Source organism: Sciurus carolinensis, chromosome 5 (genome assembly GCF_902686445.1).
Source record: "Sciurus carolinensis chromosome 5, mSciCar1.2, whole genome shotgun sequence".
Classification (NCBI taxonomy): Eukaryota; Metazoa; Chordata; class Mammalia; order Rodentia; family Sciuridae; genus Sciurus; species Sciurus carolinensis.
The window spans coordinates 100,439,561-100,583,739 of NC_062217.1; the positions used below are offsets into that span (position 1 = coordinate 100,439,561).

Sequence of the window (144,179 nt, forward strand, 5' to 3'; positions counted from 1 at the left end):
CATGCAGAATGAACAAATCTGACTTTGTATTTAATGAAGTTACAGGTTTGCCAAATACAAAACTTCTCAGTTTTAGATGCCAGGGAGCTTTTAGTAAAGACAAGACTCTCTGGGTAGCAAAAGGGAATTTAAAGTTCTATTATTATTATTTTGGTAACTTACTTACACTTTTTCTCTGACTCAAGGGATTAGTGGTTTTGAAAATTACAAATATAGTCTGAGAGAGATACTTTCAGGAGTCTGTGAGGTCTCCAGCATCCTACAAGACCATGACCTATTTCAGGCTTATGCAGTCATCCCAAACCTCCAATTAAGGTGACTTGCTCTGCAAAACTAATATGTCCCATCTGCTCCTTCTCTTTGGTAACCCCAGGGATATAAGCTGAGCCAGCCCTTCTCCCTCCCCCTGGTTCTAGCCAGCTGCTAATCAACTGTGGTTTCCTGAGTGTACCAAGTTTTTTCTCACTCCTAAACATTTCTCACCTGCTGACTGCTCTCTCTCATATAAATATCACCTAACATATCACATAATATTTCAAATAATATATATGTGCATATATATGAAGTTTGAAATTTTCATTGTATTCCATATTATAAGTCATCTAGAGATGACTTCAAGCCCTTCCAAGAAAGGGCTTCTATAAAGGGTCAGAAGGAGATTCTACCCAAGCCTAGGTTTGAAGTAGTTAGCAACGTTTCTGCCAGGAGGAATGCACTGCATTTCACACAGTGTGCCCCAGCAAAATGTATATTTATCCAAGTTTGTCCTCTTGGACCTACAGCTGCCAGAATAAAAGATGGCTTCTCTAGAATTAGATGGGCAAAGGAATATGTGGAAGTAAGGAAGGGAACACTGGTTCAATTGCTATTATGTGCCTAGTTCTAGGCTGAGTCTTTTATCCATGTGGGTGCATCCACTCTTGATAAGTTACCTGTTTCACATCTGGATGACCATCCAAGTGGCCTCTCTCTCTTTCTCTCTCTTTTATGTGGCCTCTCGGCATGAATTTTTGTAGTAGAAACTTTAGAACATGGCAATGGTTTCCAGAAATCAGAAGTTTCCAGTCTTCCTGAGCACTGGGCCTAGCACTGGCTTAGAATCATCACTTTGGCCACAGTTTATTGATCGGGGAACATCAAGGATCTGGCACTTATTCAAGGGGCAGGAGAAACTCCACCTCTCAAAAGCAAGCAGTGTTCATGCATCAGGAAGGACGGAATTAATGATGGCCATCTCAAGAGACCATCTTCTGGTGATTTTGCATTGGGAAATGGTCTCCTAGGAGATGTTTTGCTCACTGTGAGACTGTGAAGCAGGTATTAAGACACCTGTGGGTCATATAGGAAGCATATTACACATACCTGAGCCAGGTACAGGTGCTGACAGACTCATAAAAGAACAAGAGGATTCAGCACTGAATTCCAGACAAACTTGTACTTGCTTACAATAAACCCAAAGGTCCCAATTCTAGGGTGGCCAAAGAGAAAGAACCAAGCCCTTTTTGTGGGATAGGTTTTGAATAGTACTGGGTTAGAGCAGCCAGCCAGCTAGTTTAGGAGTCTGGGGACACGTGGCTATAGCTGTGTCTGACATTTGCTGGTAAGGTTGACTAGGGTGTGTGGCTGTAGCACTCCAAACTTCACCTTCCAAGCTTTCCCAAACAGAGCTCTACAGGGGAAAACACCTCCTGGTTGTTCTCATTCCCCAAATGGCTATGTTTTATGATGTGTTAAGTTTGGGGGGAAAAAAAGAAATTCCTCCAGCTGTGGAATTCTCCCAGCTGAAGGCATTCCAGGTTTGGTGATTTATGACCTGCTGAGTGCCAGCAGTGGCTCGGTTCCACCAGAGGGCCTGTGAGGGGCCTGCCAGGGCACTCCCACCTGGTGCTGTGGAGGCCACAGCCATGGAGGCCTTCCAGCTTGAGGTGTCCCCTTTGTGGGCTCCAGGCTATCAGTCACACCCTTTGAGTTGGTGGCCTGCTGTGTTCAGTCACCATGAGAGAAGTGATCCACTGGGAGGTTTCAGAGAAAGTCCTAGGTCCCTGGAGTTTCTGGGCAATAACTTTTTAAGTAGGAGGACCCCCAGTCTTGCCCTTCTCAGCACCAGGGCCAGTTTGAGCAGGGCCTGTGTGTCTTGTCGACTCACTCACTCCCAGACCCACATGTGAGGAGGCTTCCCCAGCTTCCTTCAACAAGAGGCACATGGCTTCAACTTTCTGGTTCTATGGTGGAGACCCATGCCAGGCTGTTGAGCAGAATCACTTTAGGAAGAAAGGCCTGCTCCATGAGTAAGCAATGCAGGGGGGAATAAACAAGGGAGGACAGGGCTATGGCAGGAAGGCCCTTTAGAGGTGATTAGAATGACCCAGCTGAGGCCTGATCAGAGGACCTCCTCCTTCCTTCTTCGTTAGTGAATATTCCACCCTCTGAAAGCTTATCTGCAGACTCCTCTCATCTTGGTGGATGCCCATAACTGGTCCCCATAACTGATGTCCATAACTGATTGGGGAGGGTAAGAACAAGGAGGACTCTGAGGCAGTCTGAAACTTACAGTCCCATTATCTGTGTCACAGTCTAGAAGCCACGGGGCAGAAAGTGCTGCTGGCAGATAAACAACAGGTATACATGGGTCAGGTATCCATGTTCCTGCCAGTGAGAACCAGTTCCTGTCACTTTTAGCTCCAACTCCAGGTAAAAAAATGACCCCATCAAGAACACTTTGATTCCCACACACACACCACACACCCACAGCTTTCCCCTCACTCACCCATTCTCAGGGGCAACATAAAAGCCCTGAAGGGACAGCCTAGGCTATGAGCATCATGAAGAAAAAAATGAAGAATGCCAATCCCCCTGGTTTTGGTTGGCCAGAGAGAAGAGCCTTCTAGGCTGTATTATATAGGCCCTGAGCTCCATCTCTAAACAAAAACCAACAAGCCTCCTTTGGGAGTTCCTGGGAGCTTTCAAAGAGATGCTGGTTAGGAAAGGTTAGGAGCTGGGATACGATCCTGGAATCCCTTCCCTTCTTTTACAGGAAGCACGAAACTTCATACCTCATGTGGCTGGTGCTCCCTGACAGGTCATGCAAGGAACAGTGTGCCACTAAGAGTTATGATAAGCTCACTTCACTACCCATTCTCATAACATTTATTTTTTATTTTCTGGTTTTTGATATTGGGTAATTGAACCCAGTGGCACTTTATTACTGAGTTACATCCTAAATCCTTTCTTATCTTTTTATTTTGAGACAGAGTCTTAAGTTGATGAGGATGGCCTCTAATTTGCAATCTTCCTGCCTCAAACTCCCTAGTTGCTGAGATTATAGGCATGTGTCACCATGCTCAGCTTCATAATATTTATTCATTCACTTATAGCAAACATTTATTGGGGCTAGAAAATTCACTGGGCACTGACCAATACAAAATGAATATGGCAAAGTTTGAAATACATTTGATCCAAGGTCAATATCAGAAGTAAACTTTAAAATTACCAACCCAACAGTAAAATCACAATTTTACTCCTCACACGAGGGGTTGGATTTTTTTGTAAGATAAAATTCTACATGGATAATTAATAATTAGAAAAGCACCTGTTCTGTGCCTAGTCCCTTGCTGGTCTCCCCTTGTCTGAAGAGACTATGGGTTGGAAAGAAACTAATACAGGTGATGCTTATGATGGTGTCACATCTCAATAAACCCAACATAAGTTGAAAATGTCCCTAGTTACAAATGCATTTAATACAGCTGACCTACCAAATATCTAGCTCAGTGTAGCTCACCTAAACATGTTCATAACACTTGTATTAGCCTATAATTGTACAAAATCATCTAACACAAGTCTACTACATAATAAAGTGTTGAATATCTCAGGTAATTTATTGAGTGTTGCACTGAGGGTGAAAAAATTATCAGTACTTTCCCACAATTGTAAAGTCAAAAAATTTTAAGTCCAACCATGTAAGTCAGGAACTGTGTGTACATAACTAAGAAAAAAGCAAATGACAGTGTATCTTAGCAATGGGTCTCCACTGCCACCCCAGTATCTGTGCCCTTCCTTCCAATAGCTCACAGAGTTAAGACTTTCTCTTGACAAGAATGCTTTCTAAATGAGTCACCTCTGATTCTTATTAATGTCTATGAAAGGATGAAGAGTCTCTTGTATTTCAGGAGATGTCCCTGATCCTACTTCTGTTATGAGAGGAGCTCACTTACAAATCACACCCACTAAAGAGGACCCTGCTTCAGTGAAGAGACAAGGTCACAGTGAAAGTAAGCCAGGCCAAATACCAATTTCTTAGTCCTTACAGCAGTATGAGGGAAGAGTAGATAACGTTTTCATCAACAATGAACTACACATGGGGGGATGGTCCCATAAGATTATAATGGATCAACCATAAAAAAGAATGAAATTATGACATTTGCCAGTAAATGGATGGAACTGGAGGTTATCATGCTAAGTGAAATAAGCCAAAACCCAAAAACCAAAGGTCAAATATTCTCTCTGATATATGGATGCTGACACACAATAAAGGTGGGTGGGGGAAGAGGGAAGAATAGAAGTTCATTGGAGTAGACAAAGGGGAAGTAAGGGAAGGGAGAGGAGATGGAGGATGGGGAATACAAAAGACAGTAGAGTGAATCAGAAATAACTTTCCTTTGTGCATATATGAATACACAACTAGTGAAATTCCTCATGTGCAACCACAAAAATAGGATCCTAATTAGAGTAAGTTATGCACCAGGTATATATGTCAAAATACACTCTACTGTCCTGTATATCTAAAAAGAGCAAATTTTAAAGATTATAATGAAGCTGAAAAATCCCTATGTCTAGTATTTTTACTGTACATTTTCTATGTTTAGATGCACAAATACTTACATTGATAATACAATTGCTCACAGTCTGCAGTACAGTAACATGCTGTACAGGTTTGCAGCCTAGGAGCAATAGGCTGTACCATGTTGTCTATGCCATCTAGGTTTCCATGTAGATCTTTTATAAATTGGAGCATTGTTATGCCATATTCATATATATATACACAATTTGCTCACTCTTCCTCTAATACTTTCCCTCTCTTCCCTCCCCAATTCACTGACTCTTCTGTCCTATTATTTTAATTAGTGCACTATTATTAATATGTATATGAGTGGGATTAATTGTGGTATAAATGTACATGGACATCACATAATTTGGCAGATTTTGTTCCCAGATACTTCCCCATGATCTCCCCTCTTCCCTCCTTTTGAATCCCCTTTCCTCTACTCTATTGGTCTCCTTCTGTTTTCCTCAGATACCATCTTTGCTTTTATTCCTTGTTTTCAGTATACATAACTTCTGATGTTCTCATGATGATGAAATGTCCATAGTTGAGTAACACATGATTGTATGAAGGAAGCAACCTGTACTGCTGAGATACCATATTGATTCAATGACTATCACTTTCTCTCCTTATTGTTCCTTTGGTTTCTTGTATCAGGTTGTTCTCAGTGTATTGGGTTGTTCCCGAACAGGATTCAAGGTGAACATGGCTGAGTCTCTGCTCACCTTTTAACATTGTGGCACTTTCTCCAGCTTCTGAGATACAACAGAGAGCTTTAAAATACTTGAGTCATTATACATAGAGGACAGCATCCTGGAATTAATGCACACTGAATTATTTTTAACCAGTAAATTTTTTGCCTATCTATCAGAGAAGGGTTGAAAACAAGAATTCCAAAATTCAGAGTGATTAGCTTAATAGATTTCCCCAGTGCCTTGTTCAAACAGCAACATAAGTCAAAAAGTAACCCATTTCATTATGCATTCATTATGACTAACTTGCCTCTCTTTAAAAATGGCCTGGGAGAGAATGGGATCCAAGGTGCCATTCCATCTGTCAAATATTATCTATTTAACCATTCTGGTTGGCACTGCATAATGAAAATTCAAAATGTTCTCTGTTCATCACACAAAAAAGGAAAGCTCCTGGGGGTCCCTCTGTGACAATATTTACTTGATTTATTCTTGGCCCTGGGGGTGGCACTCAGTTTCACTAAAAGCAAAGTTGGATTTGTGGTAGACTGTAGAAAAATACATAGTGAAAATAAGCTATCTGCACTCATTCATTTAAAACTATGAACTACTTGAAACTGAGGAAGATAATAATGCTGAGGATGTGTTTAGAGACAATAGCAAAAGCCAAGTTGCCTTGGGTTAGCAGTGTGGCTTGGTGATAGAGTGCTTGCCTTGCATGCACTAGGCCCCGGGTTCCATTCCAGCACTAGAAAAAAAAATCAAAAATGCCTGCATCAGACTAGTCTTCTGCCCTAACTCAACACCACCTTTCAGCATTGGTTGGGAGAGAGAAAGGAACAAAGCTAGCAGAGGAAGCCAAAGATACTCAAAGAAACAGATTAAATATAGACAGCTGAAGAATACTTACTAGATAAATTATGGTTCCACAAAACAAGACCTAAAGAAGAGAGATTCCCTTAGCAAAGGATGACAGTATAGCAAAAGGTATTTAAAAGTGAGTTGAAACCCATAATAAAATATTAGAACATTGCATTCAAAAACACATCGAAAAAATAATACACCTTGATCAAGTGGGTTTCATACCAGGGATGCAATGTTGGTTCAACATATGCAAATCAATAAATGTAATTCATCACTTAAACAAAATTAAGAAAAAAAATCATACGATCATTTCAATAGATGTAGAAAAGGCCTTTGATATAATCCAACACACATTCATATTAAAAACACTGGAGTAGTGGAGAACAGAGGAACTTACCTCAACATTATAAAGGCCCTTTATGACAAACCCAAAGCCAACATCATACTAAATGGAGAAAAATTAAAAGCATTTCCTTTAAATTCAGGAACTAGACAAGGATGTCCATTCTCACCGCTCCTATTCAATACAGTACTAAAAACATCAGCCAGAGTCATCAGGCAAGAAAAAGAAATCAAAGGGATACAAATAATAGAATAAGAATAAGAAGAAATCGAACTATCTCTGTTTGTCAACTATGACCCTTTTTCTAGAAAATGCAAAATACTCCACCAGAACGTCTAGAGCTTATAAATTAATTTAGTGAAGTACCAGGATGTAAGTTCAACACCCATCAATCAATAGCTTTCCTATACTCCAACAGCAATTCAGTCAAAAAAGCAATCAGGGAAACCATCCCATTCACAATAACCTAAAAAAAATTAAATACTTGGGAATTAATTTAACTAAGGATGTGAAAGAGCTATACAATAAAAGTTATATAACACTAAAGAAAGAAATTGAAGGCAACCTTAGAAGATGGAAAAACACCCATGTTATTGGATAGGTAGAATTAATATTGTCAAAATAGCTATACTACCAAAAGCAATATACACATTCAATGCAATCCCCATCAAAATACCAATGATTCTGCACAGAATTAGAAAAAATAATTCTTAAATTCATTTAGAAGAATAAGAGACCCAGAATAGCCAAAGCAATCCTAAGCAAGGAAAGTAAAGCAGAAGGCATCACAATACCTGATCTGAAATTACACTACAGAACTAAAGAAACAAAAAAACAGTATGGTATTGGCATCAAAACAGACATGAAGACCAATGGAATAGAATAGAAGATACAGGGACAAATCCACATACCTATAGCCATATCTTATATTTGACAAAGTTACCAAAAATATATCTTGGAGAAAAGACAGTCTTTTAAACAAATGGTGCTGGGAAAACTTTTTATATGTATAAAAATGAAATTAGGCCCCTATGTCTCACCCTGCCCAGAATTCAAATTGAAATAGATCCAAGACTTAGGAATTGTACCAGAAACCTTGAACTGCTAGAAGAAAATATAGGATCAACACTCCATCACTGGCACGGACTTCCTTTACAAGACCCCCACACAAAGAACAAGAAATGAAAATGAGAATCAGTAAGTCAGATGCCATCAAATTGAAATGCTTCTGCACAGCCAAGAAACAATTAAGAACATGAAGAGAGTATCCACAGAATGGGAGGAAATCTTGACCAGCTACTCCTCCAATATGGGATTAATACCCAGAATATACAAAAAACACCAGAAAATAACCTAATCTGATCAATAAATGAGTAAAAGAACTAAACAAACTTCTCAGAAGAAACACAAATAGGCAACAAATATATGAAAAAAATGTTCAACATCTCTAGCAAACAGAAATGAAAATCAAAAGTACACTAAGATTTCATCTCACTCCATTCAGAATGGCAATGATCAAGAACATGAACAATAAATGCTGGCAAGGTTGTGGGAGAAAAGGAACACTTGTACATTGTTGGTGGGACTGCAGACTAACACAATCACTCTGGAAAGAAATATGGAGATTCCTCAGAAAACTAAGAATGGAACCACCATATGACCCATCTACCCCACTCCTTGTTATTTTCCCAAAAGATCTAAAACTGTTATACTATAGTGACATAGCCTCCTCAATGTTTAGAGTATCACAATTCACAATAGCTAAATTATGGAATCAACCCAGATGACTGGCAATAGATGAACGTATTAAGTAATTGTGATACCCATGCAAACGATGGAGTTCTGCTCAACCATAAAAATTAAGTATGGCATTTGCAAGTAAATGGTTGGAAATGGAGAATATCATGCTAAGTGAAATTAGCCCAACTCAGAAACTCAAAGGTTGAATGTTTTCTTTCACATGTTAAATCTAGAGTGAAATAAAGGAAAATGGGAGAGAAGGATAAAATAACATAAAAAGCCCATCAAATACAAAGTAACAGATGATCAAAAGGAAGTCTCATAGAGAAAGGAGAATGGGAGAGGGGATGGAGTGGGAAGAAAAAGGGGGAATCATGAATTTAAATCGATTTCCATGCATGTATAAATTTGTTGGGATGAACCCAACTACTATGTATAACTATAAAGCTCTAAATTTTTTTTAAAAGTGAGTTGACAGGGCTTGGGAGAGGGGGAGTTTTATTTTTTAATGCTGGTGAAAAAGCTCTTTTGTCTTCCAGCTGATTTAGTCATCAATGAGTCAAACTAGTCAATAAAATGTGCTCCCAGTTTGAGAATTGTTTCAACTAAAAACATTCCAAAAGAGCATTCAATTTTAAGAGAAAGTAAGTGAATCAATGCCTGTACAATCTTCCAAAGATTGACACCTGAATTTTATAGTCAAAACATGCATGTGTAATAATTTGAAAGCCCATCTTGGAAAAACTATTGAAGGATGAACTCTCATCAACCAAGATTTGTATAATACAATTTCTATTTAGCTGTTACTGAGACAAAATCAAGTGTGTCACTACACTGTGCTCGTCAGCTATTTAATCAACTCATTCTTATTTCTAAACTTATGATTTTTTATCAGTGGCCAAGAGTGATGGCACTTTTCTCTTTACAAGTTCTCCTCCAGGGTCCTCTGGCACTCTGAAACTGCAAGAAAACTACATGGAATGCAATATTTCTGAAATTCCTCTGGTCACAGAACACTTATTGACCGTCTCTTGGAACTGGGTCTGTAGAATGAGCCTTAGCATTAGCTGTTGAGTGTCATGTGCTCATGTCATAAACCACTATGCTAGGAATAAGATTCCATAAAAGTAACATTATAGGATGGGGAAGTAGCTATAATTTCTGTTCATTCATCCTCCATTCATCTAATATTTACAGAGGACCCCTATTTAGCCATCATGCTAGATAACAGTGAATCAAAGCAGAATAAAGTACAGGTTAGCTATTGAAGAGCTCATGAGAGAGTCACAAATCAATAATTATGCAATGCTACGTTTACTGTAGTAGGTATATAAATGAATCATTGTAAGTCTTTAGGGGCAAGTGAAAAAAATGAGTGATGCATCACATTTGCACATATTTCATAACTTTACTTACATATGATAGTAGAGGGTTTATGATTGGAATGTGGCATGTTACTGCCTGCCCTGCTTAGAAGACACATGTGTCATTGGGTAAGTAGAGCAGTGCCAGGAGATACGTACCTGCATGAATGCCTACAGAGCTAGGTGCAGTGGTGCACGCCTGTAATCCCAGCGACTCAGGAGGGTGAGACAGGAAGATTGAAAGTTCAAGGCCAGCCTCAGCAACTTGGGAAGACCCTCAGAAACTTAGTGAGAATTTGTCTCCAAATAATAAAAAGGACATAGCTCAGTGGTAAAGTGCCCCTGGGTTAAATCCCCAATACCAAACAAAAAAAAAAAAAAAAGAGAGAAAGAAAGAAATGACCATGGATGTGGGTGTAGACCACCAGAGCACACAGGAGAGTGAGAACACTATCCTTTGTGACTTTCCAAGTCCAGAAGTCACAGTATAAATGTTTACAATGGGGTTACAGCCTGATAAACCCAGTTGCAAATGCATTTTAATATACCTAATCTACTGAACATCCTAGTTTAGCAGCAGAGTACACTGTAGATGGCTGTTCACATCGTGATCATGGGGCTGACTAAGAATTGTGGCTTGATGCTGCTGCCAAGCATCTTAAGAGAGGATCATACAGCATTTTTCTTTTTATAGAAATGATCCAGATTCAAAATTCATGTTTTCTATTGAATGTGTATTGCTTTTATACCATCATGAAAAAAATCCCAAACTAAATCATCATAAATTGGAATCCATCTGTATAGCCAAATTAAGGCAAAACCAAACTTTCTCATTCAGGAGCTCCCCCAGCCTCCAGGATAGTTAGGATCTCCAAGTCCATGTCCCAGTGTTACCCAGCGATTCTGAAGTTCCCTCTTGCCTTCTCAAGGCAGCTGCTCTCTTGCCAGGTGACTCTCTGGAGTTTTCACTCTGGTTCCTAGATAGGACACCCCCTGGTTCCTAGCTGCAGGTGCAGCTACAGTCCTGGCCTCCAAACAACAAATTCCTGTGCTCTTCTTCATCACAGTGATGAGCAGAGGTTTCTTTTCTTCTCACTGAAAACTCTGAAGAAGGCTGAGGGTATAGTTCAGTGGTAGAGTACTCGCCTAGCATGTGCAAGGACTGGGTTCCATCCCCAGGACTTCCAAATCAAAAGAAAAAAACAAAGAACTCCAGCTGTCTCATATCCCCAGATTATCAGTTCTTGTTTTATTTTACTTGTTTTGCACCTTATTATCTAATCCACTCTTCCTCAACTTGACATACTTTTCCTGAAAGTCTACATCCAGAAAAAAATGTGAGCAACCCTGCTCAACACTGGGCCTGCCTTATAAGTCTTTATTCATGACCCTTAGCTCTGTCAGGAGCCTTGGCATTCTCTTTACCACTTAGACCAGTCTCCCCGACAGAACTTGATGTGAGATGTCACAGGGTGGCCACTGTGCTCAAATGTCATGGCAAGTGGGGGTGCTACTTGGTTTGGAAATGGCAGTCAGTGCCAGAAGGCTTAGGCATTGTCTTCCCAGAGAGATCACTGTCATCAAAATAAGCTGCTCCCACAAGTATGCACACTCCAACATCCTGGGCAGGTCCCAACATGGCCCAGTTCTCAGTGGCAGTTAGCTTGAACAGTCAATAAGGGAACCCACACCATTTTGCTTTGTAAGCCCAGCAGAGCTTTGGACTCTCAGAATGTCACGTCTCCTTGATGTGACCCTCTGTTGTCGAATGCTTTAATGTTTTGCTTCATATAGGCAGAATTCCTGGTAAATAAGTACTTTAACACCAGTACAGCATGTGCTCTACTGGAGTGGATGAGAATGAAATACTGCTGAGATAAGCCTCCGTGTTTTTCCTGTGAAGTGCCTCATACACATTCGATTTGCAAGCAGAATGGTTCAGATTGTCAACATCTCATTGGTAATCCTGAGCGGAAAGGATACTGGCAAAGAACGTTAAAGGTTGTCTATGGAGTATAATTAACTAATACCACTTCTTCCCTTGTCTAAAATATTTCAGCATCACCATCAGTGAGGAAGACATACTGTTTAGTGTAAAGGGACACTTAAGTTCTTTTCTTTGGATTATCATCTCCAAACTTGTAGTTTCCCCAGTTTCACTCCTGCCTATCCTTCAAAAGAAAAGTGCAAGACAGCTTAACTTGTAGGAAAGGAATAGTATTTTACCATTAAATGGAGGTCTGCTACAAGTTTGTTTTAGATAACCTCTAACAGATTAAGGTAATTCCCTTCTGTTTTAGTTTGCTAGACTTTCCTTTTGAAAAAATGTTTTTATTAGTGCATTATAGTTATATATAAAAGTAGGATTCATTTTGACAAGCTCAAACATGCAAGGAATATAATTTTATCCATTTCAATACCCAGTTCCTTTAAAAAAGTTAAGAATGGCTATCACATTTAATTAGAATTTTTTTCTGCATTGTTGAGTTTTCCAGAGGGAGCAGGTTTGGGAACAATATTCTCTGAGCACTTCAATTTGCATCCTTTGTACATCAAGATCAGTTTTGATAGATAAAAAAGTCTTGGCTCACAAAGTCTTTCTTTTTAAATCTATACATTATTCCATTTTCCATTTTCTTTTGTCATAAAATATTACCATCAAAAACTCTGGTAATAATCTATTTTTCTTATGTTCTTTTTGAATAGATGCCCAAAGAATTTTTTTCTGTTTCTTCAAACTTAAATAACTCTGGCCATGTTAATTTAATTCTTAGGAAGATACTATAATATTTCAATATGTAATTTTAAATTATTTCTTTAAATTATTAAAAATTATTCTAGAATCACTATTTGTTCTGAACACTTGCTTTGATTTTCTTTAAAATTTCTATTATATACTTTGCCTGATTTTGATGCTGATACCCTCAACTCCTATTTTCTATTGTTTTTAAAAAGTTTCTCCTCTTAAACTATTTCACCAGTTATTGAATTTGTTTTCCTCTATAGTTTTCATTTCTAAATTTTTTTGTTTCTAATTCTTTCTCATCATCCCATTTTGAATTTTTCTAATTTTTATTTGCTGTTCTTTTATGTCTTACAAGCGATTTTCCTACTGTCTTTAAGTTTATTCTGAATTAGTAGGTTGTAGTTTATTTTTTTGAGTATTATCTTTCTGATGTAACTTCAGTGTGCACATAGATGCTATAAAGTTCACTAAATTTTAATTTTTTCTTGCGGTAGCTTGTATAGGATTTGATTATGCTTTACTATTGTAAATTTTTGTGAATTTAGTTTTCCTGAACTTTGGGTGGCTTATTCAGGTAAGTTCAGTGAGCTTGCTTTCTGAGCTTTTCTGGCTTTGTTACCCTCACTTTTATACAGACCTGTTTCCTTCACTCCTATTCTTCCCCTCATTCTGCTCAATTTTGATTCTAAGTATCCTTTTAAATATGGGACTCCATTCTGGAAAGGAGTCTTAGTGGTCAACTTTTAGAGTAGATAAGAAATATGCTGTTCCAAACCTTTTAAGCCCTACAATGTGCTCCTTGTCCTTTTCTACCTTTGAAGTGGGCAATAATATACATTGTTTCCACTGCTGTCCTCAAAATGAACCCACCATACTTGCCAGTAAGTATCTTTTGGATGTTTGGGCTGTTTTCAGGTCCTGTAGATGGAACAGATTCTTTACCAGTTTGAGAATCACTGAGGGAAAGATAAAGGAAATGTCACTGAGGTTCAGCCATGAAGGGCAGTTAGAGTGGGAATGCTGAAGTTCCCTAGGGCACTTTCCTTGGTCTCCACCTGACTCTCTTTGGGGAGCTCATCCATTCATATGCCTTCAAGCATCACTTTCAAAGGTAAATGTTTCCTCAGATCTGAATTTTCAGCTCAAAAATCTTTTTTAACTTTAAACTTAGAGTAATTTGGAGGTTCCATTGGTCTGAAAAATATAGGCTAGTCCAACGCAAATGCACCACATTCCCCCCTGAACTTTGTCATTGTCTCAAAATTTTCATTTTAATCTGAAATATTAACTGTTCTTATGATTTTTTTCTTTAATCCCCTTATTTAGGAGTACACAGTTTAATTTCCAAGTATTTTGGAATTTTTGAAATATTTTGTCATTTATTTCTAGTTGATACCATAAACATCTTCATACAGTTCCATTCTTTTGAATTTTACTAAGATACAAAATATAGGCCTAGTGGACATGCCATGTGCAGTTGTGTATTCTGCTACAGTCAGTGACCTGTGTTCTATAAATATCAATTAGGTCAAGCTAATTGACAAGAGTGGTTCAAATCTTTTTATCTCTCCTGACTTTCTCTCTACTTGTTCTACCAAATACTGAGACAAATGTTGAAATCTCTAATTATAGATTTGTCTTTCCAGTTTATCATCTCTATCAGTTTTTCATCATGTATTTAGCACTCTAGTTTGAAAATGCCATCCCTAGCATATAAAACTTAAATACACACAAATCTATAATTCAAAACTCTAATATATTCCATTGTTCTGTTTATGTATGTCTGCACAAAATCAAATTGTTTGTATCACTGTGACTTCAGACAATACTCTATTGCTAAAGCAAACCATCTTCCTTTCCCTCAACTTCTTTTTCAAACATGTCTCCAGACATCGTGAAATAAACTGTAACTGCGGTGACTCAGAAGGCTGAGTCAGGAAAATTTCAAGTTTCAGGCCAGTCTCAGGAACTTAGTGAGGCCATAAGCAACTGAGAAAGACCCCACCTTAAAATAAAAAATAAAAAGAACTGGGGGTGTTGCTCCAAGTCAAGAATACCTGGATTCAATCCCTAACTACATATATATTTTGTTAACAGGATATATATATATATATATATATATATATATATATATATATACACACACACACACACATATATATACACACACACATACACATATATTATATTATAAATATATATATATATAATCTCCTAGATCTTTTAATGCATTTATTGTTCATGTAAAATATGAGCAACTGGTCAATTACTTCTTGTTATGTTTAATATTAAGTATTTTATTTATTTTGTACAATATATATATTTTATATACCCCTGTTGCTCAGAGATATTTTCTGATTGAAGATATAGCACAGGGGTTGGTAAACTTTCTCTTTAGTGAACTAGGTGGTTAAGCATTTTAGGTTTTCTGGGATATACTATCTCTGACATGATGAACTCAGCCACTGCTGTAACAGAACACAAAAACAGCCAAAAACAAATGTCAGTAAATGGGCATTAACTTTACCAAAAAAAAGGTGTTTTTCAAGATGGCAAAAGAGAGGTCATTTTCCTGGCTTCTCTGTGGCATGAAACCAAGAAAGCAGATAGGTAATTTCAGCAAGGTGGGCAAAAAAAAAAAAAAGGGGGTTGGGACTTTATTGGAAATTAATACTGGACATTCGAAGCAGATAGGGGACTCAGGAGATCGGATATAATAAGGAAGAAATTCTCAGTGCCACCACAGTGGCAGGTAGAGCAGTCACCTGTGAGCAAAGTGGAGGGATAAGGGAATTAAAGGGTCCCACTCACATTTTCAGGCAACCTGAGGTATGTCTGGGTACTGGGAAATCAAAGATCAAAGACGCTGCCCCACTATATTGAAAGGTGTGTGGCACAGTATCTTTGTGTAGCAAAGTGCATCCCTCCTGGCTTCCCTTGGAGTACAAAGGAAGAAATCATTTTGCGGCCTCAGCATGGGGTCCAGCAGCTGGGGGAGCTGATTCCTGACAAACCCAAGCATAGCCCATAATACAGTCCTGGCAAACCCACACCACAAAACATACAGTGTGCCTAAGTGACCAGGATAAAAATCAAACATGGAGAGGGGTTTACAAAGGAGAATACAGGTCATGGAAACCCACCTAGCTCTCCCCCTGCACCTCCAGTCCATTCACTTGAATGACCAGCTGGGAGAGATAACCATGCCAGGATTTGAAAGGGTGGGGACAGGAGTGACTGAGATAAAGAGACTGAAGCCCAGAGACCAGGAAACACAGGGTCTATGGTGACAGAGAGGACCAAGGATTGGCTCTTCTGCTGCACAAGTGGAACCAAGGGGATATATCCCTAGAGTGCAGTTTCCTAATGTGGACCAGCAACTGCTAAGGCCTGGAGTGCGCTGATTTAAATCTTCAGACTAATAGCCTTCAACAAAGAACCCAGAGTCTTCCTAAGCCTAAATCCTGCCTCCAGGAGCTCCACCCACAGAATTTTCTCTCACAGAACACTCCAGTGACCCCACCCTGAGGATGGAGCAGATCTCACACTCCAGTTCACCCCACCTAGCACAGCTAAGGAGAAAAGCTGTGAATATTTTGAATTTCAACAGAAACAATTCTTTAACTTTTCATTGAGCTCTTTTCCTTTCCTCTTAATTTTTATTTTTTTTCTCTTCTCTGCTTAACTGTAACTGAATGGTTTATTCACATACATACTCATATTTGTTTCTTTTATCTCATTTCTAGCATTTTTCATGATTCAGTATTTTAAGGTCTAGGATGTTTGATATCTTTCAGTATTGTTTTGTATTCTTTTTAAATGTTTATTAGATATATATTTTTTTCTCTCAACCGTTTCCCTTGATTCTCTCTTTTCTTCTGCTAAGAACCAATCTCTACTGTTCTTTCATTCTTCCTTTAATTTTTTACTTCTATTTTCTCTCCTCCTCCCTCATAATCATTACATCCTGCATCACTTCTGTACTCTCACTGTTCACTATTTGAAATTGTAAATCCTTTTGTAAACATACTGTTTTATGATGGGCAATGACTGATCTCATCATTTCTATTTATTGTGACAATTAACACTGTAGATGTTGAGTGCTCCAGGTCCTACTTAGCCACTACATTCACTGTCATCTCCATGTCTGCCACTGCCTCCACCATGCTCTCCATCTATGCCCCACTCAGCACCATTGCAGACTAGCAGTAGCTGCAGCTCTCATCATTAAAGGGGCTTAGCCTGGTAGACAAGGAGCATAGCCCTCAGCAGGACCTGCATCCTGGACAGCAAGACTTCAAAGAGGATCTTCCAGGAGCCCATGCAGCTGCAAACTAACATACCTGCCCCCAGCATGGGGGATGAACAGTGGTGACTAAGAAAGAAGCCCCACTGTTTTGTCATCTTTCCTATGGGATACCATGATATTTGGCAGATGTATAAGAAAATTGAGGCTTCCTTTCAGACAGCCAAGGAGGTGGATCTTTCCAAGGATATTCAGCACTAAGAAGCCCTGTTGACTGAGGAATAGTATTTTATATCACATGTTCTGGATTTCTTTGCAACAAGTGATGGCACAGTAAATGAAAATTTGGTCAAACGATCAAGCCAAGAAGTTCAAATTACAGAAGTCCACTGTTCCTATGACTTCCAAATTGCCATGGAAAACACACATTCTGAGATGTATGGTTTCCCTTATTGACACTTATATTAAAGATCCCAAAGAAAGGGAATTTCTCTTCAGTGCCACTGAAATGATGCCTTTCATGCATTTTGTGAAGAAGAAAACAGATTGGGCCTTGTATTGGATTGGATTGGTGAACAAAGAGGCTACCCATAGAGAACATGTTGTAGCCTTTGCCTCTGTCGAAGGAAACTTCTTTTATTATTCTTTTGTGTCAATATTCTGGTTCAAGAAAAGATGAATGATGTCTAGCCTCATAGTTTCCAATGAACTTATTAGCAGAGATGAGGGTTTACATTGTGACTTTGCCTGATGTTCAAACATCTGCTACACAAACCATTGGAGCGGAGAATAAAAGAAGTAATTATCAGTGCTGTCAGGCTAGGACAGGAGTTCCTCATGGAAGCCTTTCCTGTGAAGTTCATTGGGATGAACTGCAATTTGATGAAGCAATACATTGAATTTGTGGCAGACCGGCTTATGCTGGAGCTGGACTTTAGCAAGGTTTTCAGAGGAGAAAACACATTTGACTTTATAGAGAATATTTCACTGAAAGGGAAGAAAAACTTCTTTGAGAAAAAAGTATGTGAGTATCAGAGGAGGGGAGAGATATCAAATCCAACAAGGAACTCTTTTTACCTTGGATGCTGACTTCTAAATGAACAGAAAATGTGCTCTTATTTTGCTGAATTTTTTTCTCCCTTATCATCCCCCACCAAAAGAAATCATCTAAAATGAATCAACCAGCTAAACCATTGTTCATAACATTGATTAATTACATCTAAAAAACTGTGTAGCTTCACTGTTTTAGTCAGCTATTTTGCTGCTGTAACTAAATGATCTGACCGGAACAATTTTAAAGGAGGAGATCTTAGTCCACAGAAGGCAGACTCCATTCCATGGGGATCTAGGTGAGGCTGAACATCACGGCAGAAGAGTGTGTCAGAGGGAAGCAGAGAGATAGCAAGAGACTCCACTCTCCAGGTATAAAATATATACTCCAAAGTCACGCCCTGAATTCCTTACCTCCTCCAGCCACACCCTACCACTTCAGTTACCACTCAGTTAATCCCCTAGGGGATTAACTCACTGATGGGGTTAAGACTCTCACAACCCAATGTTTCTCCTTCAAATCTTCTTGCATTGTCTCACATGTGAGCTTCTGGGGGACACCACATCTAAATCATAACATTCACCATAGCACTACAGATGGCAATACTGGCTTCAAAGTGAGGGGACCCTCAAGCAAGCGTGACCCAATAGGATTAAACATCAGTTACAATCACAAGGCAGTTAAAAGATGTCAGTCTCACTGCTAGAAAGCAAAGTTTAATGTTTACTTAACTAGTTTGTAAATAAAACTGGCACTTTACACACAAATGAACATTGTACTGTCAAGGGAAAAGTCTGTTTTGTTTGGTTTCTACACCAAATACAAAGTGTTATATTTACCACTAATAGGAGCTAATTCAAAATTCACTAAGCAAACTAAGTTTAATTACATGTTGACTAAGCATGTAATTTCAGTTTTCTTTCCTTTAATGAATTGAAATACTATTTCAAGTGCATACCTAGACATTAATCTGCTGGTGCCAGTATAAAACAGTTTGTGTATTTTATTCTATACCCCAGGTAGGGTATCATGGCCTCTCCTCCTCAACTGAGGTATAGTATCTTTTAGGGCAAGGAGCTTTTAACTTAAGTCATTGGGAATTAAGGCATGATTTGGGTGACTGCAAGTGACCCTGTGACATGTGAGGAGCAGTATCATTGTTTCTCAAATTGTACTTTCCTCATTTTCTAGTTGGTTTGAAAAGACTTAAAAGGTCTTTGTAGGTGGGATTTAAGACAGTATTATAATTTCCAAATTGTCCTTGGACAAAATGACCTACCTTAGTTCACCTATTAAGTGATGAAACTATAAATTGGTTCTCCTATAAGTTGTGTTTATTCTAACTTTGAAAGTAGGTACAGTTGAGACTTGATCATTTTTAAACATCGCTTAAATTAGAAAATATTTTGTACTCTGATTAGCTTTTAACAATTTGTATTTTGGAGGAAAAAATCACTATTTAATATCTTAAAGTTAGACATTGCTCACTAATTCTAACATTTTCCGAAATATGACCATGACCTGGTGAATTCCTTAACCAGTAGAAAACTAGTGTTGGTTTGAGATATTAATAGATATTCCATTCAAATGCTTATTTCAGGTATAACTAATAATTAATTGAGCCAGTTTAGATCAATCAGACTTTGGGGGGGAAAAAAGTCAAGATGTTATACAGAAGATGGTGCAGGTGTTGATGCTTTGGCTCTGAATGTTAAGTGACTGCATTGTATATTGGCTGTTTCACCATTCATCAGTTTCCTTTATTGTATAGTCTTCTTTTTCAATTCCTATAATATGGGACTCTTATCTTTTAAATTATTGTTGCCTAAAGTTAATAAGTCCTTACAAAAAGATTGTAGATATAATAGCAAGAATTATTAGGTTCAATGCTTTATACTGTTTGCAATGGTTGTTGTTATTATCTGTCTCTCCATAAATGGTGGAGTACTGCAAATCTTCAGGGACAATGAAGTCCACAGGGTAGAAATTCTATTGACTGAAGATCCATAGTGTTAGATGGGTAGACACACAAACAACATGAAAAAGCAATGGAACAAACCGCATTCCAACACCAAAATACTTCAATAACAGAATTCATCAAACCACAGTGAAAGAATTGACAGAGAAGGAGTTTAGAATGTATGTAGTAAATCTGATCTCTGTGGTAAAGGACAATGAAAGGGGTGAAATCAGAGAGAAAATACAGAAAGTGAAACTTGACTTCAAGACAAACTTCTGTTTGAAATAAATCAGAAATTCTCAAACTAATCAATAAACCAAATTAAAAATTCATTGGAAATCATCACCAGCAGACTAGACCATCTGGAAGAATTTCACAAAAATATACAATCTTGAAAATGAAGTTGACTATAGAAAAAAGATGTTAAGAGATCATGAATAGAATATCCAAGAAATTTGGGATAACATGAAAATGTAAGATTTAGCAGGATGGATGAAGGCTCAGAGATACAAACCAAAGGAATTTACAATCTATTCAATGAATTGATACCAGAAAATTTCCCAAACTTTAAGAGTGAGGCTTATGGAACACCAAATATACAAAACCACAACAGATCCACACCAAGGCACATAATTATGAAAATGACTACCATACAGAATAAGGATATTAAAGACTGCCAGAGAAAAACAACAGGTTACATTTGGAGGGAAACAAATCTGGATCTCAGTTGATTTCTCAACCCAGACACTCCAAGTTAGGTCTTGAAATAGTGTATACCAAAATGTATGCCAGCCAAAATTACTATATTCAGCAAAATTAAGCTTCGGAATTGATGATAAACAGATCTTAAAAGAATTCACAAATAGAAAGCCTGCACTACGAACATCCTCAATAAAATATTTTATGAACAAGAGATGAAAAATAAAATAAGCAGAAAAAAGAGGAACTACACTAAAAGAATAGTCATTCAAAGGAGAAACTAAATTAAAAACCAGAAAAAATTCAAAATTACAGGGAATAAAAATCATTTCTCAGTAATAACATTGACTACAAATGGTCTAACTAAACTCATCAAACAAAAGACACGAACTAGCAGATTGGATTAAAAAACAAGAACCAACAATGTGCTGTCTCCAGGAGACTCACCTCATAGTCAAAAACATACAAAGACTGAGGGTAAATTAATGGGAAACCATATCATTCACATGAATCATGTAAACAGCAGGGGTTTCCATCCTCCTATCAGATAAAAGTGGACTTCAAGACAAAGTTAATCAGAAGGGACAAAGAAGGGCATTTCATACTGCTACAGGGAATTAAACATCAACAAGACATAACAATCATAAAATATTTATGCCCCAAACAATGGAACATCTATGTACATCAAACAAACCCTTTTAATTTCAAGAATCAAATAAACCACAACACAATAATACTGGGTGACTTTAATACACCTCTTTCATCACTGGATAGATTCTCCAAACAAAAACTAAATACAGAAGCTGCAGAACTAAAAATGCAATTAATAATTTATACTTAATAGATATATATAGAATACTTCATCCATCAATGACTGAATACACTTTCTTCTCAGCAGCATATGGATCCTTCTCTAAAACAGACTATATATTATGCCACAAAGCAAGTCTTAGCAAATACAGAAAAATAGAGATAATATCCCACATTCTACCTGATCATAATGAAATGAAATTAGAAATCAATGATAAAGTAAAAAATAGAAGTTACTCTAATACCCTGAGCTAAATAATATGCTATTGAATGACCAGTAGAGAGTTGAAGAAATCAGGGATAAAATTTTAAAAATACTTAGAAGTAAATGAGAAAGAGACACAACATATCAAAATCTCTGTGACACTGTGAAGGCAGTTCTAACAGGAAAGTTCATTGCACTGAGCTCATTCATTAAAAGAATAGAAAGTTACCAAATAAATAACATTACATCTCAAAGCCCTAGAAAAGGAAGAACAAAAAATACCAAAGCAGAAAACAGGAAATAATTAAAATCAGTGCTGAAATCAATGATATTGAGACCACAAACATTCAAAAAATCAAGGAAACTAAAAGTTGGTTCTTTGAAAAAAATTTGATAAATCCTTAGCTAAGCTAAACAAGAGAAAGAGGGAAAAAACTCAAATTATTAAAGTTCATGATGAAAAAGTAAACTATCACCACAGACACTACTGAAATAGACATTAATCAGAAACTATTTTGCAAATTTATACTCCAATAAAACAGAAAATCTTGAAGACATCAACAAATTTCTACAGACATATGACCTACCCATATTGAATCAGGAGGACACAGAAAATTTATCCAGATCAATTTCAAACAATGAAACTGAAGATGACAGTGAAAGCCCATCAAAAGAGAAAAGCCCAGGACCAGACAGATTCTCAGTCAAGTTCTACCAGATGTTCAAAGAATTAATACCAATCCTTCTCAAAGTATTCCACAAAATAGAAAAGGAGAAAACCCTTCCAAACTCATTCTATGAAGCTAGTATCACTCTAACACTAAAACCAAAAACACATCAAGAAAAGAAAACTTCAGACCAATATTCCTAATGAACATAGATACAAAAATTCTCAATAAAATTCTGGCAAATCACATACAAAAACATATTTAAAAGATAGTACATCATGATAAAGTGGGGCTCATTCCAGGGATGCAGGGTTAGTTCAACATACAGAAATCAATAATTGTAATTCATCACATTGATACACTTAAAAACAAGAATCACATGATTATCTCAATAGATGCAGAAAAAGCATTTGATGATACAGCATCCATTCATGATAAATTTATGATTACACAAATATTATGCCTTTACTCCATGTACAAACAGAGAAACAACATGTGTCCCATTTGTTTATAATAAAAAAAAAACACTAGAAAAAATAGGGATAAGAGGAACATAACTCAACATTATAAAAGCTATAATACACTAAACCCAAGGTCAACATCATTCTAAATGGAGAACAACTGAAAGCATTCCCTCTAAAAACTGCAGCAAGACAGAGATGACCTCTCTCCCCACTTCTATTCCTTCAAACCCTAGCCAGAGCAATCAGATTGATAAGAAAACTTAAAGGGAAACAAAATAAGAGCTCAAACTATCTCTATTTTCTGATGACATGATTCTACATTTAGAAAACCCAAAAAAACCTCACCAGAGAACTTCTAGAACCCATAAACAAATTCAGCAAAGTAGCAAGATATAAAATTAACATCCATAAATCAATTGCATTCCTATACACCAATGGTGAATGAGCTGAAAGAGAAATTAAGAAAATTATCCCATTCACAATAGCACCCCCCCCAAAAAAAAACTTGAGAATCAATCTAACAAAAGAGGGGGGAGACCTCTACATGGGAAACTCTGGAATACTAAAGAAAAAAATTGAAGAAGACCCTAGAAGATGGAAATATCTCCCATGTTCTTGGATAGCAGAATTAGTATTATCAAAGTGATCATACTACCAAAAGCACTATACAAATTTAATGCAATTGTTATTAAAATTCCAATGATATTCTTCACAGAAATATAAAAAGGGGTCATTAAATTCATTTGAAAAAGTAAGTGACCCAGAATAGCCAAAGCAATCCTTAGCAAGAAAAGTGAAGCAAGAGGCATCACAATACCACACCTTAAATTATACCACAGAGCTATAGTAACAAAAACACCTTAGTACTGGCACCAAAACAGACAAAATACCAATGGAACAGAAGACACAGAGACAAGCCCACATAAATACAGTTATCTAATACTAGACAAAGGCATCAGAAGCATACATTGGAGAAAAACAGCCTATTCAGCAGATGGTACTGGACTGGAAATCCTTATTAGAAGAATAAAATTTAACTCCTATCTCTCATCCTGCCCAAAACTCAACTTAAAGTGGATCAAGGGCCTAGGGCATTAGACCAGAAACCCTGAGCCTACTAGAAGAAAATTTAGGCCCAACTCTCCATCATGTTAGCTTAGGAACTGATACCCTCAACAAGATTCCTAAAGTGTAGGAAGTAAAATCAAGAACCAATAATGAGATAGTATCAAACTAAAAAGCATCTTCACAACAAAGGAGACAAGAGTGTGAAGAGAGAGCCTACAGAATGGGAGAAAATCTTTGCAACCTGTATCTCAGATAGAGAGCATTAATCTCCAGGATATACATAGAACTCAAAAAACACCAAAAAACAAAAAAAACCTAATCAATAAATGGGCTAAGGAACTGAACAGACAAACTCACAGAAGAAGAAATACATGAAAATACATGAAAAATATATGAAACAAATACATAAAAAAGGTCCACATCTCCAGAAATTAGAGAAATGCAAATCAAAACTACACTGGGATTCCATCTCACTCCAATCAGAATGGCAATTATCAAGAATGCAAGTAACAATAAATGTTGGTGCAGATGTAGGGGAAAAGGTACATTCATACATTGCTGGTGGAATTGCAAATTGGTGCAACCACTCTGGAAACCAGGATGGAGATTCCTCAGAAAACTTGGATTATAACCACTATTTAACCCAATTATCCCAGTCCTCATTATATACCCAAAGGATTGAAAATCAGTTTACTATACTAAACCAGTCACATCAATGTTTACAGTTTAATTCCCAATAGCTAACCTATGGAACCAAGCTAGGTGACCTCAGCAGATAAATGGACAAAGGAAATGTGGTACATATACACAATGGAATATTATTCGGTCATAATGAAGAATGAAATTATGAAATCATGGCATTTGCCAGTAAATGGATGAATCTGGATTCTATCATGCTAAGTGAAGTAAACCAATCCAGAAAAACAAAGGCCGATGTTCTCTCTGAAACACAGAGGCTAACATACAACAAAGTGGAGAGGGACAGAAATCAAGTGTGGATTAAACAAAGAGGAATGAAGGGTAGGGAGTGGGAATGGGAATAAGAAAGACAGTAGAATGATTTGGACATAACTTCCTATGTTCATGTATGAATACACCACCAGAGAAACTCTACATCATGTACCATCCCAAGAATGAAATCTGAATTAGAATAAGTTATACTCCATGTATGTATAACATGTCAAAATATACTCTACTGTCATATATATCTAAAAAGAATTTAAAAATAAAAAAAAACACTTTCCAAAAAAAGGCAACAGCTCTGATATGCCTGCAGGTCATAGAGTGCTGACTACACTTGGAGTGACATAGATGTACACCAAGATTAATTTTAAATAGTTATCATGTATCCTGACTTAATTTTCTAATTTTTTCAGAAGTCTATTATTATTATTATGGGGGCAAATAAGCAAAAGACCATTTGGGTCTATTTTTCAACATTTACCCCAATTATTCCTCTTTTGTAGCATTATTGCATTGGTGAAATAACTCTGGAGCAATCCTCACTGATAGTGCTAAAAGGAAGTATTGTTTTGTTAAATGAAAGGCTATATTTTTCTACCCTCAAATCTGATGTTGTTGGTTTCTAAAATATGTTCTTCATCACATTTAAGGTTCAGATATGATGGCTGTATGAGATATCATTTTTTTGCTTTTTTTTTTTTTTTTTGGTATAGGGGTATTGAGTCATATCAAATCTCCAGTTGTTTTTTCATGTTTTATCTTGAGATAGGGTCTTACTAAGTTGCTTAGGTCCCAGTTAAATTACTGAGGCTAGCCTCAAGTTTGCATTCCTCCTACCCCATCCTTCGGAGTTACTGGGATTACAGGCAGGCGCCACCGCACCTGACTTCTATTAGATATCTTTTAAGATAATTTCTACTTCAAACTGTTTCATGATGAGGTAATTACTACTAGCTTTTTAAATGCTTTTATTAGCCAATTATAGTTATATGATACATGTATTTCAGAGTTTATAGCAGCACCATTTACTAGTACTTTTGAATTACAGCTATAAACCAATGAGGGTTACATTAAGCAATCTATCACCTCCATTGAATTTCACTGACCTATTTTTTCTTAATGGATACTTTCCAAATCTGGTTCAATTACTCAAACCTTGAGACAACTTAAAATAAAATTAATTCTTATTAGGGATTAGAAAAAAATAAGTAAGAAATGAAACTTTTTGTTTCAGAGTTTTTCAAGGTGTTTTCCTTTGAGATTTTTCAATAAAAATAAATCACTGAAGTGACTTTTGAGTAATAAATGTAAACTTCACTGAAAATTCAATAATATTCTGGGAAGATCTGGAAGTGAAAGGTCCAAAGAAAATAAATGATTTAAACTAATATGAGAGTAAATTCTATAATGTTTATTTCTGAAAAGTTTTGACTGAACACCTAAGCATCATTAAAAATATGTATTTGAAGTTGAAAGTTAATAAATGTATAATATGCTTATACTTAAATATTTTAAAATCTCCTTTAAATTAGCTTTCATATACTCACAGAGGTGTCAATGAAACTTTCATATTCATCTAGGCAGAAAATGATTCATTATTAGCATAAAAGTTAGTATTTCAATTCATCAAAAGTTTTTAATTTGAAATTCACCTTCCAAGAAGGAAATGAAAACAAATGCAATTCAGTATTTCCATATTTAATTATTAAATTCCCCTAAAAATAGTACAGCTGTAAAAATATGAGGCACATATTAAAGAATTGACATGTTAAAAATCAAGACATGAGGATTTTTCATTACAAGAACATTTCAAGTCTAAGATAAATAAAATAAAAATACTTCAGGCAATATATAGTAAACATTTTCATTTAAGTAACAGCATAGGATCCTTCTCAGAAACACTGCTATACATTATATCTATTATTTTATAGTAACAATGAAAAAAATTATAGATACAAATATTACAGATTCAAATATTTTTAAAATGAAATTAATGATAGACATATAATATTATTTATATAAACAGTATAGATGGCTAGAATCATCTATTTAATATCAAATACATTTCTATATAATTATTTTTAAAATTAGAATTATAAATTTTAATTCAGTCCATTCAAGTATTCATTCAGCCAAAACAAGAAATCTCCTAGAAATTTAGGACTTAAAGATTAATATTAGAAATTTTCTCAATATAATAAATGGATTACTCTGATTTCAACTGAATTATACTGTACAAAGACAATTATCAGTTTTTCTGTGGTTTATAATGTGATCAACAAACTCCTTGACCAAAATATCACTATAATTGTATAAAGCAAAGTCCTATAATAAAAAGAATACAATAATGGCCAGAATCTTTTCAAAACCAGAGTGTGGACATTTTGTGTTCATTTTCACAGGTATAAATTTGGTTTTCCAAAATTAATCCCCAGATTCAACATCTAAATGTTTTAGCCAGAGGTAGGGCAATAATGGAAAGGAATGACTTAAGGAATAACTTTCCTTTGAGAGGGAAAAAAAAAAAAAACTATTGTAGATCTTAGTTTGAAAAACAGATATGATATAAAGGATATCATTAATAACTCAGGATTACATAATAATGCTTCTATGAAAGTTTGTTGGGCAGGTAAAGGGCGAGAATCATGTTAAATGTAATATTTGCTTTAACAAAGCAGCCTGAGTAATATGTTAAGTTTTAGGGTGGGATAGGAAAGAAATTGGGCTGGGCAAACATTTCCTCTTGGACTTTCTATATAAACATATATTTCAGTTTGGGACTCTTCATCAGGGTATCCATGTAATGGAGAGAAGGGACTCTGACCACCTAGAAAGCGCTTCCCAGAGCAACAAGGCCTTGTTTTGCTGCTCTAGGAAAATAGTGCCTTCTCAAAGTCTAGTGCCTGACAGAAGTATAGGAAATGGAAGTAATTTATGGCAAAAGTTAATCCATCCTCATTGGACTCCTTTTAAATTGAGTCATTCAAAGACCAACCAAAAGTACAGACTCTAGCTAAAGAACATATCTGTCTTGAAATTTGGGAGTGAAATTAATCAAATCATATGTTTACATATGTTTGAATAGTCTACAGTGAAACTCACCAATCCATAATTAATATGGGCTAATTGTCCTTGGGCCTTTTAATCCTTTCAACCAAATAGCCAAGCTACAGTTGTTTTATGTAACTTTGGTTTCACTGAAAAACATGGGAGAATGTCCTGATCACATCCAGTAAGGTCAAATAAGTAAACACTGTTCATCCCACACCAAATGATGCTGCTTTCAGGAAGATTTTGGAAATAAAAAAAAAAAAAATCAGCTGATACATTAAAAAGGCATATTGTATGCTTAATAAATCTCTTCACTGCAGCTGGAACTCCAAGCCACTTGGTAATTTCAAGTAAGAGGTTAACAGAAGTCTTTCTTAATTCAAACTCAGAAGTTTCTGAAGAACTTCAAGCACAATTACATGGCAAAATTGATACTGTTCCTATATATGTACATATATAAGAAAAACAATACAATGATAAGTAATTAATGCTGATCTCTACTTTTGGAGAACATGTTTTTGTAATTTTTTCAACCACGTAGGGTAATTCCCCAAAAAAGCAAACAGTTAACTATTAAATAAGTAACTTAAGAATGTCTTTATTCAAGTATATTTTAAACTATGAGGAAGATAGTTTTTCATAGTGGTAGTGTCATAACCAATGAGGTTGATCTGAGATGTAATTATTGCTAATTGAAAAAAGTTAATAAAATAAGAAAAAGATAGTTAAATGATCAAAATACAGTTCTCAAACTAGAACTAGTTTATTGAAGGCTTAACTAAACTGAGGGGAAACTGTCTATCTCAATTTCCTTATACCTTAAGTCCTTATAAACTGAACTCTGATGCCTAAAAACATACCTTTTCCATAATGCCATGCTGTTTACGTGACATATCTAAAGTTATTTGTTAATAAATTTATGGACAGCAATTTGAGATATCTATCAGCACCCACAGAAACTTTCTGCAAAGGGAGAGGTATCGGAAGAAGTATTGAAAAAAATTAAAGGTAGGTAATCTTTATTTTAAAATTTGTCATTTTGACAAATCTTTATAAGAAAAATTTTAATTTGTCTTTTTAAAAACTTTTATTTTATAACATGGGAAGTTGTACAGAAAGGTCCTTGAATATCCTTCTCCCAACTTCCCCCACTGATAACATTCTGCATAATTAGTGTAATATCAAAACAAGAAAATTGCTACTGGGATAATCCACAGAGCTAATCCTAAATAAAATTCCAAATAATCTCTTATATTAATCTTTATATACATAAAAATCTAAATTTTATAACTATTTTTATTTTAAAATACTCTCTTAATCTCCTCTCCTAGTGACTAATAACTAATCTATGACATAAAATTATCTTTATATGATAAGCCAACAACAATATTTTACTGCTAAATAGTTATCTTAAATTGCTATCCAGAAATTAACAAACAACTTTAAATATGTCACTTAAATAGCATGACATTATGGAAAAAGCATGTGTTTATGCATCACACTTTAGTTACAATGTTGGCAGTTCCTTCCCTTGCTATCTGAGTGGCCTAATGGGGAAGACTTCATTGCTGTGAACCTTAAGTTCTTCATCAGGAATATCATAGCAAAATAATATATACTAATGTCTACTTCAAACAGTAAAGATTCAGTGATACCAGGTAGGTAAAAGAGCTTTATAAATTTCAAAGTGCTATACAATGCTAAACTCTGTATTCATCACTATTCTTATTAGAATTTACATGGTGAAAAGCTTACCTTCGTTTGAATCATGCCATGACGTTGTTCTCTCATTTGGGTCACTATATTTTCAAAGCTGAACTGTAACAAGATGACAGTCATTTTGTATTATCCATGTAGGGGGAAAAGCATAAACCCATGGATTGTCAATTGAGTGTTCCATACCTCTTTTTAGAAAAAGAGATGTCAACATATAACCAGAAATGTCTCATTTCCAGTCACAAGAAAATGTGCCTTTTTAAATAAGACTTATTATAAGACTTATTATAATAGGTTTTTTGGAAAATGCAGGAAGCAATCATTTACAATAAAAAATGTTCTCCAATAAACAAACAAAAATGATCTTCAAAAGAAATAACAAATTTGCCCTTGCATATACCTTTATATTATCCAAAGGGAGAACTAAAAGCAGCAATGTAATTCTGGGAGATCAGAAGATTTTCTCTGGCTTCAACAGTAGCATAGCTGTTTCTCCTAAGGAGCCCTGTCAACTCAAATGGAGGCCCTGAACAAAAGTTGGTTCACCACCAGATTCTGTCGGGGTTTCGGCCGGACCCCTGGCCCTAGGTGTGGCAAGGCTAAGATGGCGCCTGGCAGGCTGCCAGTGCGGTTGGCTTTTGCATAAACAACTGACATTATTTTGAGGAAGTTCCAGGGATTGGCTGAGCTCCCTGATGGACAGTGCAGGTCCACTGTATGCCTGCCTTTGCTGCCTGTATCTGTGGATGCTCTCCCCTCGTGCTCGAGTTGCTGATTGGTTACAATAATGTATATATTGGAGTGTAAGTTCCTCAAAGAGGAGAACAAAGAAAGAACTATGAGGAAGTAAGCGCGCAAAATAAAGAGCTCAAAAGAACCAGGTTTGCGTCTCGTTTCTCTGCGGGCAGGGAGCGCGACAAGATTCTACACCTGTATGTGGAGACTGGCACAACTTGGGATGTTTGCTGAGTGGTTCAGGTTGCGAAGATCAGTTACTAGTCCACAGTAGAGCAGAAATGAAGATATTTAGAAACTTAACAGCAATCTGACACTGGAGCAGCATTAAGAGTGTGAGCAACTGAACAGAATACAGACCACCTTAGGAGTTACTGAACGTGCTTAAAGAGTCCTATGTGGTGCAAGCTCATGTCAACATGTGATATTTTAACCCAAAAGAATGTTTTTTTAGGCAGGGGATGTGGTTCAGTGGTAGAACAGAGGACCTGCCAAGCATGAACAAGGTTCAATCCCTAGTACTGAAAAAAAATATTAAAAGTAGGCATTCCTTTATATTTATAATGTCATTCTTATCATCTTCATAATAAAAATATTAAAATACTTGTTATTTTGTAACATAGGTAAACAGGAAGTTGTACATGAAGGTTCTTGTATATCCTTCTTCCAACTTCCCCCAATGATACGATCCTACATAATTACAGTGCAATATTAAACCAAGGAAGTTGTCACTAGGACAATTCACAGAGTTTATTCAGATTTCCCTAGTTTTATAGTCATCTGTATGTATATGTGTGGGTTTCTATGCAATCTTATTACACATGAAGATTCATGTAACTGCAATCACTGTCAAAATACAAAGCTGATTCTTTCTACCACAAGATTTCCCTGTGCTATCCCTTCACAGTCATCCATCTAATCCCAAACCCTTGACAACCAGTGATCTATTCTTCATCTCTATAGTAGTGTTATTTCAAGAAAGTTACTGAATTGAATGACAATATCTAACCTTTTGAGATTGATTTTTTTTTTCACTCAGGGTAACTGCCTTGAGATCATCCAAGTTATTCCGTTTATTAGTGGTCCCATTCCTTTTTTTTATTGCTAAACAGTAGCACACAGTATGGATGTGTACTGGTTTCCAGTTTGGAGTTATTATGAATGAATGTTCTAGAAACATCTTTGTACAGATTCTTGTATGAACATGAATTTTCATTTCTGGGATAAATGCCTAAGAAAAGAGTTATGTGGTAAGTTTAGTTTATTGTTTCTTTAAGGAAACTACAAAGCTATTTTCCAGAGTGGCTATACCATTGTAGATTCCCAGTGCATGAGAATGGGTAATTTAAGGGTAATCCAGTTTCTCTTAATCTTTGCCAGCATTTCTCCAAATCTTCACCAGTATTTTATGGTGTCACTATTTTTATATTAGCTACTCTGATAGAAGTATAGTAAACATCAAGGTTTAATTTGCATTCTCCCAAAGGATAATGAAGCTAACCATCTTTTCATGTACTTGTTATCTGTATATTCTGGTAAAAACTCTGGTCATGTCTTTTATCCATCTCCAGAATTTATTGTTGTTTGTTTTTTTTCTTTTTTGCGGTGCTGGGGAATCGAACCCAGGGCCTTATGCATGCAAGGTAAGCACTCTACCAACTGAGCTATCTCCCCAGCCCTCTTTTATCCATCTCTAACTAGTTTGTTGTTGTTGTTCACTACTGATTTCTGAGGGTCCTTTATATATTTTAAATGCAAGACTTTTCTTGGCTTGCAAATAGTTTCTTCCAATTTTTAGCCTGTCTTTTCATCTCTTCTTTGGGTATATCACAAAACAAATTAGGTAAGGAAAAGGGAAACCTATTTGCAGATAGCACAAATCATATATATAGAAAATATGTAAATGTATGACTACACAAATGGTATGCCTTTACTTCATGTACAAACAGATCAACAACATGTATCCCATTTGTTTACAATAAAAATAAATTTTAAAAAAAGACTACATATTTTGTACTAACTAGTGTGGGATCAAAGTGAAGAAGTACATCTCAGACCCTTAACCTTTCTGTTAAATCGGAAGTATTATTGCTATAATTTATATGTAACATAATTTAATGTTAAAAATATTATTGAAAAATTTTATTTACTCTTCTTTATCATACTATTCTAAAATTCAGATCTAATGTTATTGAAATTTAAGTTTCTATCAAGTATTCTAATAAAAAAATTATATCTAAAAAAAAGAAAATATGCAAAGAATCAAAAAACAAAATCTTTCAGAATTAATAAGTGAGTTCAAAATTCAAAAAGAAAGGTCACAGGATATGAGATCAACATACAAAACCAACTATTTCTACATTTCAAGTTCATTACAGTAGGAATGTGGAAACTCAAAATAAATGCCACATACAGTTGTTCTAAAGAAAATGAAATAGGATAAATGTAACAAAACACCTACAAAATCTACATGCTGAAAATTACAAATGAGGAAAAAATACAAAAACCACCCAAATAAAAGGAAAGATATACTACCATGCTCATGGATTAGAAGATTTATCATAGCAAAAATGTCAATTCTTCCAAATTTATCTACAAACTAAAGGCAATTTTTAACAAAATCCCAGCAAGTTCTTTTTGTAGACATATCCAGCTAATTCTAAAATTTATCAGAAGACATAGCCTATAATGCTAAAACAACTTTGAGAACAAATAATAAAAGCAGAAGGAATCACTCTATCTGGTGTTAAAGCTTATTACATAACTATAGTAATCCAAAGGATAGTATTGGCAGGACATATACACAGATCAAAGGAACATAATAAAAAACCAGAAATAGACCCATATAAATATGCCCAGTGATTTTTGACAAATGTATAACAGCAATCATTAAAGGAAAAGAAGCCTTTTCAGCAAATAGTGCTAGAAAAACAGTATCATTTTTGAGCCAAAAATATGTTGTTGGTTTGTTTTTGCTTTTGTTTTGTTTTGTTTTTGGCACTGGGGATTGAACCCAGAGGTGCTTTACCACTGAGTTACATCCCCAGTCCTTTTTATGTTTTATTTTGAGATACAGTCTCACTAAACTGCTTAGGCCCTCCCTAACTTACTGAGGCTGGTCTGGAACTTGTGATCCTCCTTCCACAGTCTCCCAAATCTCTGGGATAGGTGGTGTGTGCATCATCACACCCAGAAAAAAATAGAATACTTTTCAAAATTTAAAAAAACTGAAACTTGACCTAAATCTCACACTCTACACAAAAAATAACTCAAATGGAGTTAATTCATCTAAAACATAAAACAACAGGACTTTTCAAAAACAATAGGAAAAATACTTCAGGATACAGGCTAGGTAATGACTTTTGACTAAACATCAAAAGCATGACACACAAAAAGAAAAATTGATAAAATGAAGACAGTTTAACATGAAAATTTGTTTCTTTGAAAGCTTTAAATTGTGACTTAATGTTTATAAATATAAATTATGGAAATAAATCTGTATTGTCACTCTTTAATCTTAATTTACTGATGATGAAATAAACCACGGATTTTTGGCCAAGAAAAGACACAACTTTCTCAATGAAGCTGTAGTGATCAACAATGACAATGGAGGTAACTAAAAAGAAATTAAGACCAAAAGAGTTCATACTAAATTTAATCTGAAATTATGACTCCTCATAGATTGAATTTTGTGAAATGCTAAAACCATACTTGGGTTGTTTGCAAAGATATACTGACTATAACTATACTGACTAGCAAAAGGATCATTAACGTCTCCTTTTTAAATTTTATTTTTATTATTTGTTTATTTATTGATTTTGATACTGGCTATTGAGTGGACCAGAGTGCTTTATCTCTGAGTGGCATCCCCAGCCCGCCCCTGCTTTTTTTTTATTGAAATAGGGTCACACTAAGTTACTAAGAGTTTCAATAAGTTGCTGAGACTGGCCTTGAATTTGCAATCCTCTTGCCTCAGCCTCCTGAATAGCTGAGATAATAGGTATGTGCCACCACACCCAGCCTTACTTGTCTTTATAATAATAAAAAAAATACAAAGACAAAAACAAAGAATTATTTTATAGAATATTTGATAAAAAGCTAACAGAAGTTGATGGTCAATGTTTCATACATAACATTAATGCTCTAGAGATTTTTTATAAAATAGTACTTTGAATTGCTAAGATTAAAAAAATATAAATCAATATGTTGCTTCAAAAATAATCTTGCTACCAGAAATAAACAAAAGCAAAAACCTACACCTGCCAGATGAACTACAGTGTGCTTAGTGCCATAGAACAAATTTTTAATTATATATAGGGCAATGTATTAAATTTGAGATTGTTCTCCTTATTACATTATCATTCTCTATGTTAGCTGAAAATTAATAATTGTTACTGCATGCTGAAGATGGTTAAAGAAGGGAAAAGTTCTGCTGAGAATATTTGTGTTGGGTGCAATGGTATACACGTGTAATCCCAGCAGCCCAGGAGTCTGAGGCAAAGGATCGCAAGTTCAAAGCCAGCTTCATCAATTTAGTAAGGCCCTAAGCAATTTAGTGAGACCCTGTCTCAAAAAATAAAACAATGAGCTGGGGATATTTCTCAGTGGGTAAGCACCCCTGGGTTCAATCTCTGGCACACACACAAAAAAAGAATGAATTAATACCTTTCTTGATTTAAATTCATGCTCTCATGGAACTGGACTGGATTAGTTACTACTGGACTCAGTGTTATAAAGCAGGCCACCCCTCATGTTTACTCTCTTCTGTACACAATTGCTTCTCTTACTATTTCCACCATGAGTTAAAGCAATACAAGACCCTCACGGGATGCACAGCCTGATCTGGAATTTTCCAGTCTCCAGAACTATGATACAAAATGAACCTTTATAGAATAAACCTTTATTTTACAAAATACCCAGTGTTTCAGATATTCTATTATGCCAACAGAAAATTAGACTAATGCAAACCTAACATACTCATCACAACCTTGGATGCCACATCAATATCTTAAACTGCTTTGAAAGTTTCTAAATGCTTATTCCCAACTTTTACATACTAAACTTGCTGCAGATAACAAATATGCTCTGGTGAATAAAATTTCTAAGGAGAGTAGAGAAGGGCATCAGTAAGAACATTTACATTAGTGACAGTTCTGTGTTCTATGGAAAGTCAATAAAGAAACAATGAGTGCATTTCCTATTTTTGAACCATTATATATTCCATCAGATAAAATTATCTTTAATTGTAAGATGCACCATTATTTTATATACCACTAAGAAAGAAAAACACTGTGAAATAAATGACATAAGATCGATTATAAGATACATTTTAAGATTTAAAGTTTAAAGAAGCTATAATGGGGGTGCAATGATCCTTACTTAGACTTGATGAAAGATAGTATTTGTAGCTTTTTCAGTTGCCAAGAGGCATACAAAATAAAGGTAAATACAAAATTAAGAAATTACAATGAATAATATATAAATAAGAAATATTTAATGCATTTTCTGCTAAAAGGATAAACTATTAGTTATGGAAATAAAGATAACATCAGACTCTACTAATATTAGCATTTTTAGGACATTTTTCTTTCTTTCTTTTTTTTTTTTTTTATACCACCTAGTTTATATTCTTTTCTTTTTAGTACTAGGGATTGAACTCAAAGGCACTTTACACTGAGCCCTTTTTTATTTTGAAACAGGGTCTTGAAAAATTGCCCAGGCTGGCCTTGAACTTGTGATCCTCCTAAGTAGCTGGAATTACAGGCATGCACCACCATGCCTGAGTCTATGTCCCTTTTTATAATGATACTCTGAATTTGCTTTGAAAAACTATATTTCTTTCATTCTCAACCATATGCAGTAAATGGACCAGTACATCCCTCTGTTCATCTCTGGTTCAGAGAAGGAACTAATTTTCAGTCAAAAAAGTGAAATACTAGGAGATTTTGGCCTAAGCTTCTGAAAAACAGATGTGCCTCTGTCCTCCAAGGAGTAATTGGATATTATCTGAGAATGAGTGCTGGAACCACAACAGCCATTTTTCTGCTACCAAGGAGACCTATCACTGTTGGAGTATGACTTCGCAAAGTCTGAGAGGGCAGAGATTTGACACTGGTTCTGACAAAAACATAACTCTATAGAATATGCTTGCCAGGGCAAATGTCTAAAAACCTCTGTTTCTTCGTGACCGAGGTATGGATTTTCACATTCCTTCTGATCATTCTATGGGCCACTTTTCCCCTAGTGTTTGCTCAGTAAACAGGTAATGATAAACAGATGTCTTCCTCTCCTCACTCGTGCAGCACAGGAATGTAGTTCAGTAAGAAAGTCCGTTTAGCCCCAGATCTGAAGTCACATTCCTAATCAGTTTAGTCAATAATAAAACAGTTTAATCAGCATATATTGGGTCCCTGAATCTATTTCTTAGCTAGTTCCAAATTTAGGAGAAAAGTAAAGGGTTGTTAATGCTTGACTAAAACCCAACAATATTATTGTCCTTATTTTACATTAAGAGAACTGGGTTTGAGAGGGAATAAGCAATTTACACAAAGTCACCAAAATCTGAAGTATGTGGTAAAACTGATGTCAATCCCAGGGACCTCTCAAGTCTACATTTTTTTCAGTGTGCTCACATGTGCTAAAAACAGGCATAGTTCATTTACAAGATACTAAAATCCATAATGGGGGACAGAGGGAAAGAAAAGGAAAATGAACTCAAATTTACTGTGTATCTACTATATTTAGACATGTCCTGAGTGATTGATTTATACTATTTCTTTAATCCTTACAATCACCCCTAGGAACCTGCAGTAAGTGAGAAGCAGGTATCCAAATCTTATGTGCTTTCAGTTTATAAGTTGCTCCTGAAGACCAAATTTAGTTTTCCAATATTATCAGGCTGTTGTGGTGTTTATAAACAGCATTGGTATATCTGTTTGATTCACATACTTACTGAAAAGTTCTTTTCGATGGCACAGAATACAACATCCACACATATGAATACCCCTGTTCGGCCTACACCAGCACTACAGTGAACCACTATGGGTCCTGTACGGTGGCTCTTCCTCACATAGCGAACAAATTTTATGAAATAATCTGCTGAAGCAGGAGTGCCATGGTCTGGCCACTTGGTGAACTGCAAGTGTTTTACAGAGTGACTAATTCCTGTCTATCAGAGAGAGAAAGAGAGATTTATTGATTTCTTATACTAGATATTTCAATTTCTAATTTACCAATAATAAAACAATAATTATAATAGCAGACATTCAATATTATACTGATATTATATAAAACTTTCAAAGAGAACTCAAACCTAATTTTGATTTAAAAGAATTCTGGAAGTTGCCAGGTTTAGAATTTTCTCCATTTTACAAAGGGGAACATAATAATAACAATGAAAATAAGAATGTTAACAGTCAACGAAAATTGAGCACTTACCATGTCAGGTGCTACTCTAAGGGCTTCACAATAAATAATCCATTTAATCATCACAACAATCTTGTGAGTTAGGCCCTATTTTATCCTTTGCTTTTACAGATTAGGATTATGGGGATTGGGAGGTATATGCTAGGCCACAAGACCCACATGTTTAAAGTTGGGATTTTTTAAAAGGCCTCCTGAATCCTAATTCACTATTTTTTTTTCTGCACAAGGCTGCAGAAAAATCAGGATTTCAAATTATTTAGGGTAGATGGGCTGGGGTCATGGCTCAGTGGTAGAGCACTTGCCTAGCATGTGAGGCACTGGGTTTGATTCTCAGCACCACATATAAATAAATGAATAAAATAAAGGTCTCTCAACATCTAAAAAATATTTAGGGTAAAAGATATGCCAACACATTAGGAATATGACCAAAAAAGGCAATCTAGTTTAGCTTATATATTACTAAGCTTAATAAAAACTGACAGGGGTCCAGCCAAACATTACTAGAGAGTGATTTTTTTAGGATGTTTATGACCAGAAGAGTGGACTGTAGTCCCTGCTATTATGCTTAGCACCCTTAAAGTAGACTTAAGAAATTCTCCTCAAGATTGACATATGTAGCACTTGGAGTTTACCTATATTCCTTCCAAAGGAATCATCACTCTTTCCCCAGTGTGGGAACTCCCTCTAACCTCATCAGGATCCCTCATAGGAAAACTCAGAATGGGTTTCTCTCTTCTCTTCTGCTTTTCCCTAATGCTTCTCTTTCCTAAGTTCCCTTAATAAAGATGTCCAGAGGTGTCTTCTAATTTTTGATGGTTAATTTTCAGGTCTACTTGGCTGGGTCACAGTACCCAGATACTTGGTCAAATATTATTCTATATATTTCTGTGAAGTTATTTTTGTATTATGTTATATTAAAATTTAAATCAGTGGACTTTGAGTAAAGCAGATTACTCTCCAGAATATGCACAGGCTTCATCTAGTCAGCTGAAGACATTAAGAGAACAAAGACTGACCTCCTCTGAACAAGAAAGAATTCTGCCCACAGATTGCTTTTAGACTCAAACTGGAGTTCTTTCCTGGGTCTCCAGTCTACTGCCCCATTATGTAGATGAGTCAATACTCCAAAATCTTGTGAGCCAATTCCTTAAAAGTAATAATCTCTCCCTCTTCATTCTCTTTCCATAAATATACATAGCCTGTTGGTTATATTTCTCTAGATAACCCTAACTATAATACAGAAAGCCGTGTTATATGTTCTATATCAATGTATTTAATATGGTTTTATACCTGAAATCATAAATCTAGAAAACCCCCACATCACTTTGGTTATTAATATTTTCTATATTATATAGCACTTGGCAATGGCAGAAATAACCTGAGATCTGTAAATAACAGTGAGGAAGGGATGATATTTAAACAAGTTTTAACTTAATACTGAGTAGAAAACTCATTTGAATCACTGATATATGAAACTGAATGATGTAAACCATACTTCAAAATCTTGTGAAGGCACTAAATTGAGAGTTACTGTTGCCATATCGTATATTTCAGGGATTAAATATTTCCTTCAGCACTGACTATTGAGAATTTGCACAAAGGTGTACCTCACCAATTTCCTGATCCACGGTCATGTAGATGAAACTCCTGATGAACGTTGAGTCTCATCCCAAAGGCTATCACCATCGACTCCCCTTGCCAAGGTTCCATAGGACAGACATCCTCACCATTTGAATCTTTGCAGATGGACCATTACTCTGTGCCTCCCACTTGATCTATATTCTCTAAGTACATACACCATTCAGAACTGATTTGAGGAAGTCTAGTGTCTTCCTCACTAGACTCTGAGAGTTCCAAGAATAAAGATTGCATCTATCTTCAATACACAGGAAAGTAGAAGAAGTGTCTACAACAATTCTTGTTGTCCACTTCTTTTTTCAACTCCTTATTCCTTCTTCTTGTATAAAAACCCTTTTCCTTTTGAGTTTCACACTTCTTGGTCTTATCTCCTCATTGCTATCACCCAGTGAGTTAACCTCCTGGTTAATCTTCCACGTTCACTGAAAATCCTAGTCTTATCCCTTCTATAAATTCTATCACCATTCAGAATAAATTCATTTCTCAACTTCACAACAAATACAATAGCCTCAAATCATTTTTACTTCTGTCTTTCAGGGGAAACTGCTTCCTTTCTTCTAATCCCAATGATGACCACTACTTGGACTTAAAACATCATCTATAATGTCTAGTATTAAAATATTTACAGTTCTACAATTCCAACATCAATTTTTGACCAGAAGCTCCTACACGACTATCTCATTGTGCTCCACTTCAACTCCAATGTGACCAAAAGGATGTCTCTAGTCCTTTGTGTCCTCCATTTACTCCTTGTTGACTAACCCTTATAGCCCTAAGCAACTTAGACTTCATGGTGGATGATCTGAATTATCTCTTACCAAACTGTCAATTCTTTTATTCTTTGAATCTTGCCACATGTACTAGATAGCATTCCACCCTGAGTTAGTCCTATAGTCTGTGTTCAGGAATCCCAAAATTATTCTGCTGAAAAGAAAACAATCACACAGTTGCATGTTTTGTTGCTTTTGCAAATTTATGGGTCCTTCTGCATCACTCACTATCAACCTTTTCTTGGCCATTTTCTCTGTTTCAATCAACTTATTTGGTGATGACTCCAAACCTCACCAGTTCTTTTAAAGATTCCTGTTCAACTCCAATTTGCTTTCACTGCTGACAAACACATCTATCACTAACGTGGTAATCCAATCCACTTGAGTAATGTAACTTACCACTTTCTCCTCTAAACCATTCCATTTCTATTTTCCAAATCTATTAAAGCATGAATTATTCTACATCAGTGTTTCCTAATATAATGTTCTATAACAACGGAAATATTCTATTTCTATGCTGCTAGGTTTGGTAGCCACTAGTAACATGTGATTAACAGGCACTAGAAATGTGGCACTGAATTTGTCATTTTATATAAATTTAAAAATCAACAGTCACTTGTCTACAGTATTGAATAGCCTAATTTTTAATCCTTCCTTTTATCAATTATAAGCCACAAGTCATAAATCACATAAGTCTGCCAATTCAATATCAATTGCCTAGTTGATAATGCTACTCACTAAAATTCTTCAATGTCTCCCAACTGCTTTTTATTACAAAGTCCATACTCCTTTGGTGAAAATAGACATTTCATGTTTTAGTTGGTCTCTGCTTACTTTCTGTGTCCTCATTTTATCTCTTATTATTTTCTGACACTGAACATTACAGAAACATTTAACTATTTAGATTTATATATACCCATCTCATGCAGTTTTGTATGTGGGTCATCTATTTCCTCTATCTTTATCATGTGTAATTCTCCATCCAGATGAGACCTCCTCAAGTAAACCTTCCCCTACACTTCAAGAAAGTCTAAGCACTTCCCTTCTGAGCCTCCATACAGATCTCAATATTACCACTGAAGATACTAATTCAAGGATCAGTGAGTGTACCAGTGTCTTGCTATTTAGTAAGAATCAGTAGTGACTGGCATGGTGATTATCACAATTCAAGGACTCAAAACATATCTCCCACACTCAGCAGAAGCAGCCAAAGCATATCCCAGGATCAGACAACTTCTAATACTCACTCTCTCTATCCCACCTCTCCAATTTTCTTTTCTTTCCAAAGTTTGGTTAATATAGAAGTAAAAGTAGTGGTAGCTAGTTTCAGCTACCAGTGCGATGTAAAAAGCTGTATATCAAAGTATCTACTCAGTCTATATTCCATCTTAATCCTAACTTCTAGTCCTAACATATCTGCTTGTGTAGTACAACATATACCTCATACTTATTTTTTAAAACTTACGGACTTCTTCACAATTTGAAATACTCGAATGATGAAATATTTAAATATCTGGTACTTCTCCAGGAAGATACGAAGGTGTGTCAATTCCAAAGGCTTCTTCAGAGAAATGGGCCAATAATTGCAGCATTTGATAACTCCATCCTCCATATCTCTGGTTATCATGGCAATAACATCAGAATTATTTTCCAAAACCATTTGCCAGAAGTCATCTGTGGTGTTTGGCAGTGGTCCTTGGGTAGCAATATAAAAATACTCTTCTCCATGATTGACTATTCTAATATAACTAGCATTAATGTAGTCCATGCTTTCTCCAAGAGGAACACGTGTTGAATCATCTATTACAGAAAGAGAAACATCTGGTAGATAAAGGAAAAGTGAGAGATGCAATACACCCAGACTTCACTAAAGCATTTCACACATGTATCTCTTTAACCAATAGAGAAGATGGCCTAGAAGATTCATCTCAAAAGGGTTAAGTTCATGCGTTTTTCTTTCCCCCACATGACCTAAGAAACATACAATTAGTGGAGCTTTATTTTTTAAGTTTTTAATATATAAAGAAGAATGTCCACAACATCCAGACAATTTGAGAAATTCCTCTTAGATATGGTACAGGTAGGATTAGACAAAGGAAAATATCTACTAGTTTGCAAATGAACACAGCAAAGGAAGAGCCCTCTGAGGCAGTAAATGAATGACATTCTCCTACAAATCTGGAAAGCCTGAAAACCTATAGCAGCAGGAGCCAGAAAATATGATAGATGATTGAAGACAAAGCACAGGATTAAAGGAACAAAAAACAACCAGATTTTACATCCATCCTCAGCCTTCATATGGTCAAGTAACATGCTAATCAAAGCAAAGGTATTATGGCAAAAGGATGTTACAGCACTTGTTCCAAGTAAAATGATACTTGTCTAATGTGTCCTGTTACAGCAAATATGAAAGGAAAAAAACCTAGCTGCTTGGCCAATTAATAAAACTTCACTGCCCAAGAAGCTCTTTCTTCACTTAACATAGATACTTGGAGTTCTGCTTCCACAGCGCTCTAGCACAGAGAGTAGAAGTGTACACAGAACCAAAGTCCCTTCCTTACATGCAGTGCTCTCGCCAATCACCTCAGAACCATGTGGACTATTTATCTAGCAAATATTGCAATGACAATGACAAATGAATAGGGACTTAACATGTTTTCTGACAGAACTATTCTCAAGATGCAACACAGCATACAAAACCCTTCTCTTTTAAATATGTATATATAGGAAAAACTATTGCTAGATAGACAGTATTAAAAAAAGAGAGATCATTCTAAGAAATTACTACAAATAATCTCTAAAACAGGAGAGAACTTTCTACCTTAAAAGCTACCATTTATATTTTAAATGAACCACAGAAATGAAAAGATGTACCCCATTTATGTACAATGAATCAAATGCAGGCAAGACAAATACATATCCAGAGTGATTTCTATTTTAATAAGAAAAAGTACTGTTTCTTCCATGATAGAAGCAGCCCATTGTAATCAATCTGCCATCAGGTGCAAGGTTGATCACCCCAGTGAATGGTGCCATATTAGAGACTCGGTGTTGGTCTCTGCTGCTGGTAGACTGGGCACTCAGAAGTGTTTATAGCCAGGTTGGTCTTGGTGAACGGAACTACACACTGCTGAGCACTTAAATAACCTCCATCCCTGTTGACAAGGCTGCTTTGTTTATGTGTTCATTGGTCAATGATAGGGTGGCTGGGAAAATAGTCTGACTATTGATACCCACAGAACAGTTCATTTTATCCACTTGATTATTAAAGTTCTCCTCGGCTGAGATCACTTTTGCATTCACAGAAGACACAAATATTTTTGTGTTTTTTTGCCCAGAGAGGTCTTTCTTGTTACCAATTTTCTAATCATGTTCCTTCAAATTCCCTGTTCATCTAGATAGATATTGGCCATACCCCTGTGAATAGTCATAGACTTATACTTCTGGCCTTTTCTCTGAAATAAACAACAAATTACACTGTTCAAAGTTCTGCCCACTGGGAGTATTTCCCTTCACCATTATCCTTAAGAGATTTTACAAAAAAGGAGCTGTGGTGCTATAGTTTTTCACTTCTGGTGGTGCCTGTATATGATACAGAACCAACAGAAAATCAGTGTATGTCTTCATTTCCTCTGTCAACGTGATCATAAGGAACTCTCCATGAGGCCATAGGTGTACCCTGGCAGAAAGAAAATGTTGTACCAGGAATGGGTCAATAGGTATTTGGGTAGCTTCTTCACAAAACTTACTTGGGCTTTTCATAGCCTGTATAAACCAAATTTCACATTTACCAATTTAATTTAATGGTTAAGTGCTGTTGTGTGTGTGACCAACTTTATAGCTTGGTAACTCATGGTTAAGGAATTCCCACTTAGTAGGGAACTTAGTTCTCTATCAAACAGTCTCTACAAAGGCCCAATAGAAGGCTAAAAGCTGTTTTTCAAAAGAAGAGTAGTTACCCACAAAGGACGGCAGGACTTTTCTCCAAAATTCTAAGGACCTGGTGATATGACTTAACTACAGAGGTCTGTTAAAGAATCTGGATATTGTTACTATCTGCCACTGACACTTCAGGCATGATTAGATCTGCTGGGTCGTAGGTACAGCAGCTTGCACACCATCCTAGACCTATTCAGCAGAACCTTCTCTTGTTCTGGGACCTTCTCAAAACTAGCTATTTTCTATTCACTTAGAAAATGGGTCATAGAAAAACATCCAAATGAGGCATATGTTGCCTCTAAAAGTCAGAGGCCCACTAGGAATTGTGCCTCCCATTTCATTGTAGAAGCCAGATATGGCAATTCACCAATAAAATCATTCACTTAAGAAGGGATTATCTTAACATGTACTACACAATTGGACCCCTAGAAACTTCACTGAGGTAAAGATCCTTGAATTTTAGTTGGATTTACTTCCCACCCTCTGACATACAAATGTGTTTTGAATAAGTCTAGAGTATTTGCTACTTTGTGCTCAGCATGTCACCAATGTAATGGACTACCGTATCTAGTCCATTCTATCTAATATAGGAGGAAAGAGATTGAGATCCCTGTGAACTGAATTATGACACAGGAATAAAGAACTGATATACCACTGAGGTAAGATGGTAAATGTGAATTGCTGACTTTTCTAGCTGAAAGCAAGCTGTTTCTGATGATCTTTGCTAACAGGTATGGAGCTTGTAAGGGCCCTTCCCAGATTAAGAACTGCATACCAAACATGAGAGAAGATGCCAATTTTCTAAAGAAATGAGACTATATCTTGTGTGGCAGCTGCAACTAGAGTCACCATCTGAGTAGTCTTACAATAACCCATTGTCATTCTCCAAAATTCTTCTGTTTTCAGTATAGGCCTAATAGGTGGGTTAAATTGGGAAGTAGTAGAAATCACCACTTTATCCTTCAGGTCCTAATGGGGGCACTAATATCTACAATCTTTCTAGGAACGCACTATTATTTTGATTTACTCTTTCCCTAGACAAGTCTTTCCCAACATAATAGTCCTCATTCCACAGGTCAGAGAACAAACACTTGGAATATACCAGTTGCTGAGTACATATTATATATTCCAGAAATCGCAAAATATCCAGAAGATAAATTCAATGACCTACTGGATCCACTGTGAAATGAACCTGAACTAAAACATCATCAAACATGGATCTCAATAACACCCTATTGTGATTGATAGATATTTTAAGTATCCCAGACTTAACTGTCAGTTCAGTAGTTTCCAAAAGGTCTAACCATTTCCTTTTTCCCAATACACAATCACCTTGGTAAAAGGTGTCCCTTTGGGAGGTAGGAAGAAAGATTAACGGTATAAATTTTTGGCAGCATACTGGCATCTTTCCTTACAGGCCTCTATGCTGCCCTCCCATTCATTAAATGATCCTGGCTCAAAAGTGATTAAAGGTCTGTAATTCTGTCTCTAAAAGATGAGACTTTTGTTCCACTTAACCTAGAGTTGTCCTGAATGTAGTAGACCTCCAATCTAGTTCACTTCCAGAATCATCATGATCAACTTGCTAACATGGTAAGTCTCCATAAATCAAACTATTTTGACTGCAGCTAACCCTGTTGTCCTTTACAATAATCGCATTCACCTTGCCTCTGGCTATCACATGCCTGTCGCTGGGTCTCTCCCTCTCTGTAATCCAATTACACCACTGTATTTAGGTTTCCCAATGCAACAGCAGCAATTTCTACTGTAATTTCTAACCTAAAGAGAAGAGCAACAGCAGAGTTCACCTTACAAATAAAATACATTTCTCACAGTCATGAGAAAGTTATATCCTCTGGGCCCTCCTGAAGTAGGTGAGCATGTTTTCCATGGTAAATTCACTCTAACATTCCTATCTCTCTGGGACTTTGAACACCTTCCTCTATAATTTATTAAGGCAATACTGGTATTTAGAACCCAATTAGAGTAAACCACCAACCAAATAAACTGTTACAATCCTTTTCTAATTCTCTAAACTACTACAACACTAAATTCAGAATCTCTTCTCAGTTGACTTGTATAATTCAGCCTGACCCAACTTTATGTCTCTTCCACCAATATCTGCACCCTCACTATCTAGTCCCACAAATATTCCCCCATTTCTTTCTGTATAAATTGGAAAAATTACATAGTTCCTTTAGAGTGTAGTTTACCTCCTTGTGAGTCACACTTTTCATATGATCTAAAAGTCAGAGTCTGTTGGGACTTGAGTCTAGTTATAGGTCTATAATACATGAGAGGTGGTTGTCTGGATTTCTGAGGATCAATTTTGTCTGGCAAGGCAACAACCTTGGGGGAGATCATAAAAAGTTTCCTCAGACAAAGTAAGGTTAATCTCCTCAGACTGGTGGTGGGAAGGATGCTACTACTGGCAAAAAAGACTCAGCTTGATGTGCCCAGTTTCATCAGACTCTTCTCATAAGTCTCCAACCCAATCTTCAGGATCCCATTCCTTCCCAGTCAGTGCCCTTACTTTAACAGCAGACACTCCACAAAGTTGGGAATTCAATTTGCACTGTAATTCAGCCATTTACAGGATAAGAAGCTGAGTCTGGCTTTCAGCAAAAGGCTTTGTGATTATTGGATATAAAGAGCTTGTTCTGGACCAGAAAGAGAACCTACAGATTATTTGTGTGGAATCTGAGTTGGAAAAGGGAAATCCAGAGATCATCCTTTTCTTTCCCCACTTTGTACAGTAGAGTTAGGAATAACTAGCCAATCTCACTCTATTCATTAGTTTGACAAAAATGTTCTAAGGTATCAAACAGTCACTCAGAATCTTGATTCTTACAAATAATATTTGAATAGGAATAACCAATGGTGCTATTTTATGTAATTGCTATTTCATATCATGGATTATTAGAATTCTATGTACTACTATGGAAGTCAATAATGCCTTTAAATATTATCAGATTAGAGAACCAATTCATATGGAACCAATGCTTAAGATTCTTTCTTCTAGAACCATTGTCAGTATGAAACTCTATATTCTAAATGGTTCTCCAGAGAAATAGAATCAATAAGCTGTGTATATATACAGCAAGAGAGATTTGTTTCGAGGAACTGGATCATGTGATTGACGGGACTGGCAAGTCCAACATCTGGAGACCAGGACAAAGTTGATGATGCAGTCTTGCATCCAAAGGCCACCTGGAGGCAGAATTACTTCTTGCTCAGTGGACTTCAGTCCTGCTTTTCCCCCTTCTCAATGCCTTCAACTAATTGGATGAGGATCACATAATGGAGAATAATCACTTTGCTCAAAGTCTACTGATCTAAAATTAATGTGCCTTTAAAAACTACCTTCATAGCTATATCTAGTTAGTATTTGACCAGATTATTTGAGCACCATGACTAGCCAATTTGACACATAAAATTAACCATTGGACAAGCTAAAATTCTAGTAGACAAGATGAAGGAGGAAAGTCTTTATTGAAAATAAATTAATTCCCTATAATACAAGTGAAAGAAAGAAAAGAATAAAAACAAAAAGAAAAAAAGCACATAGTACTGATCACAATGCACATGTGTTATTTAAATAGTGATTTGTGGACTAAGAAGTCAGTAAAGATGTTAGTTACTTTATGCAACTAGTCAATAAATATATCATGATAACTAAAGCAGGATGATTATTCTTTAAACACAGTAACCAATATATTTGTGCAACAAAAGTGAAGACTCTGTGTTGAGGTCAAATAAATTATTTCTCTGGCTCTCTTTCTTTTCTTTCCTTTTTGTATTTTTATTTTTATTTTTATTTGTGGTACTAGGAATTGAACCCAAGACACTTTACTACTGAGCTATATTCGCAGCCCCTTTTTATTTTTTTTATTTTGAGACAGGGTCTTGCTAACCTGCTGAGAGTCTCACTAAGAGGCTCAGGTTGGCCTTGAACTTGCAATCCTCCTGCCTGAGACTCCAGAGTTGCTTACAGGCATGTGTCACCACACCCGACTCTCTGGCTTTCTTGGACAGAATATTCAGGAACCTCTATATATTCAAAAAATGTGTGAAGAAATCAAAAATATTTCTATGATTTCAGCTAAGTAGGCAGATTTTCAGAATAGATTATGTTGTGTTATAAAGTAGATAAATTAGTGACCCTTAAAACAGAACTTGGTTGGAAAGTTTTACTTGATTTCCTTTAGTTTTAATAAATCAACTTCACTTTTTGAATCTTTGCATCTCTTTCTTTACTTTTCATTCTTTATACCCAGAATATAGTTCAAGCCAAATTAAATGATAAATTTATCTAATATCCTAAAATGAGCGTACAATTATGAGAGGAACTCTTTAAAGGCCTTTTCACTTTCAATTTTCTGGAAAGCTAAGTGCACATGTAGGAATAGAAATTACATAATTTTAAAAAGACCTTTTGCTTCTCAGAAGAGCACCAAATTGTTGGCAAGGTATTAAAATGTTTCATAATGGTTCATTATTCTGATTTTAGAAATATTCATCAATGCACTTTTTCACATTATCCCATGGAACATAGTAGAATAAATTATTTTAACTATCTTGGGAAGGAAAGCTTGGGATTTTTAATCATAAATCTATTTTAATCTGAATGAACCAACTAAATATGAAGTTATCAAATGATGGTTGTCACTGTGTTCCACTCTAATGTTTTATGGCGACTACCTCAAATCTAGTGAGCAAAACACAAATAAAAATAACTAAAATCTACTTTGGTAAGGAGAGGAGAATGGTCACAAAATACTGAGAAATTTGGAAAAACACAAAACTTAGCTTTGAGGAAAACATAAAAATGGCAAGATGAAGAGGCTAGGAAAGATAGAAGGGAAAGAAGCAAAGAAGGGTGGATAGATGGTTCTTACATAAACCACTGGTTCAAAGGCAAGAAAAAGAGAAGGATAAATTCCAGAAACCAAAAGTTCTGCAGAACTGCTGAGGCTAGAGTGGCAAGGAGAGGTAAAATTATTGTGCCATGCAAAAGAACATCACCATGACAATAACAAAGAGCCAAGAAAAACTTTTAAGAAGAGAGCAACATGCTCTAATTTTCATTGTAGGAAAATCTTTAGTAGCTGTTGTTAATGGATGGGAAAGTGAGGCAGCAAAACAGACAGCTGAGAGATAAAATGGGCTTTATCTAAATTGCCAGCAATGAGAATCAAGAGATTAAGGCAGATTATAGGGGTCTTAAGGAAGTAAAATCAAAGGAATTTGCAACAACTTTTTGGATATTACAGGTGACTCAAGTTTTCTGGTTTGAACAAATAGATGTTTTAGTCAGATTTTTCACTGCTGTGATCAAAAGATCTGACAAGAACAACTTTAGAGGAAAAATTTATTTTGGAGCACACGGTTTCAGAGGTCTTAGTTCACAGATGGCCAATTCCATTCTTTGAGGCCTCAGATGAGGCAGAACATCACGGCCAGAGAGTGGTGGAAGAAAGTGGCTCAGGATATGGCACCAGGAAGCAGAGAGAGGGAGCGCTCCTCACCAGGACAAAATATAAACCCAAAGGCACACCCACAAGGACACACCTCCTCCAGCCACATCCTACCTACCTATACTTATCACCAAGTTAATCCCTATCAGAGGATTAATGCACTAATTAGATGAAGGTTCTCATAGCCCTATCATTTCACCTCTAAACTTTCTTGAATTGTCTCATACATGAGCTACTGGGGGACACCTTATATATCTAAATCATAAAACTCTATACCTGGCCCCCAAAAGCTCAGATTTATCCCCACAATGCAAAATATATTTAATTCATTTCCAAGAGTCCCCATAGTCAACAGTTCTTGGACTGCCCCAAAGTCCACGTACAAAGTCTCCTCTAAGACTCAAGGCAAACTCTCAGTTGTGAGCCCCTTTAAAACCAAAAGCAAGTTACATATACCCAAAATATAAAGCACAAAAGTAAACATTTCCATTCCAAAATGAAGAAATAGGAACATAGAAAAAAGGGACTGGACCAAAGCTAGACTGAAGTCCAGCTGGATAAATAAGTCATGTACTTCCATGTCTAGTATCTGGAGCATATGGCATCATGATGCTTTCTCCAAGGGCTAGTATAACTCCACCCCTGTGGTCTTGCTGGTTGCAGCCCGCATGGCCCTTCTGTTGGCTTGTCTATGCTCAATTATTGCAGCTTTCCTTGGCAAAAGATCCACAGGACTGTCATTTATTAATTTCAGGGGTCTCCAACGCAGCTTTGGCTTCCTTCTCACATCATCACACATCATATTCTCAGGGGCTGCCCATAGGGACTACAACCCTGCTGCGTTTTGCTGAGCCTCCCAGGCCTTCCTTCAAAATCTCAGTGGAAGCCTCCATGACCCCCTAACTCAACATCCTGCATTCCTGCAGAACCAGCACCTGGTGATCTGTCCCCATCTCAAGAAGCAGTTAAGCCTCCTGGGTCCATGGATGTAGCAGCCTTTAAGTGCCTGGGTGGCTGAGCATGGTAAAACAACTTCCTACGCACCCTGTGCAAGCAGAGTGCTCCACTGGACTCTTCTCAAGAAAATTTTTACTTTTATATACTTGAGCCTAAGATGGGGGTGTGGTCTTGCCAATTTCTAGATGCCCTCAAGCTATCTTTCCTATTGTCCCTGCCTAAAATATTTAGCATTTCTTTCATGGCGGTATTGTTTTTAACAACCACACCTTCCTAAGCCCCAACTGTAGTGTTTTCTAGCCAAGCTGTTAGTTTCCCAAAACTTTCTGCTTTGTTTTTGTTCCCAATTATCACCATAAACTTGGTTAAACTGAAGCAATACCCATGCCACTGCCTGAATGCTATGCTGCCTAGAAATTTCTTCTAGCAGATTAAGAAGTCTGTCACCTTTAAATTCAACTTCACAGAAAGTCTCAAAACATGGGCAAAATGTAGACAACTTCTTAGCCAGAGCGTAACACAAATGGCCTCTAGTCCAATTTCCAATAGAGTCCTCCTTTTCTTGTTAGAAATACCCAGGTGCCACATGGAATCAAACATGTGCTCAGAAGTAGCGCAGCAAGGAAAACTTCATTTCTGCAGAAAGGTGTCCTACTGCACAAAGTTTGGTAAGCAAGTACACTTGGATGGACAGACCACTTGTTTTTATCCCTAACTCAGCACTACCCCTTGCTCTGAAACAAAGAGCTAAGGGTCATAATCTATGGAACTGGCTAATTTAAAACTGGGGAGGGCAAGGGGAAGGCTATAGTTAAAATGGCTATGACTGGATCTTACATCTCAATTAAGGCTAAATACTATATTCCAAAAATGGACCCTCAGACTTTCTATTTCTCACAAGCTCCCTCCTTTTTTTCTTTTTATACACTTTGATGTCATTTTTCATTTTTGTCTTTGTACTCTTTGGTATTGCCATCCATCCTAGATACATTAACTTTTTGAGATGGGAATCACCCATGGTAATGAGTTCTCCCCTTTTAGCAGTCGGATTGCCATTCCTGTGATTAGGAGCACTTGGTAAGGTCCTTTCAGCTCAGTTGAAACTTGCCTCCTTTCCAGGTCTTGATTAAAATCAAATTTCCAGGCTGCAAGTGATAAATTACAAACTCCAAAATAGGAGTCTGAGCATCAGCTCATAATAAATCATGCCAGAAGAAAACAAAAAGAAAGAAAGAAACACAGGTCTCAAATTGACTCAGGACAAACCTGTGACTCTGCCAGAGAATTTGTGATATTTATCAGGCAATCCTGTATAAAAACCCTTCCTTTAAAATCTCCCAGCTTTACTTACTTTCAGGAGAACTGACACAAATATACATCTCAAGTAAAAGAACCATTGTATTATATGTTAACTGTCCATAGATGGCAGCATTTTGGTTATACGCTTCTACCAGGTGTTCAAGACAAATTTAGTCAAAATTGACCTTTTCTATCTACTGTTAGAGAAAGCTGAGAGTGGTGAGATTTGTTAAGGATCACTCTTGGGAACTTATGAAAGCCTCTTGGCTCCTTCAGCTTTTCCTTTAGCAATTATGCCATCTGTCAGGATGGGTCATGGACTTGCTGACTGCATGTGGCTTCCCTTGGAAGTATCAGAGGCATTTCCCTCTCTAATGACCCTCCCTCTTTGCAAAATGTGCACTGGTTGGTTTCCTATCCTCTAGAGTCCTCTTGATAACTGACAGGAGGTGTGGTGACTCTCCAGAGTTGCAGGGCCCATAGAGGCATCCTGTTGTTCCCTGGATCCTAGCTGATCTTAGAGGCAAAGAGTCAAAATGTTGGCTGTTTTCTCCTTGGTCCTTTAAAATTCCTTAACTTTTTTTTTAACTGATGATGGATTTATTGGGTTATTAAACTCATACTGAGGAGCATATATACACAGCTAGACATATATATATATATAAATCTGCATATGTACATCTGTGTACAGATGTACACATATCTATGTACATATACATGCATAGATATATCTGTGTACACTTATTTATACATATACATGCATACCCAGGTGATCCTTCAGATGAATGGATTAAAAAATGTGATACACACACACACACACACACACCACATATATATGTATGTATGTGTGTGTGTGTATATATATATGGCTGGCTAGCTAGATAGATGATGGAATATTACTCAGCCTTAAAGAAGAATGAAATTATGGCATTTGCCAGTAAATGGATGGTGCTGGAGAAATAACCCAATACCCAAAAACTCAAAAGTCAAATGTTTTCTCTACTAAGCAGATATTAATTCCTTAACTTTTGTCTCCAAGTTTTGGTTTTAAACTTTCAGTAAGTCAGTTTCACCAGTCTTGAAATAGGAGTACTGGGTTTTAAATTTCAACATCTATGTTATAGTTAACTGTTCCATTTAATTGGGGTCAATATTAGTACCTGTTCTATAGGTGATAGCTTATTGTCTCAAATTAATCAGGTTATTGTATTAGAAGAAGTGTTTCTGTCAAACACTAACTGGCAATAATTATGTTTTACAAGGAATATACAAAATGAAATTAACAAGAGCAAAAACATTATGCAAATTGGCAAGATAGCTATAAACAAAGAAACATAATTTTTATAATTGCAAATCTTTACCTAGTTATGTATTACATCACATGTTTATTTTGAGATTACAGTAATCTTTACAACAACAAAAATAATCTGTTTTGAACGTAACTTTAAATGTGCTTAATTCTGGCCTACTTGGAGTCATCCTAACATGGAACAAGGTGGCAAGCTATTCTTATCTCAGGTGAGGCTGGGTCCTTGACAAATCTGAGGAAAAGTGCTTTATTTCTAAAGCTTATCTGTGCTTCTTAAATACCATTTTACAAAATTCTCATGTATTATTTCCTTAATCTATCTGAATATCAGTTAACATAATACAACATTACATTTGAAACATGAATCAAACAGAAAGGCTAGGAGAGCTCTTAAACAAATTAGACTCTCCTTACTACCTTCAAAAAATACATTTAAATTCTCATTCTAGTGTAAAGAGTAACACAAAATTCTATGTAGATCTTATTGATAAAAGGTTACCTTTATCCAATTACAGAACATAATACCATACATAAATCCCTAATTAATTAAATTTGCCATTTGTATATAAGTCTAAAAGAGATTACCACTAAAGACAACTTTAGTTTGAAGAACTGAAGTGCTCTCCTAAGCTTTCAGATGTATTCATATCTCTAGTCACATATATTTAGGGTGTCTAGCAAAGCTGACTCAATTCATGTTTTAAAATTTTGTCCATAAAAGGGCTGGGGATATAGTTCAGTTGGTAGAGTGCTTGCCTTGTCTGCACAAGGCCCTGGGTTCAATCCCTACCACCACACACATACACACATACACACACACATACACAAACAAAAACAAAACACCACTGTCCAGAAGAGAACGAATCCCCATTAATGCCTCTCTTTTAAGGTGGGTATTTTATTTATTTATTTTTTCCCCTGGGGCAAGTTATTTCTTCCTTGAACAAAATCTTGGTTAAGATAACATTGACTACCTTTCTCAAGGTCCCTTTGACCCAAAGGCCTTACTCATTTTTAGCAGAACTCCAGCAGAGCAGACTTTGTTTCCTTTTCCTAGGAGGAACTTGCAAATGAAGTTGTTGCTTTGGGGTAGAGAGGTTATCTGTACACTTAATTCACACAAAAATTTTATCTCAGGAAAGGGATCAAACAATCTGACATATACAAAAAAGATACTGCTCCTTAATCTCCCCAAACCCCGCCCAGGGATGCATTCAAGGGGTTGGAGCACAGGATATTACTAAGCCTGACCTGTATCCCTTATCATTATCATAATGCCATAAACTTTAAGTGAGTTCCCCACTGTCAATTGTACCTAGGGGCTCTTTTTGAGTCTTTTTCTTACACTAAGCATATTGATACCCAATGGAGGAGGAGGCCCTTTCCATTCCTTCCTTTAGTATCCTTAAAAATCCCTTTGCATAGGCTGTCAACAAAACATAGCTTGGCTTTTGTTTCTGTTCCTCACAGGCATTGTATACCATAAATGCACTATCAACTAGTTATGAGGGTTTATGTCAGTTTCCCTCTCTGTCCATTGAAGGTCACATTGACCATAGAGATTGTTAAGGACCTCTATTCAGAAATTGGCATGGCCAAGACACAGATGCTTGCATACATAAGGACTCTAGGAGGAACCTGCATTTTAGCTCTGTAGGCAACATGCAGGACTCTACCCAGAGGTGTCCCCTGGCCAAATGGAGTACCCTAACAGATGTTAAAAGGGCAGACCATTTTTGTCCCCAGGTTATAATCTAATAGCACTGGAACCCACTGTACATACTTTATGACTGACAGTTTTCACCCCCTGAATTAGGATAGCTAATCATTAGGACCTCAGGGTAATGGTCCCCTATTAAGACTTTTTTCAAATATAAAGACCACCCCTTGAGGTTAAACATTCTAGTCAACTCCTTTGTCCCAGAGTAGCAGGGAGAAATGGAAGTGGAGATGGACCCAAATGGAGGTTACAGAAAAATTCAGACTCAAAGACCAAGAGCACATAGTCAATTAGAAATTAATGGCCCAAGCCAATAGCCTTGATACTTCCCAATACCTGAACAACCATTAGCCCCAGGACTTTTTTTTAATATCTGTTCAGCATTATTCAGAAGCCATAAGTTCCCAGACTAGTACACCAAATAGAAAAAAACCCTCTGTAGGTTCCCCCTCACATCACAGGAGCTCCATATTCTCTCATTCTAACAAATCTTACTCCTTTCATTTTTGTCCTCTGCTACTATCTGTGGATTTCATTCTTTGAACCCATGAGACAGGGACCCAGAAAGAAATCAATGAGGCCTACAACTTATATGGACCAAACCCACCAGAAGAAGTGGTGAATTGAGCCCCATTCTCAAACACCAGTCTTATTCCCATGGGCAAAAAGGGGCTGGAAGACAGGGCAGAGGCTGGGTCTTCTTTGCCCATTTCGCTATAACCCAGGAAACCTTCCTGGAATTTTTTAATCCAGTCCAGGGCTGGTGTCCCTGACTCATAGCAAGATGATTTGCAACTGCATGGGGCCAAGCTGAGAAATAGTGCTGGGATTGCCAGTACTAACTTTAAGGAATTTAAATATTTTCTTTTTTTCATTTACTAATTTATAAAGATATATTAAATAGACCCAAATATATGTTACCTTATGGAATTCAAGAAGTCAAGAGTATTTGAATTTACCCTGGATTTTGTTTTAGTATTTTAACTTTGCAATTAAATCAGATGTCTCTTCTAACAAGCACATTTATGAAGATGTTAAAACCAATTTACCCATTTCTAACTTAGGTTCATGAAAACAAATGTATCAAATAAGACTACGATTTTAAGTCAGTTATCAGTTATTCATGCCAAAGAAAAATCTTCAGAAGCAATGGACATTACACTTTAAACATTTTATAGAAACCAACAGTCTGATTGGCAGGCCACCTAGAAAATCATTAACTTTGCTTTGACAGTGATAAATGTTTGTTTAAAATTCTTTTCTTACATGTATGTAGGGTAATAATGTCTGTCTCACAATCTACAGTGCTTCCCTTCCCCACACACCCCACTCCTACCCTCACTCCCCTCTGTACAATCCAAAGTTCCTTCATTCTTCCCTACTCACCCCCACTATAGATCAGCATCTACTTGTCAGAGAAAACATTTGGTCTTTGGTTTTTTGGGATGGGCTTATTTCACAGAGCATGATATTCTCCAGTTCCATCCATTTACCTGCAAATGCCATAATTTCATTCTTCTTTACAGTTGAATAATATTCCATTGTATATTATATGTATATGTACCACATTTTCTTTATCTATCCATCTGTTGAGGGCATCTAGGTTGGCTCCATAGTTTGCTATTGTGAACTGAGCTGCTTTAAACATTGATGTGGTTGTGTCACTGTAGTATGCTGACTTTAAGTCCTTTGGGTATAGGCCAAGGAGTGGGATAGCTGGGTCAAATGGTGGTTTAATTCCAAATTTTCTGAGGAATCTCCATATTGCTTTCCAAAGTGGTTTCACTAATCTGCAGTCCCACCAGCAACGTATGAGTGTACTTTTTCCCACACATCCTTGCCAACACTTATTATTGCTTATATCCTTGATAACTGCCATTTTGACTGGAGTGAGATGAAATCTTAGAGCAGTTTTGACTTGCATTTCTCTAATTGCAAGAGATGACAGCCATTTTTTTTTCATATGTTTGTTGATCAATTGCATTTCTTTTTCTGAGAAGTGTCTGTTCAGTTCCTTGTCCCATTTATTGATTGGGTTATTTATTTTTTTGGTGTTAAGATTTTTGAGTTCTTTATATATCTTGGAGATTAGTGCTGATGTGCATGTGATGAAGATATTTTCCCATTCTGTAGGCTCTCTTCAAATTTTGTTTCATTTGCTGAGAAAAAGTTTTTTAGCTTGAATTCATCCCATTTATTGGTTATTAATTTTACTTCTTGCACTCAGGAGTCTTGTTAAGGAAGTCAGATCCTAAGCCTACATGATGAAGATTTGGGCCTGCTCTTTCTTCTATTAGGCACAGGGTCTCTATTTTACTGCCTAAGTCTTTGATCCACTTTGAGCTGATTTTTGTGCAGGGTGAGAGATAGAAGTTTAATTTCATTTTCTTACATAAGGATTTCCAGTTTTCCCAGCACCATTTGTTGAATAGGCTATCTTTTCTCCAATGTATATTTTTGGCACATTTCTCTAGTATGACATAGTATATTTATGTTGGTTTGAGATTGATTCTTTTTGTTGAAATTTTATTTAAGAGCCAGGTCCAACCCAGCACCACCAGTGAGACTTACACACCAGGGTTGCAGGCCTAGAGACTCAGGCCCAGACCAGTTGGGCGCCAGGCCTCATTCTAGTGCTGGTGCTGTGACTGACCACCTATCAACATGGAGGCGCCTCTGCCCACTAGCAGGGATTATACCCCACCGGGAGGTCACCACCCCTAGAAGGGCAGCATCCTTTTTGGGTCACTGCAATATCAAGTTCCTCCAAGATATCAGACGACTGAAGACTAGGAGGTGAGCTATTGGAAACCTGCAGGACAAGTCTATAGCGGGGAAACTGCAATACCTCAGATTTGCACTCCTAGAGGGGAAGATACATGAGCAATATGAGAAAACAAGGGAAGAAAGTGTCCCAAACAAACCTCAATGCTAAATCAATAAAATACAATGACAACCTGACAGAAGAAATGTCTGAAAGGGAATTCAGAATGTACATAATTAAAGTGACCACAGAAGCAAACAATAAGAAAAGAGAGCAAATGCAGGCATTGAATGATTACACCAATCAACAGTTAAAAGAGCAAATGCAGGAAGCAAAGGAGCATTTCAATAAAAACATAGATTCTGAAAAAAAAAATTCTTGAAATGAAGGAAATAATAAACCAAGTTAAAAACTCCATAGAAAGCATAACCAATAGAATAGAACACCTGGAAGACAGAACCTCAGACACTGAACACAAAATATTTAATCTTGAAAACAAAGTTGACCAAACAGAGAAGATGGTAAGAAAACATGAACAGAAGCTCCAAGAATTATGGGATATCATGAAAAGGTCAAATTTAAGAATTATTGGGACTGAAGAAGGCACAGAGAAACAAACTAAAGGAATGAACAATCTATTCAATGAAATAATATCAGAAAATTTCCCAAATCTGAAGAATGAAATGGAAAGGCAAATACAAGAGGCTTAGAGGACACCAAATGTACAAAATTACAATAGACCCACACCAAAGCACATTGTAATGAAAATACCTAATATACAAAATAAAGATAATTTTAAAAGCTGCAAGAGAAAAAAATCAAATTACATTCAAAGGGAAGACAATACGGATATCAGCAGATTTCTCAACCCACACCCTAAAAGCTAGAAGAGCCTGGAACAACATTTTTCAAGCTCTGAAAAAATGGATGCCAACCAAGAATCTTATACCCAACAAAACTTACCTTCAGATTTGACGACAAAATAAAATCCTTTCACGATAAACAAAAGCTAAGAAGGGGAGATCCAAGATGGCGGCCTAGAGGGAGACTGCACCCCCGGTCGCTCCAGAACCCAGGAGCTAAGAGGGGGAGGCATAGAGAGACTCGGACTGAAATAGAGCCACGGGTGAGTCTGCCCACTGGGTAAAGCTCAGCCCGGGTGGCAGGCCCAGATAGAGGTGGCTTAGCGGAGCCGGGCAGGGCAGCTAGAGTCATCCACAGTCATCCCTGCGCACTCCGGCGGTGGGCCCCGCCCACACAGCCAGCTTCTCCAGGTTCTCGGAACGGAACTGGCCCGCTAGTGAGAGCCTTTTTGACCAGAGCAGGCTCCGAGTCCCGGAGCCGCTGCAGCGCAGTGTACTCCTGCAAAGAACCAGCAGAGAGCCTCGATCTGCAAGCAGCCTCAGGGATCAGGGCAGGGCAGCCGGAGACCTCTTCAGGCGGCTCTGCCCACTCCGGCTGCGGGCTCTCTTCACGGGGCGATCCAAGATGGCGGCCTAGAGGGAGACTGCACCCCCGGTCGCTCCAGAACCCAGGAGTTAAGAAGGGGAGGCATTGAGAGACTCGGACTGAAGTGGAGCCACGGGTGAGTCTGCCCACTGGGTAAAGCTCGGCCCGGGTGGCAGGCCCAGATAGAGGTGGCTTAGCGGAGCCGGGCAGGGCAGCTAGAGTCATCCACAGGCAGTCCTGCGCACTCCGGCGGTGGGCCCCTCCCACACAGCCAGCTTCTCCAGGTTCTCGGAACGGAACTGGCCCGCTAGTGAGAGCCTTTCTGACCAGAGCAGGCTCCGAGTCCCGGAGCCGCTGCAGCGCAGTGTACTCCTGCAAAGAACCAGCGGAGAGCCTCGATCTGCAAGCAGCCTCAGGGATCAGGGCAGGGCAGCCAGAGACCTCTTCAGGCGGCTCTGCCCACTCCGGCTGCGGGCTCTCTTCACGGGGAGATCCAAGATGGCAGCCTAGAGGGAGACTGCACCCCCGGTCGCTCCAGAACCCAGGAGCTAAGAGGGGGAGGCATAGAGAGACTCGGACTGAAATAGAGCCACGGGTGAGTCTCCCAATGGGTAAAGCTCAGCCCGGGTGGCAGGCCCAGATAGAGGTGGCTTATCAGAGCCGGGCAGGGCAGCTAGAGTCTTCCCAAGGTAGTCTTCCACACTCCGGCAGTGGGTTCTTCCCACACGGCCAGCTGCACGGTGCAGGCCCACAGTGAGAGCATTTCCGCACAGAGCCAGTTCCAAAACGTGGAACCAGTAGGGGGCTAGGGGCAGTTTTCTTCGAATGAGCTGCTTTATCAGATTCCTCCAAGACATCAGGCTACTGAAGGCTGGGAGGTGATACACTGGAAATCTACTGGGACACTATAAGCCAATAGTGGAAAACTGCAATATCTCAGGGTCCCACTGACAACTGACCATTATGAGAAAACAAGGGAAGAAAATGTCCCAAACGAACCTAGATACTACATCAATAAAACCCAATGACAGCACAGCAGAAGAAATGTCAGAAAGGGACTTGAGAATGTACGTAATTAAAACGATCAGAGAAGCTAATGAGGAGATGAAAGAGCAAATGCAGGCATTGAAGGAGGAGATGAAAGAGCAAATGCAGGCATTAAATGATCGCACCAATCAACAGTTAAAAGACCAAATACGGGAAGCAAGAGATCATTTCAATAAAGAGTTAGAGATACTGAAAAAAAACCAAACTGAAATCCTTGAAATGAAGGAAACAATAAACCAAGTTAAAAACTCCATAGAAAGCATAACCAATAGGATAGAACACCTGGAAGACAGAACCTCAGACATTGAAGACAAAATATTTAACCTTGAAAACAAAGTTGAACAAACAGAGAAGATGGTAAGAAATCATGAACAGAATCTCCAAGAACTATGGGATATCATGAAAAGGCCAAATTTGAGAATTATTGGGATTGAGGAAGGCTTAGAGAAACAAACCAAAGGAATGAACAATCTATTCAATGAAATAATAACAGAAAATTTCCCAAATCTGAAGAATGAAATGGAAAACCAAGTACAAGAGGCTTATAGAACTCCAAACATACAAAATTACAACAGACCCACACCAAGGCACATTATTATGAAAATACCTAACATACAAAATAAAGACAGAATTTTAAAGGCCGCGAGAGAAAAGAACCAAATTACATTCAGGGGGAAACCAATAAGAATATCAGCAGATTTTTCAATCCAGACCCTAAAAGCTAGAAGGGCCTGGAACAACATATACCAAGCCCTGAAAGAAAATGGATGCCAACCAAGAATCTTATACCCAGCAAAACTTACCTTCAAATTTGACGATGAAATAAGATCCTTCCATGATAAACAAAAGTTAAAGGAATTTACAAAAAGAAAGCCAGCATTACAGAATATTCTCAGCAAAATATTCCATGAGGAAGAGATGAAAAACAACGATGCAAATCAGCAACAGGAGGCGCTAGCCTAAAGGAATAGCCAAATAAAGGAGAAACCAAATCATGTCAAAAACAAATATGAGTCAATTGACTGGGAATACAAATCATATCACAATAATAACCCTGAATGTTAATGGCCTGAATTCATCAATCAAAAGACACAGACTGGCAGATTGGATTAAAAAGAAAAATCCAACAATATGCTGCCTGCAAGAGACTCATCTCATAGAAAGAGACACCCATAGACTAAAGGTGAAAGGATGGGGAAAAACATAACATGCACACGGACACAGCAAAAAAGCTGGAGTATCCATCCTCATCTCAGATAATGTGGACTTCAAACCAAAACTAGTCAGAAGGGATAAAGAAGGACATTACATGCTGCTTAAGGGAAGCATAAATCAGCAAGACATAACAATCATAAATATCTATGCCCCGAACATTGGCTCATCCACGTACGTCAAACAAATCCTTCTCAATTCCAGAAATCAAATAGACCACAACACAATAATACTAGGCGATTTTAACACACCTCTCTCACCACTGGATAGATCGTCCAAACAAAAATTGAATAAAGAAACTATAGATCTCAACAACACAATCAGCAATTTAGACTTAACGGACATATATAGAATATACCATCCAACAAAGAACGAATACACTTTCTTCTCAGCAGCACATGGATCCTTCTCTAAAATAGACCATATTTTATGCCACAAAGCTACTGTTAGTAAATACAAGAAGATAGAGATACTACCTTGTACTCTATCAGATCATAATGGATTGAAATTAGAAATAAATGACAGAATAAAAAACAGAAACTTCTCCAATACCTGGAGACTAAATAATACACTATTATATGATGAATGGAAAACAGAAGACATCAGGAGGGAAATAAAAAAATTCTTAGAAGTAAACGAGAACAAAGACACATCATATCAAAATCTCTGGGACACTGTGAAAGCAGTACTTAGAGGAAGATTTATTTCATGGGGTGCATTCAAAAAAAGAAGTAGAAATCAACAAATAAACAACTTAACACTACAGCTCAAAGTACTAGAAAAAGAAGAGCAGACCAATACCAAAAGTAGTAGAAGACAGGAAATAGTTAAAATCAGAGCCGAAATCAACGAAATCAAAACAAAAGAAACAATCGGAAAAATTAACAAAATAAATAGTTGGTTCTTTGAAAAAATAAATAAAATTGATAAACCCTTAGCCACACTAACAAAGAGAAAGAGGGAGAAAATTCAAATTACTAAAATTCGGAATGAACAAGGAAACATCACAACAGACACGACTGAAATACAAAACATAATTAGAAGCTATTTCGAAAATCTATACTCCAACAAAACAGAAAACCTCGAAGACATCAACAAATTTCTAGAGGCATATGAATTACCTAAACTGAACGAGGAGGACATACACAACTTAAATAAACCAATTTCAAGCAATGAAATAGAAGAGGTCATCAAAAGCCTACCAACAAAGAAAAGTCCAGGACCAGACGGGTTCTCAGCCGAGTTCTACAAAACCTTTAAAGAAGAGCTCATTCCAATACTCCTCAAACTATTCCATGAAATAGAAGAGGAGGGAACCCTACCAAACTCGTTCTATGAAGCCAATATCACCCTGATACCTAAACCAGACAGAGACACATCGAGGAAAGAAAATTTCAGACCAATATCCTTAATGAACATCGATGCAAAAATTCTCAACAAAATTTTAGCAAATCGCATACAAATATATATTAAAAAGATAGTGCACCACGATCAAGTGGGTTTTATCCCAGGGATGCAAGGTTGGTTCAACATTCGGAAATCAATAAATGTCATTCACCATATCAACAGACTTAAAGTTAAGAATCACATAATTATTTCAATAGATGCAAAAAAAGCATTTGATAAAATACAGCATCCCTTCATGCTCAAAACACTAGAAAAAACTGGGGTAGTGGGAACATTCCTTAACATTATAAAGGCCATCTACGCTAAGCCCATGGCTAATATCATTCTAAATGGTGAAAAACTGAAAGCGTTCCCCCTAAAAACTGGAACAAGGCAGGGATGCCCTCTTTCACCGCTTCTATTCAACATCGTCCTAGAGACTCTAGCCAGAGCAATCAGACAAACCAAAGAAATTAAAGGGATACGAATAGGAAAAGAAGAACTCAAACTATCCCTGTTCGCTGATGACATGATTATATATTTAGAGGAACCTGGAAATTCCACCAGAAAACTTTTAGAACTCATAAGTGAATTCAGTAAAGTAGCAGGTTACAAGATCAATGCTCATAAATCCAATGCATTTTTATACATAAGTGATGAATCTTCAGAAAGAGAAATTAGGAAAACTACCCCATTCACAATAGCATCGAAAAAAATAAAATACTTGGGAATCAATCTCACAAAAGAGGTGAAAGACCTCTACAATGAGAACTACAGAACACTAAAGAAAGAAATTCAAGAAAACCTTAGAAGATGGAAAGATCTCCCATGTTCCTGGATAGGCAGAATTAATATCGTCAAAATGGCTATACTACCTAAAGTGCTATACAGATTCAATGCAATTCCAATTAAAATCCCAATGATGTACCTTGCAGAAATAGAGCAAGCAATTATGAAATTCATCTGGAAGAATAAAAAACCTAGAATAGCTAAAGCAATCCTCAGTAGCAAGAGGCAAGCAGGGGGTATTGCAATACCAGATCTTCAACTCTACTACAAAGCAATAGTAACAAAAACGGCATGGTATTAGTACCAAAATAGACAGGTAGATCAATGGTACAGAATAGAGGACATGGACACAAACCCAAATAAATACAATTTTCTCATACTAGACAAAGGGTCCAAAAATATGCAATGGAGAAAAGATAGCCTCTTCAACAAATGGTGCTGGGAAAACTGGAAAACTATATGCAATAGAATGAAATTAAACCCCTATCTCTCACCCTACACAAAACTCAACTCAAAATGGATCAAGGACCTCGGAATCAGACCAGAGACCCTGCATCTTATAGAAGAAAAAGTAGGTCCAAATCTTCAACTTGTTGGCTTAGGATCAGATTTCCTTAACAGGACTCCCATAGCACAAGAAATAAAAGCAAGAATCAACAACTGGGATAGATTCAAACTAAAAAGCTTTCTCTCAGCAAAGGAAACTATCAGAAATGTGAAGAGAGAGCCTACAGAGTGGGAGAATATCTTTGCCAACCATACCTCAGATAGAGCGCTAATTTCCAGAATCTATAAAGAACTCAAAAAACTCTACACGAAGAATACAAATAATCCAATCAACAAATGGGCTAAGGAAATGAACAGACACTTCACAGAAGAAGATGTACAAGTAATCACCAGATATATGAAAAAATGTTCAACATCCCTAGTAATAAGGGAAATGCAAATCAAAACTACCCTAAGATTTCATCTCACCCCAATTAGAATGGCGATTATCAAGAATACAAGCAACAATAGGTGTTGGCGAGGATGTGGTGAAAAAGGAACACTCATACATTGCTGGTGGGGTTGCAAATTAGTGCAGCCAATCTGGAAAGCAGTGTGGAGATTCCTCAGAAAGCTTGGAATGGAAACACCATTTGACCCAGCTATCCCACTCCTTGGCCTATACCCAAAGGACTTAAAATCAGCATACTACAGAGATACAGCCACATCAATGTTCATTGCTGCTCAATTCACCATAGCCAGATTGTGGAACCAACCTAGATGCCCTTCAGTTGATGAATGGATAAAGAAACTGTGGCATATATATACAATGGAATATTACTCCGCAATGAAGAATGATAAAATTATGGCATTTGTAGGCAAATGGTTGAAATTGGAGAATATCATGCTAAGTGAGATAAGCCAATCTCAAAAAACTAAAGGACGAATGATCTCGCTGATAAGCGGATGAGGACATATAATGGGGGGTGGGACGGGCTAGCATTAGGATTAGGGTTAGGTTTAGAGTTAGGCTAAGGAGAGCAGTAAGAATGAAGGAAAGAAGGACTATGTAGAGGGAAAAGAGGGGTGGGAGGGGTGGGAGGGGAAAAATAAATAAACATCATTACCCTATGTAAACGTAAAAAAAATAAATAAAATAAATAAAAAAAAAAAAAGAATTTGGCCTAAAAAAAAAAAAAAAAAAAAGCTAAGAGAAATTACAAAGAGAAACCTGACACTATAGAACATTCTCAGCAAAATATTCCATGAGGAAGAGATGAAAAACAATGATATAAGTCAGCAAAGGGAGAAACTACCCTAAAGGAATAGCCAAATAAAGGAGAAACCAAGTCAAATTGAAAACCAAAAATAAACCAAAATGACTGGGAATACAAATCATATCTCAATAATAACCCTGAATGTTAATGGCCTGAACTCATCAATCAAAAGACATAGACTGACAGACAGGATTAAGAAGAAAGATCCAACAATATGCTGCATTCAAGAGAGTCACCTCATAGAAAAAGATACCAACAGACTAAAGGTGAAAGGATGGGAAAAAACACCATGCACATGGACTCAGTAAAAAAGCAGGGGTATCCATCCTTATATCAGATAAAGTGGACTTCAAGTCAAAGTTAGTCAGAAGGGATAAAGAAGGACATTTCAAACTTCTTAAGGGAAGCGTAAATCAGCAAGACATAACAATCATAAATATTTATGCTCCAAACAATGGCTCATCCATGTACGTCAAACAAGTCCTTCTCAATTCCAGAAATCAAATAGACCACAACACAATAATACTAGGTGACTTTAACACACCTCTCTCACCACTGGACAGATCTTCCAAACAAAAATTGAACAAAGAAACCATAGATCTCAACAACACAATCGATAATTTAGACTTAACAGACATATATAGAATATTCCATCCATCAATGAGCATATACACTTTCTTATCAGCAGCACATGGATCCTTCTCTAATACAGACCATATGTTATGCCAGAAAGCTACTGTTAGCAAATACAAAAAGATAAGAGATACTACCTTGTATTCTATCAGATGACAATGGAATGGAATTAGAAATAAATGACAGAATAAAAAACAGAAACTACTCCAATACCTGGAGATTAAATAATACGCTATTGAATGATGCATGGATAACAGAAGACATCAGGCGGGAAATAAAAAAATTCTTAGAGGTAAATGAGAACAAAGATACATCATATCAAAATCTCTGGGACACTATGAAAGCAGTACTTAGAGGAAAATTTATTTCATGGAGTGCATTCAATAGAAGAAGAAAGAGTCAACGAATAAACTACCTAACACTACAGCTCAAAGTCCTAGAAAAAGAAGAGCAGATTAACACCAGAAGTAATAGAAGACAGGAAAGAGTTAAAATCAGAGCTGAAAATAATGAAATTGAAACAAAAGAAACAATCAAAAAATTGACAAAAAGTAAAAAGTTGGTTCTTTGAAAAAATAAAATCGATAAACCCTTAGCCACACCAACAAAGAAGGAGAGAGAAAACTCAAATTACTAAAATTCGGAATGAACAAGGAAATATCGTGACAGACACAATTGAAATGCAAAACATAATTAGAAGCTGTTTTGAAAATCTATACTCCAACAAAGTAGAAAATCTCAAAGACATCAACAGGTTTCTAGAGACATATGATCAACCCAAACTGAATCTGGAGGACATACACAATTTAAACAGATCAATTTCAAGCAATGAAATAGAAGAAGTCATCAAAAGCCTACCAACAAAGAAAAGCCTGGGACCAGATGGATTCTCAGTTGAGTTCTACAAGACCTTCAAAGAAGAGCTCATTCCAATTCTCCTCCAAGTATTCCATGAAATGGAAGAGGAGGGAACCCTTCCAAACTCATTCTATGAAGCCAATATCACCCTGATACCAAAACCAGAGACACACAGAGGAAAGAAAATTTCAGATCAATATCCTTAATGAACATAGATGCAAAAATTCTTAATACAATTTTAGCAAATTGCATACCAAAACATATTAAAAAGATAGTGTACCACTATCAAGTGGGTTTTGTCACAGGGATGCAAGGTTGGTTCAACAACTGGAAATCAATAAATGTAATTCACCATATCAACAGACTTAAAGTCAAGAATCACATGATTATTTCAATAGATGCAGAAAAAGCATTTGATAAAATACAGCACCCCTTCATGCTCAAAACATTAGAAAAAACAGGGATAGTAGGAACATTCCTCAACATTGTAAAGGCTATCTATACTAAGCCCATGGCCAACATCAGTCTAAATGGAGAAAAACTGAAAGCATTCCCCCTAGAAACTACAACAAGGCAGGGATGCCCTCTTTCACCACTGCTATTCAACATCATCCTTGAAACTCTAGCCAGAGCAATTAGGCAGACCAAGGAAATTAAAGGGATACAAATAGGAAAAGAAGAACTCAAACTATCACTATTTGCCAATGACACGATTCTATATTTAGAGGAGCTGAAAAATTCCAACAGAAAACTTCTAGAACTCATAAATGAATTCAGAAATGTAGCAGGATATAAAATCAATGCTCATAGTCTAATGCATTTTTATTCATAAGTGATGAATCTTTGGAAAGAGAAGTTAGGAAAACTACCCCATTCACAATATCCTCAAAAAAAAAAAATTGGGGAATCAAATTAACAAAAGAGATGAAAGACCTCTACAATGAAAACTACAGAACAATAAAGAAAGAAATTAAAGAAAACCTTAGAAGATGGAAAGATCTCCCATGTTCTTGGATAGGCAGAATTAATATTGTCAAAATGGTCATACTACCAAAAGTGCTATACAAATTCAAAGCAATTTCAATTAAAATCCCAAAGATGTACCTAATAGAAACACAGCAAGAAATCATGAAATTCATTTGGAAGAATAAGAGACCCAGAAGAGCTGAAGAAATTCTTAGCAGGAAGAGTGAAGCAGGGGGTATCACAATACCATAACTCAACTATAGAGCAATAATAACAAAAACGGCATGGTATTGGCACCAATATAGACAAGTAAATCAATGGCACAGAATAGAGGACACAGAGACAAATCCACATAAATACAGTTTTCTTACGCTAGACAAAGGTGCCAAAAACATACAATGGAGAAAAGATAGCCTCTTCAACAAATGGTGCCGGCAAAACTGGAAATCCATATGCAGCAGAATAAAACTAAACCCCTATCTCTCACCCTGCACAAAACTCAACTCAAAATGGATCAAGGACCTTGGAATCAGACCAGAGACCCTGCACCTAACAGAAGAAAAAGTAGGTCCAAATCTTCATGTCAGATTAGGACCAGACTTCCTTAACATGACTCCCAAAGCACAAGAAATAAAAGCAGGAATCAATAATTGGGAAATATTCAAACTAAAAAGCTTTTTCTCAGCAAAGGAAACTCTCAGCAATGTGAAGAGAGAGCCTAGAGAGAGAGAGAAAATCTTCGCCACACATGCTTCAGATAGAGCACTAATCTCCAGAATCTATAAAGAACTCAAAAAACTTTACACCAAGAATACAAATAACCCAATCAACAAATGGGCTAAGGAAATAAACAGATACTTCACAGAAGAAGATGTACAAGCAATCAACAGATACATGAAAAAAAATGTTCAACATCTCTAGTAATAAGAGAAATGCAAATCAAAACTACCCTAATATTTCATCTCACCCCAATTATAATGGTGATTATCAAGAATACAAGCAACAATAGGTGTTGATGAGGGTGTGGGGGAAAAGGTACACTCATACAAAGCTAATGGGGTTGCAAATTAGTGCAGCCACTCTGGAAAGTTTCCTTAGAAAACTTGGAATGGAACCACCATTTGACCAGTTATCTCCACTCCTTGGTCTATAACCGAAGGACTTAAAATCAGCATACTACAGACATACAGCCACATCAATGTTCATTGCTGCTCAATTCACAATAGCCAGATTGTGGAACCAACCTAGATGCCCTTCAGTTGATAAATGGATAAAGAAAATGTGGCATATATATACAATGGAATATTACTCCGCCATGAAGAATGTTAAAATTATGGCATTTGTAGACAAATGGATGAAACTGGACACTATCATGCTAAGTGAGATAAACCCATCCCAAAAAACCAAAGGCTGAATGATCTCTCTGATACAAAACAGTGGGTTGGAGGAAGGCAAGAATGGTGAAAGGCTGGATTGTGTAGAGGAAAAAGAGAGTGGGGGAGGTGGGGGAAGAAAAATAACAATGAGTACATGTACGAATTCACAAAGGGCACAACTCTACTTCATGTACAACCAGAGAAACAAGTTGCACTCCATTTGTTTACAATGAATCAAAATAAATAAATTTTTAAATAAATAAAATTAAAATTAGAAAAAAGAAATTTACATGTAAAAAAAAAGGGTTTTTTTTTTACCCCACAAGAAGTGAAAGGCATTTGGACCCATTCATTAAATTTATAATTACTCATTTATCTACAAGTCAATTTTGATACCATTTACATAATATAGTCACAAGAACATATATAGACATCACATATAATACTCACATGTATACATAATACAGACAGGAAACAAACCTTTGGTAGCTTTTCACCAGGTATTAAATTAAGAATAATTAAATTATTCTAATTAATCTAATAATTTAAGAATTATTAGATTTAACCCTTTGGAAATGAAAATAGAGCCCATATCACAGATTTTTACAGTATGACCCAGGCATGAAAAGGGCCTGTGCAGTTGGGATCAACAGGAATAATCTGAGAGCCATGGCAGATGCTAAAATCAAAGGTTCAGGGGGCCACTCATCCTCTATAGAGGCAGATTTACTCCGTCCATAACCACTGCTTATTTTATCTGCTTAGGACTCTTCAAAGGAAAACAAGACTTGTTTGTATGGAATCTTTCCATTATCATTCCCTGTCCCGAGGCCTAGAATTTTTATTTCCCATTTTCTGTAGGTTCCCTTATACAAGTTTTCCCCATGTTGCAAATCAACTTTTGATTTTGAATCTGTTGTTGGCCTCAGGGATAGCAGATTTCCTCCCCAAGTCTGAGGCCACCACAAGGCAGTGGGACGCATCTCCTCTGAGGAGGGAGTCCCCACAACCCCTTGAGTGACATATACAGACCTCACATTAAGTGCCAAAATTGTTAGAAATATCAGAGTGCCATAGGAATCACACATGCTCAGAAGTAGCTCAGCAAGGTAAACTATTTCTGCAGAATGGTTTGTTACTGAACAAATTCTGGCAAGCAAGCACACAGTCTTGGGCAGGCAGTCTGCTGATTTTAGGCCTACACAGAACTGCCCCTTGTTCTGATGGGAGGAACTCAAGGTCACAATCTATGCAACTGGATAATTTTAAAACTAGGGAAGGCAAAGGGAAGGACTATAGTTAAAATGGCCTCAATTGGATCTACATCCCAATTAAAGTTAAATACTATATTCTGAAAATGGGCCATCAGACTTTCTATTTCTCACACTCTGAAACCTCACGAGTCCACTCTTTACTCTCCTAGTCAGATAAGCAATCTGGTCTTCTGAGCTCCTACCTGAATATGCCCAGGTAAAATACCGGAGCTACTAGAGCTCTTTGTCATGGTTACAGATCAAAATCACTCATAGAAAGTCATCCAACTCTCTTTTTACCTTTTCCAAAATATAAACAGGAAAGCAATCAAAACCATTTTTAGCTTACATGGAAGAATATCTCTGTATCTGTTTTTTTCTCTGTTCAATGGTTCATTCCCGGAGTTGAACTCACCAGGAAGATTCTTAAGTTCCAAATCCTTTAAAAGTGAAAAAAAAAAGGAAGTGTTGATTTACTCTAATCCAAAATAGAAAAAATACCTGTACTTGTTTAGTGTTTGTGATCCTTTAACCCTTTCATGATATGACCTGCTATTTAATGTATTATTTAATAAAGCAGATAAATTAGAACCTCATTTGAAAAGTACACTATACAATAGCTTAAACTGGAGATGCCAATCAGTGAGTTGCCTGATAAGAAAATGTTAAATTCTTTGAATATACTTTCTCCCTGAACTTCACAGTTTTCCTTTTTAATAAACAAAGGAAACACTGAATATTCATTTCTTAGGTTCTAACCCTAAGTCTATTATTTCATAAACAAAAAAAAACAACATATCTTCTATAAAAACATACAAAAATATAAAGTCTTAAAATTTATTTCTTGAAGAAATTATAGCTTGGACAACAATTAAAGTAGTCTTCTTTTCGAAAAATTACTTCACCAAGTGTGAATTCCACAAACATTTATCAAGTATTTAGTATGCATCTGGTACTGATTTAGATATTGGAATACAATAATGAAACAGAAAATAGCCTCAAACTTAAGGAATGAATACAGTAAGAAGAGAACATGTAAATCAAATACCACAGGACCAGTATAAGAAACACTAGTACTAATGACAGCACCAGATTTATGCCTGAACTTCTTCATATAACTGTATGAAGAAAAGCACCTAAAAAGGAAGTAGTATTTGAATTGGTCCTAAGTAAGTCATCAAAAGTCAGTCATATTAAAGTCAGTGAGTGTGTGGAAGAAAAGAAGGACAGTAAAGGTGTATCATTTCAGGCAGAAGTCATGAAGGCATACATGATCTCCTGGGGAAAGAATAAACACCATGGTAACAAGAGCACAGAGCATGGTCTATTACAAAGATAGACTAAAACTAGGAAACACCATACAAAGTCATTCCTCAGTATCTACTGGAAATTGGCCCCAAAAACCCCCACAGATGTACATGGATACCAAAATTTGTGTATTCTCAAGTTCCTTACATAAAATGGTGTAGTATTTATATATAATCTATGTATATCCTCTCATGTACTTTAAAGCATCTGTACATTACTTATGCCTTATATAATGTAAATGCTATATAGTTGTTATACTGTATTGCTTAGGGAATAATGACAGGAAAAAAGTCTGTACATGTTTAATACATATGTATATTTTCTAATAATTTTGATCTGTAGTTGGTTCAATACATGAATGAGGAACCCACAGATAACCAAGTATACAAAAGAAATTAGGATTATGTTTTTATTTTTTATGTCCATGTAAATATGCTCCAATGAAATTCACCATATTCTGTGTAAATAATATACACCAATAAAAATTAAATGAAAGAGAAAAAATATGAAATCTGCCTCATACATACTAAGAATATATTCTGTATCTGTGAGCAGCTATATCCTGGTTTGTGAAACAAAGTATGGATGGCTGTCCAAAACCCTTAAAGAAACAAAAGAAAAGAAGTTGGGAGGTATCAAGTCTGACGTATTAGAATATTGGTGGACAAAGTCTGAGACTGTACTTTTTAAAAGGTTCTTCAGTAATTCTTGGGTATCAAACTAGGCACCACTTGTCATCAACTAAGTGCTAGTAACTACTGCCATGGGAAAATAGAAGCTTGTGAAGGCTTAAAGCAGTAGAATAATATGATCAGACATACAGTATTTTTACTCTTTTTGAAAAAAAATTCTAAAATTAACTCAGAAAACACTTTTAGGAAGAAATAGAAATTTTCATAAATAAAGAGTAATGAGGAAAGATTCGTCTTACTATAAGAAAATCAGTAAAAACAAATAGTCCAAAAAAGAAATTAAAATATATGAGGGGGAGCAGCAGGCTTTGGTACATGATAACAGTACCACTTTAGATACCAGATCAATGGTAAATGCTTTTAATCCCAGCAACTGAGGAGGCTGAGGCAGAAGGATTGCAAGTTCAAGGTAAACCTCAGCAACCTAGCAAGACCCTGTCTCAAAATAAAATATAAAAAGGGCTGGAGATGCAACTTCATAGTGAAGTACCTCTGGGTTCAATCCCCAATACCTCCCAAAAAAAAAGAAAAAGAAAAAAGAAAGCACAGTCTTATATAATTGAGGAGAAGTCTCTTGAGAGCCTTTAGAGAACTGAATTATACAATAGTAGTCACTATCAAATAACTTTATCAAGGTAAATTCTAGCTTGATCAAAGATTCAAATGCTAAAAAAAAATCATAAAAGTACTAGAAAAAAAGGGATGAAGTAATTACTATGATATGAGATTAAAAGCAGCAGTGTTAAAGAACATTAAAATCCAGAAGCCCTAAGATTGACATACTTGAGTATTTATTAAAAATTAGCTATTTCTTCGTGGTAAAAAGGTGTTCTTCGTGGTAAAAAGGTGTTTGTGTACACAAGTATATAACACAAACAGCAGAAAATTTTACTATATGTAACACACAGAGAGATAATTTCTTCATTATATAAAGAACTGTCAATAAATAAATAGGCAGGACACAGTGACACATGCTTGTAATCCCAGTGGCTCAAGAGGCTGAGGCAGGAGATCACAAGTTCAGAGCCAGCCTCAGCAATTTAGTAAGACTGCCTGAAAATAAAAAATAAAAAGGATACTTAGTGGTTAAGCACTCCTGGGTTCAATTCCTGGTACTAAAAAAAAAAAAACTAAAAAATAAATGGAAAATTTGGCAAATAACTGGAGCTAGCAGTTTGCTGAAAATAAACATAAAATGTTCAAAACCATATGGAAAGGTAGATACTCCTTTGTTCTTAAATTAAGAAAAGACATATCATCAACAGGAAATAATTTATGATTTATGAGATGGGCAAAGAATCAACCCTTCAATAACACAAAATATGGATTGTCTTTCTAGAAATTTGTTCTAAAAATGATACATGTACACAGGTATACGAAGAAGAATTACTGCTATGTATAATAGCAAAGACCAGAACAATCTAAATGTCCAACATATGGAACTTTTTAAAGAAAATAGGATAATTATCCATATCATTAACTGCCATGCAATACTGAAAGATAAGCTATATATGCTGACAATATGTTTGGAAATTATATGGTGGAATCATGAGTAAAGTACATGACAAAAAATTTTCTGGAAATTTATATGACAATCTTAAGAGCAGAAAAGGACCCTAGGTAATTGACAGAGAGACAGAGGCAGCAAAACTTTCTATATATTTTATACTCTTTTATGCTATTTGACATTTTTAGCACGTACATCTATTACTTTAAAAAATATAGTATTTAAAAATAAAAACAATGTACTCAATCAAAACAAAAGGAAGAAGAAAAGTGGAGAAAATCTCTGGTTATGATACAAAAACACATTATACAAAGACTTTTTGTTAAGACCCAAATATTTACCATAAACTCCTGAGTGGTACCATTTTCTGCTACTTTTTTTTCAAGCACTTTCAAACAAGTCTCGATGGCTGATCGCTCATTAAAGTTGAATATTAATGGTCGAATCTGAGCCAACTCAGTTAGCTCCCCTTCAGAAACAATGTCTTGTGTATCTAAGAGAAAAATTCACATTTATAAGTTCCTTATATGTATGTGAAGGGAGATTTTTATGTTTGCTGAGTTAAACGTTCAGGCATTTAAGGGTCAGTGGAAATTAATTTTTCTAAAAGGCCTTTGAGAGTCTATTACTTTGAAATAGACTGCGTTTGTTATGAAAAAATCATGCTACATATCTTGAAATTATACAAAATTCACTTTTCTTGTAAAAAAATTCAGTTATAAATGTAATAGATGCAATAGATTTGAAAGTGTTCTGTTTTGAAATGTATGAATAGGGTACAGTATTGACAATTATGCCATGCAAGAATGTATAAGACTTTGAATTAATAAAAAAGAATGTTTTGCCTTCCTGGAACTAAGTATTTGGAAGTTCCTGGAGTCTGAGATGAGAGGATATGGAAAGTTCAACACATGTTGTATCTACTAAAACAGAGCTAACATTCTCACACACACACACACACACACACACACACACACACTCAAGGATAGGATCTATACTGTGCAATTAACAAGACTGAATAATAGATATATATTAACGCTCTTAACCAATAATAAGTGAATACATTTTATTAAATAGCACATGTGGAATTTTTCTTTTTATGATGATTTTTTAGGTCACATTGGTAGTCAAGGCTCCAAATATCTGAAATCTTACATAGCATATCCCCAAGTCAAAATGCAGTTAAGTCTAGAAACCAATAATAAAATAATGTCTTAAAAGTTTCAGAATTTTGAGGTATTCACATTCAGTTCTCAAAAATTTCTTTCCAAAGACAAATAATATGAACCAAAAATATCATGTTATTTTTATAATACCACCAAAACAGACAAAAAATTAAATAAAAGGGTATTAGTTTCTACAAGAATCTGCAGAGCACCAGGGATCTCATCCTGTCTAAGGATAGGAATAAGAACAATTGGTTGGGACCAACAGTAACAAAACTCCTAACTCCTCACAAATATTTCTAACCTTAGCATGAGACGAATTCTAAGCAGTCCAGAAGGGAAGATTAAATTGATAAAATTCCCACAGAAGTACAAGTTATTTTCATCATCTTTGAGCCCTCCCAAAAAAAACAAAACAAAACTCCTAAAGCTTTCCAAAGGGTTCCAGTTTTACTGAAAAAAAAAAAGTTGAGAGAAATACACAAAGAAAGGAGGAGATAGATCACTGGAGTATACACTGCTGTCAACTCCCCAACACTGATTCTATCCTGACGTTTAGTTAAAGCCACTCATGATTATTCCACACTAACATGCCTGTCAGTGACATGTAGTGATTCCAACAAGGGCAAGCAAGGAGAATTTTATTCAGGTCTTACAGATAAGAAAAGTAAGGCTATCCCCCACCCCATTCTTCTGTCCAGACAGAAAGAAGAATAAGGCCCTAATTGTCACAGGTAATCCTCCTAAAACCATTAAAAAAAATGAGTTGCATAAAGCAAAAATGAAAAACATAAAAAAACTGTTTTGAATGACATCACTATGCAGCTAATCATATCAAACCTGTAATCCTTTCAACTTTTGGACTTGAATTACATTTCATCATTAAATATAAATAAATATATTTCATCATTTGAAATTTGATTTCTTTTTTTTGAGCTTGGGACCAGAATTCTGATCAAAATGTATAGGTCATGCTTTAGCTATATATGTCAATCATCCCAGTCAGTTTATAGAAAGGGACTTGACCTAGGTATTTGATGCTGGCATCATGGTTGGGTGGACTTGAAGATCAGGTGCTTTCCACAGTATGATTCAAGAACACCATAGAGTGGCCTGCTAATAAAAGTGCTGACTTTGCCACAATGAGGAAACTGAGAAAGATGGAGACCAGTATTCTAACCACTAGCTCCCAGATAACACCACCTAAGCAATAGTGAAGGAATTATAAAGTCACCACTAAAACTGGTAGCTCTAGTAATATAGCACCTTAGCTATAATGAGGACCAGAAGTGCCAGCTGCTACCAGGAAAATGAATGCCTCACTAAACATTTATGTCTTGGTTGAGTAAATATAATAAATTAAGTCAATCACAATGAATACCAAGAAGTCTTGGAAATGTAATTTTTAGTTCTCCTCTCTAGGTCATATAGGAGGGTACACTAGGAGAAGAATATGATCAATGCTGATGAGGGCATCTTTATATCAGTCATAAAATATTTTATCCATACTTTTTCAGCTTTCTGTTCATTCTCCATACCCCATCAGAATACTTGGCATTATTCTCAAGCAAAATGCAGATTTTAAAATGAAATGTAGTTTTCAGTGAAAAAGATTCAAATAAAATATAATGAGAATCAAGAAGAATTCATTCACACTTATATAAATAAGAGACATCTAAGAGCTATATATGTTTATGGACAAGATAAAAATTAAAAATTCAGAAGAAAATTAGTAATGCAATACAGCATGCAAAATTTTTTAAATCTACTCTGAAATGGAAAATAACCAAATAAATAAAATGTATCATCTGTAGAAAGAATAAAAAAACAAATTACTTTAAAAGAGTTTAAAATGAGATGATAAAAAATATAATGAGGTGAGCAATAGTCTGCACACCTGAGAAAAATTGTTGGTGAATTAACTTAAAATTAAACACTTCAAGAAACAAAGCAGATGGCTGAAAATGAAATTATTGACAGGACACATGCATGTGTACATAAATTAATACAAAGGAAAAAAAACAGAAAAGCAGTATCTCTGAGGACCTCATGAGAGGCTCAGAAGAACAACTAGGGACAGGATTAGGAACTATAAATATTCTCCCTCATAATGTATTAGGGGTGCAGCAGCTTCTGCAGGAAAGGTACAAAGCCCTACCCAGGATCAACTTCCCCTGTCTCTCATAGATCAAGGCAAGTAGAGTCTCTCTCTCTCTCTCTCTTTCTCTCTCTCTCTCTCTCTTTCTCTCCCCCTGTCCTCCCCCACCCGCCCCACCGCTTTTTTTTTTTTTTTGTAAACAAATGGGATACATGTTGTTTCTCTATTTGTACATGGAGTCAAGGCATACCATTTGTGTAATCATAAATTTACATAGGGCAATGTTGTTTCATTCATTCTGTTATTTTTTCCCTTCCCCCCACCCCTCCCACCCCTCTTTTCCCTCTATACAGTCCTTCCTTCCTCCATTCTTACCACCCTTCTTATCCCTAACCCTAAACCTAACCCTAAACCTAACGCTAACCCCTTCCAGCCCCCATTATATGTCCTCATCCGCTTATCAGCAAGATCATTCGTCCTTTAGTTTTTTGAGATTGGCTTATCTCACTTAGCATGATATTCTCCAATTTCATCCATTTGTCTGCAAATGCCATAATTTTAACACTCTTCATGGTGGAGTAATATTCCATTGTATATATGTGCCACATTTTCTTTATCCATTCATCAACTGAAGGGCATCTAGGTTGGTTCCACAATCTGGCTATGGTGAATTGAGCAGCAATGAACATTGATGTGGCTGTATCTCTGTAGTATGCTGATTTGAAGTCCTTTGGGTATAGGCCAAGGAGTGGGATAGCTGGGTCAAATGGTGGTTCTATTCCAAGCTTTTTGAGGAATCTCCATACTGCTTTCCAGAGTGGCTGCACTAATTTGCAACCCCATCAGCTTTGTATGAGTGTACCTTTTCCCCCACACCCTCATCAACACCTATTGTTGCTTGTGTTCTTGATAATCGCCATTCTAATTGGGGTGAGATGAAATTTTAGGGTAGTTTTGATTTGCATTTCTCTTATTACTAGAGATGTTGAACATTTTTTCATATATCTGTTGATTGCTTGTAGATCTTCTGTGAAGTGTCTGTTCATTTCCTTAGCCCATTTGTTGATTGGATTATATGTATTCTTGGTGTAGAGTTTTTTGAGTTCTTTATAGATTCTGGAAATCAGCACTCTATCTGAAGTATGAGTGGCAAAGATATTCTCCCACTCTGTAGGCTCTCTCTTCACATTACTGAGAGTTTCCTTTGCTGAGAGAAAGCTTTTTAGTTTGAATCTATCCCAGTTGTTGATTCTTGCTTTTATTTCTTGTGCTATGGGAGTCCTATTAAGGAAGTCTGATCCTAAGCCAACAAGTTGAAGGTTTGGACCTACTTTTTCTTCTATAAGATGCAGGGTCTCTGGTCTGATTCCGAGGTCCTTGATCCATTTTGTGTAGGGTGAGAGACAGGAGATTAATTTCATTCTGTTTCATATGCTTTTCCAGTATTCCCAGCACCATTTGTTGAAGAGGCTATCTTTTCTCCATTGCATATTTTTGGACCCTTTGTCTAGTATGAGAAAATTGTATTTATTTGGGTTTGTGTCCATGTCCTCTATTCTGTACCATTGATCTACCTGTCTATTTTGGTACCAATACCATGCCGTTTTTGTTACTATTGCTTTGTAATAGAGTTGAAGATCTGGTATTGCGATACCCCCTGCTTCGCTCTTTCTACTGAGGATTGCTTTAGCTATTCTGGGTTTTTTATTCTTCCAGATGAATTTCATAATTGCTTGCTCTATTTCTGTAAGGTACATCATTGGGATTTTAATTGGAATTGCATTGAATCTGTATAGCACTTTTGGTAGTATGGCCATTTTGACAATATTAATTTTGCCTATCCAAGAACATGGGAGATCTTTCCATCTTCTAAGGTTTTCTTTAATTTCTTTCTTTAGTGTTCTGTAGTTCTCATTGTAGAGGTCTTTCACCTCTTTTGTGAGATTGATTCCCAAGTATTTTATTTTTTTCAATGCTATTGTGAATGGGGTAGTTTTCCTAATTTCTCTTTCTGAAGATTCATCACTTATGTATAAAAATGCATTGGATTTATGAGCATCGATCTTGTAACCTGCTACTTTACTGAATTCACTTATGAGTTCTAAAAGTTTTCTGGTGGAATTTCCGGGCTCCTCTAAATATATAATCATGTCATCAGCAAACAGGGATAGTTTGAGTTCTTCTTTTCCAATTCGTATCCCTTTAATTTCTTTGGTTTGTCTAATTGCTCTGGCTAGAGTCTCAAGGACGAATTCTTAATCATTATGTGAGCTGCTTCCCTTTGCCACTCTGTCCCACCGTGATGTTCTGTCTCACCTCGAGTCCCTGAGCTGGCCTTCTATGGACTAAAACCTTTGAAACTATGAGCCCTCAAATAAACTTGTCGTCCTCTACAGTTGTTCTGGATGGGTCTTCTAGTCACAGCAGTTAAACAGCTAACTAAAACAGTGATCAATTAATATATTATACATATTAAAAAAATAATGATAATATTATGAACAACTCTATTACCATAAATTATGTAATTTACATGGATGGAACAAATTCATAAATTATGTAATTTACATGGATGCAACAAATTCAAACTATAAAGGTGCATTAAAATAACAAAGAGATAACCTGAAACTATATAGTACTATAGCAAAGAAACAGAATATTGTTATGGACTGAATTATGTGCCCCCCCCATTCATGCTGAAGTCCTAACACCAATAATTCAAAATGTTACTATATTTGGAGATAGGATCTCTGAAGAGGTAATTAAGTTAAAATAAGGTCATTAAGGTAGTCCCTAATCCCTATGACTGCTGTCCTTAAAGGAAGAGATCAGGATACAGATATACCTAAGGGAAAGACCATGTGAAGTCACAGAGGAAAGACACCTCTACAAGCCACAGACAGTGGTTTCAGGAGAAACCAATTCTTCTGACAACTTGATCTTGGACTTCCAGCCCCCAGAACTGTCAGAAAATAAATTTCTGTTGTTCAAGCCACCCAGTCTGGGATATTTTTCTATGGAAACCCCAGAAAACTAATACAAATATGTATTTTAAAACATCACAAGCAAACAAATTTCAGCCCCAGATGGCTGAAATGAACTCCACAAAACACATGAGGAAACTGTAATATCAATTTTATGTAAACTCTTCCAGAACATAGGAGAGAATACTTCCCAATTGACTCTGTAGGGGCAGCATTACCCTGACATTAAAAGCAAAAACAAACAAAAAAACACACATAAAAAAAGAAGAAAACAATAAATAAATATCCTCAGGAAAATACTAGCAAATCAAGTAGCATAAAAAAAAAAAAAATACACCATGACCTACTTGTGCCTATCCTAGGAATGCAAAACAGACTCAACATTTTAAAAAACGAGTAGGTATCTCACTCTGCCAACAGACAAAAGAAAAAATTACATAGTCATATCAATAGATGCCTAAAAATCATTTAATAAAATTCAAAACCCATTCATGATTAACTCTTCATCAAACTTGAATTAGAAAGCACTTCTTCAACCTGATAAATGGCTTTAACATCATAACGAAGGTCAAGAAAAAGACATGAAAGGTAAACACACAGGATAAGGTAGAAAAATAAAACTAGGTCTGGCAACATGAACATTTACATTGAAAAGAAATTCTCAAATTAATAAGTTCAGGAAGGCTGTTGAAAGATACAAGGAATATATACAAAAATCAATTATATTTTTATATATTATCAAAAAACAATGGAAATTAAAATATTTTATAAGTTCAATTTATATAAAATATCACCAAAACATACTTAGATACAAATCTAACAAAATATGTATACAATCTGTATGTTAAGACTACAAAACAAAGCAGACCTAAGCAGAGTAAGTAATGCTTTTATCAGGGAAAACAATGACCACTGAACTGGAAGTTGACAATGTCAACAGACTATTTTAGGCTCCTCATATGCTATTGACAGGCAAAGGAAAATAACTACAGTGCTGGGAATTCTAAATTCTAATTAACAAGGGGAAACTGGGCTGCTAGTATACAATGGGAATGGGAGCAGTACGTCTTCAATGAAGGTATCCTCTAGGATGCTTCGAATGTGAATTTAAGTCAATAGAAAATCATAACCACCCAATTTAGGCAGAACTTCTAATGGCTCAGCTCTTGAAGAACGAATGTTGGGATTAACTTACCAGACAAGGAACTATAATCAAATGAGGTGCTTGCTGAAAGAAACTATGGGATGAGTAAAAGAAGGCAGTTACAGATAGTAGGAACAACCAAGTGAACAATTACAAAAATGGGTTATGGATTCTTCTTTTTTGATAGTAACATTTGATATAAATAAATTAACTAAATATTTGTTTTCTTTTGTAAGAAATTAAAGGGAATGTCTGTAAATTGGAGAAGCCAGAAAAAAATAAAAAGATGTTATGTCCTCTTTTAGGGAAGGAATAGAACTATCCTGTGTATAACTGAAAATGATTTCCATCATGCTACAAACTCACCAATATTGACTATATTAATTTTTAAACAATGTAGTCAGTGTAAAGTGTTATCTCACTGTGATTTGATTTTTCATCCTCTTATTCAAAATTAGGTTTAAACACTTTTTTATACTACTTCTGTGAAGTACCTGTTAATGGCTTTTGATCATTTTTGATCATTTTTCTATTTGGTTGTTTTTACTTGTTAAAATACAGTTAATATTTTCTGGATATTAATACTTTTAAATATAGACTTAAATAATAGATCCCAGGAGGAGCCTTTAGTCCTAAACTGAAACTGAAAAGGAGGGTACTGAGAAAGAATTGTCTTTCCCTGAGAACTGCCTTACTCTAAGAGCTAGGTCATGGTATTATTCCCTGTTGAAAATAAACAAATTCCATACAGTAGCAATATTATTTGTCACTCAGAGACCATAGTAAAGTGAAACAAAAACAAACCATCTAGTCATCATGTCTGAACATTGACAGAATTAAAAAGAACAACTCCAGAAATACTTTGAGTTACTAGTTCTTCTGTGGCTTAGAGCATAACCCCTTTTTCATGTATGATCTATCAAAATGTATAAATGCATTCTGTCATACAACTAATTGGAACAAATAAAATTTTTTAAAAATTTTTAAAAAGACATAACCCTTTTCCTTTAAAACCCATCTTCTTGGCTAGGCATTTATCTGAGATATCAGGGTTTCCTGCTGTTGTTGCAGTGGTAGCAATATGAATAAAGCTTCCTTCTTTTTTTCAACTCAAGCTAAGAATACTCCCAAACACTCTACTCTATGTATGTTTTATCATAACACCTACATGTCCAACAAGATCAAATAACACATTATGGTACAGTCATACAATGGAGCATTACATTTAGCTTTTAAAAGTTATAGAGTAAATGTACATTTGTTTAAAAGACATATTTACAAAGGAATGTTTTCTTATTTTCAAAATACATCTAGATTCTAAAATGCCATTTCTGCCTAACATGTACAGAACTAAAATGAACATCACTAATACTCTACCTATATACAAGTTGAAAAAAACACTAAACTACAATTTTGTTGAACCCATTAGAGAGCTGGGATTAGAAGGTAACGAAATAGTCTGACATCTAAGGTAAGACAGACCCATTTAAGGAGTGACAGAACATAACACTGGCTCACTTGTAGTCAATGGGATAAATAAATTCCAGGCACAGTACAAGAGGAAAAGAAGTATTTAAACATAACCAACATATAGCTAAAGGAAAATATAGGTCAGCATGACAGTACAGAACCCCAAGAAGCCAAAGACACAAAGAGAGTTGATACATACTCACAGACATAATCTCACAGACTTCCAATTGGTCTGAAGTACAGACTCTTCCAGAGTTTACTACTACAAATAGTATTATGTCATACCAGGAGGTTCAGGAGAGTCAGTCTTTGATGTCCCTGCAGACTCTTCATCATCACTGTTCCAACTGTCTCTTTTCAAGGCAGCACAGGCATTCCACACATTGTGATCACTCTCACTGGAAAAGAAATGTATATGTGGTTTCAAAGAATATATATATATTAAATGCCTAATATATGTTTCTCTAATATCTATATTAAATATTCAATAAAGGGTCACCTATTTCAGTTCAGCCACCAACTCCATTATCATTGCCTTCTGAGATAATTTCCAAATTCTAATGTGATTACAAATTTCATCTCCTTTCACTTTACCTGGCTTGCAAACAAATCATCTTGTCTCAATTCATCCACTCACCTTCTCTCCTCCCTTACCTTCACAGTGAAAGAGAAATACTGGAGTCACTGGGATTTCTGACACTAGCAGAGTCATTTGGAAAACACCGGTATGTCTCTGGTAAATTTCCCCTACTATTTGCGCATGGCAGGTAACTCCAAGCCACTATCCTCATCTCCTTATCTTAATCCTCTGCCTTAGTAAAACAGTAGTCCCTCCTAGAAAATGCATGACAAAATTTACTCTTTTAAAACATACACTCAGATGCACCAACATTCTTCATTACTCTTTATTTTTTTCCTGTTTGGAAATAATCCTTCCACATTCTACCTTCAGGCTCCTCTGGAAGTTTTTTCTTACGACTCATCTTTTCTCATTATCTATAGATTATTTCATATAAAAACATTCAACTTTCTCTCATCTTAAAAACAGGAAAGTATCAGGGAATGAAATCTACCAAATTATGCTACATCTGTGGACAAATTTACCACAATGAATCCCATTTATATACGTGTGTACAAAATTATAATGAAATAATGACAACAATAAGGAGGAGGATCATTAGAGTAAGCAGATCAGGGGAGGAAAAAGAGGAGGAATATGAAGGCACTGGGGAATAAGACTGATCAAATTATATACATGTATGAATATAATATACTGAATCCCACTATTATGTGTAATTATAATACACCAATAAAAATAGGAAGCCCTCTAAACTACCACTGTCTTGCTCATAATTGCTAAGAATTTTTAAACACTAGCCCATATTCAAATTGTTTCTTTTCCAACCTCTCACTGTTCAATTTACTTACCTCTTCTATCTGCTTGGCTCTCATACTTGTATTTCAACTTCACTTAGCAAAAGTCTCCTAATTTGACTTCTGGTTCTAATATTAAATGTCTAGATAAAATTATTCCTAAAATACAAATTTAATTATAACTGCAAGTCAACTTCAGGATAAATCAAGGCTCCTCAGGACTTTAAGGATGCTGGCAATCAGTTCCCTACCTACTTTTTCATCTCATCTCTACTAATTTCCTACATGCACTTTATATGCTTTAACATCAGCAAAATACTTGCCTTTTTCTTTTGATTCTGTGAGTAATCTTACATTTCTTTCTCTTTTCTCACTATTTTTTGACTACTGTAATCATCTCCTTGATGTTAATTTCCTACTACTCTTCTCCTGACTTTGTTACCAGAAATCCTTTATAGAAATATAGACAGACAGACAGACATATGAATAAAACAAAGACCCTACCCTATGCTTCATTTTCATCAATAAACTGAATAATGTATACTTGGCTTTACATAGACAGAGTTCCTTCACACAACAGGCCCAAATGATATTTTTAGCTCTACCCCATCTTCTCCAATTCCTGTAACCCTTGACACTTATTTCTTACCACCGTTATGATATTTCCACAAGTCCTTACCTTTGCTCAAACTTCTTCCTCAGTCTTAAATTTTCTTCCCTCTCTTTTTACCTGCTAGGTTTCTATTTATTTAAGTTCTAAACTCAACCAAAATATCTTTACTTTAAAAAAACCCTGTGAGAAACTTCCCTGGTATATAGTTCTCTGTCTTCTATACTCAACATCTTTGGATTTTAATTCGATAACAATGCTTATACCATTGTACTTAAATTTGTCTTTTACATATCTGTTTCCTAATGAAATTGTGATTTAAAGAGTAAAAACTCTGTGATATTTTGTATTTGTATACAGTACTTAATATATAATCGAATCTCAAAATGCCTTGGAATTACTGTTATTTGTTCATTTAATGAGCTTCTGGAAGTACAACCTACAAGTTTTATATATACATATATATGTATGTATATAAACATACATACGTACAATATAAACAATATGCCCATTATTACACAGAACTATTCCAGTAACTACAGCTAATATTACTAGTAAATTTCTAAGGAAACTAATAAAATGTTTCCTTATTTAATATGCTTTTTACATATAATGCCTAAATTTGAACACTTTGTAAACATAGTAACTGCTGTTTTTCCGTTTTCCTAATAGAAATTTGCTTTCTTGTTGTTTCTTTAAATTTTATTTCATATATAGACCACGGAATTTGCCACACTAATATTTCTATTGTTTCTTTCTGGAAAGTCTGTATTTCTAGTAAAACTTAAAGAGCTCCAAGCACATTTACAAAGGCTTTGAGTCTGTTTGACTACTGATAAGATAGAGAAATTGAATCTTTGATAGTCTTTTTCTTATGTTAATATTGTATTTATTAAATCTTAAATACAACAGGTTTCCAAGAAAACTAAATCAGATTTACAAAGAAACACATCTTGAAAAATTAATCCAACATTTAAGGGTCATTATTCACTGTTTCCATTCAGATGAAAGGGATATGAATAAAGTATGAATATGAACAGAATAAACAAAATTCACTAAGTACATTAGTTATACCTTTCTGAAGGCTTTTGAAAAAGATACTCATTAGCACTATGTAGGAACTTCTGAGAAGAGAGTTTGACCTTCTCCAAGTTAACTTTATTTTGCAAAACCTATAGACAAGAGAAAGGAAACAAATTTTATTCATGATTTTAAGAAATATAGTTAAATAAAATTTGATTTCTTTAGCTTCTTAATATAAGAATTTCAGTAATGGAATTAAAACATAATAAAAATAATATTTATTCTCCTAGAAAATCTCTTGAAATGTGTACCTACCTAGTTAATAATTTCCAATCTGTCAAAACTGAGTATAGAGTACTTTATGTAAATACAAATGATTCACATTGAATCACCCATTAATAAAAAAAGACTTCATCTGAAAACAATAGATTGCTACAGCCCAGAACATATTCTTATAAGTGCTTATGACATTTAATTTACTGTAAAGACAAAATCCTTAACACTCAATTTATCTTTACTTCAGTATTTGCAACATCTAATCCAGTAATTCTACATATGTCCCTATCATGAGATTTTGTACTATCCAACTGAAAGACTTTAGTCCCCTTTGACTAAACATTCTACATAGTACCTGGATCTACGGTGGACAACATCAAATCTAATTAGAGGGAGAAAATCATAATAAAAAACAGACTCAGAGGACTGGGGTTGTGACAGTAGTTTGTGCTTGCCTAGTGCTTCTTTTTTTTTTTTTTTTGTGGTACTGGGGATCGAACTCAGGGCCTTGTGCTTGTGAGGCAAGTACTCTACCAGCTGAGCTCTCTCCCCAGCCCTTACCTAGCACTTTTGAAGCACTGGGTTCAATCCTCAGTACCACATAAAAATAAGTAAATAGAAAAAAGGTATTGTGTCCATCTACAACTAAAAAATATTTTTAAAAATTCAAATAAAGATTCAGAGGCTGGGCAACTTGGGAGGCTGAGGTAGGATAATCACAAGTTCAAGGCCAGCCTCAGCAACTTAGTGAGACTCTGTCTCAAAAAAAAGAAAAGGCTATGGCTCAGTGGTAAAGCACCCGAGGATTAAATTAAAACAAAAACTGAAAATTACTGAAAAGAATAGAGATTCAGTAATTAGCATTTTAGTCTTTGACTTTGCTTCATTTGTTTTTTTTATTATTTTTTTTGTAATTATATATGAATAGAATGCCTTTATTTTATTTGTTTATTTTTATATGGTTCTAAGGATCGAATCTAAGGATTGAACCCAGTGTCTCAAACATGCTAAACAAATGTTATGCCACTGAGCTACAGCCCCAGCCCTTATTTCATTTCTTAATTTGACAATTCTTTTCTGGGGACCCAGTAATTACAGATACTGTTATAAGTGCTGGGACAAACATTGAGCAAGAAAAGTATATGTCCTGACACTGTGGAAGGTATATTCTCATGGGATAAAAAACAAGTAAGCATGAAAATAATTATAGCTAATGTTGTGTTAATACAGTAACAAATAGAGCATGGTGATGGATAACTGTTGTATACCTAAATGATGAAAAAGAAGAATAAAGGAACAGGAAAGCACTCTGAAGAAGAACATAAACACACACACACACACACACACACACACACACACACACATACAAATACCTTCTGACTTCTGCCTAATTGTCTACCCTTAATTCATGCCTATTTCTCACACAGTATCTCCAGTTACAAACTAAGTTTTCTTTTCATCTTTTTATAAGTGTCTTTCATAATTTTTATTTTGTAAACTTTATTAATTTTTTCGTCTCCTGCTAGTATGTGTGCTGTATGTATGTGTCCTAATCCTGGAAAACATTAAGAGAGTCATCACCTTCAGAACACTGACTCAAAAACAATTATTTTTAAAAATAAGTACATTAATACATGTAAACAACCACCTGGAACTTCTATCAAATGTATTCATTTTGTTGAACAGGTTAAAATACATAACTTGAGTTTTTATCTTAACATGAAGAAATATTTCTGGAAAATTAAATATTATATTTTAGCAATAACATGACCATTATAAATTAATTAAATTCTAATAGACTGAGTAATTTCCAGTTTGAATAATATATAAATATACATTTTTTAAAATGCTTTCCTACGCTAATTAAGAAAAATATTATTCTACCATATATTTTTCTAAGTTTTGCTTTTCACATTTGGGGATTTAATCCACCTTGAACAAATTTCAGGGCACAGTATAATTTTCCCACCCTGATGAAACACCAACAGTTATCTTCCATTCACCAGGACATTCACAAGATCCAAAACTCCACACATAGCACCAGGGGAACTTTACAGGACACAGGAAAGAAACTATGGTATACCAGCAGGACAGTCTTAGGCGTAAGCAACAGATGTCCTAAGAGTAATCTAGTTTCACTTACATGTCAGACAGTAAGACTACATGGGTGAATATAAGTCACCTGGCTTACTAAGAAGCCTCATGGTACAAAGAAACCAGTACCTTTCATCAAAGCCCTTAAACTTAACTCAGGATTTCTGGAAGGGATTTGTCACTCACATTCAGGCAAGACCCCATTTGTACTTTCGAGAAGGTATTTATCATCCCTTGCCATAGTCCAAGAGTCATTTTACATAACTAATGCCGCCAGGCAACACAGTTGATATTCCACTTTCATCTGGTTCTAAGAAAATGGAGGGCTATAAAACTAGCACAAAATTATTTTCTCAAAAAGGCAAAAAAAATGTTTTATTAACTTTTACTTTCAGATAGCAATGTTTTATTTTTCCTACTGAAATAATAAATTATACCCAGTACCATTAATTTAGCCAACCATCCTATCAAGCTTACTTCAAAAAAAGAAGAAAAGAGTCAGACTGAGTTAAGCTGGGACAGAAGGTGCAAAACCACCTGGTCAATGATAAAGGCTCCACTTTTTTCAATCTACTGGCAGAGAATTGGGGTAGGCAGTCATTTTACAGAGTTCATGTCTAAGCTAACAGCTTAAGAAATTATTGAGTCTCTACAGCTGCATTTTATCTAGAGATACCAGTTCACAGTATCATAGAGAATGGCTTTGAAAGGGGTCAGCAGAGGAAACTATATAGTGGGATTGCTGTGAGCTTCAGCTGATAAATGCCCTGCCTCCCACCCAAGATGGGAGTAGGGTGGAATGGAACAGAGTGCACAACACTTTCACAGAGCAGAATTAAAAGGAGTTTTCTTTAGAGTTGCAAAAAGCCTCACTCTTTCAAATTCCTACTTTGGTAATCTTCAACATCAGAGTGACAAAAAATTAAGAAATCATTGTGGGGCCAGGTGCAGTGGCACATGCCTGAAATTCCAGCAGCTCAGGAGGATGAAGCAGGAGGATAAGTTCAAAGCCAGCCTCAACAACTTATCAAGGCTCTAAGCAACTCAGCAAGACCCTGTCTCTAAATATAATACAAAAAAGGGCTGGGGATGTGACCCAGTGATTTAGTGCCCTAGGTTCAATCCCCAGTACCAAAAGAAAAAGAAAGAAAAGGAATCATTGTGGAGAGAACAATAAAGTAGATATCAATTCCCCAGAAAGCTAAGTCAATGATCTCACTATAAGCCACTATAAATTAGCTGAAAGTTCTCTCCTTTTAGATTTTACCTTTGATATAGTTGTCTTTTTTTTACTTGATGAAGGCAAACTCTTACGGAAATTCAGGTGTTCTGAATCAGACTCCTTTCCTTCATTATCTTTTCCTGAACAAAGAAAAGGATAGAATCAATCAAAAGGAAACCACTACACAGAAGTTGAAGTCTTAATGAGAAAAGTCTAGTTATATGACAAGAATTGTTTTCACCTATTTTTTTCTTTTCAAATCATCTCATCTTTATCTCCTTTCCTTCTGCTCTGAAATCTCTTTTCCTTCTGTTTTGAAAACACAACAGCAAAGGAGAACCTACGTCTTAGGTTCATCCCCAGGAAGTTGATTTTTACCAGTTACTTTGTTCCTAATTACCATAATATCCAAGCACTCTTCTGGTAAATTATAAATTAAGCAACCCTCAGAACTTATGCATTGGGAACACAATTCTCACTTTAACTTCTTGCAGTATTTATAATTCAAAAATCAGTTATTTGCTCATCTATCTAGAAGTTGTTTCAGTCTTTACTGAAGAACAAAATAAGAATCATCTTAAGAAAACTCACTGCTGAATTTATTCTGTAATTATTGCTAATTACTTTGTTAATTTCACTGCACAGAGCCTTTCAGATAAGAAGCCAAAGTAGAAATTTTTCTCTGACCTCAGAATTGAGCACTTAAGGTACTGTTTCCCATATCATGGTAGTCTTAAATATGATTTAGAAATTTTGTGATATAGCATATTAAAAACCAAGTAAAAATAAAGTGAGAAAGCATTTTGGAAACTAAAAGTACATCACTGAATGTGTTAACAAGAAAATAAAAAAGAAATTAAGAACTACTATAACATGAGTTAATTTCATAATAAATATAGAATATTAAATATTAAAAAACAACAGATCAAAACTTATGTGAAATAGCTAAAGCAGTGTTTAAGTTTTAAATACATTTACAAAAAAAAAAAGACAGAAAATACTGACAAAATTAGTTTTATATTCAATCAAAAAGCCACACAGGGAATTTCAGGAAACTCAAAGCAGGTGGAAAAGAACAATTCATAAAGAAAATTAATAAATAGGGCTGGGGATACAGCTCAGTTGGTAGAGTGCTTGCCTAGCATGGACAAGGCCCTGGGTTCAATCCCCAGCACCACCAAAAAAAATAATAATAATAATAAATAAAAATAAGGTAAAAAAAGAATAATTAGCTAAACTATTATTCTAATATTATAATTATTCTAATTATTCAAACTATTAGAAATAAGAGTGTAACAGGATAGCTTATATAGGCACCAATAAATTTCATATACCAACAATAACCAACTAGACATTGCAAAAGGAGGAAAAATGTCATTCATAATAGCAATAGAAAGGGAAACTTGAAATAAATAGAAACAAAAATAAAATTTTACATTATTTCACTATACAGTGAAGGATATAAAACATTGAATAAAGAACCCATATTCATATAGGAGAAAGCTCAATGTCATAATAATGGCAACCATTTCCCAAATCAGTCCACAAATTTAACACAAATTCAATAAAATTTAATCAGGATGTGTATATGTGTATGTTGGGTATACACATGTGTATGTAGAAAATCTAGAGATACAGATCTGAGAACAATAAAAATAATTTTGGAAAAGAAAAATAGACTGAAGGTATTTTCCCTACCAAGCAGCAATATTTATTGTGTGTTAATCAACTGTGTGAATTTGTGTAGGATAGACAAATACATAGAGAAATAAAGAAAATAGACAAATTGATAGAGAAAAGCGATACAAAAACAGACTCAAGCACATGGGGCATCTGCCATATAACAGAGGTGGTACTGCACATCAGTAGGGAAAATATTAAAATAAGTGGGAGTAGGATGACTGGCTTTCCTACCCTCCAAATTTATCCCTAAATCATTTATAACAAGATTAAAGACAAAATATTAAAAAAAAAGAAACCATTTTATTATCTCAATGTGGGAATGAATTCAGAGTTACAAAAGCACTATTTACACAAGAAAATACTGGGGTGGCTAGTGCTAGGGATTGAACCCACGGTTTTACATTTGCTGAGCAAGCACTCCACCACTGAGATACATTCCTAGCCTTTCTTACTTTTTTACTTTGAGACGGGGTCTCATTAAATTGTCCAGGCTGGCCTTAAACTTGTAACCCTTTTGCCTTGGCAGTAGAGTTGGGATTACAGAATAACTGGGATTGCAGAAGTGCACCACTGCATCCAAATCAATATTTTTTTTTAAATCACCATGGAAAAGTAATAGAATATAACTTAAAAATCCTAAAATTCAAACAAGCCAATACAAAAAAAAATGATCAGTGGATATAAAATTGGTTGATCATCTTAGTTGCAAATAATGACAAACAACTCTTGCTGATTTGAGAATAAATACAATTTACCACATGTCCCCTAGGAAGCTCCCTTAACCACAAAAAGGCTGAGGAATAAAATATGGATCTTCTGAATGCTTCAGGGTGCACAGCTAACATCTCTAATGCTGGACACTAAAATTGCAACTTATCCTCCACAGCTCTTGACATTGAAGGTCACTACCACTATTGCTTCATGCCAAAATTAAGAGAATGGGGAATTCTGAAACCCTGTAAAGAAGCTAGAAATGCTAAGGAGACAAATTAAAAGTTAAAAAAAAAAGAAAGAAAAGAAAGAGAGAAACTATAAGCATTATGAACAAGTAAACAAGTATACAAATGTTATGGTTGAGATATGATGTGTCCCCCAAAAGCACATGAATGAGACAATGCAAGTTCAGAGGTGAAATTATTGGGTTATGAGAGTCTTAACCTAATCATATTAATTCATTGGAATGGTTTAACTGGGTGGTAACTAGGTAGGTATGATGTGACTGAAGGAAGTAGGTTATTAGGGGGTATGCCTTTGGGGTTTATATTTTGTCCCTAGTCTGCAGAGTTTCTCTCTGTACCTGGTACAGAGTCTCTCTCTCTCTCCTTCCTGGTATCCTAGTCTGCAGAGGTTCTCTGCACCCTTCCACCTTGATGTTCTGCCTTGACTCAGGCCCAGAGAAAGGGAATTGGCCATTTATGGACTGAGACCTCTGAAACCATGAGCACCAAATAAACTTTTCTTCTGAAATTCCTGTTAAATTGTATTTTGGTCACAGAGGCAAAACAGCTGATTAAAACAAGAAAGTAGAAAGATAGACACAGCCTGGATCCCTAACGCTTCTTGGAGCAGAATCAGCATTCTAGGCTTGTTCTACCTTCCTGAGGCTTCTATGTGGGAAATAAATACTTAACATTTTGTAAAGTCACTAATATTTTAGTTCTGCTATTCACAACTGTACTTAATCCCAACACACACACACACACACACACACACACACACACATACACACACTTCTAAATGGGCTCCAAAGATTTCAGGAATTAACTTATTCTTCTACTTCTGAAAATCATTTCAACCCTCTCCTACTCACCTAAGCCTTTAACAACTCTAAATCTCCTCCTCACTGTCAGAAGATGACTGGCCTGCACTTCAAAATTAAATACAGCTATCGGGTGAAATTCCCTTGTTTCTTGCTACACAACAGGTTAATCCACCATCTCTGCATACACCTTATCTTCTTTTTCTAGTAAGATAACACAAGAACCACTTCTCCAATCTGGGATTCAGATCCCTCCCCCTATTCTGTCTTTTTTCTTTCTTCCTGCATAATCTCTCCTTCTCATAGATCTCACTCAAGTTTCAGAGAATGTTCCTTCAACCCCACAACATCCACTAGATATCAACCCATTTCTCTCTCTCTCCTCTCTCTCTCCATTTCCCAAGCGTTGTCTCAACTATGTACTGTATTTTATCAACTCCCACTTACTTCTTATCACACTGTAATCAATATTCAGTCTAAACACGTTACTTAAATCGTTCTCTGTTAAGTTACCAATAATCTCAGTTACCTGAGGTTACTGTCTGGCTTTAAAATTTTCTGAACAAATGGTGTTTTTAAGTATTCTTATTTTGCTTTAATTCTCAGCAGTATATCAAATTGTTGAACATTATCTCCCTATTAAAATATATCTTACCTTGACTTTTGTAGGACTCCACTTCTGATTTTCCTATCATCCCACCATAGCTTATTCTCTATCACCTTTGCAATATTTTCCTCTATGTAGACATTAAATGATGTAATTCTAAGAAATTTTGTCATCTTAAGTTGTTGAACATCTCCCTGGGTCAGTCTCATCTATACCCATCTTTAATTATACTGACACTGATTTGTGTAATTAATAAATCACAAATTCTATCTCTGGCATAGACATATTAACTATCTCCTACATAGAAAACTCCTTACTACATTGCTCCACTGGGATATCTCATGAACATCAAATTTATATGTCCAAATCTGAACTCATGCTTTCCCTGATGTCCCCTACACAATAACCATCACCACCAACAACCAACCTTTCTACTGTTTTTCCTCAATGAAAGATATGCCAGTATGTATCCAGTTATACAACTGAAGAACTTAGAAATCATCCTTAACACATATAATTTATTTCCAAAGTGAAATCTACCACCAATCTTGGTTTTTTATTTAAATTTTTATTTTTACAGAATGCATTTAGATTCATTGTACACAAATGGGGTACAACTTTTCATTTCTATGGTTGTACACAATGTAAATTCACACCACTCATGTAATCATACATATACATAGGGTAATACTGTCTTATTATACTATCTTTCCTTCCCCCACTTCCTCCTGCCCCATTTTCCTCTACACCATCCAAAGTTCCTTCATTCTTCTTTTCTTCCTCCTGCAACCAACCCCCTTTGTTATGTATCGTCATCCACTTATCAGAGAAAACATTTGGTCTTTGGTTTTTTTGGGCTTGGCCTATTTCACTCAGTATGATTTCTCCAACTCCATCTATTTATCAGCAAATGCCATAATTTTATTCTTCTTTATGGCTGAGTAATATCCATTATGTATATATAGCACAGTTTCTTTATCCATTCATCAACTGAAGGGTATCTAGGTTGGTTGCACAATATAGCTATTGTGAATTGAGCAGCTATGAACATTGATGTGGCTGTGTCACTGTAGAATGCTGATTTTAAGTCCTTTGGGTATAAACTGAGGAGTGGAATAGCTGGGTCAAATGGTGGTTCCATTCCAAGTTTTCTGAGGAATCTCCATACTGCTTTGCAGAGTGGGTGCACCAATTTACAACTCCACCAGCAATGTATGTGTGTGCCTTTTTCCCCACATCCATGCCAACACTTATTATTGCTTGTGTTCTTGAAGATAGTCATTCTAATTGGAGTTAGATGAAATCTTAGGGTGGTTTTAATTTGCATTTCTCTAATTACTAGAGATTATGAGCACTTTTTCATACATTTGTTGATCACCTGTATATCTTCTTCTGTTAAGTGTCTGCCCAGTTCCTTAGCCCATTTATTGATTGGGTTCTCTGTATTTTTGCTGTGAAGTTTTTTAAGTTCTTTATAAATTTTAGATATTAGTGCTCTGTCAGAAGTGTGTGTGGAAAAGATTTTCTCCCACTCTGTAGGCTCTCTTTTCACATTATTGATTGTTTCCTTTGCTGAGAAAAAGATTTTTAGTTTGAATCTATCCCATTTATTGATTCTTGGTTTTATTTCTTGTGCTATGGGGGTCTTGTTAAGGAAGTCTGGTCCTAAGTCAACATGATAGAGATTTGAGCCTATTTTTTGTTCTATTTGGTGAAGAGTCTCAGGTCTAATTCCTAGATCCTTGATCCATTTTGAGTTGATTTGTACAGGGTAAGTGATAAGGGTTTAATTTCATCTTACTGCATATGAATTTCCAGTTTTGCGAGCACCATTTGTTGAAGAGGCTATCTTTTCTCCATTGTATGTTTTTGGCACCGTTGTCTAGTGTGAGATAACTGTACTTACGTGTGTTTGTTTCTGTGTCTTCTGGTCTACCTTTATATTTCGGTGCCAATACCATGCCGCTTTTGTTACTATTGCTCTATAGTAGAGTTTAAGGTCTGGTATTGTGATACCTCCTGCATCACTCTTCCTGTCCAGGATTGCTTTGGCTATTCTAGGTCTTTGTTCTTCCAGATGAATTTCATGATTGCTTTCTCTATTTTTATGAGAAATGTCATTGGGATTTTAATTGGAATCATGATAAATCTATATAGCACCTTTGGAAGTATGACCATTTTGATAATATTAATTCTGCCTATCCAAGAACACAGGAGATCTTTCCATTTTCTAAGGTCTTCTTCATTTTCTTTCTTTAATGTTCTGTAGTTTTCATTGTAGAGATCTTTTACCTCTTTGGTTAGATTGATTCCCAAGCATTTGATTTTTTTGAGGCTACTGTGAACGGAGTTGTTTTCCTCATTTCCCTTTCAGATGATTCATCACTTATGAATAAAAATGCTTTAGATTTATGTGTGCCAATCTTGTTTTGACCTCCTAAATATCACTTTTCCTCTTAATGTCACTATTGTCCAACATTTTTCCTTTGATTAATCCCAGTTTCCTAACAAGACTCCCTATTTCTGCTCTTGCTATCCACTCAATATATTCTCAATACTACAGTAAAGAAAGAAGAGAAAGAAGAAAGAATTCCAAATATTAAACAAAGATTTTGTTTAAATTCTACTTAAGACATAAAAGACAAAATGAAAATTTTATAAACAAAATGAATGAAAGATTTCAGTGGTTGAAAGGAACCCAATAGAAAGACTAATACTAAACAATGTAACAAATGAAACTAAGATATAAATTGTGTGCTTAAAAACAGAATAGATGCAGTTAAGGAGAAAATTAATGAACTAGAAAAAGTCAGACGAAACATGAAGTGATAGAAATGGTAAATACAGAACAGAGGGGAAGAAGCAGAGGAAAGATGGCTTGACTAGGTAGAACTGGAACATTAGAAGGAGAGAGGAGAAACAATAAGGAAACAAATAATGGGATTTTAATAAGATAAATGATCTTTTAAGAAGCAACAACCAGGCTAAAGCTAACTTCTCAACAGCAAGAATCAAAACCTAAAGACACTGTTGAAATAAAGTAACTGTCAAATTAGAATACTGTGCCAGGGAAAATGTCCTACGAGGACAAAGGTTAAAACATATGTATATATTTGAAGATCTATCAAAACTGAGAGAACCCATTTGTGGCAGATGTGCTCTAATATAAATACTAAAGGGTATTTTCAAATGAAAGGAAAAAAAACTCACATGAACAATTCAAGATGTCAAAAGGCATATATAAACAAATAGTAAAGATGTAGGTAAAACTAATTAATTACTATCTAAAATAATGATAACAATATTGACAATAAAAAGAATATGGAATTTAAATAGGATATATACATGGCATATAAGTTGGAAGAATGCGCAAAGCAAATAAAGTAAAAGGTACTGAGGCCTACATTACCTGATGGTTGATAAAAGAAAGTATATCACTACATATCCCAAAGACATTAAGCGGATAATAAGAAAATATTACTAAAACTTTATATTAATAAAATTAATCATTTAGGAAAATATATTTCTTTTAAAATAAAATATAAATGCAGACACAATAAAAATAGAAATCTGAATAACAAATTGAATTTTCATTTAAAAAACCTTGTAAAAGACAAGCACTACCTGTACCAGAGCGCCACACAGGGCCTGCTGCTCTCCTGAAGGACCTACTACACCTGACTCCCCATCTACCAACACAGGATTCCCCAGGTTGCCTCCATCTTGGGACGCTGCAACCACTGCCATAGCCCCTTCCAAATGGTAACCTCCCACTGGACAGGGTCTGGAGACAGCCCCCTACTACAGCGCCAGAGGTCACAGTGTTGCATCTCTAAATAGGCTGCCCAACACCACCATATGGCCCACCATCACTCCCCCATCTCTGAAAGTGGTAGCCTCCTTCTTGGGAACACTTCTGCCACCATCTTGGGTTACTTCACTACTGCCATCACCATCTTTAGTTGAGGTAAATACCATCTTGGGACATGGACTAGAGCCTAGAAGCCCATTATCAAAGTACCTACTGTCTCCCAACCCACACCCCAGCCACCAACCAGGTCCAGCACTTGCAGCTATGGCAGCCTACAGCTCTCAACACCTGGTCATGATCTGCCTGATACAAAAGAGCTCTCCACAACAGGTACACAGGTCCTGGTGCTCAGTCCTTAGGACTGCTGGAGAGAGAGGTTCCAGATTGGGAAGTCGAAAGGGCAGGAGTTGGAGAGATACAGTTTAAAGACTAAACTAGAGACTAAGAATAGTGGGGTCCACAGGCAATGTAAGGGACTAAGACCAGGCTCCTACAACACACAAGTGGACCCCAAAAGAGATTCCTGACGTGCAGTTTTCCAACTGGGAACAGCAATTGCTATATCCTACCTCCAGGAGTTCTGCCTTCAATACTAACCCTCCCACCCTAGTGACCTTCACCATCCTGACGGTGGAGATACCAGCAAATTCCAGACAACCACATCTATAGGATGAGAAGGAAAGCAGAGAAGAACAGAAACAATTGTACAATACACCTTTGAGATTATTTTTCCTGCTCTGTCATCCTCAACATAATTGCAACCAAGTACATTTTGTGCAGCAGGCCACTGAGGACTGCAATGTCAGATTAGCATACTACAGTTTTGTTGTATATGCCTTCATTTTCACTCTTCTTTTTTTTATTTTGTTTTCTTTTTCTCTTTTTATTCTATTATTTACTCTCACTTATGTGTTTCCCTGGAGTCTCTCTTTTCTCCTGGTAACAGCCAACTTCTTTAGGTTTTTCTTCCACGATTCCTATGATCTAATACCTCTATATTCTCACCTCCTACTTCATTAACATTTCATCCTACACCCCCCACCCCAGTTCTTACTTTGTCCACCATTAGAAACTGTAGACCTGTTTCCAAACCTACCGTTTATATTGTTTATATTATGTTTATATTACCATTTCCATTTATTGCAACGAAACTGTAAATTTATTAAGACAAGTTATTTGGTTTAAGATTGCATATTGTTTGTATTGGGTGCTGTTAATATTGATCTTCCCCTTAAAGGCAAGATATTGGAAACTTGCAGGGACACTATAAGGTCTATAGGGTAGAAAATGTAATAACCTCAGATCAGCACTGCTAGAGGGGAAGATACAGGAACAACATGAATAAACAAGGGAAGAAAGTGCCCCAAACAAACCAAGATGCTATAATAATAGAATCCACTGCCAGCACAGTAGAAGAAATGTCAGAGGAATTCAGAATGTACATAATAAAAATGATATGCAAAGTAAAGGATGATAAAAGAGAGCAAATTCAGGCAACAAAAGATTATTTCAATAAAGAATTAGGAAAGCAAATGCAGGAAGCAAAAGATTATTTCAATAAAGAGAGATTCTGAAAAAAAGCAGAAATCCTTGAACTAAAGGAAATAATAAAACAAATTAAAACTCAATAGAAAGCATCACCAACAGACTAGATCACTTAGAAGACAGATCCTCAGGCAATGAAAACAAAATACATAATCTTGAAAATAAAGTTGATCACACAGTGAAGATAGTAAGAAACCATGAATAGAACTTCCAAGAATTATGGGATAACATGAAAAGACCAAATTTTTAAGAATTATCAGGATAGAGGAAGGCACAGAGATACAAGCCAAAGGAATGAACAATCTATTCAACAAAATAATATCAGAAAATTTCCCAAACCTGAAGAATGAAATGGAAATCAATTCAAGAGGCTTACAGGACCCAAAATGTACAGAAGTACAACAGATTCACAACAAGGTGCATTATGGTGAAAATGCCTAGCATAAAGAATAAGGATAGAATTTTAAAGTTTACAAGAGAAAAGTATCAGTGTTACATATAGGGGAAAAACAATTTGGATCTCAGTAAATTTCTCAACCCAGATCATCAAAGCTAGGAGGTCCTGGAACAACATATATCAAGCTCTGAAAGAAACCAGTTGCCAACCAATAATTTTATATCCAGAAAAATGAAGATTCAGATTTGATTACAAAATAAAAATCTTCCATGAAAAACAAAAGTTAAAAAGAATTCACAACTAGAAATCCTGCACTACAGAACATTCTCAGCAAAATAGTCCATGAAAAGGAAATGAAAAACAACAATCAAAACCAGCAAAGGGGGGGTTTTCAAGATGGCGGACTAGAGGGCGGCTGTATTTCACGTTGCTCCAGGATGCAGGATTCAAAAGAGGAGGTAGTGAGAGGCTTGGGACCAACTCAAAGCCGCCGGGTGAGTCTCTCCCGTTGGGGAGGCGTCCCGGATGGGGCGGTAGCCCCGGAACACAGGGAACTTTGTGAAGTAGAGTTGTTCGGCGAGACACCCCTCCCCCCACAGGAGCGGTAAACACGGACAACTGGGATCATCGTAGAGGAGGCGGCTCAGCACAGCGCTTGGACTCGGAGCAACCACTGGGGCTTCGGGCGGCTGCCTGAGGAGGAGCTGCATGGCAAGCTGTTTGAACTCAGAGCGAGCGCTCCTGAACACCGGGGGGCAGCCCGGAGGAAGAGGAGGAGTGCGGCGGGTCGCTTGACCTAGGAGTGACTGCATCAGAGTCAAAGGCGATTGCCAGAGGAGGAGGCGAGTGGTGAGTTGATTGGACTAAAAGCGACCACTCCTGAACACTGGTGGCCTGCCTGAAGGAGGAGCAAGGTGGGTCACTTGGTCTCGGAGCCACAGCTCCTGAACACCCGGGGGGCTACCCCGAGGAGGAGAAGGAGGAACAGGGCGGGTCACTTGGAGTGACTGCCTAGGGCTACGGGCGGTTGGTGGGAAGAGGAGACACGAAGTGAGTTGCTTGGACTCCTAGTGACTGCGTCGGAAACCCGGCCGCTGTCCGAAGGAGGAGGTGTGTGGCGGGTCTCTGGGTCTCGGAGCTATTGTACGGGGCTCCAGGTGGCAGCTCAGAGGAGGAGCCACATAGCCAGGCGATTAGGTGCAGAGCAGAGTCCCAGGAGCTAGGTGGCTTCTTGCTGGAAGAGCCACACAGAGACACGCCTAGGGGCGGAGGGAAGTTTCCAGGACTGCGGGCAGAGTCTCTGGGAGAGGCAGCCTAAGGAGACTCGCCTGTGAAGGGTGAGGCTCCCAGGCCCAGGAGGTAGGTCCGGGCCCCTGGGAACGTTGCAGAGGAAGACAGCCCAGCCCAGGCGGTAGTTGTAGATTGAGGGGAACCTCTAGGAGGGCAACTGACCAGCGAGACGTCCCCACCGAGTGAGTCTTCCCTGCCGGGGGAGGTTTTCCCACAGGGACGGTAAAACCAGAGACACAGGCACAAACAGGACTTGCCTCAGCCCACAGCCTAGTTCCCCATTGGATGACCATTGGTCAACAAGTGGAGGCACCTCTGCCCACTAGCAGGGAATATACACCACCTGAGGGTGACCACCCCTAGAGACGCAGCTTCTTCGTAGAGCTCCGCATTATCAACTTCTTCCAAGACTTCAGGCTACTGAAGGATAAGAGGGGATATACTAGTAATCTTCAGGGACATTATAAGTCGATAGAGGAAATCTGCAATATCTTAATGACCCACTGATTCCTGAACAATATGAGAAAACAAGGGAAGAAAATGCCCCAAACAAATCTAGATGTTACATCAATAAAATCCAATGACAGCATGGCAGAAGAAATGACAGAAAGGGAGTTCAGAATGTACATAATTAAAATGATTAGGGAAGCAAACGATGAGATGAAAGAGCAAATGCAGGCATTGAATGATCGCACCAATCGACAGTTAACAGAGCAAATTCAGGAAGCAAAAGATCATTTCAATAAAGAGTTAGAGATATTGAAAAAAAACCAAACAGAAATCCTTGAAATGAAGGAAACAATAAACCAAATTAAGAACTCCATAGAAAGCATAACCAATAGGATAGAACAGCTGGAAGACAGAACTTCAGATATTGAAGACAAAATATTTAACCTTGAACACAAAGTTGAACAAACAGAGAAGATGGTAAGAAATCATGAACAGAATCTCCAAGAACTATGGGATATCATGAAAAGGCCAAATTTCACAATTATTGGGTTTGAGGAAGGCTTAGAGAAACAAACCAAAGGAATGAACAATCTATTCAATGAAATAATATCAGAAAATTTCCCAAATCTGAAGAATGAAATGGAAAATCAAGTACAAGAGGCTTATAGGACTCCAAATACACAAAATTACAATAGACCGACACCAAGGGACATTATTATGAAAATACCTAACATACAAAATAAAGACAGAATTTTAAAGGCTGTGAGAGAAAAGAACCAAATTACATTCAGGGGGAAACCAATACGGATATCACCAGATTTTTTAATTCAGACCCTAAAAGCTAGAAGGGACTGGAACAACATTTTTCAAGCTCTGAAAGAAAAGGGATGCCAACCAAGAATCTTATACCCAGCAAAACTTACCTTCAAATTTGACGATGAAATAAAATCATTCCATGATAAACAAAAGCTAAAAGAATTTACAAAAAGAAAGCCAGCATTACAGAACATTCTCAGAAAAATATTTCATGAGGAAGAGATAAAAAACAAAGAAGCAAATCAGCAAAGGGAGGAATTATCCTAAAGGAACTGTCAAACAAAGGAGGAACCAAGATGTGTCAAAAATTTTAAATATGAACCAAATGACCGGGAATACAAATCATATCTCAATAATAACCCTGAATGTTAATGGCCTGAATTCATCAATCAAAAGACATAGACTGACAGATTGGATTAAAAAGAAAGATCCAACAATATGTTGCCTGCAAGAGACTCACCTCATAGAGAGAGATACCCATAGACTAAAGGTGAAAGGATGGGGAAAAACATACCATGCACATGGACTCAGCAAAAAAGCTGGAGTATCCATCCTCATTTCAGATAATGTGGACTTCAAGCTAATGTTAGTCAGAAGAGATAAAGAAGGACATTTCATACTGCTTAAGGGAAGCATAAATCAGCAAGATATAACAATCATAAACATCTATGCCCCAAACAGTGGCTCATCCATGTATGTTAAACAAATCCTTCTCAATTTTAGAAACCAAATAGACCATAACACAATAATACTAGGTGATTTTAACACGCCTCTCTCACCACTGGACAGATCTTCCAAACAAAAATTGAACAAAGAAACCATAGATCTCAATAACACAATCAATAATTTAGACTTAACAGACATTTATAGAACATACCATCCAACCAAGAGCGAATACACTTTCTTCTCAGCAGCACATGGATCCTTCTCTAAAATAGACCATATATTATGCCACAAAGCTAATGTCAGCAAATACAAGAAGATAGAGACCCTACCTTGTATTCTATCAGATCATAATGGATTGAAGTTACAAATTAATGAAAGAGTAAAAAACAGAAACTACTCCAACACCTGGAGATTACACAATATGCTATTATATGATGAATGGATAACAGAAGATATGAGGAAGGAAATTAAAAAATTCTTACAGGTAAACGAGAACAAAGAAACATCATATCAAAATCTCTGGGACACTATGAAAGCAGTACTTAGAGGAAGATTTATTTCATCTAGCGCATTTAATAAAAGAAGTAAAACTCAAAAAATAAACGACCTAACACTACAGCTCAAAGCCCTAGAAAAAGAAGAACAGACCAACACCAAAAGTAGTAGAAGACAGGAAATAGTTAAACTCAGAGCTGAAATCAACGAAATTGAAACAAAAGAAACAATACAAAAATTGACAAAATAAATAGTTGGTTCTTCAAAAAAATAAACAAAATTGATAAACCTTTAGCCACACTAACAAAGAGAAGACGAGAGAAAACCCAAATCACTAAAATTCGGAATGAACAAGGAAATATCACAACAGACACGACTGAAATACAAAACATAATTAGAAGCTATTTTGAAAATCTATACTCCAACAAAATAGAAAATTTTGAAGACATCAACAGGTTTCTAGAGACATATGAATTACCTAAACTGAACGAGGAGGACATACACAATTTAAATAGACCAATTTCAAGTAATGAAATAGAAGAAGTCATCAATAGCCTACCAACAAAGAAGAGTCCAGGACCAGATGGGTTCTCAGCCGAATTCTACAAAACCTTTAAAGAAGAGCTCATTCCAATACTTCTCAAAGTATTCCATAAAATAGAAGAGGAGGGAACCCTCCCAAACTCATTCTATGAAGCCAATATTACCCTGATTCCTAAACCACACAGAGAAACATCGAGGAAAGAAAATTTCAGACCAATATCCTTAATGAACATCGACGCAAAAATTCTCAACAAAATTTTAGCAAATCGCATACAAATACATATTAAAAAGAGTGCACCATGATCAAGTGGGTTTCATCCCAGGGATGAATACCAAAACATATTAAAAAGATAGTGTACCACTATCAAGTGGGTTTTGTCACAGGGATGCAAGGTTGGTTCAACAACTGGAAATCAATAAATGTCATTCACCATATCAATAGACTTAAAGTCAAGAATCACATGATTATTTCGATAGATGCAGAAAAACCATTTGATAAAATACAGCACCCCTTCATGCTCAAAACACTAGAAAAAATAGGGATAGTGGGAACATTCCTTAACATTGTAAAGGCCATCTATGCTAAGCCCATGGCTAATATCATTCTAAATGGTGAAAAACTGAAAGCATTCCCTCTAAAAACTGGAACAAGGCAGGGATGCCCTCTTTCACCACTTCTATTCAATATCGTCCTTGAAACTCTAGCCAGAGCAATTAGACAGACCAAAGAAATTAAAGGGATACGAACAGGAAAAGAAGAACTCAAACTATCCCTATTTGCTGATGATATGATTGTATACTTAGAGGTACCAGGAAATTCCACCAGAAAACTTTTAGATCTCATAAGTGAATTCAGTAAAGTAGCAGGATATAAGATCAATGCTCATAAATCTAAGGCATTTTTATACATAAGCGATGAATCTTCAGAAAGAGAAATCAGGAAAACTACCCCATTCACAATAGCATCAAAAAAAATAAAATACTTGGGAATCAATCTCACAAAAGAGGTGAAAGACCTCTACAATGAGAACTACAGAACACTAAAGAAAGAAATTAAAGAAAACCTTAGAAGATGGAAAGATCTGCCATGTTCTTGGATAGGCAGAATTAATATTGTCAAAATGGCCATACTACCAAAAGTGCTATACAGATTCAATGCAATTCCAATTAAAATCCCAATGATGTACCTTACAGAAATAGAGCAAGCAATTATGAAATTCATCTGGAAGAATAAAAAACCCAGAATAGCTAAAGCAATCCTTGGCAGAAAGAGTGAAGCAAGGGGGTATCGCAATACCAGATCTTCAACTCTACTACAAAGCAATAGTAACAAAAACAGCATGGTATTGGTACCAAAATACAAAGGTGGATCAATGGTACAGAATAGAGGACATGGACACAAACCCAAATAAATACAATTTTCTCATACTAGACAAAGGGGCCAAAAATATGCAATGGAGAAAAGATAGCCTCTTCAACAAATGGTGCTGGGAGAATTGGAAATCCATATGCAACAGAATGAAACTAAACCCATATCTCTCACCATGCATGAAACTAAACTCAAATGGATTAAGGATCTTGGAATCAGACCAGAGACCTTGCATCTTATAGAAGAAAAAGTAGGTCCAGAGCTTCAACATGTCGGCTTAGGACCAGACTTCCTCAACAGGACTCCCATAGCACAAGAAATAAAAGCAAGAATTAATAACTGGGATAGATTCAAACTAAAAAGCTTTCTCTCAGCAAAGGAAACTATCAGCAATGCGAAGAAAGAGCCTACAGAGTGGGAGAAAATCTTTGCCAATCGTACTTCAGATAGAGCGCTAATCTCCACAATCTATAAAGAACTCAAAAAACTCTACACCAAGAATGCAAATAATCCAATTGACAAATGGGCTAAGGAAATGAACAGACACTTCACAGAAGAAGATGTACAAGCAATCAACAAACATATGGAAAAATGTTCAACATCTCTAGTAATAAGAGAAATGCAAATCAAAACCACCCTAAGATTCCATCTCACCCCAATTAGAATGGCGATTATCAAGAATACAAGCAACAACAGGTGTTGGCGAGGATGTGGGGAGAAAGGTACACTCATACATTGCTGGTGGGGCTGCAAATTAGTGCAGCCACTCTGGAAAGCAGTGTGGAGACTCCTTAGAAAACTTGGAATGGAAACACCATTTGACCCAGCTATCCCACTCCTTGGCCTATACCCAAAGGACTTAAAATCAGCATATTACAGAGATACAGCCACATCAATGTTCATAGCTGCTCAGTTCACAATAGCCAGATTGTGGAACCAACCTAGATGTCCTCAATTGATGAATGGATAAAGAAACTGTGGTACATATATACAATGGAATATTACTGAGCCATAAAGAATGATAAAATTATGGCATTTGCAGGCAAATGAATGAAACTGGAGAATATTATGCTAAGTGAGATAAGCCAATCTCAAAAAACCAATGGACAAATGATATCGCTAATAAGTGGATGATGACACATAATGGGGGGTGGGAGGGGTTAGTGTTAGGGTTAGAGTTAGGGTTAGGGAGGGGGGCAAGAATGGAGGAAGGAAGGACTGTATAGAGGGAAAAGAGGGGTGGGAGGGGTGGGGGGGAAGGGGAAAAAATAACAGAATGAATCAAACAACAACAAAAAAAAAAAACAGCAAAGGGTGGAATTACACTAAAGGAAAAGCCAATGAAAGAATAAACCAAGTCAAGTTAAAACCAAAAATAAACCAAAATGATCAGAAATACAAATTGTGTCTCAATATTAACCCTGAATGTTAATGGCATAAACTCATCAATCAAAAGACATAGATTGGCAGGCTGGAGTTAAAAAAAAAAAAAAAAAAAAGATCCAACAATATGCTGCCTTCAAGAGACTCACCTCCTAGGAAAAGATGTCCACAGACTGAAGGTGAAAGGTTGGGGAAAAACATACCACTCATGTGACTGTGTAAACAAGCAGGTGTTCCATCCTCATATCACATAAAGTGGACTTCAAGCCAAAGTTAGTCATAAGGGATAAAGAAGGACATTACACACTGCTTAAGGGAATCATACATCAAAAAGACATAACAACTATAAATATGAATGCCCCAAACAACAGAGTATCTACATATATAAAACTCTTCTCAATTTCAAGAATTACAAAGACTACAACACAATAATACTGGGTGAATATAACCTCTCTCACCACTGGATAGATCTTCCAAACAAAAACTAAAAAAAGAAACTAAAGAACTCAATAATACAATGAATAATTTAGACTTAACAGACATATATAGAATGTTTTATGCATCTATGAGCGAATACACTTTCTTCTCAGCAGCACATGGATCCTTCTCTAAAATAGACCATATATTATGCTACAAAGCAACTCATAGTAAATACAAAAAAAATGAAGATAATACCCTGCATTCTATCTGATCATAATGAAATGAAATTAGAAATCAATAATAAAGTAAAAAAATAGAAGCTACTCCAACACCTGGAGACTAAATAATACACTGTTGAATGGACAATGGATAGCAGAAGACAACAGGGAGGATATTTTAAAAATTCTTAGAGGTAAATAAGGACACTGATACAACATATCAAAATCCCTGGGACATGATGAAGGCACTGCTAAGGGGAAAGTTCATTGCTTTGAGCTCATTCATTAAAAGAATAAAATGTCAATAAATAAATGACCTAACATTACATCTCAAAGTCCAAGAAAAAGAAGAACATATCAACACCAAAAGTAGTAGAAGACAGGAAATAGTTAAAATCAGAGCTGAAATCAATGAAATTGAAACAAAAAAAAACAATTGAAAAAGATGACAAAACAAAAAGGTGGTTCTTTGAAAAAATAAATAAAATTGATAAACCCTTAGCCATGCTAAAGAAGAAGAGAGGAAACTCAAACTACCAAAATTCATGATGAAAAAAGAATGATGGACACTATCAAAATACAGAAATAATTAGAAACTATTTTGAAAATTATTCACCAATAAAATAGAAAAACTTGAAGACATAGATAAATTTCTAGAGAAATATGATCTACCCAAACTGAATCAGGAGGACATACACAATTGAAGCAGACCAATTTCAAGCAATGAAATAGAAGATGCCATCAAAATCCTACCAACTAAGAACAGCCCAGGACAAGATAAGATTCTCAGCCCAGTTCTACAAGACCTTCAAAGAAGAACTAATACCAATCCTCTTCAAATTATTCCATGAAATAGAAAAGAAGGGAACCCTTACCAAACTCATTCTACGAAGCTAGTATCACCCTGATATCAAAATCAAAGACACATCAAGGAAAGAAAACTTCAGACCAGTATCCCTCAGGAACACAGATGCAAAAATTCTCAATAAAATTCTGGCAACTCACATACAAAAACATTTAAAAGATAGTGCACCATGAACAAATGGGATTCATCCCAGGAACACAAGGTTGGTTCAACATACTGAAATCAAAAAACGTAATTCATCACATCAATAGACTTAAAAATAAGAACCATATGATCATCTCAATAGATGTGGAAAAAGCATTTTACAAAATACAGCACCACTTCATGTCCAAAACACTGAAAAAGTAGGCATAATAGGAATATATCTCAACATTGTAAAAGCTAACTACACTAAGCCCATGGCCAACATCATTCTAAATGGAGAAAAATTGAAAGCATTCCCCCTAAAAACTGGAACAAGACAGGGATGCCCTCTCTCACCACTTCTATTCAACATAGTCCTTGAAACTGAAGCCAGAGCAATTAGACAAAAGAAATTAAAGGGATCTGAGTAGAAAAAGGAGAACTCAAACTATCACTATTTGCTGACGTGATTCTATACTTACAGGATCCAAAAAAAATCTACGAGAAAACTTTTGAACTAATAAATGATTTCAGCAAAGTAGCAGTATTTATAATCAATACCCACAAATCAAACGCATTTCTGCATATCAGTTATGAATCCTCTGTAAGAGAAATTAAGAAAAATATCCCATTCACAACAACCTCAAAAAAATTAATGTACTTGGGAATCAACCTAACAAAAGAGGTGAAGGACCTCTATAATGAAAACTACAGAACACTAAAGATAGAAATTAAAGAAGACCTTAGAAGATGGAAATATCTCCTGTGTTCCTGGATAGGCAGAATTAATATTGTCAAAATGTCCGTACTACCAAAAGTGTTATACAGATTTAATGCAATTCCAATTAAAATCCCAATGGCATTCCTCATAGAAATAGAAAAAGCAATCATGAAATTCATTTGGAAAGATAAGAGACCCAGAATAGGCAAAGCAATCCTTAGCAAGAAAAGTAAAATAGGAGGCATCACAATACCAGACCTTAAACTATACTAAAGAGCTATAGTAACAAAAACAGCATGATATTGGCACCAAGCTAGACATGTAGACCAATAATACAGAATAGAGGACACAGAGACAAACCCACATCAATACAGTTATCTCATGTTAGACAAAGGTGCCATAAACATCCATTGGAGAAAAGATAGCCTCTTCAACAAATGGTGCTGGGAAACTGAAAATCCATATGCAGCAAAATGAAACTAAATCTCTCTCTCTCACCCTGCACAAAATTCAGTTCAAAATGCATCAAGGACTTAGACACTAGAACCAAGACCCTGTGCCTAATAGAAGAAAAAGCAAACCCAAATCTTCATCATACCAGCTTAGGACCTGACTTCCTTAACAAGATTCCTAAAGTGCAAGAAATAAAATCAAGAATCAATAAATAAGAAGGATTTAAACTAAAAAATTTCTTCTCAACAAAGGAAACAATACTGTGAAGAGAGAGCCTACAGAATGGGAAAGAATCTTTACCAAATGCACTTCAGATACAGCACTAATCACCAGGATACATAAAGAACTCAAAAAACTTTATACTAAAAAAAAAAAAATAACCCAATCAATAAATGGGCTAAGTAACTGAGAAGACACTTCACAGGAGAAGATATACATTCAATCAACAAATACATGAAAAAATGTTCTACATCTCTAGCAATTAGAGAAATGCAAATCAAAACTACTATCAAATTTCATGTCACCCCAATTAGAATGTCTATTATCAAGAATATAAGCAACAATAAGTGTTGGCAAAGATGTGGGGAAAAGGTACACTCATTCACTACTGGTGGGACTTCAAATTGGTGCAATCACTCTGAAAAGCAGTATGGAGATTCCTTAGAAAACTTGGAGTGGAACCACCATTTGACCCAGCTATTCCACTCCTCAGTTTATACCCAAAGGACTTAAAATCAGCATACTACAGTGATGCAGCCAAATCAATGTTCATAGCTGCTCAATTTACAATAGCTAAACTGTGGAACCAACCTAGATGCCCTTCAATAGATGAATGGATAAAGAAATTGTGGTATATATATACAAAATAGAATATTACTCAACCTTATAGAATAATAAAATTATGGCATTTGCAGGTAAATGGATGGAGATGGAGAATATCATGCTAAGCGAAGTAAGTCAAATCCCAAAAAACCACAAGCCAAATGTTTTCTCTGATAAGTGGATGCTGATCCATAATGGTACAGTGGTGTGGCAAGGGAAGAATGGAGAAACTCTGGATAGGGCAGAGGGGAGGGAGGAATGGGGAGGGGGTAAGGGGTGGAAAAGATGGTAAAATAAGATGGACATTATTCCATATGTACATGTATGACTGCACGAATGGTGTGACTGCATTGTATACAACCAGAGAAATGAAAAGTTGTGCTCCATTTGCGTACAATGAGTCAAAATGCTTTCTGCTATCATATATAACTAATTAGAATAAATTTTAAAAATCAAGCCACCTCAGGCCTATATGACTTCACTTCTACCAAGTATTTTGTAAATAAATAATACCAATGGTACACAAACTGCTTTAGAAAATAAAGAAAGATGGACTACTTCTCAAAACATTTTATGACATCAGAATTACCCTGCTATCAAAAGAGACAAAAATAACACTAGAAAAGTGTATCAATATGCCTCATAAACATAACTGAAAAAGTGGTTTTTTAATTCTTAATGCTAATTCAATTGGATATCCATATTAAAAATTCAACTCTCGAAGGATCATAAATCTAAAATTGAAAAATTAGATAATAAAGTCTTTAAAATAAAACACAAAAGAATATCTTCATGAGTAATGTTGTATCATTTGAAGCCTCATAGTACTCCTTGGTGTGGTATTGTATAAATCCCTCTTGTGGACTAAGATGACTTGAGCAATGACCACAGTCAGGAAGACTGCCTCTTTGACCAAAAGTAAGAAGTCAGAATGGCTCTAGACAGAGTATATAGCATTAGGAGTGAGAGATATAAATAATATGAAAGATGTATGCAATGATGTAACTACTTGTTGGATAGTAATACAGCATTTGGGACCTATACAGCTTTTCATTTATTCAAAGAAGACATAGTACCAAATATACTTCCCAAAGACTCCTTCATGTATCTCCTAGTGAGGACATTGAGTTTATTAACAGGTGGACATGAATTTGGAGGGTTTCACGAAGTACAAGATACAAATGTGGCCCCCTCTCAAATACTCAGGAGGGAAGGTCAAAAAGAATTACCTCTTAAGAAAGTATAAGGCACCAAAGATGAACCAGCACAAAGAAAGAAGTGGTTTGTTTTGGCGAGGATATTTATTACAAGGACAATTACATTCTGGTTCCAGGAATACTCTTTCAGGACACTCAGGAATGGAAACTGAGTACCATAAACTCTGGGCCAGTTGACTTGGGCCCTACATGGTTCTGTATAATTTAGAATATTGACCTGATGCAACAAAATCACCAGGAATTTTAGGTCATCATAGTTGGGCTATAAAGGATTATAAAACATGGAGAAGGTTGAGGATCCTTACATAAATTTTGCCAATGGATCATCAAAGCAAATACATACTAAATAAGTCTGTGCATTCTACCATTTTTCCATATCTTAAAGGGATGACTTTTTATTTTAGCAAGTACTGGTAGGCTCAAGCACTTATTTATCTAGCCTTATAATGGAAAGCCATGATTTGGGTTAATAAGTACTCCAAGCAAATTTTCTGGGGTTTCGCAGTTTGGGTCATCTAATCTTAGAACTGACAGGGGTGGCAAGGGGTGGAGTGGAGTGGGGAAAAAGATCCATCAGCATCAGGAAAACTTCCCCTTGATTCAAGGATGCCATACACTACTCTGGTTAAAATCTTATTTAACCTGCCTTATTCTTAATGAAAGTCAGTTCTTAAAGATCATGCCCTTCTTTCTTAAGGGTTCACAAACCACCAATTTGTTAACAGAAACATATCAAAAATCAAGATGGCCAAACTGTCATTTCTTAAGGGGCACCGTATTATAGAATTATAAATTAGTAGCACCTCTATTGTTCTCTGCTTTCTTCTACATCTAAGAACAGCTCTAACATAATGTTCAGTTCAACAAACATTTATTAAATACCTACAATATATGAAGTACTGAGTTTGCTTAAGCAAAGAGGAAAAAGACTCAAATTTTGTCCACAGGGAACCTACACTTCAGTAGGTAAATAGGAAAATAATTATAATATTTGACAATAAAACAATATATCCCTTAATAGGGATATAAATAAAACCTATGAGAACACAGAAAGAAAGAATACAAATCCTATACCATCAATTCTTTTAATAAGTAATTTTGGAACTTGTGTCAGGCTAGGAATTATAAATAATTTAAAGAAACTTGTAGATCAGTGGTGGAATATTTGCCCAGCATGTTCAAGGGATCAATCTCAAGCATTGCAAAAAAAATTTTTTTAGCTAGGTATTGTGTTACACACCTATAATCCCAGTTATTCAAAAGGCTGAGGCAGCAGAATCATGGCCCAGGTTGGTGCTGAAATTTAAGACTCAATCTTAAAAATAATAATAATAAAAATAAAGTAACTTGATGCTCTCTTATTTTGGACTTCAAATTCATCAGTATGGTCAACTTTTCAATTTTCCAAGTCATTCCTTTCCTTGAGAATAAAGACCATTACTAGGTAGTAATAAAGAATTTTAAAAATCACCATTACATAATACAGTAACTTTTAATGTAAAAATACAATTCCAATCTTAAAATTTCTTCCAACAGAATATTATCAGAATTGCTACTATCAAGAAATCCAGATCGTGAGGCCCGCCAGACCCCACAATGAAGTCGGCCGCCATCGCTGAGCCTGCCTGCCTGCCTGCCCCTCTACTGCTGAGGCACACTGCATTTGCCTCTGTGCTGACTCAGTGCACCCTCGCTGGGGCTCCCCAGCTTCTTCAGAGGCTGGTGCAGGAATTGTGAATTATTCCTGAGGGTGTGACCATCATCATAGGAAGGGCGGCTCCCTGAGACACCTACAGGAGACTGGAGGTCCTTTAACAGGACTCCGGATTCAAGAAGAGGAGGTATTGAGAGACTCGGGACCAACTCAGAGCCGCCGGGTGAGTCTCTCCCAATGGGCGAGGCTCCACAGACGAGGCAGTAGTCCAGGAACACAAGAAACATCATGGAGTAGAGTTGCCCAATGAGACTCCCCCGCTGGAGACGTGAACCCGGACAACTGGGAGCATTGTAGAGGAGGGCCGCCGAGTAAGAGACTCACTTTCAGGGCAGGGCTCCCTGGCTCAGGAGGTAGGTCTGAACCCCTGCAAACATTGCAGAGGAGGACTGCCCAGCCCAGGTGGTAGTTCTGAACCAAAGGGAACTTCTAGAAGGAGAGCTGCCCAACTAGACTTCCCCACTGGGTGAGTATTCCCCTCTGGGTGAGGTTTCCCCACCAGGACGGTAGAATCAGAGACACAGGCCCAGACCAGCCATACCCCAACCCCCAATCTAGTCTCGTTTAACTAACCATCAGTCAACAAGTGGAGACGCCTCTGTCCACTAGCAGGGAATATATCCCACCTAAAGGCCGCCACCCCTAGAGGGGCAGCTTCCTTGTGAAGCACTGCATTATCAACTTCCTCCAAGACTTCAGGCTATGGAAGGCTAAGAGGTGAGTTATTGGAAGTCTACAGGGACACTATAATTCAATAGAGGAAATCTAAAATACCTCAGAGTTTCACTACTAGAGGGTTAGATACCTGACCAATATGAGAAAACAAGGGAAGAAAATGTCCCAAACAAAACAAGATGCTACATCAATAAAATCCAATGACAGCATGGCAGAAGAAATGTCAGAAAAGGAGTTCAGAATATACATAATTAAAATGATCAGAGAAGCAAATGATGAGATGAAAGAGCAAATGCAGGCATTGAATGATCGCACCAATCAACAGTTAAAAGAGCAAATGCAGGAAGCAAAAGATCATTTCAATAGAGTTAGAGATACTGAAAAAAAAAACAAACAGAAATCCTTGAAATGAAGGAAACAATAAACCAAATTAAAAACTCCATAGAAAGCATAACCAATAGGATAGAACACCTGGAAGAACGAACCTCAGACACTGAACCCAAAATATTTGATCCTAAAAACAAAGTTGAACAAACAGAGAAGATGGTAAGAAATCATGAACAGAATCTACAATAATTATGGGATATCATGAAAAGGCCAAATATAAAATTATTGGGATTGAGGAAGGCACAGAGAAACAAATCAAAGGAATGAACAATCTATTAATGAAATAATATCAGAAAATTTCCCAGATCTGAAGAATGAAATGGAAAATCAAGTACAAGAGGCTTATAGGACTCCAAATATACAAAATTATAACAGAACCACACCAAGGCACATTATTATGAAAATACCTAACATACAAAATAAAGACAGAATTTTAAAGGCTGCGAGAGAAAAGAATCAAATTACATTCAGGGGGAAACCAATAAGAATATCAGCAGATTTTTCAATCCAGACCCTAAAAGCTAGAAGGGCCTGGAACAACATTTTTCAAGCTCTGAAAGAAAATGGATGCCAACCAAGAATCTTATACCCAGCAAAACTTACCTTCAGATTTGTCAATGAAATAAAATCCTTCCATGAACACAAGAGCTAAAAGAATTTACAAAAAGAAAGTTGGCACTACAGAACATTCTCAGCAAAATGTTCCATGAGGAAGAGATGAAAAACAATGATGTAAATCAGCAAAGGGAGGAACTACCCTAAAGGAATAGCTAAATAAAGAAGAAACCAAGTCGTGTCCAAAAACAAAAATGAGCCAAATGACCAGGAATACAAATCATATCTCAATAATAACCCTGAATGTTAATGGCCTGAACTCATCAATCAAAAGACATAGACTGGCAGACTGAATTAAAAAGAAAGATCCAACAATATGTGGCCTGCAAGACACTCATCTCATAGAAAGAGATACCCACAGACTAAAGGTGAAAGGATGGGAAAAAACCTACCATGCACATGGACTCAGTAAAAAAGTCAGAGTATTCATCCTCGTATCAGATAAAGTGGACTTCAAGCCAAGGTAGTCAGAAGAGATAAAGAAGAACATCTCATACTGCTTAAGGGAAGCATAATTCGAGCAAGACATAACAATCATAAATATCTATGACCCAAACAGTGACTCATCCATGTACATCAAACAAATCCTTCTCAATTCCAGGAATCAAATAGACCACAACACAATACTAGGTGACTTTAACACACCTCTCTCACCACTGGACAGATCTTCCAAACAAAAATTGAACAAAGAAACCATAGATCTCAACCACACAATCAATAATTTAGACTTAACAGACATATATAGAATATACCATCTAACAAAGAGTGAATACACTTTCTTCTCAGCAGTACATAGCTCCTTCTCTAAAATAGACCATATATTATGCCACAAAGCTACTGTTAGCAAATACAAGAAGAGATACTACCTTATATTCTATCAAATCATAATGGATTGAAATTAGAAATAAATGACAGAAAAAAAACAGAAGCTACTCTAACACCTGGAGATTAAATAATATGCTATTGAATGATGCATGGATAACAGAAGACATCAGGGGGGGAAATAAAAAAATTCTTAGAGGTAAATGAGAACAAAGACACATCATATCAAAATCTCTTGGACACTATGAAAGCAGTACCTAGAGGAAAATTTATTTCAAGGAGCGCATTCAATAAAAGAAGAAAAAAATCAACAAATAAACGACCTGACACTACAGCTCAAAGCCCTAGGAAAAGAAGAACAGAGCAATACCAAAAGCAGTAGAAGAAAGGAAATAGTTAAAATCAGAGCTGAAAACAATGAAATTGAAACAAAAGAAAAAATTGAAAAAATTGACAAAATAAAGTTGGTTCTTTAAAAAAAGAAACAAATTTGATAAACCCTTAGCCTCGCTAACAAAGAGGAGAGAGAAAACTCAAATTACTAAAATTCAGAATGAACAAGGAAATATCACAACAGACACAATTGAAATACAAAACATAATTAGAAGCTATTTTGAAAATCTATACTCCAACAAAACAGAAAATCTCAAAGACATTAACAGGTTTCTAGAGACATATGAATTACCTAAACTGAACCAGGAGGACATACACAATTTAAATAGATCAGTTTCAAGTAATCAAATAGAAGTCATCAAAAGCTTACCAACAAAGAAAAGTCTAGGACCAGATGGGCTCTCAGCCGAGTTCTACAAAATCTTTAAAGAAGAGCTCATTCCAATACTCCTCAAACTATTCCATGAAATAGAAGAGGTAGAAACCCTTCCAAACTCATTCTATGAAGCTAATATCACCCTGATACCTAAACCAGACAGAGACACATCAAGGAAAGAAAATTTCAGACCAATATCCTTAATGAACATTGATGCAAAAATTCTCAACAAAATTTTAGCAAATCGCATACAAAAATATATTAAAAAGATAGTGTACCACTATCAAGTGGGTTTTGTCACAGGGATGCAAGGTTGGTTCAACAACTGGAAATCAATAAATGTAATTCACCATATCAACAGACTTAAAGTCAAGAATCACATGATTATTCTGACAGACGCAGAAAAAGCATTTGATAAAATACAGCACCCCTTCATGCTCAAAACACTAGAAAAAATAGGGATAGTGGGAACATTCCTTAACATTGTAAAGGCTATCTATGCTAAGCCCATGGATAATATCATTCTAAATGGTAAAAAACTAAAAGCATTTCCCCTAAAAACTTCAACAAGGCAGGGATGCCCTCTTTCACCACTTCTATTCAACATTGTCCTCGAAACTCTAGCCAGAGCAATTAGACAGACCAAAGAAATTAAAGATATGAATAGGAAAAGAAGAACTCAAACTATCCCTATTTGCTGATGACATGATTCTATATTTAGAGGAGCCGAAAAATTCCACCAGAAAACTTTTACAACTCATAAGTGAATTCAGTAAAGTAGCAGGTTATAAGATCAATGCTCGTAAATCTAATTCATTTTTATACATAAGTGATTAATCCTCATAAACAGAAATTAGGAAACTACCCCATTCACAATAGCCTCAAAAAAAATAAAATACTTGGGAATCAATCTAACAAAGAGGTGAAAGACCTCTACAATGAGAACTACAGAACACTAAAGAAAGGAATTAAAGAAAACCTTAGAAGATGGAAAGATCTGCCATGTTCTTGGATAGGCAGAATTAATATTGTCAAAATGGCCATACTACCAAAAGTGCTATACAGATTCAATGCAATTCCAATTAAAATCCCAATCATATACCGGGCTGGAGATATAGCTCAGTTGGTAGAGTTAGACCCTGGGTTCAATCCCCAGCACTGCAAAAAAAAAAAAAATCCCAATGATGTACCTCACAGAAATAGAGCAAGCAATCATGAAATTCCTCTGGAAGAATAAAAAACCCAGAATAGCTAATGTAATCCTTAGCAAGAAGAGTGAAGCAGGAGGTATTACAATACCAGAACTTCAACTATACTACAGAGCAATAGTAACAAAAATGGCATGGTATTGGCACCAAAATAGACAGGTAGATCAATGGTACAGAATAGAGGACATGGACACAAATCCAAATAAATACAATTTTCTCATACTAGACAAAGGGGCCAAAAACATAAAATAGAGAAAAGATAGCCTCTTCAACAAATGGTGCTGGGAAAACTGGAAATCCATATGCAGCAGAATGAAACTAAACCCCTATCTCTCACCCTGCACAAAACTCAACTCAAAATGGATCAAGGACCTTGGAATCAGACCAGAGACCCTGCATTTTATAGAAGAAAAAGTAGGTCCAAATCTTCAACATGTCAGATTAGGATCAGACTTCCTTAACATGACTTCCATAGCACAAGAAATAAAAACAAGAATCAATAAGTGGGATAGATTCAAATTAAAAAGCTTTCTCTCAGCAAAGGAAACCATCAGCAATGTAAAGAGAGAGCCTACAGAGTGGGAGAAAATTTTTGCCACTCATACTTCAGATAGAGCACAATTTCCAGAATATATAAAGAACTCAAAAAACTCTACACCAAGAATACAAAGAACCCAATCAACAAATGGGCTAAGGAAATGAACAGACACTTCACAGAAGAAGATATACAAGCAATCAACAGATATATGAAAAAATGTTCAACATCTCTAGTAATAAGAGAAATGCAAATCAAAACTACCCTAAGATTCCATCTCACCCCAATTAGAATGGTAATTATCAAGAATACAAGCAACAATAGGTGTTGGCGATGATGTGGGGAAAAAGGTACACTCATACATTGCTGGTGGAGTTGCAAATTAGTGCAGTCACTCTGGAAAGCAGTATGGAGACTCCTTAGAAAACTTGGAATGGAATCACCATTTGACCCAGCTATCCCTCTCCTTGGCCTATACCCAAAGGTCTTAAAATCAGCATACTACAGTGATGCAGTCACATCAATGTTCATAGCTGCTCAATTCACCATAGCCAGATTGTGGAACCAACCTAGATGCCCCTCAATTGATGAATGGATAAAGAAACTGTGATATATATATACAATGGAATATTACTCATTCATAAAGAATAATAAAATCATGGCATCTGCAGGCAAATGGATGAAACTGGAGAATATCATGCTAAGTGAGATAAGCCAATCTCAAAAACCCAAAGGACGAATGATCTAGCTGATAAGTGGATGAAGATACATAATGGTGGGTGGGAGAGAGGCAAGAGTGGAGGAGGGAGGCAAGAGTGGAGGAAGGAGGGACTGTATAGAAGGAAAAAAGGGGTGGGAAGGGGGGAGAGAAAAATAACAGAATGACTCAAGCACCATTACCCTATGTAAATGTGTAATTACACAAATGTATGCGTCTACTTCATGTATCAACAGAGAAACAAGTTGTACCCCATTTGTTTACAGTAAAAAAAAAAAAAAAGAATGATGAAATGTTAATGCACATAGTCACAGTATCCCACCTCTTTCCTGGAATCTGCTCTGTAATGGCTAAGGATGTGAAACAACTAACTACAAGTAGGAAGTATTAGCTCACCTGTTCTCTGTTCTTGCCAGATGCAATGAAATTTAGAATCTAAAGTAAGGGGTTTAAGGGTCCCCTGATCCTGCTTTTCAATGGACAAAGAATTTTGAAATAGTGTTATGTTTAAGAAATTATAAGTATTCACTTTCATGCTGTGCTTTAAAGCATTTTGAAATATTAGAAATATTTCAAAAATTTGTAATTTCATATTTGTCCCAGGACGGCTTAAACTATAGAAAAAATCTAGTTAATTCCTTCAAGCCAACATAATTTATTAAGTGCCTTTGAACTCTGATGGATACTATGTACAAAGAGAGCATGGTGTACTCAAACTAGTCCATAGTCTTTAGAAATCCTTGAGGGACCCCTCCTCTTTTGTGAGCTCCCAGGCAATGCAAAAGCTATTTGGGATGAGCTATATTCTGGGCACAAAGAAGTCATTTAAGCTGACCAGCTCAACTCCTTCATTGAGCAAGGAAAACTGAAATAAGGGCACCTTATTTTTTCTCAATTCTATGTACAACCAACCTACATTTAATCCTTTAAGTATCTTTCAAATTATCTTGCACATTATTTTCCAATCGATGCCAAAATACTTTACATATTCCAAGTAATTTAAAGATACTTAAAAATGGATATAAATTTTTCTAATAATTCTTCTATATACATGTGTATTTAAAAAATCAACATTCTGGCATTTTCTGGGGACAGCTGTGCTACAAGATTTATTGTTATTCTTGCTCCTTCACTTTGATATCTGCCATTTTGCTTTTAGATTCAATGTTGACTTCATTTGTTGCTGAAAACGTCCTCAGTCTCATTCAGCATTTTGTGATATGCCAAGAACATGTTTTAGTCTATATGTATCTTTTTATTTGTTTATGTTTCTGCTTTCTCAAGAATGTACAATAGTTGTCACTCTCCATTTGGGGAAAAAAAAAAAAGAAATCCATCCAGTTTGGCTACTGTCATTAATTTGCAATTGTTTTAAATAAGCAGATACCTCAACTATTCTTCATGTGCTTCTTTTGGCCCGTTTAAGGAAGCTAAAACATAGACAAGAAGTATTAACATGTGAAATCATAAAGAAAATGACTCAAAATTACATTCGGAAATATTCTAGTAAAACTGATCATTTCATCAGAGTCCTAAGCAAAACAGAAAAGATCAACCATTAATTGATGAAACTTATCTCAAAAAGAAAGAAATATGAAGAGGGTATAAAACAAACTATAACAAAAGAAGAAAAATAGTAATAGTAATCTGAGAAATGAAAATCAAAGAAAGTTAGAGCATCATTTCATGACAATTAGATTAGTAACATTTCTTTTTGGTATGATAACACAAATGCTGGTAGGTTACACTATAAGTGGTATACTTCTGGTAAAGTACTTCACTTCTTCTGGAAAATTATAAGACAATAGAAAGAAAAATGCAAATTTCAGACCCATTGCTCCAATTATCTCAATCCAGAGAATTTATTCATCTAAAGAATAAAATAATTCAGCCAAAAAAAAGGCTATACTTATTAATTTGTGGTCAATAGTGTATAATCCTAAAAAGTTTTAAAGTTTAAAAGGAGTTTTAAAAGACGAGGGGGATTTCTGTCGTCAGAGCTGCAAGGTCAGGAAGTGCCTACTCTACATAAAACCTAGCTTACACCTCTAGGACAGAAACCACAAAAAGTAGAATAGTCAAAGGAATCTTGAGAAAGGAGATTAAAGCTGGAGGTATCACACCTCCTAATTTCAAACTATATTTCAAAGCTATAGTGATTAAAACAGAATGGTACTGGCATAAACACACACAAACCAATGGAAGAGAGTAGAGATAACCCCCCTCAAAAAAATCCACATATTTACTGTCAACTGATCTTCAACAAGGGTTCCAAGAACACACAAATGAAGGAAGGACATCCTGTTTAATAAATGGTATCATAAAAACTGGATATCCACATGCAGAATAATATAACCCTTACCTCTACCATGAGCAAAAATCAAGTCACTATGTATTAAACATAAGATATAAAACTATAACACTACTAGAAGAAAACAGGAAAGTTTCTTAGAATTGACCTGGATAATGCTTTTTGGATATGATACCAAAAGCACAAGGAACAAAAGTAAAAATAAGTAAGCAACAGATTGCATCAAACTGTAAAGCAGTTTCTGGACAGCAATGGAAAAACAGAATGAAAACAAAACCTATAGAATGGGAGGAAATATTTTCAAGCCATCTATCTGATAAGGGGCGAATATTCAAAATATATAAGGAACTATTCAACTCAAAAGCAAAGAAAATAAATAACTGAAATAGACATTCTTCAAAGAAGACATACAAATAGCAACCAGGTATATGAAAAGGTGCTCAACACCACTAATTTTCAGGAAAATGTAAAACAAAAACATGGGATTATCATCTCACACACCTTAGAATATATATTATCAAAAATATATAAGGTAACAGGCAAGGATGTTGAGAAAAGGGAAGACTTGTACCTGTTAGTGGGGATATAAAATGGTATCACCATTATGGTAAACAATAAGGAATTTCCTCAAAAAACTTAGAATTATCATATGGTTCAAAAATTCCCTTCGGGGTATATATCCAAAGGAAATAAAATGAGTATCTCAAAGGGATATCTATACTCTCATGCATTATTCATAATAGCCAAAACATGGGATCAACCTAAATATGTCAATGAACAAATGAATAAAAAAATCTGGTGTACATATACACAACGGTATTTTATTCAGTCACATAAAAGAAGAAAAGCCTGTCATTTATGACAATATGGATGAACCTAGAGGACATTATACTAAATGAAATAAGTCATACACAGAAAGATTTCAATTATGTGTGGAATCTAAAATAATCAAACTCATAGAAGCACAGTAGAATGGTTATTGCCACTAGGTACAGAGAAGGGGAAATGGGGAGTCCTTGGTCAAATGATACAAAGTATCAGTTATACAAGATGAATAAACGCTGAAGCTCTGATATACAGCATAATGCTCATAGTTAACAATACCATAACTGGTATACTTCAGTTTTGCTAAAAGGGTGGATCAACTGTTTTCACCACAAAAAATGAAAAAGAAAATGGTAACTGTGTGGGGTGTGGAATATGTTAATTATCTTGACTGTGGTGATTATTTCACAATGTATGTACAGGCATATCAAAACATCGAGTTGTATATCTTCAATAAAGCTAGGGGAAAAAATTACTTCCACAGGGAAGGAGCAGCACTGATAACAAAGTAATAGTAGAAAAGAAAACTCCTAAGCTGGACATGAAAGGAATAAGGAAAGGAATAATGAAAAATGATGTAAGTCACTAATGTTTGGAGCAATACAATAATAATATGGGTCATCTGAGAGATAGCTAGCTTCTAACTGAAACATTGCATTTGTATTCTGAACCAAAAGACTAGAAATATCTGTGCATATCCAAGAAAATTATAGAAATAATCAGGACTTTGTGGCAGATTTACAGATCTTATTGTCTTCTTTGTGTTTTCGTTGTACTTCCAAAATTCTTCACAATGAACCTATCTTACAATTATAATCAGGAAAAAATGCTACTTAAAATAGTAGTCAAAGACTAAAGTATAATCCTTGGTGCTCTACATTTGATGGCTTTTTAGAAATGCAGTCGTGGGCACCCCCAGTTTAACAAAGCCTGGTCCCTACACATAGCTACAGTCTGAGAGGCACTGCTCCAGTTCCTTCTGTTCCTACATCCCCCAAAGTAGATGATGCATGAGAACATACCAGATTCTCCTTTAACCTCCCTGGGTGAAGACATGTCACCACAGCCCAAACAAGATAGGTACAAGGCTTCTGCAGATACTGAGCCTTAAGTGTCCTGTGAGTCAGGCAGTAGGTCTAATTAGTATCCAGGGGCCAGCACACAATTGTTGTTCACCTGATCAAATACACAAAGCAAAGAATTTTCTATCAGGCAACTGGAATTTTCACAGCTTTGACATATTATTACCCATTAATTCAGTCAGTGTCATTCAATGGGCACTCAATTCTTTAAATGTCACACCAATCTATGCTGAATTAGATGCTGAAAATTCAATACTGAATAAATAAGAATCAACAGCATAGCCTGTCTTCAAGGAGTTCATGTTCATTCAATCCTCACATAGGCTGATTTTTTGTTTTCTAATATTTGCCATAATTGGCTTATAAGATCATGTTACATTGCTCCTGTTGGCTAAAATCTAAAATATTTTTGTCTGGAGACCTTTCCATTAGCTACCTGAAAATGAAGTGGGATTACTGTAATCTGAATTTAAAGTTAGTGTCTTAAAATAGGTATATTTTAAAACTTTGAGAGAGAGGATATTAAGAAAAATTACTTAAAATGTGAGAGTAAGGCAAAAAGATGTTGAAATTCTATCAAATAATTTTAAGATACTCCTTAATGAATGGAGATGTGCTCAACTTAAACATCAAGGTTTAAATATGCAATACCCTGCCTTTCACTAAATAAATATGCAAATGATCCTTGATTCCAATGATGTATTCTTTTTGTATAAATGTACACATACATACACATTCATTAATAAGATTTCTCTAGCACACAGTTGAAAAGACTGAAATTCTTATCAATTCATACCAACAGAGGCCAGTTTCAAATCTTCCATAAAAGTCAGCAACACTTCCAGAGCAAACAGTTTTGATCAGAAATGCATTTTCTGGCATTTTCACAAACAGCAGTGCAGTGAGTCAGAGTAACCCTACAGAAACACAAGAATCGAACTGGATGAATTTTTCTTCCTTTATTATTAAGTATATCTGAAAACAGACAAAAATAATCAACGTCAAGCTGATTAACATTTAATTCAACTTTGGGGTTGAGGCTACATACAATCACACAATTCACCACGGCTACATGTGTACTGAAAGTCTAGAGTCTATAAAGTCTACAAAAGTAAATTATATATTTAAAAAATCTTCATTTACTATGAAGCATGAGAAACTTTTCAGGAAATACAGTAAAAACTTTTTCCCACCTCCCTCCAAGCTTGTCTAAATAAGCATCCATAAGTGATTCCCATATAATCTCCATGTTTTATATGATTTCTGGACTCTTAAGTGGGACCATAAGCATTTTGAGGACAAAACTCTTTCATTTTTATCTACAGTAACTAGCACACTGGAGACACTCAAGATATGTTTAACAGGTTGATTAATCCGTTAATTCCATGAAAAATGTGTACACATCACCAGGTAATCTTCATACCCACATCAAGACTGGAAAGTCACATGAGTATTAGTTACATGATATGGACTTGGTCCCTGAGGGAAAAACTGTAAATGATATTTGGAGACCTACAATCAAGTCCTTAAGAAACAGGAAAGATTCTGGGCACAGAAAATTAAGGAATTAACTGAGAAAAGGAAAACTTTAAAATATATATATATCCACACACACACACACACACAGAGAGAGAGAGAGAGAGAGATGGTACTTGTTCTAGGATACAGCATAGGATAGGAAAATAATAAAAAAGCTCCAATATAGCACAAAGTGACCATGATTGATTAGAATGGGAAAAAAAAGTGTTTAGTTTGCACAGGCAACAAAAGCAAAATAATTTTCTTCAAGAGTTAGGATGTCTTAAAGAAGAATCAATGAATACTGTACATATTTGTAGATTCCCAGTTGGGGCACCATTTTCAGTCTATTTCCCTCTCTCAAAACTAAAGCACATGCTAACAAAGACCAACTCATCATAGTGGACTTTAGTTTGGGTATAAAATGCCAAAACTTTGAATTTAAAATGACACACTCAGTCCTTATCCTGGCAATTCTTATTTCCAGGGCTAAGACTACTTCAAGTACTTATAAAATTGCTATCATGCCCCGCCTCTCAGAGACCTATACCAGCCTGGAGAGAAAGGAATGAAAGAAGCCCAATACTGACCAACTCCTGCTGCCCTACCTGCAGTCACAATAGGGTTTCTTCTTATAAAATCTATATTTTCTATGACCAACCTTCCTGGACTATACTAATTATTAGGCATATTTTAAGAACTATTTATAGTTTAGTTGATTTTTAAAAAGAATGTTGCTTTTTCTAATTATAAAGATAATCAATACCCATAGTAAAAGTAAAGTTACCATTAGTAAATTTCATTAATGGTTTGTTAATCATTCTCTGCAACATGGACACAGGAGAGTTGGGGGGTTGCCAGAGAATCGGGGAATGATGGAAGGGCTGAGATGCTACCTCCAGAGCCACTGACAGTTCTTTGCAGTGCAATCAGGCAAAAACAAAAAGAAATAATGGGATTCAGATTAGGAAGGAAATAAGAAAACCTAGATACAATTGATTTTTAAGCCATAAAAATAATCAATTTTAGCAAAATTAAATACATAGGAATAAGGTATAAAAGAGTAACAAGTTACTAATGAAAGTTTCAAATTAGTTGCCACACCATTCATAGATGAAAGCAAATTGCCACTCCTCATGTGTCAGCATCAAGGATTGTTGTAACCATCCTTTTGAGCAGTAGATGATCTAAGGTTCCAAAAGCATCAGAAACCCATATCAACAATGCTCAGTCAACTTGCAATCCAGGAACTGACACAGTTACTATGCAACTCACTCTGAGAAAATACTTTTTCAACTATTAGAAAAACATAAGTATAATAAAACAATCAATTAAAACATCTTTTTTAAAGTGACTCCATAATCTGGATACTTAGCATATTTGGCATATTCCCTCCAACCACCTGAACCTCACGCTCATCTGCCTCTTTATTTGTCTGTCTGTCCTTAAGGCCTTTCCTCCCTTCCTCCCTCCATTTCTCTCTCTCTTACAGAAGTAAGCCAGTAATTACATAAGGACTTTATTTTAAAATATACAGTTTATATATCTCCCAATCAGTAGACCTTGACTTCATAACCCAAAGAACTACAGCTAAACCATTCCTATAACTGATATCATGTCAGTTACTTACATGTGCACATGCACATGTCTTTACTTACATGTGCAGGCAAAAGTACACACAACAAGACAATTACTGCTCTCTTTATAAAGGCCCACTTGCAAATAAAGCCCTTGGATGACAGCCAGGAACCAGTCACCTACCCTGATGATAGGAGCTGATCACTGCACCTAGACTGTGCAACGTGGCTCGTGTTAAACACCTGCAGTTCTTCTGGTATGTGAAATCTCTGTTACACTGGCACTCTGTGCCTACATGACTGACTTCTGATAAAAACCGTGGACTCCCAGGTTCCTTGACAAACAACATTCATATAAGTTTCCACAGATTGTTGCTAGGGGAATTTATTGAGACCCATGTGACTCCACTAAGACAAGACTCTGGGAAGCTTATTTCTGGTTTCTCTTTGCTAGCTTTGCTTTGTATCCTTTCACTACAATAAATCTTAGACAAGAATAGGACTGAATTGACAAGAATTGACTACAAATATGCTGAGTTCTTTGCATATTTGTAGTCAATCACTGAAACTGGGGATGGTCCTGGAAATCCTTGACAGAGTACTTTTTACCTCTTATGGGAGAGGCTATCATCATGAACAGACCCACTACTTAGTTATCTCATCCTCTAAGTTCCTGCTTGACATTTCCCAGAGGGAAAAAACCTACACAGCATTGCCTGCACATCATCCCTAAACCATCACAGAACAACTATCTCTGTAAAAGAAGAAATAATTATATACTACTCTTCACTATTTTTAATAATTTTTCAAACAAAACCTGCCTACATACATCTAACCATTTTTACAAAAAATGTTTTAATAAGTAAAAAGTTAATATTTTCTTAATATAAAAACATGTCAATATAAAACATAACTTTCCAACAAAATTTAACTTATTCTGCTGTTACAAAGAGAGGGACTCCAAACAAATGCCTCAAAATGTACAACCAATTGATATGTGCAATTAAGGTATAAAACAACAGACTCAATAAAAGATCCTTAAGCCAGGGCAGACCCCAAGCAAAGTACCACTCTTCCACCTGAGACTCATCTCCTTCCACCATGCCTATATTGCTTATACCCGCAAGGCTCTGACTCTAAACTAATTCCCTATAAGATATAAACCCTCTCACGGTAATACTATATAGGGCCTTAATCATATGATATCCAAATATTCTTAAAAGGTAGGAAATTATGAGACTATATAAGTAAAGATAACTGATCACTTTAAACACCTTTTAAAGAGACTTCATAATCTGGATGCTTCTGTTATTGAGATGCCAAGGTAAGTAATCTTCTATTTTCTGTTCCATTCATGACATAAATTGCTTTGGCATATTTCCTCCAACAGATTTAAAACAATTTTTGCCCTTAATCTTTAGTCACCTAATAAATAAAATGAAAGATTTAGAACAGGGCTATTAACAATGTAAATCTTTTTCAGATAGAAAAATTTTAAAGTCCATAAACACTCTCCTTAAAACACTAAAGATCACTTGCTTAATTGTAACACTCGTCTCTGAAATGGTAACTACAGTCAGCTCCTTTAAAAAACTCTAACACAAAAAGAAAAAGAAAGGCATGCTTCTGCTCCCCTATCTTTATTAGACATGTTTTGTGAGACATTAATAGGGAAAAGAGAAACCCAACCTTTTGACTTTCAACATCACTTAATTGTTTGAACCCTGAGCTTCTGCAGACTAGTTAAAAAAAAAAAAGAAAATTTTTCATATCTGAAGTTGTTCCCTCTCTAGCTCATCTTCCCACCTCCTCCCTCCTCTGTGGTCTCCCACAGTTAAGCATGAGGTCAAAAAATGTAAAACTGCTTCTCTGTGATGAGGTAGTGATACCTGAGCCTCCCACTTCTGAAAACAAAGCTGTTTCTTTAAAAAAAAAAAAAAAATGAACTCAAGCTTTGGGGTGCCTTACATTGTTAGGGAGTGACTAAAGTTGCCCAGTGCTAAATCAGAGACAAAGAGAAGGAAAGAACATCAGAGAGCTAAAGACCAGGAGGCAAGTGTCAGCCTCAATCAGGTAGTTCTTAAAAAGTGATTAGGAAGTCTCACAGATACTGGCCCCCAATCCCAATATTTTATTCAGTCACCAAGCAACTCAGGCTGGACATAGTTGCCTGGCAACTGCACCTTCCATGCACTGAGTCACAATATATGTCTTTCAGAAGTGTGATAATGGCTCTTAGCTGTGAAAAGTAAAATCTTAAATCAATTCAGCCAGCTTTGAATCCCTACAGTGTGCCAGTCATTGTGTTAGAGATGAAGACAGAGATGAATGTGATATCTTTGCCTTTGCCTTCAAAGATCTCATTGTTTCATGGACATCTGGCAAAGCACCCCACTAATTCTTAATGATTCATATAACTCAACAGATGCAGGAAAAAAAAATTGACAAAATCCAAATTCTATTCTTGATAAAAATGCTCAGAAAACTAGGATTAAAGGGAAATCTCAACTTGTTAAAGAATATCTATCAAAAAAAAAAAAAAAACTACAGGTAATTGAATGGGGGAAAAGAACTACAGGCTAAGGCAAGGATGTCCACTCTCACTACTCCTGTTCAACATTATATTAGAAGTCCTAGATAATGCAATAAAACAAGAAAAGGAATAGTGTACAGATTTGGAAGGAAAAAATGAAATTACCTTATTTCTCAGATGACATGATTATCTATGTAAAATATCCCAAAGAATATGCAATAATAAAAACTGCTGTAACTATTAACCAATTATAATAAGCCCTTAGAATACAAAGTTAACAAATAAAAGTCAATTACTTTCCTATAAAACAGTAATTAACTTTGAAAATTAAAAACAATATCATTTATACTAGCTTCCCTCAAAATGAAAGCACAGCTAAATAGCTAACATAATAAATATAGGATCTTATGAGAAATTCTATGAAATGTTGATTTAAAAAAAGCAGACTGGAATTGTATCATATTTGTGCATAGAAAGTCTCAAAATCATTAAGATCTCAATTCTTCTCAATGTGATTTATAGAGTCAAAGCAATCTTCACCCAAAGCCCCAGCTACTTCTCTTGTGGATATCAGCAAACTCATTCCAAAGTTTATAAGGAAAGTAGAAGACCCAAAAGAACCAACAAAATACAAAAGAACAAAAAAATGTTTAAGACTGATATTACAGAATTTCAATACTTAATGTAAAGTTACAATAATCAAGACCACATGCTACTATTGAAAGAATAAACAGATCAATGGAATAAAATTAGAAAGTCCCTAAATAGACTCACACAAACATAGTCAACTGATCTTTAATAAGGAAACAAAGCAATTCAATGGGGAAAAATCCTCCTACTTTCAAAAACATCTTATATAGTAGTGTTCAGTTCAGGTGAACGTCACACTTTCCCTTCCCATTTTTTTGCTCCCCATTCTCTTCTTTTTGAAGTTTCATCCAGTCCCTTAGTTTCAATATTATTTATATGGTGATGATTTCAAAGGTTAACTCTAGCTAAGTCATCCCCCCAGTACTTCAGATTCAAATTACTAATGCCCTATTTGTCATCTCAATTTAAAAATCTGCTAGATGATTTATGTGTATTTTACCACAACAGAAAATAGATCTACCAGGTGATTCACAGATGGAAAGAAGGGCAGATAATGTGAAAAAACAAGTGCACTTAAATGGTAGGCTCTAGGTAGTGAGTGTACAGACTTAACGGTAAAACTCTTTCCAACCAGACTGTTTGTACACTGCATATATGAAAAACACCCAATAGGTATGCGGGACCTAACATTCAAAACATCATTATTGATTCCATAACTTCCAAAACTGAAACCTACCCCCATCTCTGTGGTTTTCCTTAGGTCAAAGGCTCAGCTTTTCCTGGACATTTCCCACCTGGATTACAACTCCATGAAGGTAGGGGGACCTGATATTCCCAGCTTCTAGAACAGTGCCGAGCACATCAGAGATGTTTGAAAATTGTTGCTGAATGAACTGATGAAGTAATGCTCTTTCCTGTCTCAAAATGGAGCCCTTGGCCTCCAAACCTCCTCCACCCCTGATGAGAGGGAGTAACTATGGTTTCTTACCATTCGTATCACATCCATGCTACTGGGCCAGAGCCCTAAACCCTTCTCTACTACAGAGCCAGTGTGTTTACTGTCCCAAACCGGTTCCAAACCTCCCCACAAGACACCCGACCAGGTGGCGCGTGGCCAGGCCTCACGCCGTCTGACTGAGTCCTCCCCTCAAAGCACAAAGGGGCAGGCTCCGGCCTCCCTGCCAGAGCGCTCAGAACCCCGACCCAGGACCGGCCTCCCGGGGCCCAGACCACACGCTTCAGCTCCCTATGCATCAATGGCATCTTCCCCTTGGTGAAAGCTGCCCAAGAACACCCTCAAGTCCCACAAGTCATCCTCCACATGCCTGTCCCAACCATCGTCCCTACCTGGGCCGGCCCCACGGGCGGTTACTAATGGTTGCACGGTTGGGCTCCCGCCAGATGCGCCGTCCAATCCCAGTGACGCCCTGGAGCCTGCGCAGTCAGTGCTTCCCCCTCCTGGTCCTCCGAGGCAGCGCAGCACCCACTGTACACACTGAGCACACCCTCGACCCAGGCCAGACTCGGAATGCCAATTCGCCTGTGAGGCATCACCGCCTTCCAAAGCACCTACTGACTCCCTGAGGGACAGGGGTAAAGAACTCCTTGGCAGTATCAGAGCAGGGCAGACTATTGCAAAAGAAGTCACTAACCTGTGCCAGAATATGAAGTTATTTGGCTACAATGTCACTTAAGATGGTTTCAGTTGAGGTGGTTAGAGTACAGGGAATTCAAGGTGTAGACATTGCCCAAAAATGTGAAGCCAGAATTTTTTTTATTTTGGTAAACACACCTCTATTCATTTGTTCCTGATCACGCCATATTTGGGAGTCCAGTTCCGCGAAGATATGACAAGATGTGCTGCAGTTGGTGGCAGCCTTCTGTACTGGTTCAAGCAGAGAACCACATGATCCAGCTGTAGTGCAATTTACTATCAGTGGCCACCCTCTGTCCAGGTACAGAGCAGTCAGCTTCCTAAGAGTTCCCTGGCTCACTAGGTGATCCCTTCTCTCCATCAGAGGTCTCCTCTGCCTGCCACATCCAGGGTTCCCCGCAGGAAAGTTATGGTGTTGTACGGATAAGATTCCCCCTGAAAAAATGGCCCCGATGTCCTGTTTGCTCTCATTCCTATGTGGACACTAGAGAGAAAAAAAAATGGGGAAAATGGGGATCTCATGAAAATAGAAGGGAACAAGCAGAATAGAAGCGGGTAGGAGGGAAGGGAAGGGCAAGAGGAGGTACCAGGGAATTAAATTGACAAAATTATGTTACGTGCATAGAGGACTATATCACAATGAAACCCACTATTATGTATAATTATGTCAATATTTTTTTAAAGATGGGTCCAATGTGTAATGGTTCTTTGTCTCCTCATAGTTCATAACAGTAGGATTCTTCACATTTCACAAATATGAGTAGTATGAGCAAATTGATATATTATAGGTTATGATGTTCCCATATAGACAGCTGCTGCAGGGACACAAAAAAGGGAAGTATTTCCTTGTACAGCATCAGAAAATTCCTGAATGGAGACTAAATGAACCCTGGGTACAAGTGAACCCTAAGGTTTCATCCCATCTCTCCAAGACTTCCTGCTGGACCATACATTAGCCCCAAAGGCCACTGACCCACAAGGCTCTTTTTGGCTTTCTTTTTTTTTTTTTTTTTTTTTTTTAAGCAGTGAAAAATTCTAAGAACAATAAAGTTTAGGACTCCCTCACAATTACTACCATTCTTCTGAACCTTTTAAAACTCCTGTCCTTCACCAGTTATCAGTAGTGTAGGCCTGTCCATAAGTCACTGCTTTGCTACTAAATAACCGGTAACCTCAAGTAAGCTACTTCCTGACTTGTCTTAATTTCCCTTTTCTTAAAAAGAGAACATAGAGTTATGAGTGCTTAATAAGATAAAGGATGGAAACATCCTGCACTGTGCCTGGCAGTAAATGCTGCTTTCCTTTCTCAGGAAGTTTGACCCATACACTTCTCTAGGGTAGTGACCATCCCAGTGTTTCTGTGCTTACTGTGCCTAACCTCTATATTTCTGAGCAAGGAACCCTGCACAATCTCCCTTTCTGTCCTGTTGGGCATAGGGCTGGATACCTACAGCCAGACTCATTTAAACACCAGACAGTGATTCCAAAAGCACAAGCCTGACACCTGGTTTCTAATGTTCTTTCTTTTCATGACCCCAGGAATCAAGCTCACTGGGCTTACCACTATAACCCCAGAGCCTCACTCCTCCATTGCAAGTCCTGAGATGGGGCAAAGGACAGGTAACTGATTACCAAAGAAAAGGAAATGGGTTGCTAACTGCTTACCTCTGGATAGCACTTCCCCTTCCAACCTGTTGTTAACACTTCTGGGAGAGAGTTAGGATCTCACTTTGTAACACAAGCAATTACCTGTTCTTTTCCTGCTTTGGGGCACATCCCGCAAGAAAGGAAGGAAATCGGGGGTCAATAAAAAAACAAGAAACCCCTACTCCTGTGGGCACTGATTCTGAGACTGCTCCTTTCCAGAGAAGTCTACTATCTCTGTTCTATCACTTAAATAAAACTTGTTTTCTGTGCTTGCCTCAGCATTTCTTAGGTGTTTAATCTTCAACACCAGAGGAACAAAGATCTGATCCTGATTTCCAAGACTGGTTTCAGTTCCGCTACCTAGTCCACAAGCCAGGCCACACTCTGCCTTTCCTAGTCCATCACTCCAGGTCCCCTTTCTATCCTGACTGAGGAGTTTCTTGGTTGACCCCTTCCTGCTGCCCCCCAGACACTGCCTAGTGATTCCTAGGTGTCTTGGTCCATTTTTATGCTATTGCAATAGAATGAGACTGAGTACTATAGTCCTCCTATCTGTGTGGATGCAATGTTCCAAGGCCCCCTGTGAATGCCTGAAATCACATAGAGTGCCAAACTTTGTATATACTCTTTTTCTTGTATATACATACCTATGATAAAATTTAATTTATAAATTAGGCACAGCAAGAGATTAACAGCAACTGATAATAAAATAGAACAATTATAACTATATACAGTAATAAAATTGCCAGCATCACACTCTTGCACTTTGAGGCCATTATTAAGTAAAATATGAGTTATTTGAACACAAGCACTGAAGTATCATGACAGTCATTTAATAACCAAGAAAGTTACTAAGTAACTAATGGGTGAGTAGCATATACCACATAGGAACACTGAACAAACGGATGGTTTATGTCCTAAGCAGCACAGGGAGAGACAGCTTGAGATTTCATTACACTACTCAGAACCATAATTTTAAAATAATTTGTAAGTTTAAGCTTACAAATTTTTTATTTCTGAAGTTTTCTATTAAATCGTTTTGGATCAGGGTTGACCACAAGTAACTAAAACTGCAGAAAGCAAAATTATGGATAGAGGGAAATACTGCACTTTATGAAGACTGTAAATTCATTTTCTAATAGTTCTAGAGATTTGGAAATCCAAAATCAAAGCACCAGTATCTGCAGGGCCCTTCTTGCTGTGTTCCTTCAGGAGGAAATAAAACTGTGTTCTCACATGGCAGAGAACAGAAAAGCAAAGAAGGAAAGGAGGCCAAACTGCCCCTTTGATAGCAGCATTGATTCAACCCATGAGGGCAGAACACTCGTGGCCCTTTCACCTCCCAAAGGCCCTACCTCCTAACATGGCCACATGGCAATTAAATTTTAACATGTGATCTGGAAGGGTCAGACATTTAAACCATAGTATGGGAGAAGCTCAGTTGGGGCAGCATCAGTAACCATCTCAGGGAAGTAATACTGGTTCTGGAGTCTCACAGTCTTTGTAATCTCTGCCTCTGGTTTGGGGACCCAAAATACCTCTGGGATGGGTCTGAAGGCCAAGTAAATGTCTGCTCTCTACTGAGGTGGTACCCATCCACCCCTTACAAGTGCAAAAACTGGTTACCACAATGGCCTCTCATCCCAAGACATGGGTCTCCAGATGCAGTCAAAAGGACTTCACTGGACAGCTTGGACCTGGAACTTCAGGAGCTTCAGTTGTTTCTTCACAGACTCCAAAGCCAATGCTCAAGTTCAGTTTTCTTATCCAGTCTTGGTATCTAGAAAAAGAAGATAACAAAGAACAAGAACCACTGACAAAGAAAAAAAAAATCACTTCATCAACATTATCTTTCCACAGCATCTCCTGGTACAAGACTCTGCTTGGTTGACCCATTTGTTTTGGGATAGAATTCTTCACTCCCAGCACTAAGTATGAGTATATGAGGACTGTGAACACGGAATAAGCTGTGTGACCTCTCTGTGTGTTTCTTTCTCACTACCCAACTTTAAGACAATTTCCATAAAAGGCTCTATAAAAATAAGTTGTACAAATCCCAATGCCAATAAAAATCCCAATGGAGTCTGAAAATAATTTTATTTAATAGAAGAAGAACATGCACTTAGCTCATTGTGAATTTCTGGTTGCCTAGTCCCTGAGTCCGTCTTATGGCTTATGCCCAACCAATATAATTGATCCATTAGTTGGCCACTCACCCCTTTATAACTTCAACCAGTCCACCAGTCTGATTGCATGCACCTCAAAAAGAGAGAATTCATAGGTTTTTACTGGAGAGAGCTGCTAAGTTGGCAGGAGAGCCTGTCATAAACTCTTACACATAAATGCCCTGTCTTCCACATAAATGTCCTGTCTTCCACTTCCAGTTCAACTTATTAACTAAAAAATAATGATGTGGCAGAAAGTAAAGTACAAATAGTGCCAAATTCTAAGAGAGAGCTGAAATCATGCTTTAAATGTTTATGTATTACTGCTTGGTGTCGTCAAGCCTTGTGCTTTACAGCAAGAATACAGATGCTGCCATGATATTGTATCTTATTAACTGGACTTAATAGAGTGCATGCAAAAGTCAACATCTTTGTCTCCTTCTTATGTCATTTGAACTTATTATCTACATGTGTAGTAGATAAAAATTTGCACTTACATGCAAATTTTTGAACTGGTCTACAACATGGAGAACCCAGGACAGTCTCATTTCAGTGTAAGACTCTCTCTGATTTATCTAATTGCTATGCTTCCTCTGCCTCCAGATCTGGGAAAAGGTCACCATGGTCTTCTTTCTCACCCAACTTCATCCCCACCCTCCATACTCAGGATTTGACATCTCTGCAGCTAGAATAATCCACAATGGGCTTTTGGGCAGAAGTTTTGAACTGTTCCTTCTGAAAGACACTCTTGTGGTTTCTCAGGAATTCCCCTGAAGGAAATCTCCAAATATGACTTCACTGAGGCCATGATATGACCAGTTGCTTAAAACACTTCCCTGCACCCTTCAGGCCTACCAAAGTGTTTATGTAGTTTGTGCTATGAATGGTACCTTTGTACAATCAAATGGGTAACTGGAGGCCGAGCTGTGGGCATAAGACCAATGAGGGCTGCTCGGGGGAGAAAGGGACACCTTTGTGTAATTCATCAGTCACAGGAGGGTACCTTTTGTGACTCTCACCAGAGCATCCTCTGTTAAGAACTGGGGCTCTCTCCAATTTGGGTTCATGTCACTCCAGTGTGTTTCATGATGCCTCCAAGTTGTACCCTGTCTGTGGGTCCACTTGGCTATTGTTATGATCCGAATGTGTCCTCTTCCAAATTCATATCTTAAAACTTAATTACCACTGTGATAGTATTAAGAGGTGGGGACTTCAAGAGTAATTAAGTCATTATGGTAGAGCCCTCAAGAAAGGGATTAGTGCCCTTATAAAAGATGTAGGTGGGAACTGTTTTCTTCTTCTGCCATGTGATGTCACAACGCTCATGCTTTCCACCATGTGAAGACACATAGAAGGTGCCATCAATAGGAAACAGGTCCTCACCAGACATCAATTCTCCTGGTGTCTTGATCTTGTTCTTCCCAGCTTCCAGAACTGTGAAAAAATAAATTTCTGTTGTTTATGAATTCCTAGTCTAATGTATATTGTTACAGCAGCAGGAATAGACTAAGAAGGGCTTCTGCATCCTTTTCCAGAACTGGAGATTGGCAGTTTGCTTCTGGGGCTGTTCTTTTTTTTTTTTTTTTTTTTTTTTTTTTGCTCTCCCACCAGACCCGTTGTTTCAGTCATCACCTCTCACCATTAGATTACTCAGGCAACATGCCAGTTCAAATCTTTTACTTGCAATTGAAAACCATCTGGCTTACACAAGGGATTCTTAACTGCCTTGCCCCCAATTCTGTCCTCGAGAGTCCTCTCTGTTGATGATTCAAAGACAGAGACATTTGTCAATTCCCATCTTTAAACTAGTCTTTCCTTTACTGGAACTTTAAATTTTTCTTTTACTGTTTTGGAAGAAATTTTAAATGGAAGGTCCAATGTCTAGCTGTGTTATTGAAGATAAATCCTTCTCCTAAAGTACTTGTCAGTGAGAAGTCGGAAGAGTTAACCATTGCTGTGGGTGGAGACTGTTCTTCCCAGAGGAGCGTAGTCAGAACCCCCAGTTCGAACTCTACCCCAGGCATTTTTTGTTGAAACCACATTAAACCCTCACCATTGCTTTGTGGATTGGGTGTCTGGGGCAGTCACACAGGGCATATTTTTTTTTCTTTTTTATATTTAGTTGTAAATGAACACAGTATCTTTATTTTTACAGAAGGTATAGGTATGCCATCAAGGCTGTGTGAGGACGATGCCAGGATGGTCTGGAGGCAGAGGACGGGGGCAAGAGGAACACTTAGGTCATGGCCTTTATTGAGGTTTCCACGAGAAAGGTTAGGCAGGGCAGTGTAAGTAGTTTGGGACTGGCCAATCTGAAAAATTTCAGCAGGCTTTGGGCTATACAGGTGGCTCCTAGCTGCCTGGAACCTGGCCCTGGGTTGATTAGGAAGAGGAATTTTACCTCCTGGGGTATATGAGCCAGAGAGAAGCGGTGTGGCTCTGGACCAGTTAGCTTGCATATCAAAGGCATGTCTTCTGCCTGTGACTGCCTTGATGCCTTTCCATATGACCCCATGTGGAATGCTTCCTCTATAATATAGAGTATATTAGAAACTCTGTTATACTGATTCCTCTTGTGGACACACCTTGATTGATCACACCATAAAAGATTATAAAACAGTCTGCCAGGTCCCTAGGGAGGCAGCCTGACTGAGAAAGGCATGACCTTTATTCCCGAGTGGCCTGGGTTTTATTGCAATGCCACTATTTACATGCAGTCTTAAATTATTGAACCTCTCTGGTCTCATTTTCTCTAGTATAAAAAATGAGCATTACATTATGGGAGTCAGAGTAAACTAGATGATGCTGATATAATAAATAATCACTAAATCTTAGCCATTTGCTAAGAGTGGGTTAGCTGGCAGCTTTTCTCCATGCTCTCTGACTTCATACACAAGCTGGTGCAGCACCCACCATCCCTCATTACTTTATGGTCACAGTGGGAAAAAAATTCTGGCAGGTCTCATACTTGCTCTTAAAGGCACCAGCATGGAATTGGTATGCATGACTTATGTTCACAACTCTGATCAGAAAACACATGATCCTACTCCACCATCAAGATGCCCTTTGTGAGGGCTGGGGTTGTGGCCAGTGGTAGAGTGCTTGCCTAGCACACAGGAGGCACTGGGTTCAATTCTCAGCACCATATAAAAATAAATAAAGGTATTGTGTTCATCTACAACTAAATATAAAAAAGAAAAAAAAATATGCCCTGTGTGACTGCCCCAGACACCCAATCCACAAAGCAATGGTGAGGGTTTAATGTGGTTTCAACAAAAAATGCCTGGGGTAGAGCTCGAACTGGGGGTTCTGACTACGCTCCTCTGGGAAGAACAGTCTCCACCCACAGCAATGGTTAACTCTTCCGACTTCTCATTGACAAGTACTTTAGGAGAAGGATTTATCTTCAATAACACAGCTAGACATTGGACCTTCCATTTAAAATTTCTTCCAAAACAGTAAAAGAAAAATTTAAAGTTCCAGTAAAGGAAAGACTAGTTTAAAGATGGGAATTGACAAATGTCTCTGTCTTTGAATCATCAACAGAGAGGACTCTCGAGGACAGAATTGGGGGCAAGGCAGTTAAGAATCCCTTGTGTAAGCCAGATGGTTTTCAGTTGCAAGTAAAAGACTTGAACTGGCTTGAACATGAGCAAACTTATTGCCATGAGAACTCCAAGAACCTATGCAAAGCAGGACTCTAGGTTGGTTGATTCAGTAGCTCAGTTATGTCAACAAGGACCCCACTTCTCTCCATCTTCCTGCTCTGACAACCATGGTGTTAATTTTATTTGTCTTCCTTTAAGACCGCTTCCTCTCTTCAGGTCCTAGAACAGCTATCAGAAGTTATTCAAAGGGAATATATAAATAACTGCTTCTGAAAAAATTTCTGAAGATGTGTGCAAATATTTTTCTATAAGCCCCTACAAAACATCGTGTATTCCACTGCCTTAAATGTAATCATCAGTTTTATCAGTGCTATTCTACCATGTGCCATAGTAATGGCTACCATCACTACTATCATTTCAGAGGTTCTCCTGATGAACAGGACTTACCGAGGCAGGAAGAAGGAGGAAAGGATGCTGAAGATACAGCTCATAATCTTATTCTCAGTACCTACTGAGAGTAAGCAGGCCTGGTTTTAGGAACTGACATAGAGAGGAGGTTTGAAACCTGTTGGTCTTGAGTAGTTTCTTATCAAGCAGACGGGATTATTTGGTCAAGTCAGCCAGAGATGAGTATAATTAAGAAATGGAAGACATACACAGGATTTTTTTGCCCTCCTCTCTTACTCCAACCCATAACCTTGACATGTGTCCGTTTACACTTGCCTCCAAAATGTCCACTGCTGCTCTCTTTGCATGTCAGTGCTCCATAGCACAACTCTCTATTTTAGGTTCTTTCCACACCATCTCTGGTAGATAAAACTATGGTGCAGCATTGCTTTGAGATCTCAGTATCTACATCCCTAGCAAGAAAATGTAGTATGATCTCACCTTAGTAAAAATATCCCTCTGGGTTAGCCCATATCTAGAAAGATCTCAAATTCTCATTATACAATGTATAGAACCAAACTGATCACCAAATAGGATATCCCTGAATAGTTCCTATGTTGGTCAGCCTTTTGTTATTGTAACAAAATACCTAAGATAATCAAATTGAAAAGAGAAAGCTTTATTTTGGTTCACAGTTTTGGAAGTTTCAGTGTACAGTCATTTGGGCCTGTGGGGAGGCAGTACATCATAGGGCAAGCATGAAATGGAGGAAGTTGCTTACCTCATGGTGTCTGGGAAGCAAAAGGAGAGGAAGAAACCAGAGTCTTATAGCCCCCTTCAAGGGCATGCCTCCAGTGACATAGGACCTCCTACCAGGCTCCACCCCTTAAAGTGTCCTCCACTGCCTAATAGCACCATGCTGGGAAAAAAAACCTTTAACACATGGGTCTTTTGAGGTTGGGAAACCTCAAAGACCAAATTAAAGCAGTCCCTAATTCAGGCGATGATTCCACTATTCCTTCTCCTCAGGAATGAACAATGGTTTCCAAAATTTTCTCATTTCTCTCACACCAATCATTTCTCCAGTCCACAATCCAAATTAATTTCTCTAACTTGAGTTCTCACTCTAACAAATGCCTACTGAAAAGTCAAGTCTCTTCATTCACCAGCTGTTCCCAGCCATCCCTTGGCTCCTCCCCTACCTCTCAGCCCCATGTGCTCCTGTTTATCTTGTTACCTTTGTCTCCTCCCTGTGCCCAATATGCCACTTTTGTTTTGTTTTGTTTTTTTACTTTTAATAGAATAGACTTTAGTTTTAGAGCAGTTATAGGTTCACAGTAAAGTGAGTAGAAGGAAAAGAAATTTTCCATATTCTCCCTGCCCCCTCACCCCCAACACCCAGCATAGAATCCCCTGTTATCAACATTCCTTACCAGAGTAGTACATGAGTCAAATCTGACACATCATTATCACCCAAAATCTATAGAATACATTGTGGTTGATTTTTTTTTCTATTTTATTTAATTTTTTATTTGTTCTTTTTAGTTATACATAACAGTAGAATGTATTTTTACATATCATACATAAATGGAGTATAACTTCCCATTTTTGTGGTTGTACGTTATATGGAGTTACACTGGTTGTGTACTCATATATAAACATAGGAATGTTATGTTCGATTCATTCTGTTGTCTTTCCCATTCCCATCTGCCTTTCTTCCCTCCATTTCCTCCCATCTGGTCCCATGAACCTCCACTCCTCTCCCCCGCCCTCAAGTATTGTGAGTCAGCATGTATGTTTCAGAGAGAACATTCAGCCTTTGATTTTTGGGGACTGGTTTATTTCACTTAGCATGATGGTCTCTGTTTCCACCCATTTATCTACAAAGACCATAATTTAATTCTTCATCATGGCTGAGTAATATTCCATTGTGTATAGTACCACGTTTCCTTTGTCCATTTATCTGTTGAAGGGCACCTAGGTTGGTTCAAAAGTTTGGCTATCAGGAATTGAACTGCTATAAACATTGATGTGACTGCATTAGTAATAGTATGCTGATTTTATGTCTTTTGGGTATATGCTGAGGTCTGGGATAATTGGGTTAAATAGTGGTTACATTCCAAGTTTTTTGAGGAGTCTCCATCCTGCTTTCCAGAGTGGTTGCACCAATTTGCATTTCCACCAGCAATGTATGAGTGTACCCTTTCCCCCACCAACATTTATTGTTACTTGTATTCTTGATAATTGCCATTCTGACTGGGGTGAGATGGAATCTCAGTGTAGTTTTAATTTGCATGTTTCTAATTGCTAGAGATGTTGACTGATTTTTCATATATTTGGTGACTGATTATATTTCTTCTGTGAAGTGTCTGTTCAGTTCCTTTGCCCATTTATTGATTGGGTCATTTGTTTTTCTGCTGATACATTTTTTGCATTCTTTACATACCCTGGAGATTAATGCTCTATCTGCAGGTGGCAAAAATTGTCTTCCATTCTGTTTTCATGGTGTCTTCAATTTCATTGCTTGAAATTGATCTGTTTAAATTTTCTATGTCCTCCTGATTCAGTTTGCCAAGCCCTTTTAACACACCCTTCCACTCAGAGGAATAACTTGCTACCCCATTCAAGACCTTCCTCAAGGCATGATTATTATTGCTTTTTGAGCAAAAAATAAAAAGAAGAGAGGCTGGGTGGTAGAGCACTCACCTAGCATGGGTGGGGCCCTGGGTTCGATTCTCAGGACCACATAAAAATAAAATAAAGGTTTTGTGTCTCCCTACAACTAAAACAAAATATTTTTGAGAAGAAGAAGAAGAAGAAGAAGAAGAAGAAGAAGAAGAAGAAGAAGAAGAAGAAGAGTCGTCACTCTCTTTTATTTATACAGCATTTATTTCTATAGCAACATTGATACATTTGGGTATCATTTCCTTTAATTACAGTACTACTTGATGTATTTGTATTTTACTTCCTTCATAGGAAGCAGGCTCTGAGATGCCAATTTCCATCCATGTCCATCTCTATACCCTAGGCCTGGCCTGCAGACTGCTAAACAGTAAGTACTTGATAAATGTGTGTCAAGCTGAAATGGAGCAGAGATAGCTAGATCTGTCCCAATATTCTTTGTTTCTTTTTCTCCATGATTATTTCCTGCAGCAGAGTTACAAGTAGCTGAGGGAAGGAATTGGTTTAGACCATTGTAATTTATGAAAAAATATTACAAGTGTCACAGTGATGGTACTGACTGTGGAGATAGGATACTGAGGAATCGTGGGCAACTCAGATATAGTCAGCTGCTAAAACGGAGCACTTTCACTCTTGGTCAGTGGATCTGTAGCTTTCTATATGCCCCACCCCCACCGCTCCTGGCAACATATGGAACATCTATGGCCTGGTTAAAACAGAGTTGAGATGCCTTCTTTATTTAAGTGAACATTTTTGTTTTAAAATAATTGCATATTCACTTGTAGTTAGAAGAAATAATACAGATGATTTCCTGTACCTTTATGCACTTTGCTCCAGTTATTGCATCTTGCAAAATTTGGTATCACAACCAAGATACTGACATTAATACAATCCATTCATCTTATTCAGATTTTCTGTTTTACTCATGCTCAAAAGTGTGTGCATAGCCTAACGTGGGGGGTACATGCCTGTAATTCCGGTGACTCCGGAGGATTCTAACTTTGAGGCCATTCTCAGCAACTTAGCAAGGCTAAGCAACTTAGCAAGACCCTGTCTCAAAATAAAAAATTAAAAAGTCTGGGGGTGTAGTTCAGCTGTTAAGTGTCTCTGGGTTCCAGTCCCAGCACACACAAAAAAATGAGTGTGTGTATATGTGTGTGTGTGTGTTAAATTCTATACTATTTTATCACATGGGCGGATTCACATATCCATTACACAACAGTCAACATACAGATCATTCTATCACCTTCCTCTTGCCCTTTCATTACCACTTGCCTCCTCTCCATTCTACCCACTCTACCCCCACCTCCTTAATTTTTAGCAAACACTTATCTGTTCTCTGCTTCTGCAATTTTGTCATTTTAAGAATGTTATATAAATGGAATTAGACTTTATAATACCTTGTGGGGTTAGCTTTTACTTACTTAGCTTAAGTCCCTGGTATTCTTTCCAAGTAATTATGTGTGTCAATATTTAATTTCTTTTAATATGGATTATTATACTTTGTTTAACTTCTCAGTTGAGGACATTTGAGTTGTTTATGGTTTGGAACTATTACAAATAAATTTGCTATGAATTTTTGTGTAAATACGAATTTTAATTTCTCCAGGATAAACTGGCAATGTGTAATTTCTGGGTCTTAAGGAAATTGCATATTTAGCTTTATAAGACACTACCAAACTGTTTTCCAGATTGGATATACTATTGGACATTCCTACCAGCAATATCTGAGCAATCCTCTTTCTCCCCACCCTCACCACCTTTTGGCATTGTCCCCATTACTTTATCATTCTTATACATGTGTAAAGATATATTATTGTGGTTTTAGTTTGCACTTCCCCACATCTTTTCATGTATTTATTTGCCATCTGTATGTCATCTGTAATAAAAGGTCTGCTATAGTCTTTTGCCTATTTTCTAATAATTGTTTTTTGTTTTCCCTTTTACTGTTGAATTGAGAGTTCTTCATATATTCTAGACACTAGTTCATTTTTGGATATGTGGTTTACAGATACTTTCTCTTAATTTGTAACATATCTTTAATTGTAATAACATTCTTTTACAGAGAAAAAAAATAATTAATTTGCCCATTTTTTCCTCTTGTGGATTATACTTTTGGTGCCAAGTCTAAAACCTCTTGGACTAGTCTTCAATCTCAATGATTTTCTTTTATTTTTTCTAAAAGTATTATTTTTATATTTGATATTAACATTTAAGCCTGTGATTAATTTTGATTTAATTTTTGCACAAGATATGAGGTTTAGAGCTATGTTCTTTTTAATTATTATTTTTATCTATGGATGTCCAATTATTCTAACACCATTTATTTAAAAACTGTTTTTTTTTCCATTGAAATTCTTCCAGAATTCTTTTTTTTTTTTTTTCCAAATATCAGTTGGGCATATTTGTGTGGGTCTGTTTCTGGGTTCTCCATTCTGTCTTACTCTATTCATCTCTCCCCCTGCTGAAACTAAACTGTATTAATTACTGTAGCTCTATAATAAGCCTTTATTTTGGGTATAGTGATTCCTCCCACTTTTTTGTGGAGGATGTGCCTTGCCAAGGTGCACAGGCTGGCCTTGAATTCCAGATCCTTCTGCTCCTCCTGTCTCAACCTCCCTAGAAGCTGGATTAAAGGCAAGCACAAACCCCACCTAACTCCTCCTACTTTTTTCTACTTTTTTAACACTCCTATAGTAATTCTAAGGCTTGCACCTTTTCATATAAATTTCAGAACATATTTTATGTAACATAAATTATATTTTTAAAATAAAGTAGAATATATGGATTTCATAATGAAGTTGTCAATGACTACACAATACCTTGCTGGAATTATCCATAGAAATTGCTTTAGATGTATAAATTAACTTGGGGAAAATTGACAAGATTACTACTTTTGGTTTTGATTAACCCACTATTGCACTACAATTTAGTTCTGAATATGTATAGTTTCAGTAGCCTCATAACCAATGGTTTGCCAGCATATAACAGAAGTTTAATATTTATGGCAGGGAGGGAGGATGGAAGAGCCCAGAGAAGTCTGAAGATTCTGGATCAGTGGTCTCTAAATCTGACCACACAAATCATCATTTGATAAGCTTGGGAAAGATACAGATTTCTGGTTTTTTTCCCAGCCCAACTGAGTCTAGGAGTGAGGTCAGTGCATTTGTATTTTTAACACTATCTGTAGTTGATTCTCAAGCACACTTTGAGAATGTTTGAGAATATTCAGGGTAGGGACCAAAAGTGGGAGCAGTGTGCAGGCAACAAGCTGAGTGCCCTAGGACAGCACAGTTTATTCTCA

General features: G+C 36.6%; 1 protein-coding gene and 1 pseudogene across 1 annotated transcript; one reads left to right on the forward strand and one right to left on the reverse strand.

The window, feature by feature from the left end:
* Positions 1-16,792: 16,792 nt before the first annotated feature.
* Positions 16,793-17,910, forward strand: LOC124985816 (ribonucleoside-diphosphate reductase subunit M2-like; annotated as a pseudogene).
* Positions 17,911-28,093: 10,183 nt separating this feature from the next.
* Positions 28,094-96,995, reverse strand: Ptpn20 (protein tyrosine phosphatase non-receptor type 20). Its single transcript, XM_047554346.1, has 9 exons — positions 96,873-96,995; positions 85,659-85,756; positions 82,886-82,998; positions 74,083-74,234; positions 70,584-70,674; positions 41,503-41,837; positions 37,157-37,372; positions 29,509-29,571; positions 28,094-28,193 (listed from the first exon to the last, which is right to left on the reverse strand). The coding sequence occupies exons 1-9, from the start codon at positions 96,993-96,995 to the stop codon at positions 28,128-28,130; spliced, it is 1,257 nt and encodes a 418-aa protein (XP_047410302.1). The 3' UTR covers positions 28,094-28,127.
* Positions 96,996-144,179: the final 47,184 nt, after the last annotated feature.

Bases quoted from the DNA above. Each gene is read 5' to 3' on its own strand.
- Ptpn20 (XM_047554346.1), bottom strand. From the start codon at position 96,995: ATGGCAGTGGTTGCAGCGTCCCAAGATGGAGGCAACCTGGGGAATCCT. The intron at 82,999-85,658 runs GTATAACTAATG...TTTCTTTTCCAG, and splicing joins TTTCAAAAGCCTTCAGAAAG to TGAGAGTGATCACAATGTGT. The intron at 74,235-82,885 runs GTATGACATAAT...TTTTTCTCTTAG, and splicing joins TGACTCTCCTGAACCTCCTG to ATACACAAGACATTGTTTCT.